Source organism: Nelumbo nucifera, chromosome 2 (genome assembly GCF_055504915.1).
Source record: "Nelumbo nucifera cultivar China Antique chromosome 2, China Antique-T2T, whole genome shotgun sequence".
NCBI classification, from domain to species: Eukaryota; Viridiplantae; Streptophyta; class Magnoliopsida; order Proteales; family Nelumbonaceae; genus Nelumbo; species Nelumbo nucifera.
Window position 1 is genome coordinate 76,381,405 of NC_142650.1, and position 144,179 is coordinate 76,525,583.

At 39.8% G+C, this 144,179-nt stretch overlaps 2 protein-coding genes and 1 pseudogene across 2 annotated transcripts in view; 2 read left to right on the plus strand and 1 right to left on the minus strand.

The window, feature by feature from the left end:
- Positions 1-27,035: 27,035 nt before the first annotated feature.
- LOC148802336 (zinc finger BED domain-containing protein RICESLEEPER 2-like) lies at positions 27,036-70,575 on the minus strand (annotated as a pseudogene).
- Positions 70,576-85,383: 14,808 nt separating this feature from the next.
- LOC104590590 (ABSCISIC ACID-INSENSITIVE 5-like protein 2) lies at positions 85,384-109,215 on the plus strand. Its single transcript, XM_010249304.3, has 3 exons — positions 85,384-87,408; positions 87,504-87,575; positions 108,833-109,215. The coding sequence occupies exons 1-3, from the start codon at positions 86,407-86,409 to the stop codon at positions 108,911-108,913; spliced, it is 1,155 nt and encodes a 384-aa protein (XP_010247606.1). The 5' UTR covers positions 85,384-86,406; the 3' UTR covers positions 108,914-109,215.
- A 30,375-nt stretch (positions 109,216-139,590) lies between these two features.
- LOC104590591 (NADH dehydrogenase [ubiquinone] 1 alpha subcomplex subunit 13-B) overlaps positions 139,591-144,179 on the plus strand; it is a 19,447-nt gene continuing 14,858 nt past the window's right edge. The window contains exon 1 of the mRNA XM_010249307.3: positions 139,591-139,985. Within this exon, the coding sequence (XP_010247609.1) occupies positions 139,771-139,985 (215 nt within the window). The 5' untranslated portion in view covers positions 139,591-139,770. The remainder of the gene's footprint in view (positions 139,986-144,179) is intronic.

The window sequence follows — 144,179 nt, forward strand, 5'->3', positions numbered from 1 at the left end:
GCGATGAAGTCATAGCTGAATCAACAGGCTACAACACATCAGCAGGCTGTTAAGAATGGGGCACCCTTGCGAATCTTGGCTTCTTCACAGGAGGAGGATGACTACTTCCCCCCTCATCCACAACAGGTCGCTTCCCATCATGTTTCACTAGCACCTTCCTCAGAGAACTGGAATAGTGAGGTTGCGTTCCCCCTGTGGTTTGCAGCGTGACCCTTAGGGGGGAGCTGATACATGATGAAGATGGGGGCTCATTCACAATAACTCTTGGATGCCCCCAAACAATGCACAAAGATATGAAAGATGAAGGGACTTACAACCCTACACCCTTCCATAACCAGCTATTGGGAACTGCACACACCCAGGGAAGGCAAGCCTGTGGTGCCGCACCCAGAATACATCCTTCCCACTAGACCTCAGGAATTGAGCGCCCATGTCATCATAACCAAACTTTCATAGCACTCAGTCTGGGCGGTATACAGAGAGTTGCGCTTCACCTGTGCGATCAAGATATGGCGATAACACCAGCCCAGGTGACCATTCGTGCCACAACCGCAGTGGCACTCTTCACATCAACCGTGCATTAATTGTCACCCCCTTTTGGAATAGGCACACCAATATAGAACGACATGGTGTAGTGCACCATCCGGGCATATGGCTTCGACACAAATCCGTCGAGAGAAGCCAACTTCACACTGATCTCGCTCATCTTAAATTGTTTATGCTTATTGGCCTGGAACCAGCGCTTCCCTCTACACACTTCAAAAACCTTCTCTGTCCTGCCACTGTCAAGAGTAGCAACATGGACACGAAAAGGAGACAGACGCTGCGGTGTAACACTGAGTTCAAACCGTTCACAAAGAAACATCCAAAGGAATGAAATAAAGACATAACTTATGCGCCTCTTGCAACTGGGATCATTGAGTTATTGAATGGTGTCATATAGTTGTTCGTACAAGTAGCTAAGAAACATAGACGCCAACAGAAGTAGATGGTCATTGTCAGCAAGGATAGCTAGGGAATCAATACGGTGCGGATACCATAATCAGGGATCCCCGGGAACAAGAAACGCCACATACATAATATAGGCTGCAAGATGACACTGTGTGCTAGCACCCTGCACCATGATGTCCCTCTTGCCATGAGACTTAAGCCAGTACTCTAACCACTGGTCCAACAATGTAGGTGTGGCAACACCAGTCACCCAACAAATGATCAACATACTTAACACCCTCCCGACCGACGAGATTTGTGTAACAATCGAAGAATCTGAGAAGCCTAGAATCCTGTAACATTCGATAATACATGGGGTTCTCAAGAATGTATTGCATCCAGGTGGTATAACTGTTATGGGATTTCAAACTATCAGTTTGGGGTTCCTGACACTTATACACATTGACGCATTGGAATGGTCATAGAGACACATTAGCTCTGCACCGGTGACAATGTCAAAAGAGCCACCCTTACCCCTAGACACCAGCATGGGAGGCCAGAAACCCCTCCCACCATCGACCACTAGGGCCACCTCTCTCTCCACTAACAACTCAGTAGTATCGACTTCCCTAATGAAGTCCGCAAAAAGACGATCTGATTTTCCCTGACGAGCAGCCATGAGGGGCAAGAAACAAATGAAGAACAAAAAAATGGGAGCCAAGGAAAAAGAACTGAAAAGGGGTTTTGTGGAGCAACCTATGGCACAAGGAACTCTATGAAGACAATAACAAGAGGTAAAGGGAGAGCCGATGCAATTCCCCTACCTTGTTATTATAAAGATTTTCCCACACGTGCGAAACGTTGAATGATGCTAGAGAAGATGAACAGACGCCAGTACAAGACCCGAAATGATTTTTAGCGGAAAAGTAACCCAAGTAATTTACATAAACACCCTTTAAAAGGTGGGATAAGTGAAGGGATGAGAAGTCCATCATATGGATAGCCGAACCCTGTAGATAGGGTGGGCAAAATTTCAAAAATTTCTCTCTCCCATGTGGGAATCACATTCCCTATTTTAGAAAACTGCATTTTCAATGATCAATCTTGAACCCTAAACCAAACCAGATCTGAAACCAAAAGGTAGGAGAGGGATATACCTGATACAGAGTAGTAGTAACTTCCAATGAAGGTGTTCACACCCAAGGAGATCACCAAAGACTGCTCCCACTGAAGATGACATAGTGTAGGGTGGAGCAGAATCAGCAGGGTGGTTCTTCAGCAAGAACCTAATTCTTCACCAAGAATCTGATGGAGGGCGAGTGAGGATGAGTTCAGATCAGTTTTTCTCCAAAAATTGATATCAAGAACCTTTCTTGATCGCTCCTATAGGTGGAGATCGAACTGGCTATGGTGGCAGCAATAGGAGAAGGCAAGAGCAAAAGATGGCGTCAGTCCAACTGCAGCTATCTTCTCTCTTGTATCAGTAATCTGATTGGGTGAATTGGGGTTTGCCCTCCTCCTCTATTTATAGCCTTAAAGAGATGTTCTCCTAATCCAATTAGGATTTTCCTAATCCAAATCTTGTATTTGGATCTGGACTCTCTTTAAGAGATAAGGATAATCCTTTATCTTATCTGCAGATAAAGATCAACCCTCCTAATCTAATTAGGAGTTTCCTGATCCAAATCTCTATTTGGATCTAGACTCTCTGAGTGGATAGGGACAATCCCTTATCCTATCTACTGATCTAAATCCTAGAACCACCCCTCTTTAATTAATCATATTAAACCAGTTCGAATTGGGCTTTAGGCTCATTAAGTCCATATGCTCACTTTAGCTCCAAACTGTTGCCCAATTGGGTATCCTTGTATGGTGTGGGACCCAAACATTGATCTACACATCAGCCACATGGGTTCAGCCCAGCCTCTGTTACAAGGCCTGGCCGAATTCACTATAAGAGACAGTGAACCCCTGAGTCCACCACCATGGGCTCTTAATGGGCCTAACATTTACACTAAATGATCCTTGGGTCAAGCCACCTTATAAAAACCCAAGGACTATGGATAGATGCAAGATTAGCCCTTCAGGTATTACCCTCAATGGTCTTATACTTAACCTCTAAGCCCATAATGATCAAACACTGTCCGACAAGAGAGGACCTCTCCCTCGACTGCAAGGAACAGTGCTGCACTCTCTACTCACATGTATCTTGGGAATTAAAACCTTTTGAAAACATTTTGAAACCATAATATATATATATATTATTATATATGTATATCTCTATATAAATATATTTTGCAAAACAAATTTCAACAGTTGAAATCGGTTGCCGATAGCTTTGGTTTCCATCAGAGAGAGTGCATCCCCGATCATTCACTTTGTCCGACAAAGGGGTTGATCCTGTCACTATGATCACCCACTCAGATGAATTCTTGGACTGTCCCAACATACCCAGGTTTTGATCCCCTCTAAGGATCTCACTGATTGGCATTTCAAGGACAACCCAATCCAACACCTAGTGTAGTATCATAATCGAGTCTAGGGGTTAGGTGTAACATTCCAGTTTTGCCCATCTATCTCCAAGGTCAAGGGCAATACTAGAATTATGGTCCAGTTCAGGGTTTCAAGAAATCCCACACTACATGTACCTCAGGTCTCACCCTAGCAACTGAGAAAGTTCACCCCAACCAACTTGGCGGCACATCAGTGTCAGCCTTGGCAGGATAAATCTCCCGAGATCTATCGAACGGCTGTGAAGATTCTAAACTAACATGAGTCTCATATGTGTCCAATTTAAAGGTATTGCACAGAAACACACCATAATAACATGAACCAAATATGTACTTTATTCATTTACATTAAATGTCATAATGTACATCATTCTAATTGGAGCTAAGGGCATACACTGTCTAATAACTCCCACTTGCACTTAGGTCCAATCTAGTATAAGCCAGAGTCCCAAACTTTCCATGTGTTTCTCAAACACTTTCTGTGTCAGTGGCTTAGTCAATGGGTCTGCCACATTTTCCCCTAAAGCTACCTTTTAACATCAATCTCCCGTAGATCCAGTGTTGTCACACAATAGTGGAATGGGTGATGTGCTGAATTCTAAATTCCAGAATGAACACCTTCATTCATAAGGCAGCCTCACGACAATGTATTTGGCTTCGGTTGTGGAATCCGCCGTGGACCCCTGTTTGCTGCTTTTCCAGCAAACAATACATGATCCTATCGTGAAGACATAACCAGATGTAGACTTTCTATCATCTGGATCTGATTTGAAGTCGGCATCAGTATACCCCTGGATCTGTAGTGAACTACCATCGAATACCAGACAAAACTCTTTTGTCCTTCAAAGGTTTTTGAGTATGTTTTTCACAATAATCCAATGCTCCTTCCCTAGGTTGGCCTGGAATCTGCTTACTACACTCACTACATAAGCGATGTCAGGACGAGTGCACAGTATGGCAGACATGATACTCCCCATGGCTGAGGCATAGGGAACGTCCTTCATGCCATCAATCTCCTTGGGAGTCTTGGGAGACATTTCCTTGGAGAGAGTGACTCCATGCTTGAAAGAAACATTTTCTTTCTTAGAGTTCTCCATGCTGTATCTTTTGACTATCTTGTCAATGTAACCTGATGTGTGCACAATTAACATATAAATTCCGGTGTTTATGCAAGGTTTTGATGCTGATTTGTGTGAATTCTTACTCCAATTTAGCTAGTTTTCAGGAATATATTAAAGGGGACAAGTCTACGGGGAAAAGAACATAAAATCATGCTAAAAGAAGCCAAATTGGAGGTAATACAGCCCAGCTGGGAGCAAGGCCCAGCCGAAAGGTCAAAGGAGAACTACTCGGCCCTTAAAGACCATACAACACTATTTGGGAGAGCAAAAAGAGAGAGTCCAGCCAAAGCCTTCCAAGGAGCCTATTCAGCTCAACAAGAAGGAGGCCCATTTGCAGCTCAGGAGCAGCCCAAATTGCAGCTCAAGAACAGCCCAAATTGCAGCTCAAGATTTGCCCAAAGTGCAACCAAGAGAGGCTAGGGAAGGCAGCTTCTAGAGAGTTCAAGAGAGTTAAGGGCAGCAACTTCTAGAAGGTTCAAGAGGCTAAAGGTGCCAAACTTTCTAGAGGAGAGAACTTTCTAGATGGGAGAACTTTCTAGATGAGAGAAAGGGGCTGAAGAGAAGGCTATAAAAGGAGAAGAGAGCTAAAGGAAAAGGGGTCAAAAACCTTTTGGGCAAATTCCTATTGGGGAAGAGAAAGATAGGCGCAAGAGAGGAGAAGATTCAAGAATAGTCAAGAGAAGAAGAAGCTGATTTCGAATTTGGAGAAGAAGCCATTGAAGGAGATCAATCGAGGATGTCTTCTTCCTTGATTTCTGCACAAGTGGTAATTAAATTCAGCTAGGGCTTTCATGTTTATTTTCTTCATTAATTCAATCTTTCTTGCTGCAATTGAATGATGTTTCATGTAAATTCAGATTCGTAATTAGTTCTCTAGGGTTATTCGAATGAATTAGATTCAATTTTGATGTTTCTTGATTAGAAATTCAATTGTAGAACTATTAGCCGAGCTGCTATCTTTTAATCTCAGATCTGAAATTTCAGTTAATGCAATTGTGATATCCGAACCGCTATTCTGTAATCTCTGATCTGTAATTTCAGATCATGAACTTGTAAGGTCTGAATTGCTATTTTGTAATCTCAGATCTATAATTTCAGATAATGAAATTGTAATATCTGAATTGCTTGAGAGAGAATTCAGGTAACTTTAACTCAGTTTGGCCGATTTGTTCCTTGAAAATCCTAGAGTGCTTGAGAAAGATTCTAAGATTTCATATCTGCTAATCAAGAACCAAATTGAGGGCAAGGTTAGAGATAACTTGCACAATTCGATTGGTGATCATTCAAATCTGAAATGATGCCCTAGAATTTCTAGATCTTAATGCATGCATGGGGATTAGATTTTTGCTAGAGATAGAAGAATCATCACTCATGCATAGAATGAACATGCACTTGAGAGAGGTTGTTCATTGCCTTGGGGTTTCACCAAACCAAGGCTGAATCCTAATCTAATCGAATGACCTAGAGATCTAATTGCTGAATCAATTCTATGCATAGTTAGCTTATAATTTCAGATCATGAAATTGTAATATCTGAATTGCTTAAGAGAGAATTCAAGTAAATTTAACTCAGTTTGGCCGATTTGTTCCTTGGAAATCCTAGAGTGCTTGAGAAAGACTCTAAGATTTCATATCTGCTAATCAAGAACCGAATTGAGTGCAAGGTTAGAGATAACTTGCACAATTCGGTTGGTGATCATTCAAATCTGAAATGATGCCCTAGAATTTCTAGATGTTAATGCATGCATGGGGATTAGATTCTTGCTAGAGATAGAAGAATCATTACTCATGCATAGAATGAACATGCACTTGAGAAAGGCTGTTCGTTGCCTTGGGGTTTCACCAAACCAAGGCTGAATCCTAATCTAATCGAATGACCTAGAGATCTAATTGCTGAATCAATTCTAGGCATAGTTAGCTTGTCTTCTCAATTTGCTTGCAAGGTGTTTGATCAAATTTGTTAGAGCTAGTTTTGTAGTTAGGATTTCAGATTTGAAGTAGATTTAAATTTCGGCTAATCAGATAAGATTTGGCTGATGTATTACTAGTAGTTGCTACATAAGTCCTCATGAGAATGATACTCTATTCATCACTCTATTACTTATGGGACTTATTGCAGCAATATTATGAACTATTAGCCACTGTTAATCTGATTTTTAATTCTGCATGTTAGGATTCAGATCTGTGTTTTGTAGCCTCTATTGCTTTCTGTTTTAGTCTTAATAGTGTGGCTGCATTTTAGTTCTGTTTATTTTATAAAAAGAGTGTGGTTCAGATCTATATGCATTAACTTTCTTTGCTGAAATCAGAATTTAGATCTGAACATACAAAAAAAAAGTTATAGCTATTCTAATTCAGTAGTATAGCTGATAGAGGTAGTTCTAGTTTTATACATTACAGTTTAGATCTGCACACACTAACCTACTGTTTTAGGTAATCTCTTTCTTTTTGTCGAATGTTTCTAGTCCTATACTAGGTAATCTGATTTTTATTTCTGCTGTATGATAGGTTCAGATCTGTAGATGAAATAACTTCCCTTGCTGATATGAGTAGTTTTCTTGCCTAGTGTTAATTTTCTCTTTCTCAGTTTGCTGTTGTAGTTTCAGTAGTGTAGCTAGTTTTAGTTGTTCAGATTTTTTTTCTCTCCTTGCTGAATGCATCTAGCTTAGGTTGTTGTTCTTGTTTTTGTAGAATGTAGCTTCTTGAGTTTATAGGTTATTTTACTGATTTGGTATATTTCAGATCTATGTTTGGTAGGAAGAACTCTATAGCTTGTTGTTATAGTTTTCATTTCTGATTTGATAGATTTCTGGCTTGAGAGATTTCTGATTTATAGTAGGATTCAGATCTGTATATAGTAATCTTCATTACTTGTATCAGTAGTTTTCTTCCTTATTGCTAATTTGCTTAGTTTGTGGTTGTTGTTCTTGGTAGTGTAGCTGAATTTTAGTTATGTATATATTAAAAAAAAAATGGTGTAGTTCAGATCTGTATACATTAACTTTCATTTCAGAAATCAAAATTCAGATCTGTGCATACATGAAAAAAATTTAGCTGATTCTTGTTTTCGGTAGTGTACTTTCTTGATGCTATAAGTGACTTTTCTGATTTGATAGAATTCAGATCTGTATTTTGTAGGAAGAACTCAATGGGCTGTTGTTGTAGATTTCAGATCTGAGTTGATAGATTGCTGATTTGATAGAATTCTTTAGGTTGCTTGTCTTGTTAGTCCTGTTAGTCGTGATAGAAGTAGTTTTATTTCCTATTGCTAAATTGCTTTGTCTTAGGTTGCTGTTCTAGTCTTGGTAGTGTAGTTGATTTTCAGATTTGATAGGTTACTTCTCGGATTGCAATCTTGTACATTTTTCAGCCAGCTCACTGTTCTTTTTCTTAAGGTTTTCTTTTTAGGTAGCATTCAGATTTCTTTGTTCTTAGGATTCAGATTTGTATAGAGTAACCTCCATTACTGATATCAGTAGTTTCTTTCCTATTGTTGTTCTAGTCTAGGTTACTATTTTAGTTTCAGTAGTGCAGCTGATTTTTAGTTCTGTATCTTTTATAAAATCTTATAGTTTAGATCTGTGTGCATTGAACTTCATTGCTGAAATCAGAAATCATAAATCTTTAGGTTGTTGTTCTTGTTTCGGCAGTGTGCAGTCTTCTTGATTCGAGAGGGTACTTCTCTGATTTCAACCATGTATATCAGATTTCAGATCTGTCTATATTCAGCTTGCTAATTGTTCTTGTGCTTGAAGCTTTTCTTTTTAAATAGCATTCAGCCTTGCAAATTGCTGCTATATTGGTGTTTAACAGTCCCTATTTCTTAGGATTGCTATTTGTTTGATAGATTTCTTTCTATGATTAGTGTACTTTAGTTTCTTTAGTACTTTGACAAGAGCATGGCAGCAACCAACTATCAATGGCATTCCAAAAGAGCACAAGTTAGAAGGCAGTAAGGTCTTCACAATGTTGACACCTATATAGCTTTATCTGCGCAAATAGGTGCAATCAACAAGAAAATAGATGAGATGCAAATGGCAGCCATGCATGTGCAGTCCGTGACTTGTGATTAGTGTGGGGGAGGCCATATCAGCACTGCATGCCAAGTTGGCAATCAGTTTATGCAGCCTCCAGAACAGGTAGACTTTGTTGCCCACTTTCCAAGGTGGCAATACAGTCAGTACCCTTATGCCTTTAACCCTAGATGGGGAGGATACCCGAATCAGTCATGGCCAAATCAGCATGTGCCGAAGCCTTTCCCCCAAAACTTCCATCAGTCGGAACAGGAATCTAACCTAGAGGAGCTGATGACCAAGTTCATAGCTAGTGCTAAAACCAGATTTCAGAATAACGAAGCAGCAATAAAGAACTTGGAGAAGCAAGTTGGGCAGTTGGCACAATTTATTTTAGCAAGCATACTGGGCACTCTACTAGGGAGTACTGAAGTGAAGGAGATGGCAAGGGCTGAAAACAAGGTTAGAAGGTTGGCCAACACCCTTGAGCTTGGCATACAAGAGGGAGGAGCTGCAAGGGAAGAGAATGAAGAGATTCAAGGCATGGCAGCATACCTTTGCAAAGAGAAAAACTGTTGAGGGTGTCTCGGGAACACATGACAGCTTTAGCTCGGAAGGTGTCATTGATGATGAGGTTGGTGGATGTTTTTAGGCCAGCGGTCAGCACCTCATTAGAAGGTCGAGCTTTAGACCAAAAACAAGTGCTTCTTGGGAGGCAACCCAATTCAGATTTTTAGTCATAAACTCTCTTGTTTTTTGTTTTCTGCTTTTCTTATTCATATCAGTTGAGTTTAGTTAGTATTTATGTAGGATGTTAATTAAATAATTTGCTAATCTCTCTCTCTAGTTTTATATGATTCTTAGCAGCTAGAGGATTCCCATCACAAGAGCTATTGTAGGATTCAGAAAGAACTTCAGGGTAGTCCTCTAACCCCTCTTGTTGATTGATAATGCTCTTCATGCAATTACCTTCATTGTTGGATTTATTGTTGCTCCCTAACACTAGGAACATTAAGGACAATGTTCATCTTAAGTGTGGGGGAGCTAGGCTGGGGCTATGCACCTAAATCATCCCAGCACATACATGCATGCATTGACAGGCCAAATAAATCGAAAATCCCCTTAAGATCATTGTTGTTTATTAGGTAAATTCAAAGAGGGAATACAAAGAGTTGAAGGAGACCACTGTATGTATCAGTTTTTATTCTTGTGAATGATCCAACTTAGCACAATGCATGAGGTTAAGGGAGCTGAATATGACTTTCATCATAACCAGCCCTAACTACCTTCATGTGTATGATGCACTTGATTGAATTATTAATGGTCATTCAAGCTAGTCACATCTGAATTGTTAATGCATGAGATTCAACAACTGCAAAAGAATTGACTCCGCTATTCCGAGTTGAATAATAAAACTAGCAACTTGGAATATGAGTATTGTTATCTGCCTCAAGTTTGTTACCAGTGTAATATGGAGCATAAAATGCACTCACACCACAAAGAAAAAAAAAGTGTGAGATGGAGCATAAAATGCACTCACACCAAAAGAAAAAAAAAAAGAAGAAGAAGAAGAAGAAAGAAGGAAATACCCCATGTGAGATGGAGCATAAAATGCACTCACACTAAAAAAATAGGGGAAAGAAAAGAAAAGAATTTGGTGACGGCTGAGGTTCAAAGGAACAAAATGCGGTTGAACACTCAATGAGGTGCAGTGACAGATTTGAGACCAAGCTCAAAGTGATGGTTAATTTTGGCGGTCAAGGAGCTGATCTACATGTTGAATGGGAGTGAAAGTTGGAACTTGAAGAATCTCATATTCTCCCCTTCCTTGGCTCTTATGTATGTGATAATAATGGTAGTTCATAGGAATGGAGTAGAATACTTACACAAGTTTCCCAACCACTCAATGCATTCTCCTCCTAAAAATTCATCCAGTAAATGGTGAAAATAACGGGGGGATGATCTGTTTATGGCTGATGTTTTTATTTGAGTACAAGCAAAAGCTTAAGTGTGGGGGTGTTTGATGGGTGCACAATTTACACCTAAATTCTGGTGTCAAGTCTAGGGGAAAAAGAACATAAAACCATGAGAAAAGAGGCCAAATTGGAGGTAATACAGCCTAGCTGGGAGCAAGGCCCAGTCGAAAGGTCAAAGAAGAACTACTTGGCCCTTAAGGACCATACAACACTCTTTGGGAGAGCTTAAAGAGAGAGCCCAACCGAAGCCTTCCAAGGAGCCTATTCGGCCCAGCAAGAAGGAGGCCCAAATTGTAGCTCAAGAGCAGCCCAAAGTGCAGCCAAGAGAGGCTAGGGGAGGCAGCTTCTAGAGAGTTCAAGAGAGCTAAGGGCAGCAACTTCTAGAAGGTTCAAGAGGCTAAAGGCACCAAACTTTCTAGAGGAGAGAACTTTCTAGATGGGAGAACTTTCTAGATGAGAGAAAGGGGCTGAAGAGAAGGTTATAAAAGGATAAGAGAGCTAAAGGAAAAGGGGTCAAAAACCTTTTGGAGAAGAGATAGATAGGCGCAAGAGAGGAGAAGAGAGGAGAAGAATCAAGAATAGTCAAGAGAAGAAGAAGCTGATTTTGAATTTGGAGAAGAAGACATTGAAGGAGATCAATCTAGGTTGTCTTCTTCCTTGATTTCTACACAAGTGGTAATCGAATTCAGCTAGGGCTTTCATGTGTTTTTTCTTCATTAATTCAATCTTTGTTTCTGTAATTGAATGATGTTTCATGTAAATTCAGATCTGTAATTAGTTCTCTAGGGTTATTCGAATGAATTAGATTCAATTTTGATGTTTCTTGATTAGAAATTCAATTGTAGAACTATTATCCGAGCTGCTATCTTGTAATCTCAGATCTGAAATTTCAGTTAATGCAATTGTGATATCCAAACCGCTATTGTGTAATCTCAGATCTGTAATTTCAGATCATGAACTTGTAAGGTCTGAATTGCTATTTTGTAATATTAGATCTGTAATTTCAGATCATAAAATTGTAATATCTGAATTGCTTGAGAGAGAATTCAGGTAACTTTAACTCAGTTTGGTTGATTTGTTCCTTGGAAATCCTAGAGTGCTTGAGAAAGACTCTAAGATTTCATATCTGCTAATCAAGAACCGAATTGAGTGCAAGGTTAGAGATAACTTGCACAATTCGGTTGGTGATCATTCAAATCTGAAATGATGCCCTAGAATTTCTAGATCACTCATGCATAGAATGAACATGCGCTTGAGAGAAGCTATTCATTGCCTCGGGGTTTCACCAAACCAAGGCTAAATCCTAATCTAATCAAATGACCTAGAGATCTAATTGTTGAATCAATTCTATGCATAGTTAGCTTGTCTTCTCAATTTTCTTGCAATGTGTTTGATCAAATTTGTTAAAACTAGTTTTGTAGTTTGGATTTTAGTTTTGAAGTAGATTTAAATTTTGGCTAATCAGATAAGAGTTGGTTGATGTATTACTAGTAGTTGCTACAAAAGTCCTTGTGGGAACGATACTCTATTCATCACTCTATTACTTGTGCGGCTTGTACACTTGCTAGTGTAAGCAAATATACATCATAAGCAGATTGGAATAATCCTATTATCCTCTTCGATCTATCTCTATAGAACTGAAGACCCAGTATATAGAGGCTTCTACAAGATCATTCATGGAGAATTGTTGTGAAAGCCACACTTACACCATAATTAACATTCCTACATCATTCCCAATGAGTAGAATGTCATCTACATACAAAACCAAGAATGTAACCTTATACCCACTGGATTTCCTATAAACATAGGGCTCATCTGGGTTTTTCTCAAGGTCAAACCTTTTGACGGTAGAGTCAAATCGGATGTTCCTACTCCTAGAAGTTTGCTTAAGTCCATATGTGGATCTATTTAATTTACATACCATGTATTCCTGACATGCAGCTATGAAACCTTGCGGTTGCTACATGTAGATATCTTCACTAAGATCTCTATTCAGGAATGTAGTTTTGACATCCATTTGCCAAATCTCCTAATCATAGTATGCTGCTATAGCTAGCAGGATCCTAATGGATTTAAGCATGGCCACTGGCGAAAAGGTTTCCTCATAATCGATTCCCTCTTTCTGAGTGTACCCTTTCGCCACAAGATGAGCCTTATAGGTGTCCACCTTACCATCGGAGCCCTTCTTCCTCTTATAGACCCATTTGCAACCAATTGCTTTTACCCCAGGGGGCGGATCTACTAGAGTCCAGACTCCATTGGTCTCCATTGAGTCCATCTCAGCTCTCATGGCATCTACCCACTTCAAGGAATCTATGTCCAACATAGCTTCTGTATAAGTCATGGGATCCTCCTCACTGGTCGTAGCTTCCACTAAGTAACTATCCTGGTCATAGCCGAAATGAACTAGAGGCCCGGAAACCCAGGTAGATCTTCTAGGTTGGTCATTACCTGGAGCTTGTGGGATACCTCCCACTACCCCTAAGCTCTCCTCATCAAGAACAACTTCCTGACAATGATTGTCCAGGATGTAATCATCTTCCAAGAAATGGGCATTTCAACTATAGAACACCTTCTCTTCTCTTGGGTCATAGAATAGGTAACCCACAGAGCATTTGGGGTAGCCTACGAATAGGCAACGATTGGTCTTGGATTCCAATTTGTCCGCACTCGTTCTTTTAACATGTGTTGGACAACCCCAAATCTTCAAGTGTCTCACACTTGGTTTCTTACCGGTCCAAAGCTCATTGGGAGTCTTCAGAATAGATTTGGTTGGAACCCAGTTCAGCACGTATATTGTAGTATCTAATGCGTAACCCCAAAAGGATGTGGGCAACTCTGAGTGTACGAGAAATGATTGGACCATATCCAATAAAGTCTGGTTCCTCCTCTTTGACACACCGTTTTGTTGTGGTGTAGCAGGAGGAGCTAGCTATGATACTATCCCATTGACCTTCAAGTAGTCCCTGAATTCGTCAAAGAGATACTCGCCACCTCGATCCGATCGAAGGGTCTTAATTTCTTTCCATAGCTGCTTCTCGACCTCTTGTCTGAACTCTTTGAATTTTTCAAAGATTCAGACTTGTATCTCATTAGGTACACATAACCATACCGAGAGTATAAGGTTAAGTGTGCTGGTTACGTGTCCTAACACTCATGGGACCATATTCATTAGTATGTATAAGGTCAAGCATGCTTGTACATCTTTCAGGCTTACCGTTAAATGGCCATTTCATCATCTTACCCTGAAGACAAGGTTCACAGGTTGGAAGATCTTCTACAGTTAGAAAATTCAAAGGACCATCCTTTACCAACCTTGTGATACGATCTATGTTAATATGGCCAAGTCAGTAATCCCACAGACACATGGGATTAACTGTATCACGGGTTCTTTTATTGGGGATGTCACCCGACGTAGTTTCAGTTATGTTAGTTTCCAAAGAAGGATAGAGAACATAGAGACCATTTTCAAGTTCTCCGTATGCGAGGAATTTGTAATTTTTCTAATAGTAATCATATTACTAAAGAAAATAGAATATCCATCCACACACAATTTTGAAACAAAAATCAAATTTCTTCTCAAATTTTGTACATAAAGACAATCTTTTAGTACAATAGTTCATTCTCTGAAAATTAACTCTACAGTTCCTATAGTTGTAGCTGCAACACTTGTAGAATTCCCCAAGTAAAGAGTTACTTCTCTGTCACTTAGTCTTCTACTTATCCTAAACTCCTGCAGTGAGTTACACGCATGAGTCGAAGCCCCGGATTCAATACACTAGGAAGCAGAAGTTACCAACAAATTGGTTTCTATGACATAGTATTCGAAATTACCTTATCTCTTGGATTTCAGGTATTGAGGATAGTTCCTCTTCCAGTGGCCGGTCTGCTTGCAGAAATGACAAGCATCTTATGCTATGTCTTTCTTTTGCTTCTTAGACTTAGTAGCTTTCTCTTTTCCTTTCTCTTCTTCTTGCCCAATTTGTCGGCTTCAACAAGCATGGCAATGGGCTCATCCTTCTTAATCAGTTCCTCGGCCCTCTACAACATATTGCTGAGTTCCTGGATGCTAACATTTAGCTTGTTCATGTTGTAGTTCATGATGAACTGATTGAAGGAGGGAGGCAGAGAATTTAGGATGGCATCTACTTTGGTCACATAGTCCAGCCCAGATCCAAGAGCCTCAAGTTCATTAATATAACCCATCATCTTTAGACAATGGTCATGAACCTGTTAGTTCTTGGACAACTGCGCAGTCATGAACTACATCAAGACCTTCTGCAGAGTAGAACGATTCTGCTCTTCGTACATCGTCCTTAGACTATCCAAGATATCCTTGGACAATTCAATCTGATCGAACTGTCGCTATACCGGATTATCCAAGAGGCTATGATGTAGCAGCGGGCTAGGGAATTTTTCTCTTTCCATTCCTGGTAGTCCCTCCTACGGGACTCAGAAGCCCTATCACCCAGACGTTTTGGGGTAGGATTCTTAGCTACTTTGTCCAATTTCTCTAAATTGAGGACCAACATAAGGTTACGGTACTAGTCAGCATAGTTTGGGCCCTTAAGTTTGTTGTCGTCCAATAGTTTAGCAAATTATTCATTTGCCATTTCTGATAAAAAGCAAACATTAGTTCACAACCTAATTTGATTCATGTTATCCACATAGATATGGCTTTTAATCTATGTTTCATTCCCATTTTTTCATCTCTGAGATTTCCCTCCTATCTCAGTGACAGAGACTGCGAATTGTGTCTCTAGAAATGTGGGAAATCACATAGGGTGCATGGAGCCAACTGTTTCAGCTGCATAACCCCACCACCTTTCTGTGAAAGATCACATCCACTCATTGTATGAGTTTTCCCTTTGGCCTCTGTTAGACAATGTTCATTGTCATTTTAGGATAAACCTTTCTGTCCAGTGAGCCCATCATATTCATGAACGCCAATGTACCATGAGAGATTCTTCCACTTTAGGATAGACCCCTCCCACATCGGTCTATGACACCCCTATCATCTTATGAAACATTCCAAAAGATCCAGTAGCAAATGGATAGCCCAATTTTATTGTGTGTTTCCTCATTACTGAAGGACCCATCTTCATGCTAATGATGAAAGGCCTTTAGAGAGTTCATCATATGAATCTCCCTATCACATGCACTCATATTTCAGGAGGGAACAAAATTTACGCCCTAGTTTAATTTAGGTCAAACCAAAGTGTCACCCACTGACTTTCATAAAGCCGGATTTCGATGGGCCCTAAACGGCTAGGGTTCCGCACGAATCCTCTTAGGGAGGTGTGGGGCCCACCATGAAGGGAGGATCATCCAATGATCTTTAGGGACACCATGGCAATGATGTGCATTCAGCCATGGTGTGCACAAGAGCCACTATCGTATCAGCATGGGCCAAGTACTTATGGCCCATGAACATTGCACATCACACATCCGTACATCACATGTAGGGATAAAATTGATCCAATCAATTAATATCTGTAAAACCCATTACTAAAGCCCATAATAATTCATAATATTACTGATTAATATTGACTAGGTATATGGGCTGAATAGCAAAGAGCAGTTCGACCCATATATAGATTTTACACAGTTTAATGGGCTTAAGCAGTTTTAACACATTAAAACTGGGCTTTACAGGTGTGGGCCGAATTAGATCTTGCAATTAAATATCAATCCCTTGACCCAAGAGTGAAAAATTAGGGTTGAGAACAGCCCCCACCGAACCACAGATTCGGTCCAACCAGTTTGGTCCAATCTGGTTCGAATGGGTCTAGGGTTTGATTTTTAATTCAAGATTTTAATTCAAGAATTGATCTGAAATTAAATTACTGATAAAAGACATTCAAGAATCAGTACTAGGGTTGTTCGCAGACCTGCTACCCTACAAAACAGAGGTTAGTTCGTAACTTGCAGTTTCTCAAACTGCAAATCGCAGATGGGCGAACCAAAATCTGTGAAAATCCTTCCTTTTGCACATTCAGCTTTGGTCTTGATTGAAATAAAACAGAAAAACCCTAATTTTCTATTAATTTACATCAAATCGAATTCCTATACATTCAACCTAGAAAATAAAAAAAAAAATTACAGACCAAAATATAAAAGAACTGCAAAGCGCAGATTTCTTGCACCAATCAAGATTATGATCTCCACCGTATTAACAACCCATAAATCAAGATAAATATAAAGAATAGTTATAAATATAAATCACATTTAAAAGATTTAATTTCAGATCAATCGCCCTTAATCTGGGACCTGATTTCCCATAAAATCTCTTATCTGCGCAAATCGGGTAGAATGCCTTCTACCCATTTGCATAGTTTCAGATCTGATCAATTTTGGTTCAAGATTGGAACCTAGCTCTGATACCACTGAAAGGATGAGAGATCCATCATATGGATAGCTGAACCCTACAGGTAGGTTGGGAAAATTTTCAAAAATTTCTCTCTCCCATGTGGGAATCACATTCCCTATTTTAGAAAACTGCATTTTCAATGATCAATCTTGAACCCTAAACCAGACCAGATTTGATACCAAAAGGTAGGAGAGGGATGTACCTGATACAAAGAAGTAGTAATTCCCAATGAAGGTGTTCACAGCCAAGGAGATCACCAAAGATTGCTCCCACTGAAAATGACACAGCGTAGGGTGGAGTAGAATCAACAAGGTGGTTCTTCAGCAAGAACCTAATTCTTCACCAAGAATCTGATGGAGGGAGAGTGAACACGACTTCATATCAGTTTTTCTCCAAAAACTGATATCAAGAACCTTTCTTGATCGCTCCTACAATTGGAGATTGAACTGGCTATGGCGACAGCAATCGGAGAAGACAAGAGCAGAAAATGGCGTCAGTCCAACTACAGTTGTCTTTTCTCTTGTATCAATAATCTAATTGGATGAATTGGGGTTTGCCCTCCTCCTCTATTTATAGCCTTAAAGAGAGGTTCTCCTAATCCCATTAGGAGTTTCCTAATCCAAATCTTGTATTTGGATCTAGACTCTCTTTAAGAGATAAGGATAATACCTTATCTTATTTGCAGATACAGATCAGCCATCCTAATCTAAATAAGAGTTTCCTGATTAAAATCTCTATTTGGATCTAGACTCTCTGAGTGGATAGGGACAACCCCTTATCCTATCTACTGATCTAAATCCCAGAACCACCCCTCTTTAATTAATCATATTAAACCAGTTCTTGAGATGGTTCATGAACCCATCTGAGTGGGTGATCATAATGATAGGATCAGCCCCTTTGTCGAACAAAGGTAATGATCGGGAAAATGCACTCTCTCTAATGGAAACCAAAACTGTTGCCAGTTGATTTCAATCATTGAAATTTTGTTTTGCAAAATATATTTATGCGATATAATATATATATTACATGTTTCCAAAATTGTTTGCAAAAGCTTTTAATCCTCGGGATCCATGTAAGAGGAGAGTGCAGCACTGTACCTTGCAGTCGAGAAAGAGATCCTCCTTTATCGGGCAGTGTTTGATCATTATGGGCTAAGAGGTTAAGTGTAAGGCCTTTGAGGGTTAAACCTGATGGGCTAATCTTGCATCTGCCCATAGTCCTTGGGTGTTACAAGGTGGCTTGTCCCAATGACCACTTAGTGTAAGTGTTGGGCCCATAGAGTCCATATGATGGGCTCAAGGGGTTCACTGGGCTTTCCGGTGAATTCGGCTAGGCCTTGTGACAAAGACTGGGTCGAACCCTTGTAGCTGATGTGTAGATCAATATTTGAGTCCCACGCTATACAGAGAAAGCCCAACTAGGCAGCAATTTGGAAAGCTTAAGTGAGCACATACTCTTAATGGGCCAAAAGCCCAATACGAGCTGGGCTAATTAGATTGGCTTGAATGGGGTGAATCTAAGACATGGACCAGCCTTAATGGATAAGGGAAAGTCCCGATCCACTCAGTAAGAGTCCAGATTTGAATATGATTCAAATCTGGAAACACCTAATCAAATTAGGAGGGTTGATCATGATCTACAGATTAGATAAGGACTCTACCATATCACTTAAAGGGATCAACATCTCCTAATAAGATTAGGAGCTGATCCCTTTAGGATTATAAAAGGAGGAGGGGGAGGCAGCCTCAACACACACTCATCTAAGATACAAATATAACATAGAAGAGAGAAATCAGCATACAGTGAGACTGTGCCAATTTCTCCCTGCCGCCTCCTTCCTACCACCGCCGCCTTTAGCAGTTCATCTCCACTCACGTGGGAATCATCAAGAAGCGTTCTTGATTTCATTTCTTTGTAAAAGAATTGAAAAGAAGTTGTGCTCACCTGCCGTTCAGTCCAGGTTTTGACCCCCTCTAAGAGTCTCACAAATTGGCATATCAAAGATAGCCCAATCCGCCACCTAGTGCGGTACCATAATCGAGTCTAGGGGTCAGGTGCAACATTCCAGTTTTGCCCACTAATCGCCAAGATCCAGGGCAATACTAGAATTTTGGTCCGGTTCAAGGTTTCAAGCTGATCCCACACTACATGTACCTCGGGTCTCACCCTGGTGGCAGAGACAGGCCACCCCAACTGGCATGGCGGCACATCAGTGTCAGCCTTATCAGGATAGGTCTCCCCAGATCGACCCACTGGCTGTGAACGTTCTAAACCAACACAAGTCTCATAAGTGTCCGGTTTTAAGGGTATTACAAAGAAACACACCACATAACATGAATCAAATATGCACTTTATTCATTTACAATAAATGTCACAAGTACATCAAATTGATTGGAGCTAAGGACATACAAAACTGTCTAACAGCTCCCACTTGGACTTAGGTCCAATTTGGAATAAGCCGGAGTCCCATACTTTCCACGTGCTTCTCAAACACTTTTTGTGTGAGTGGCTTAGTCAATGGGTCTGCAACATTCTCCGCTAAAGCTACCTTCTGAATCAGGACGTCCTCTCTACCAACAATCTTCCATAGTACGTGGTACTTCCTCTCGATGTGCTTGGACTTCAAGTGGGCTCGTGGCTCATTAGCTTGAGCAATGGCTCCATTGTTGTCGCACAACAACGGGATGGGTGATGTGCTGAATGGAACTACTCCCAACTCTTGGATGAACTTCTTCATCCACATGGCTTCCTTGGCAGCCTCACTTGTGGCAATGTATTCGATTTTAGTTGAAGAATCCGCTGTGGACCCCTGTTTGCTGCTTTTCCAGCAAACAACACACGATCCTATCGTGAATACATAACCAGATGTAGAATTTCTATCATTTAGGTCTGACTGGAAGTCAACATCAGTATACCCTTGGATCTGTAGTGGTGTACCATCAAATACTAGACAAAACTCTTTTGTCCTTCGAAGGTACTTAAGTATGCATTTCACAGCAGTCCAATGCTCCTGCCTTGGGTTGGCCTGAAATCTGCTTACTACACTCACCGCGTGAGCAATATCGGGGCGAGTGCACAGCATGGCATACATGATGCTCCCCATGGCTGAGGCATAGGGAACATTCTTCATGTCATCGATCTCCTCAGATGTCTTGGGATACATCTTCTTGGAGAGAGTAACTCTGTGCCTGAAAGGAACATTTCCCTTCTTGGAGTTCTCCATGCTATACCTTTTGATGATTTTGTCAATGTAAGCAGATTGGGATAATCCTATTATCCGCTTCGATCTATCCCTATAGAGTCGAAGACCCAGTATATAAGACGCTTCTCCAAGATCTTTCATGGAGAATTGCTGTGAAAGCCATACTTTGACCGATGTCAACATTCCCACATCATTCCCAATGAGTAGGATATCATCCAGATACAGAACCAAGAACGTAACCTTATCCCCACTGGACTTCCTATATACACAGGGCTCATCCGGGTTCTTTTCAAAATCAAACATTTTGACGAAAAAGTCAAACCGGATGTTCCAACTCCTAGAAGCTTGCTTAAGTCCATATATGGATCTATTAAGTTTACATACCATGTGTTCCTGACCAGCAGCAATGAAGCCTTGTGGTTGTTACATGTAGATATCTTCAATAAGATCTACATTCAGGAATGCGGTTTTGACATCCATTTGCCAAATCTCATAATCATGGTATGCTACTACAGCTAGCAGGATCCTAATGGATTTAAGCATGGCCACAGGCGATAAGGTTTCCTCATAATTGATGCCCTCTTTCTGAGTATACCCTTTTGCCACCAAGCGAGCTTTGTAGGTCTCAACATTGCCATCGGGGCCCTTCTTCCTCTTATAGATCCATTTGCAGCCAATTGATTTTACCCTGGCGGGCAGATCTACTAGAGTCCAAACTCCATTGGCCTCCATTGAGTCCATCTCAGCTCTCATGGCATCTACCCACTTCTGGGAATCTATGTCCAACATAGCTTCTGCGTAAGTCACGGGATCCTCTTCATTAGTAAAGGCTTCCACCAGGTAACTATCCTGGGCATAACCATAACAGACTGGTAGCCTGGATACTCGGGTAGATCTTCTAGGTTGGTCACTACCGAGTAGAACGATTCTGCTCTTCGTACATAGTTTTCAGACTGTCCAATATGTCCTTTGCTAGTTCGATCTGATCGAACTGCCTCTGTATTGAATTGTCCAAAGAAGCTATGATATAGCAACGGACTAGGGAGTTTTTTCCCTCCCACTCAAGGTAGTCCCTTCTGCGGGCCTCAGAAGCTCGATCACCTGGACGCTCCGGGGTGGGGTTTTTGGCAACTTTATCCAATTTTTCAGAAGTTAGTACCAGCATGAGGTTACGGTACTAGTCAGCGTAATTAGGGCCTTTAAGTTTGTTGTCATCAAGAAGCTTGGCGAATTGTTCGTTAGCCATTTTCTGGTAAAATAGCAAGACATCAATCCACAACCTAATTTGATTCATGTTATCTACATAAATATGGCTTTTAATCTATGTCCCATTTCCATTTATTCATCATCGGGATTTCCCTCCTATCTCAGTGGCGGAGACAACGACAATTATGTCTCTTGGAAATGTGAAAAACCACATAGAGTGCATGGAGCCAACTGTTTCAGCTACATAACCCCACCACCTTTCTGTGAAGGATCATATCCACTCATCACATGAGCTTTCCCTTTGGCCTCTGTCAGACAAGGTTCATAGCCGTTTATGAGTAAACCTTTTTGTCCAGTGAGTGCTCACCCATCATATTCGACCACGCCAAGGTACCGTGAGAGAGTTCCCATTTTCTGGTGAAGGCCCTCCCACATCGGTCTATGATGTCCCTATCATCATATGAAACAATCCAACAGATCCAACAGCAAATCGGTTGGCCCATTTTCTGGTGCTTCCCCTCATCACTTGAAGGACCCGTCTTCATGCTAATGACGGAAGGCCTTTAGAGAGTCCATCATATGGATCTCCCTATCACATGCACTCATATTTTAGGAGGGAACAAGTTACACCCTAGTTTTAGGTCAATCCTGAGTGGCTCCCACTGGCTTTCATAAAGCCAGATTTCTGGTGGCCCAATTCAGCTAGGGTTTCCATACGTGTCCTTTTTAGGGGTGTGGGGCCCACCACGGAGGGAAGGTCATCCAATGACCATAAGGGACACCATGGCAATGATGTGCATTCAGCCATGGTGTGTGCAAGAGCCACTATCATATCTGCATGGGCCAAGTGCTTATGGCCCATGAACGCAGCACATCACACATCCATACATCACATGCAGGAAGAATTGATCCAATCAATTAAGTATCTTTAAAGCCCATTTTAAAGCCCATAAAATTAACATTTAATATTATCTAGGTATATGGATTGGATAGCAATTAGCGGTTTGGCCCATATAGCTTTCATGCGAATGGTGGGCTTTTGTAGTTTTAACAATTTAAAACTGGGCCTTACAGGTTGGGCCGAATTAATACTTGCAATTAAACATCAATCCCAGACCCAAAAGGGGGAGAAATCAGGACTGAAATCAGTTCCCATCGAACCCTAGATTTGGTCCAACTGATTTGGTCCAAATCTGGTTCGAATTGGTCTAGGTTTGATTTTTTAATTCAAGAATTAATTCAAGATCAATGATCTGAAATTAAATACTGATAAAGAAAAACATAAATCAGTCAAGTAGGGCTGTTCGCACACTCCATCCTGCAAAACAGAGGTTAGTTCATAGTTTGCAGTTTCACAAATTGCAAATCGTAGATAGCGATTTCCATATCTGCGAATTCTCCTTCCAGCACCGCCAACTTCGATCCAAAAATAATACTGAAATAGAAAAACCTAATTTTCTATTAATTATTACATCAGATCAAATCCTATACATTTAGTCTAAAAATAAAAAAAAAATATTTACAGACCAAATGTAAAGAATAAACAAGAATCTGCAAATCGTAGATATCCACGTGCCAAGAATAAAACTTTCGATCTCCATTGTACGAACAACCCATAAATCAAGAAAATTATAAAGAACCATTCCATATAAAATTCATATTTATGTAAAATTTAATTCCAGATCATTCGCCCATATTTATGGGAACAATTTCCCAAAAAAAACCAAAATCTGCGCAAATAGGGTAGAACGCCTTCTACCCATTTGCACAGGTTTAGATCTGAACAATTTTGATTCAAGATTTGAACCATGGCTCTGATACCACTGAAGGAATGGAAAGATCCATCGTATGGACGCCTGGATAAAGTGGAATAGAATAGGCGAATTTCAAAAAAAATTATTTTCCTTCCTACGACTGGGAATCACATTCCCTATTTTAGAAAACTAATTTTCAATGATCAATCTTGAATCAAGAACCGAACCAAATCTGAACAAAACAGTAGGAGAAAGAAATACCTGATATGGAGAATTAGTATCCTCCAACGAAGGTGTTCATGCCCAGAAAAGCCACCAAAAACTGCTCCCACTGAAAATAGTGCAGTGTAGGACGGAGCAGAATCAACAACGTTCTTCACAAGAACTAGATCCTTTGCAAGAACCCACCGGATGGCATGTGAGCACAACTTCTTTCCAATTCTTTCACAAAGAATTGAAAGCAAGAACGCTTCTTGATGACTCCCATGTGAGTGGAGATGAACTGCTAAAGGCGGCAGCGGTAAGGAGAAATTGGCACAATCTCACTGTATGCTGATTTCTCTCTTCTGTGTTGTATCTGTATCTCAGATGAGTATGTGTTGAGGCTGCCACCCCCTCCTCCTTTTATAATCCTAAAGGGATCAGCTCCTAATCCTATTAGGAGATGTTGATCCCTTTAAGTGATAAGGTAGAGTCCTTATCTAATCTGCAGATCATGATCATCCCTCTTAATTTGATTAGAAGTTTCCAGATTTGAATCATATTCAAATCTGGACTCTTACTGAGTGGATAGGGACTTTCCCTTATCCTTTAAAGCTGGTCCATGTCTCAGATTCGCCCCATTGAAGCCAATCTAATTAGCCTAACTCGTATTGGGCTTTTGGCCCATTAAGTGTATGTGCTCACTTAAGCCTTCCAAATTGCTGCCTAGTTGGGCTTTCTCTATATAGCGTGGCACCCAAACATTGATCTACACATCAGCCACAAGGGTTCGGCCCAGCCTATGTCACAAGGCCTAGCCAAATTCACTAGAAAGCCCAATGAACCCCTTGAGCCCATCATATGGACTCTATGGGCCCAACACTTACACTAAGTGGTCCTTGGGCCAAGCCACCTTGTAACACCCAAGGACTGTGGGCAGATGCAAGATTAGCCCATTAGGTTTAACTCTCAAAGGCCTTACACTTAACCTTTCAGCCCATAATGATCAAACACTTCCCGACAAGAGAGGACATCTCCCCCGACTATAAGGTACAGTGCTGCACTCTCCTCTTACATGGACCCCAGGGATTAAAACCTTTTGCAAACAATTTTGGAAACCTGCAATATATATATTATATCGCATAAATATATTTTGCAAAACAAAATTTCAACGATTAAAATCAACTGCCGGCAGTTTTGGTTTCCATCAAGGAGAGTGCATCACCCACTCAGATGAGTTCATGAACCATCTCAACATACCCAGGTTTTGACCCCCTCTAAGGGTCTCACTGATTGGCATATCAAAGATGGCTCAATCCGCCACCTAGTGCGGTACCATAATCGAGTCTAGGGGTCAGGTGTAACATTCCAGTTTTGCCCACTAATCGCCAAGGTCCAGGGCAATACTGGAATTCTGGTCTGGTTCAAGGTCTCAAGCTGATCCCACACTGCATGTACCTCGGGTCTCACCCTGGTGGCAGAGACAAGCCATCCCAACCGACTTGGCGGCACATCAGTGTCAACCTTATCAGGATAAGTCTCCCCAGACCGACCCACTGGCTGTGAACGTTCTAAACCAACACAAGTCTCCTAAGTGTCTGGTTTTAAGGGTATTACACAGAAACATATCACATAACATAAATCAAATATGCACTTTATTCATTTGCAATAAATGTCATAAGTACATCAAACTGATCGGAGCTAAGTGCATACAAAACTGTCTAACAAGAAAAATATCTGAAACAAGCATGAAGTCTTAGACAATTTGGCAATAATACTGCCTTGATCAGAACTTTTGTATATAAAAAATTAAGGTTATGTTTGGATAAATTTCAGGGCATATTATTTTCAAATCCATGTATTTAGGATACTTTTGCAACTAAGCAAGTTGGCATGTTCAACTCCGATGGATTGACTGAATGAAAGAACAGAAAAAGCATAAGATAAAAATATTTCCTGGTCCTAATTTTCCATGGACACCTTTGTTGATGCAACTAGCACTTTAAAGGAATTGAATCTGCTATGTTCTTTAAGCTCCAAATTGAAGCTAAAGTGGAGAAGACAGAAAAGCAGTTAGGTATTGAGATTTCCTGTGGTGGCAGTTGCTAAATTTTGCATCTCTAACATCTGTTTTGTTTTTTGGTTGCTGTTTCAGTCAATGAACAGAAATGTGAATGGAGCACAAAACATCATGACTGCATCAAATTGTTGGTTCTCATGACATGTAAATCAATTTAATTACCTATATATAGAGGAACTCTCTTTCCTTGATAAGATATAGCTACTCCCATTAAAGTGTCATCGACACAGTCTACTCATTTAGATAACAAGACTGTTTTCTTTTGGAACATTCTAAGAGTACAATAATAACAATGTCGTTGAGTGCAAAAGACATTAAAAATGTCCACCTTCAATTGATCACCTATTCCATCCTCCGTTTCAGCTCAAAAAGGAATAACACTGATAATGGCAAGTTGGCAACTATTCACTCATGGAATCTGACATTCTACTAGCTGGAGCTAGATCACACTAATGCGTTCGATTAAAAGGGGACCTGAGGACGATTTACCCTGATCCAGTGGCCTCTGGATAGAAAGTGTGAGCTCTAGATCAGGTGAAGCATTTTGGACAGTGGGGTTTGTTGTGATGGTAGAACTAGGCTCTGCATCAAGTGATTCATATGGTTGAACTAGCATCAAATGAAAGCTTGAAGGAAATTAGGAGAAATTGGTTTCTTGGTCATCGAACTTGGTGCATTGCTCTAATGGATTAAGGTCTAATAGTGGTTGTAGTAGGTTGGTGTCCTGATAAACTTCATTAAACGAAGCAATTGTTGCTATGGTAAAGGATGGGGAAGTAATGGTACCAATGGGCAACAATCCATAGGAAACAGAAGGGTCCTTGAGCTTGAAACTAGTAGTCATAACCTGCTGATTTGTCATACTGTTGCTGCTCTTAACCTGCAAAGTTAAGAAGCAAAAGAGAGACACAACAACTTATTGGACTGATCAACCTGGACTGGATTGGATTGGTCCAATTCATTGTCTTATTGGACTGATCAACCTGGACCGGATTGGACTGTTCCAATCCACCGTCTTACTGGACTGTTCAACATGTTCAACTTGGACTGGATTGGACTAGTCTAATCCACTATCTTATTGAACTGTTCAACTTGGACTGGATTGGACTGGTCTAATCCACTGTCTTATTGGACTGTTCAACCTGGACCGGATTGGACTGGTCCAATCCACTGTCTTATTGGACTGATAAACCTGGAATGGATTGGACTAGTCCAATCCACTATCTTACTGGACTGATCAATCTGGACTGGATTGGACCAGTCCAATCCACTGTCTTATTGGACTGTTCAACCTGGACCAGATTAGACTAGTCCAATCCACCGTCTTACTGGACTGTTCAACATGTTCAAATTGGTTTTAATTCAATTCAGATTGTGTCCAACACTCCAACACAAACATGGTCAGATGGTCCATTGATAACCCCAAACTTATCTTCTATCAATATAAATCATTACAAACAAAGTAGGTCCAATTGAATCCAAATTTTATAAGGAAATGTTCTATAAAAAAATATAAGAAAATAAATACTTGTGAAGAAAAAATGTTCAAACTAGATGCATGGCATATGCTTCAATATCCTAAAATAAAAACATTTGCTTAGTTAAATTACATAAAGACAAACATTTAGCAAATCGATAATTTAATTATAGACCATTTTCCATAACTTACATGTTCAGTTAGTGTCAGTTGTAGAAGCCACACATATAGGAGAGGTAGCAGCTGCTTCAAGATCCAATTCTAAAAATAATAATACACAACCAAAAACACATATTAGAAACAAAAAACATATAAGTAAACAGAAACATATAGGAAATATAACAACTCTTTAAGATCCAATTTTTAACTTACTTTTTGTAATTGGAGCTTCTAACCAGTCTTGCCCACAAACCAAAGCCTCCACAGTCTCTGGAAATAATGAAGTACGATACAGATCCACTATTCTGCCCCCAATACTGAATATTCCCTCGGATGCTACAGTGGATACTAGAATTGCCAAAATATCTCATGCCAATCTAGAGAGTTTTGGAAACTTGACACCATCAACTCGCCAGAATCTCAAAATATCAAGCTCTTCACCTCTAGGAAATAGTTTTTCTTCAAGATAAAGATCCAACTCTGACTTTTGAGTCCCTAGATAACATTCCAGATGCTCTTCAGTCAACCACCGATCAAAACCTCTCAAAAAATCTACAACACCATGAATCCTCAATGGCTGAGATGCAACACTAGAGTCTACAAGTGTCCTATCCTGTATATCAAAACCCGCATACTCTGAATATAGGTCATTTAGTGCCTCTCTAACTCTTGTAACATGCCTCTCAATTGTCTCTCCATAAATGAGATTATAGTAATATGTAGCAATCTCCATCTTAAACCTAGGATCACGAACAACGGTAATCGCAAGCACCAAAGAACATTCATCCCAATATTTATCAAATTTTTTCTTCATTCTATTTGCCATTGAACGAACATACTCATATTCACTATCTAGCCACTGAAGCAACAAAAGCTTAATAGTGCAAATATCGGGAAAAAATACATTTGAGGTTGGAGAATTAGTACTTGAGAAATTTTTTGTGTAGGTGTAAAACACTTGCAAACAATCCCGTACTACTATCCCCATTTCCCATTCCTCATCAGATGGTAGATTCTTGTAGTCACGGTCAAGCTCAACTAGTCGACAAAATGCTTCCTTCAACTCTAAATCCGTGTCCAACATGTCATATGTGGAGTTCCATCACGTTGGACAATCAACAACCACCCCTCTCTTATGTTGTACTTTTGCTTGGCTTCTTGCATTGTCAAATTTTTGCTTCTTATAGAGTGTCAGCCTTACATATTTAGCACTTTCTCGAATCTTATGTAACAATGGTGATATTTCTCTCAACCCATCTTGCACAATAAGGTTCAAGATGTGAGCAACACATCTCACATGAAATAGATCACCGTGCAATGAGAGCCCCTTAACACAAAGTCGATTCCTGAGCTCCCTAACCATAACATCATTGTTAGAGGCATTGTCAACTGTTATAGAACATATTTTTTTTATCAATGTTCCAAGTTAACAACCTCTCCATAACGACTTCATACAAAGTGTTTCCATCATGGGGACACTCAACTGCCACAAATGCAATAATTTTCTTTTCCATCTCCCACCCATCATCTATAAAGTTTGTTGTTAAACAACAATACCCCAAATTTTGTTCTGAAGTCCACATATCGGTGGTTAGGCCAATCCTACAATCCAAACTATCAAAGTATTTGTACAACTTCTCATTTTCATCCAAATAAATCTTCATGACATCATTCTCTATTGTATTTCGAGAAACAAGCCTAGATAATGGTTGGAGATTATTGACAAATATCTGAAAAAACTCTTCTTCAACTATACTGAAAGGATGCCCATGCTTTATTATCATCTTTGCTAAGTCCATTCAGCTCCTATCTTGGTTAAATTTGAAGTTTTCTACGACTTCTTGTTCACTTGTGCCCATTTGTTTTAATTTAGGAAATTTTGGTACATGCCCTAAAGGGTGGCTCGTTCCTTTAGAACTTCCACCTATATATTGTTTTCCACAATGTTTACAAATAGCTCTCTGCTCCCCAGAATCCAATTTTATTTTCTTAAAATGCTCCCAGGCTTTGGACCTAACCCTCTTTCCAATAGAGCTAGATGCCATAGATGATTCACTCGGGTTTTCAGGCACATTTGCATTTTCAGCACTTGGTTCAGCCATCCTTAATGCATTAAGAAAAAATAAATTAATTTTCACACTAACATGAACAACAAGAAAGTCTAATGAGATTCATATGATAACACTTATGACTTTATCACTAATAAGTAATAAATAGTAAATAAGTTCAGCTATTTCCAATGAGTTTGAAGGAGATTAAACTAAACAAACAAAATAGGGAGGATGGTAAAAAATTCATGAAATATGCTGTAAACCTCTTCAATAGATGCAGGACCCCATAATAGCATGCTTGGTTCCACTGATTTAATTGATGAAACTAAAAAAGAATTAAATGCAAAACGATCAGAATGAAATGACAGGCCTAGTTCCAGACTTCTAGCTACTGCTAACACCTTAAAATAATAAAAATAACTACTATGTCTAGACATGCAAAATGTGATAAGATCAACAAAAAAAATACTTAATACTCAAAAACACTTAATGCCTGTATAATCAAATACCAAAAGTATGGCTCAGGAAGCATCCATTTGCACTTAGAAATTCCATTGTGGAAAGATAACTATTTCTTATTTTATCTCAGAAAATTTGGGGGGACTCAAGTGGAGAGTTCCTGAACCCAAAACCAAAAATAGATCAATAACTATTTCTTATATTATAGTTTTACTCTTAAACCAAAAACAATACAAAACTAAAATGTTTGGAATCACAGAGGAGAGAGGAAATACCTGAACGAGCAAGGAGTCTACTGCTGGATAAAGAAAGAGAAAGAGATGAGATAGATAACCACAGGAGAGACTGGGGAGTGTTGTCGGTCGCCGGATAACACTAGAATGATGGAATGATGGTCACCATTGCTATTCACTAGAGAGAGACGAGAGGAAAGAACTGGAGAGATACCACCGCTGGAGAGAAACACCACCACCGGAGAGAAACCACTGCCAGAAGTATTGTCGGAGTTTGAGGAATACCACCGTCGGAGAGAAACCTTCTTCTTCGTTTGATTGCCGGAGCGAGCGATGGAGGCGTACTGGCATAGAGCGGCAGAGCGCTAGGTCTTCGAAGAAAATTTGGGAGAGAACTTCAAACGAATGAACGGACCATTTGATTCAAACGTTTTGTCCATATTTGGTCTGTATTATATATGGACTATTCATGTTCGGACCGGTCCACATCCATATCATTTTTAGGACTGTCCAGTCCATCCATACCACTTCCGATTCGAACGGTATCCAACCCGAAACCGGTCCAAGTATTTTCCACATTGGCTTTAGCTCAATACGAGATCATTTGGTACTTTGCTCTCTAGTGTTGGTGCGCAAATCGTTCGGTGCCCTGAAGACATGCCGAATGCAAAAGGTGAAAATATCTCTGCCATTACAAGTGCTTTACCTGCTTTGCGTAAAGATTGGTTGCAGATTTTGATTTTGATTGTAGCATCTCCTTGGTCATCTATAGACAGTACACACTTGGAAAAAGCTACTGTCTCAATGGGAAAGAAGGTTTACTATCAGAAGGAAACGTTGCTTTCAATTGGTCCAGGTGTGTTTATGAACTTGAATCTCAATTATCAAATCCACCTCTAGCTAGCTAGGCGTGAGTTCTCTCTGAATTCCCTCAGCATAATTCGGCGATCTGGAAGAGCCCAGGTGCTCTATAGTTGGGCATCAACTATGTCTTGGAAGGGTTATCATTTGGCACAAGAAATCTTGCTAAGCTCTATACTGGCATGCTAGATGGAGTGTGTTCACAGGCCTTTTCTTTGTTACGAGACTTGGAGCTTGGAGAAAAGTATTGTTGTATGTCACTGATCTTCTTTATTATAGCCTATTACTTGTTGGATGATGCTCGAGAGAGCCCTAAGTTGTGACACTTTGAAGGATGGCCAAATTCAAATATCTGTTTAAGAAATTCAAAATGATGGCCTCCAGACAACTGAATAGAGAGCGTTTCTTTTTGAGGACTGACTTGTTTTTACCTATCCCCATTCAGTTCGGTACAATTTAAGAATGATCTGTTACGGTATTAAATTACCTGGACAAAGGGGGGGGTATGGATATCATGTAATAGGGTAGGACTAGGAGTTTTTTTTCTCTTGGTTCGGACTTACCTGTATTTGAGAATTTCAGACCCTTGTATTCAATATCGGTGCCATTTCAAGCCCCAGCGGTTTTGTAGAAATTTGACCCACCTGTCATTGCATGGGGGGCTAGATTAACCCAATCCGTTTTCAATATCGGTACCATCCGAATTTCCAGAGGGTTCTTTGTCAGTTTTGCTTTTCCCTTCTTCCCAATATTATGGAATTTTGGGTCTGTCTTAGTGGGATATGGGTCGGTCGGTGTACCAGTGTGATAGCATTATCTTCCGCCGAGTGTACCAATTTAATCCCTTGGTTGATCTTCAAAATTTCTAGCAAGTCTACGCTTCCCTATTTTCTTACACCAGCATACCGTGGGAATTCTCTTCAGTCTCATGAGTCGCTAGGCAGTTCCATCTTCCTCTTTCAAAATTCGCCTAGGACTTCACTGAGTCCTCGTTTAAAGTAAATGATCGGGACAAGTTTGTATATAGTCTTTCCTTCTTGGGAACCCGAGTTGAATGAAAATGGCTCTTAGAAATAATAATAATTTATAGTATATTAATAATGCTGATAAAAAAGAGAGAAAGGGGATGCATGAATTGACAAGTGGTTAAGGAGAAGAAAGGAAAATAATGATGTCGTTTAAGCAGTTGAAATTAATAAGAACCCCAAGAAAGAAAAAAGGAAATCAAAATATATCAATAAAAAAAGCATGTAACAAAAAAAAACAAAAAAAAAAAAAACAAGAAACAAGACAAAAAAAAGAGAAAGAGAAGAAAAAGAAATAAAAGGAAGGATAGTAAGAAATAAAAGAAGAAATAATTACTGAGTTTTGATGATTAATAGAACACCATTGGGAGCCCTAAGCCTGCGACTCGACACATAGTTACCAGATCTGTTGCGCAAGCAATGACACAAGTTACATCAAAATGAAAGTACTGTCCCTTCTTCATCTGTGGTTCTATCTATTTTGTCAGACTCGAGGATACCAACTTCAGTCTCATACACAAAATATCTCAAACTCCAAGAGTAGTTAGAAGATACAATATCCTAGTTCGCGGCCTTTCGCAAGGAGCATGCTCAGTCAGAACCATTTCCTCCTCCCGCAACAGATCAAAGCACTCGTCCGTCAGCATCGGGAACCTTTCACGCCTTCACACTACCGAGCACATCCACAACTTTCCCATCTTTTACATCATCTTTGTTTCCAGCATCTATCACACCCAATACTATCTTTACACCTCCCCCTTTTGTGTTCATTGCTTCATCACACCAGTCTCCACCCCAACCAATATTTAGCTTTACAGAATAGTCCTACTGCCAACCTCCACCCCAATCAGCCTTTACCTTTGTCGAACAATCCTACTGTCAACCCCCACATCGACCAACATTTAGTTTTCTGGGGCAGTCCTATCCCCGACCCTCTCTGACCTTGTTTGGCGAAGACAACCCCAAGTTCACTACACCACCCCATTAATTCCAAAGGCCCCTAAAGGATGATGTGGAGAGATTCAAAGAAGAGATGAGGCAAGTAAAGGGAATGCACAATTTGGGAATTACAGATTTTAAGGAGTTATACTTGTACTCGAATGCCAAGTTGCCCAAGAAGTTCAGGTGCCTGATTTTGAGAAATATGATGAAAAAGGTTGTCCACAGACTCACTTAAAAATCTTTTGTGGGGATATGTTTCAATATGGTTATGATGAAAAGCTTCTAATCTAAATGTTCCAGAAAAGCTTGACTAAGAGCGCTAGAATGTAGTTTGCCAATCTTGAGGAAGAGAAAAAGAAGTCATGGAAACAAGTATTTGAAGCATTCTTATATCACTTTTTTTATAACATGGAATTGGTGCCAGATCGAATAGATCTTGAGTCCATGACTCAGAATATTGGGGAGTCTTTCATAGATTATGCCTATCGGTGGCGTGAAATGGCATCCAAACTATGACACCCCATGCCCGAGGAAAAAATAGTTAGGCTTTTTGTCAAGACTTTGAAAAATCCCTACCATACTCTGCCGGTTCCACAACCGCTCAAGGACTTTAGTGAAGTGATGAAAGGAGCTGTCAGAATTGAAGAATCTCTTAGACATGTCGGATTAATTCATTGATGATAGGGGCAGGGGCAATTACATCTAAGTTAAAGAAGTGTGGAACTAAGCATCAAGGAGAGAGTGAAGTACAGTTCATATCTGGCCACCCAGCTAGTTTTGCGGCTGCAACTCCATCTAATCATTCATTTAGGGTGCCTACTCCAATGCGTCCACAATCACGTCAACAGCAGTGCACTCTAAGGGCAGAACAAACTCCCCAAACAGAAAATGAGTTGTCCCCACTTCCTTGTTCATACTCTCAATTGTTACCTGCATTGCTTAATGATTGATATCTAGAGTTTCCTGAAGAGAGACCTCCCTTGGTGCGTAAGCCAAAGCATTATGATGAGAATTCCTATTGTGATTATCATAGAAGCCCGGGGCATATCACTAACAATTTCCATCAACTCAAGATTGTAGTTCAGAAGCTAATTGGTCAAGGTCTCATTGCATTTCCTAAGCCTCAGGAGTCATCTTTGAACTAAGTCTTCCCTTTTATCAGCATATTTTGAATGCCCTCTTTGGTCAATTTTGAGTATCATCTATAATGTCAAGCCAACTACAAGAATTTGAATATAATCTTTGAGACAGGGGGTCAATGCTCTCTACCCTATCTTCAACCATTGAGAGTTTCCTTTTGTATTGCATCTAGTTTGCTATTCTCTCTTCTTTGCCATTCCAAGGCATTTTGAACTACGTCCAGCCTGATCCCTTTCAAAGGGGTACATAGAGTAGCCCATCTCATGGGTTCGGCCACTTCCATAAATAAAATATTAGTTCCCCCATTTTTTTCCTTACCTTGCCTAAGATGCTTACTTATAGGGTAGTGACTAGTCCGTTCAGGGTTGTCTAGCAGAGTTTGCCTTCTCTTAGAATCCCAAAAGATGCATGAGGAAAGTTAGTTGTTGATCAAGAGCTCTATAGTTGAACTTCTTTTGACCTTCCAACCCAAAATAAAACCATCATCCTTGTCCGAACTGGGGCAGAATTGCAACTACCAAAGGATAGCACATTCCCTTTGAATATTTCCTAAGCCAGCACAGAATAAAGGCACCATCCTAACCTAGTGCTCTGTCGATTAATCAAAGAAGGGACTGGAGGCCATCATCGACCGTTCCTCTTTCCTCATTGATCCCTTGAATTCACAAAAGTCATTAGTTAATCAATTGAGCTTATACATTAGACCTTTTTTCGGCAAACTATTCAAACCCACAAGATGCACCTCAGGGATCATCATAGGGCTAAAAAAACAAAAAAAAAAGAGAAAAAGGAAAAAGAGAGAAAAAAAAAGATAAAAAAAAACAAAAAAAAGAGAGAAATAAGAAGGAGAATGCCCTAGGGGGCTTTGTTCGACATACTATACTCAACATATGCTTCTTCGATATGGAACGTGAAATCAATAATGAAATGAAGGGAGGCCATCCTTGGCCGCTTGCTTGACCTTGTGCATTCAATCCTAATAACATGTAGTAAAATCCCCTAGTTGGCCCTTTGAGCCTTCCTATCAACCTTTTCTTCGCAATAAACACTTTCCAGCGAGTGGGTGTTAAAATAAGCAGATTGCGATTAGAGCACTCGCACAAGAGCAAAAAAAAAAGAGAAGAAAAAAGAACTTTTGGTATTTTTGTTGAGAATGGAATACAAGTAAGGTGGGGCAGCTATCAAGGAAGATTGATGTAAAACTGAATTGGCGAATGATGAATCAAGAAATAGTTAGAATAAACTAGGGTAGCTAGGATGATTTTATTGCTATGGGATCTTTCATGATAACATCCACATGCCAGATCTGATTTTCCCTATCCATTTACATTTCATCCCAAAATAAAGTCCTCCCTAATCAATAAGAAGACACAATTCATGTTGATGAAGAATATGAAGAGCAATCTCCATCCATGTGGCAATGAATAAAGCCTTGATAAAAAAGATAAAAAAAAAGAGAAAGAAAGAGAACAAATAGGATGAATGTGATGATGAAAGTAGGCCTTGAATTAATTTTCCCAAGAGGTGATTCATGCATCTGATGCCTATATCAATTGCTATTTGGGCCTTTTAACCCATCATTTGTAACCTCCACCCTAGACCACGTTTCGTCCTGATGAACAAGACCTCCTCGATCTTTGAAAAATCGGTAAACCAGCACTGGACAGACTTATTTGGCTGGCGATGAAGGACCATAGCTATCACTCACTTCATTTAAGTACCAGCTTTATAGCCAAACCAATGTTGTTCACCACAAAAGAAAAAAAAAAAAAGAAAAAGAAAACTGAGGTAGACCCCCTCTGGTAAAGCCTTTCTAACAATAAATCCCTTGTTCAACAATTTACAATTCCATCAAGCATGCTTTTGAATTCAATGAGTTTTGGGTAATGACCTTGAAAAGAAGATATGCACTCTCACTAGATGCGACTAGAAGTATTCCATTTGGATATAATCACTTTCATATGAGTTGAGGTTGAAGGCACTTTTTCCCTTGAGTTTTGAAGATTTTCCATCATATCATTCCCTTATTTCATGACCATTGTGCATTGCTTAATAATTGAATATTTCCTTGTACCACAGTTTAGGATGTTTTGACCTTTTCAGTGCATACTCGATTTCTATCTTGGCTTTACCATCACATAATATCCTATTGCTTACTCATGTATTCCATTGGTCATGTCAGTCTCTATGCTTTGGCCCACGTTAGAAATTCCGTTGGTTATGTCAGCCTTTATGCTTTGGCCCACATCATAAATTTAATTGGTCATGTCAGCTTCTATGCTTTGACTCACATCGAATATTCTGTTGGTCATGTCAGAATCTATGCTTTGACCACGTTAGAAAATTCCGTTGGTCATGTCAGCCTCTATACTTTGACCCGTGCTAGAAAATTCCATTGGTTGTGTCAACATCTATGCTTTGACCTACGTTAAAAATTTCGTTGGTCATGTCAGCCTCTATGCTTTGACCAGCGTCAGGAAATTCCGTTGGTCATGTCAGCCTCTATGCTTTGGCTCACGTCAGAAATTCTGTTGGTCATGTCAGCCTCTATGCTTTGGCCCATATTAGAAATTTCATTAGTTATGTCAGCCTCTATGCTTTGACCCACGTCAGAAATTTTGTTGGTCATGGCAGTTTCTATTGTTTGACCCGCGTCTGTCTTCCGTTGGTCATGTCAGCCTTTATGCTTTGACCCGCGTCAGAAAATTCCAATGGTCTTGTTAGCCTCTATGCTTTGACCTGCATCAAAAATTCCATTGGTTATGTCAACCTCTATGCTTTGACCCGCGTCAGAAAATTCTGTTGGTCATGTCAGCCTTTATGCTTTGGCCCACGTCAAAAATTTCGTTGGTCATGTCAACCTCTATTCTTTGACCCACGTCAAAAATTCTATTGGTCATGTCAGCCTCTATGCCTTAAACCACGTTAGAAATCTCGTTTGTAAGTTTATTTCCTTTTACCATCACTAGTTTTTTTAATTGAGTAAATAGAGATGATATGTATGATGATAAAAAATTAAAGAAAAGAGAAAAAACAAAAAACAAAAAAACATATATAGAAAAAAGAAAAAGAAAAGAATGAATGAAATGAATGATAAATAATGTTTGAAACTTTTATTTTACATTGTGTTATGTCAAAAAGCAATTATTAAAAATCTTTCAAAATGTTCTAAAAAAAACTAAAGAATACTTGGTGTTTTGTGATTATGCTTTGCAAGAATTTTAAACATATGTCTTAATGATTGATTTGTTTGTCTTTAGCATGTTTTTCTTAATGATAGATTTACTTTGATCCAAGTTTTTGCAAATTTACTTTAATCCAATTTTTCATAAATTTACCCAGACACAATTTTTGTTGGTTTACCCTAATTTCGTAAGGTTTTTACCTAGGAGGGGCAAAATCATAGTTTTCATCGAGTTTTCCCTGATTTCGTAAGGTTTTTACCTAGGATGGGTAGTTTTCTTCAAGTTTACCCTGATTCTGTAAGGTTTTTATCTAGGAAGAGCAGTTTTCTTCAAGTTTCCCTTGATTCCATAAGGTTTTTACCTAGGAGGGGTAGAACCGTAGTTTTCATCGAGTTGATTCCGTAAGGTTTTTACCTAGGAGAGGCAGTTTGCTTCAAGTTACCCTGATTCCGTAAGGTTTTTACCTAGGAGGGGCAATTTTCTTGAAGTTTACTTTAATTCCATAAGGTTTTTACCTATGAGGTATAATTTTCCAAAGAATCGCAGTTTTCATTGAGGTTACCCTGATTCCGTAAGGTTTTTTTACCTAGGGGGGGCAGTTTTCTTCAAGTTTACCCTGATTCCATAAGGTTTTTACCTAGGAGGGGCAATTTTCTTCAAGTTTACCCTGATTCCGTAAGGTTTTTACCTAGAGGGGGTATTTTTCTTCAAGTTTACCCTGATTTTGTAAGGTTTTTACCTAGGAGGGGCTGAATCATAGTTTTCATCAAGTTTACCCTGATTCCGTAAGGTTTTTACCTAGGAGGGGCAATTTTCATCAAATTTACCCTGATTCCATAAGGCTTTTACCTAGGAGGGGCAGTTTTCTAAAAGAATCGCAATTGTCATCGAGTTTACCCTGATTTCATAAGGACTTTACCTAGGAAGGAAAGTTTTCTAAAAGAATCGTAGTTTTGATCGAGTTTACCCTAATTCCGTAAGGTTTTTACCCAAGAGGGGCAGTTTTCTAAAAGAATAGTAGTTTTCATTGAGTTTACCCTAATTCCATAAAGTTTTTACCTAGGAGGGGCAGTTTTCTAAAGGAATCACACTTCTCATTGAATTTACCTTGATCATCAATTGTTTTTATTATTTTCTTTTACGGCAAATCTACCTTGATTCCGAAGGTTCTTGATACCTAGGAGAGGTCAGTTTGCCAAGAATAAAATGACTTGAACATAATGAAACGATGATGCACAGGAACTCCTCTTCTTCTTTACCTTCCCTCACCGTAATCCTCCTTCCTCATCTTGCCCCTCTTCCAAGCTTGTCCTTCGCAAAAATATCTGTGTGCTTCCTTTTGTCTTTGTTGTTTCATAGTCTACTATATGACAACAACGAAGGGTAGCTGTTAGCACTCGATTTTTGCTCAGTCCGTCACCCAAACCTCTAATTCACCTCAAATCCTTGATTAGAACCTTCTGATCCATCCAAAACACCCAAAAACCCATATTCCACTGTTAAACCTGCCCGATACCTATCTAATGGCCCCGATTGACCCTCACTCGCACCTCAACCATTAGATCAAACGCAACCATCAGACCTAGAACATCCCAAAACACCTATCCATGAAATTTGAACTCAAGATTCCTTCGCTCACCCGTCCATCAAACAAAGATTCCACTTTGATCTTTCTCGCACACACAACTTGTATCCACTTGGAATCCAGATTCCCTTGATCCGAAAACATCTAAACCAATCAGACCTCTCCAATCACATCAAACTACACAAAAACTCTACCTTGTGAAATTTCACCTAAAACTACCTTTGTTTACCTCTTCATCGAGCATAAATTACATTTTGAGCCCTTAGATTAACCGAATTGAGCCCTTTCTATATCTGCCCAATCTGGGACAAGTTGGTCCAATCAGACCCCACCAATCAATTCAGATGTCCAAAAACCCCATCCTATAAAATTTCAACAAAAAATACTCTCATTTACCCTTCCATCCAAGAAGATTCCATTTCGGCCAATCCTACTAGCCCACAAACGCAAACATACTCTCTGTTGTCAGACCCATCTCAACCCTCCACTTTTTTTACCCAAAACCACCCATCATTGAACCAAGAACCCGGTTCAACCCTTGGACCCGATTTAGCCCAACTTGCCAAAAATTAACAAAATACCCCTCAAATTCCCTAAAATTATGAGATTGCCCCTGCCTTCCATATAAATTCAACCTAACCTTTTCATTCACCCTGATCTGAAAATCCGAAGAATTTGAATGGGAGACTATTCATCTCCCCCTTCGTTCGAACCCAACCCAAGCGACGACAAATCAGTCGTGACGACAGGAAAGAGAATGGCAGCGATTTCCCTCCTCCCATCACCAGATTTCTCCCCCTTCTTTTTCTTCTTCTTCTTCTTTTTCCTTCTTCATTTTCCCCTTCTTCTTATTGTTTAGACAATCACATTCTTCCTGATCGCCGCTGCCACTCACAGCAACAACGATCTATTCACTACATCATTCTCCTCATTTTCTACCTCTCTCTCTTCTCTCTTCTATCTCTTTCTCCCTTCCATCAAATCAAATCTCCTTCATCGTTGAATTCGAAATAAGACCGTCGATAGTGGGAGCCAAACCACAACAGTGGCAAATCTCCGCCTGAAATCGTTAGCACAAATCTTTTGGTTGCAACAATAGCTCAATTGTGCCACCACTGGAATTCGAAGCAACCTGTCCCTATGGCATCACCATTTTCCCAACCTCCTGTGAAACTGGATGCGCAACGTCAAGCTCACCTTCGATGAATCAGTAAAAGTTCACTCTCAAACCCACTTTTGATCCCCTGATCTAATTCCTTAAATTTTGAACACTAGTGACGCACATCTGTCAGTTCAGCCGATTCCTCTGTTCATCCAAAGTTAAGTTCAGGCCGACATACAATCCTAGTAATCCTACTCTAGTGGTATATTTCTTTATTATTAGGTTATTTCCTGTGTTTTGTTTTTCTATCCTGATTACCATTAGTTTTAATGAAATTTTAATCGTGTATTTCATTTCCTTGATTATAACTTTTTTTATCTGATATTGCTACTACTCAACATATTTTATTCTGCATAAGTAGAATGGTGAGAAACTCTGAATTTGGATTAGATTTCTATTAAATGCTCACATGTTTAGGATTGGATTTAATGTTGTTCTGATTGCCTTAAGTTTTCCTGAGCTGCTTAATCTAAATGTTCAGTTCAGTTTTGTGAACCTCATTGAATGATCACTGAATTCGGTTTCTTAAAATGAAAAGGGGAAGGACATGGGAGTTTAGTTTGCTCATTATGCTTTAATCAATTAGACAATTACTTATTTGTGCTTGTTTGGGATACCATGCGGGCTCCACCTATTGGACCCGGGAGAGGGGTGCCTAGCCCCTTCTCTCTCCCATCCGAGTCTTACTCGAACTAGTTAGTCGGTGCCTCGGGCTTTGGAGTCACTAATAAATCAAAAGTGCTTTTCAATATAAATCCTGGAGGTCCCATCACCTCCTTTTCCTTCACTTGATGGGTGGTGACTCCATTTCCAGCCCAAGTGACAAGTGAGCCATTTTTATGACGCTCACAACACTGAATCCCCACTTCGTCTTGTTGTTATCGTCTATTTGTTTCACTCTTTGTGTTCTTTTACTTGCCTTACAACCTCTTCTCTATTTCCCTTCTTGCTTTCTGTTATACCCTTGTCTGTTTGTCATGGATCCTCGCCAAAAGAAAGCGAAGAAGAAGACAGAGTGTCCTTTTCTCGATTTCGTCAAGGAGGTTGACACAGCAGAATTACTAATAGAGAGGGAAACGACTATAGCAACCGAAGGGGAACTAGGCTTTTGGCCCCCAACGTTGGTGTCAAGGGGTGTGGAGGGTATATTCGACCCCATCCATGGCACAGGGTTGATGTGTCACTGTGGGCAGCCAAACCGGTCTATGTCCTATAAGTGTCAAGAGTCCAAGACCGACAACTCGAGGTCCCCCAATAGCTATACTACTTGGGCATAGCACATCCTTAAGAACCTCATGTATTGTCGGACATTGTAGGACTCCGGTCTTCTTTGATTCATGGATTGCTACACGAATCTCGTTGGTTGGGAGGGGGTGAAGTATGTGGATCATTTGTTGGAGCACTGGTGTTGCTGCACCCACACCTTCGTGGGTGCATTTGGAGAGCTTATCGTCACAGTGGAGGATGTGGCTTCCTTATTGGCATTGCCCATTGGGGGCTCTATTTCTACCCAGCACCTCTAACACATCAAGTCCGTTCATGTAGACCTGAGGGAGCTCTGCGATGAACTCCTTCGTGAAGTAGCAGCTTACAAGGTTTAGGTAGATCAGACCACCACTCGGGGGAAGATGGTATTAGACCAATGGATGGAGTTCTGGTTTGAATCCCATGGTAGGAGGGACATAATGGTGTAGGGTGCAAACACTCAGTGTCATCTTATCACTTTCATCCTGTATGTCGCCTCCCGTTTCCTCTTCCCTGGGCTCCTCGACTACGGCCTGCACACAGTCTTGGTTTCTCTTGTCGTTCTCTTTACCAGTGGCCATCAACTTCCCCTAGCCTCAATGTTCTTGGGTTATCTCTACAACCAAATGAACAACACCGTCCAACAGATAGTGGACCCAAGCTGCAAAAGGCGCATTAGTTATATTTGTACGTCATTCCTTTGAATGTTCTTGTGTGAACGCTTCAACCTCAATGTCGCACCTCGTCATCTCTCCCCAATGCGAGTTGCCGTTACCACCATGAGAGGTGATGAGTCTGAAGAAAAGGTAATTGAGGTCTACAGGGGGAAGTGTTGGCTCCATGCTACCAGGCCCAAAAGTTTCAAGATGAGTGAAATCGACATAAAGTTGGCTTACCTCGACGGGATAGTATGGAAACCATACACCCAAGCTGTTCACCATGCCATGTCGTTCTGTGTCGACATGCCTATTCCAAAAGGTGGTGATCAACAGTGTGTTGTCGAAGTGAAGAACCTTACTGCGGGCATGACACGGCTAGTGACTTGGCCCAGTGTGGTAGAATACCTTGATCGCACCGACGAAGCATAGTTGGCTGCCTACCACCCAGACCAGGTAATGTGGTAGTTCGATTACGTTGACATGGGTGCATAGTTCTTGAGGTCTTTGGGGGAAGACATATTTTGGGTTTAGTGCCATGACCTTGCCTTTCTAGGTTGCTCAAGATTCCCTATAGCAGGGTTTGTGAGGGTGCAAGGTTGTAAATCCCTCCATTTTGCTTACTTCTATGCATTATTTGGGGGTTTTCAGGAGTTAATGAGGAAGAACCCCCCCACAGGTCATGTCTTAGCTCCCCCTGAAGGTCATGCTGTCAACTAGGGTGATAGTCTATCTGCTCCTTCATCGCACTCACTAAAGAAGGTGAGGACAAAGCGCGAAGGGAAATGACCAATTTCAGAGGAGGAGGGGGAGAGTAGCCATCCTCCCGCCGTGAAGAAGCCAAGATCCGTCAGAGGGAGTCCAATAATAGGGTTAATTAATGATGGAATGAATGAATCTCGTTGTGAGAGGGGTCCCTATTTATAGGGAAGGATCCCAAGGTCCTGAAAGGAAGGAGCCAGAAGTGTTCATTCTCTACTAGGAAAGGGAATATTGGATTCGTCGTCAGTCACTAAGGAGCATTGCTAGGGTTTCTCCACGTGTTCTTCTGGGATCTCTTGAGGGTTGACTTTCCTTTCATCGAAAATCCTTGTAACCCACATATACTACCACCTTTTGCACCTTACTTAACCGATGTGGCACTAGTGATGTCGCTGCTTGGCGGGTAGTCTCTTATCAAACCCACATGGCACCATATTACACACATCGCTTAAAATTACACATGCGGCCAGTATTTAGACCCGGTTCTTAACGAACTAGGGTTCTATAGAGATCCAGGGTTTATCGTAAGACTGCACTCCTTCAAAGTTCATCATCGGACCTCGTGTGTCTGAGGTCTATTGGTGTATCCAGAAGCGTGTCGTTAACCACTTCGAAACACCAGTTAAGAGATTTATAATTTTTTTTAATCCTTACATAACCTTAAACAACGTAGTACATGGTGAGGAAGGGGTCAAACACACAGAGAAGCGAGGGAAAAATTATAATTTTCTCATTCCGGACAAATAAAAAGAAAATGGAACTAGGGATTGCAGAAAATAAGAAAATAAAATTTATTAATACTGAAATTAAAGGTTCGGAATTAAACAAGACAATAATCAAAATTTAAAAATAAAAATAGACTAAAATCAACAAAAGAAATAAATAAAAGTGATCCAAAATTCGGATCTAGTGGCGGTAGTTGTAGATTGGTTGGATGGCTTACAGGAACCTCTCTTGACAAGATCTGGGCGTCCTTCCCTTCTTCAGCCCTCGAACCCCTTGAGACACTTTAGCCTTGAACCAGACGAATTTGGATTTGCAAAACACACAAATGAACAAAAATTAAATCTAAAAGAATGCTGAAATAAAAATAGCATGAAAGAAAATAAAGAAAATATAATGATGGTTGATCAGATCCAATGGCAGTAGCTGCAGATTGGCTGGACTACTTGCAGGAACCCCTCCTGACAAGAACTAGGCGTCATTCCCATCTACAACCCTTGAACTCCTCATGAAACCTTAGCCTTGTGAACTAGATGAATTGACCAACCCCTTCTCCAGGGCCCTTAGGGTCCTTTTTATAGAGAATGGTGGATAAAATTGGGATTAGAGAGAAAGAGGGGGGCGGAAACTGGGTTTTTGCAGAAATATGGGCATCCTAGGGTTTACAATGGAGGGTTAGGATTGTTCTAAGGTGATCCTAAGGCTGAAAAGAAAAAGAGAGGGCACCCAATACTATGTAGGGTTGAGATTTAATGGCTAAAGGTTGAATGGTGAAGATTAGAAGTTAGGTGGCTCCCTAGGGTTAGAATGCTAAAAAGAGAGTGCCCTAGAATGGATGGTGGAGATTAGAAGGGATGGAAGGTAAGGATTTAGCAGTTGGGGGCGGTTAGGGTTTGTTAAGGATGAAAAGAATCAATGGAGAGGCGCCTAGGGTTTTCTAAGGAGAGGAAAGCATGCTAATACAGTAGGAGGGGCGCCATTCTGGGTTTAGTAGATAGGAGGCACCCTCCTATGCTCAGTTTTTCACAAAAACACCCCCTCTCTCAGCTAGACTTCACACTAACTTCCCAAAAACTGCATTTCAGCCATGAAACTTCCCCAGTTTTCCACAAGATTTGCATAGAGACCCTTAGAGGTCACAGTATTGAATTTAACTAGGAAGAAGGCACATTTTGACTATTCTAAAACTGAAAATACCCCTGAAATGATGTCCTTAAGGCATCAAACTACAGAGTTATCACACCCCCCAACTTAACCATTGCTAGTCCCTTAGCAATGCAGCCTTAAAATTACACTAAGTATAGAGATCATTCCCATTGCAAGATCATCCCTTACAAAATTAGCCAAGTACCCTGATTCCAGAATTCTCGAGCATTGTATAAATCGGTATTGATTGATTTTTAAAATCAAATGGGTATTCTTCCTATCATTTTTACAGTGGATTTCTACCCCTGAACTTTATATGCACACTTATTTTTATTACTACCTTCCACCATTTGATGCGAATCTCGACACTTGCCTTATGTGAAAAGACCCAGTTACTAAGTGTTAGGTGATTGTCTTTGGCATTCCCTTTCCCGTTTGACACGAATCTCAACACTTAACTTAGGTGAAGAGACTAGGTTACTATGTATAAGGTGTCCATTGACCTTCTATTCTATTTTTTTTTTCAAACACTATTCAGGGTAGTCCACTATCTCTAACAATTTTGAAGAATTTTTTGTCTAATTTCTCAATCTTTCTCTCCTTATCCTATCATGGGCAAACATGGAAGTATTTTCCAATTTGTAAACGGTTTCAACAATATTCAAATAAGACTAATTTTGACTCCTATCACTTGCTATCAATTTCTACAAAATTCAATATTCTTTTATCAATTTCCTCAACCTTTTCTGTTTGGGAATCTCTTTTAATGAAAAATTTTAAAAAAATCTCAATAAAATTTTTAGTTCTGCAATTCTAAAGGCTTAGATTTTCAATTTTTTTATAATTTTCTCTCTCTCTTTCTTCACCCCCCAACTTAAGTGCCATTGTCCCCAATGGCATGACTAGATTGATGCAAAAAGGACATGGGCCAAAGGGAACAATCAATAGGGTTTCCTGAGGGGTTCAAGGTCTACCAACTGGTCTCGAATCAAGAAAAAAAAAACTCAAATCCTAACAGTAGAAACACTAAAAACTATGTTGGGTTTCCTCCCAACCAGCGCTAAGTTTAACGTCTTCAGCCAGACACATCCATTCACTTCTTCCATCCAAACTCTCAGACTTACTTTCTTCTTCATACAAACAAGGCTCAGACAGGGCTAACCAAGGGGTAGACAAGTCATTTAAAAAGTCATCCACTCTATCTACCTTGAACTCATCTTCCCCTAGGTTTGGATACTTAGAGGCACTAAAAACATTTAACTGAACTTTCTGCTCCCCAATTGAGATGTCCATTTCTCTCAATTTACAGTTAATGTTTGCATTGGTCGTTGCTAGAAACAGACGTCCTAAGATTATCGAGTTATGGTTCAGTTCCTCGGTTGGGGTCATGTCTAGGACAACAAAATCTACTGGGAAGTAGCAATCATCTATCCTAACTTTGATGTCCTCAATAACACCTCGAGTCTTGACTGACCAATCAACGAGTTGCAAAATTACTAGGGTACATTTTAACTCGTCAATCCTGAACCTGTTATAAACAATGGACAGAAGCAGATATGTACTGGCCCCAAGATCCAATAGGGCCCGATCAAAGGCGGTTCCAGAGATGGCACAACTTACGAGAGGAGCACCTAGGTCTTTCATTTTCTGAAGGAGTTGGTTTAGGAGGACTGCACTAACATCTACCGAGAGCATCACTTTTTGTGGGGCCAATTATGGCTCCATCATTTGAGTACACAGCTCTTCCAAGAACTTGGCATAGGCCGAGACATGTGGGATCGTGTCGAGGAGAGGGAGGTTAATATGGACTCCCCTACTCTCCTCGTTACGAGTCTCTTTCTTCTTTCACACTGGCCCGAGTGTGAGTGCAATTGAAAAGGGAACTACGGGTTGGTACACTATAGGCTCTTCTTCTAAATTTTCTTTTCCTTTTTCTCCCCCCCCCCCAGCTTAGTATCTTCTTGCTCCTTTTCTTCTTCACTAACTCTCTTTTTCTCATGCGAGTCCTCTAAAATCCTCTCACTCCTTAAGGTTGTAATAGCCATGGTGCTTTCAAGCTGAGGGTTCTTAGGAGGTGGTTGAATCTGTTATAGAGGAAAATCAGGTGGCTGATTTCTAGGATTCGCAACCAGTTGAATCAGTAGTTGCCCTACTTTTCTCCTCACCTTGGCATCGGTTAGCTATCCTATTTGTCTCTCAAATCTATCGATGGACTGTTGCTGATTTAGGAACAGCTGCTAAAGCTGCATGAATTGGTCATCAACTATACGAGTCTGAGGAGGTTGTGGGTAGGCCTGATAAGATTGAACCGGTTGATTCCTAAGGTACATCTGCTGGAATTGGTTTTGCACTTGTGGATCCAGAAGCGTGTCATTAAACACTTCGGAACACCAGTTTAGAGATTTATAAATTTTTTCAATCCTCACGTAACCTTAAACAACATAGTACATGGTGAGGAAGGGGTCAAACCCACAGGGAAGCGAGGGAAAAATTATTATTATCTCATTTTAGAAAAATAAAGATAAAATGGAACTGGGGATTGCAAAAAATAAGAAAATAAAATTTATTAATGGTGAAATTAAAGGTTCAGAATTAAACAAGACTATAATCAAAATTCAAAAATAAAAGAACACTGAAATCAACAAAAATAAATAAATAAAAGTGATCCAAAATTCAGATCCTATGGCAGTAGCTGTAGATTGACTGGATGGCTTGCAGGTACCCCTCCTGACAAGATTTGGGCATCCTTCCCTTCTTTAGCCCTCGAACCCCTTGAGACACCTTAGCCTTGAACCGAACGAATTCAGATTTGCAAAACACACAAACGAATAGAAAATAAATCTAAAATATTGCTGAAATAAAAATAGCATGAAAGAAAATAAAGAAAATAAAATGATGGTTGATCAAATCTAGTGGCGGTAGCTGTAGATTGGCTGGACTACTTGCAGGAACCCCTCCTGACAAGAACTAGGCGTCCATCCCATCTACAACCCTTGAACTCCTCATGAAACCTTAGCCTTGTGAACTGGGTGAATTGACCAACCCCTTCTCCAGGGCCCTTAGGGTAATTTTTATAGAGAAGGGTGGATACAATTGGGATTAGAGAGAAAGAGGGTTAGACAGCTGGGTTTTTGCAAAAATATAGGCATCCTAGGGTTTAGAATGGAGGGTTAAGATTGTTCTAAGGTGATCCTAAGGCTGAAAAGAAAAGGAGAGGGCACCCAATATTATGTAGGGCTGAGATTTAATGGCTAAAGGCTGAATGGTGAAGATTAGAAGTTAGGTAGCCCCCTAGGGTTAGAATGCTAAAAAGAGAGTGCCCTAGAATGGATGGTGGAAATTAGAAGGGATGGAAGGTCAGGATTTAGTAGTTGGGGGCAGCTAGGGTTTGTTAAGGATGAAAAGAATCAGTGAAGAGGCGCCCTAGGGTTTTCTAAGGAGAGGGGAGCATGCTAATACAGTAGGAGGGGCGCGATTCTGGGTTTAGCAAATAGGAGGAGCCCTCCTGTGCTCAGTTATTCACACCAGCTTCCCAAAAACTGCATTTCAACCATGAAGCTTCCCCAGTTTTCCACAAGATTTGTATAGAGACCCTCAAAGGTCACAGTATTGAATTTAATTGGGAAGAGGGCACATTTTTACTGTTCTAAAGCCGAAAATACCCCTGAAATGATGCCCTTAAGGCATCAAACTATAGAGTTATCATCTATCGTAGAGTCGTACATGCTCAAGGTTCATCGTAGAACCGAATGTGTATAAAAATTCATCATAGGTTTAAATAGAATCTGTTTTAGGCTTGCTTCAAGCATAGGTTTATCGCAATCATGTGATGAACCGTGTGTTTATCGCAAACCTACGATGTACTATAAGTTCATCGTAGGGGAAAGATGAGCTACAGACTAATCGCAAGTGTCCATATGGTATCCATTTGGTATTTTTTGTGCTTTAAGAATCTGAACGAGCACTATGTACCTACAATAGGATTTAGTGAATGGGGATCTAAGGGTATTTGTGATCCAATGGATAAAATAGATCTTTGATTATTTGGGTAGAATAGGAGACCAAGTGGTTTGATTTGTTGTGAGGAAGTAGGAGTGGGTAGTTGATCAACAAAGGTAAGGAAGGAAGGAGAATCGATGCTAGGTGCCCTAGTCTTGGAACTTTACATGATCAAAGACTATTTATTCTTAGAAAAGTGACATCTCCTAGGTGTCAAAAAACATTATGGAATTAGGGTTTTATTGACAAAAAAAAGTAAAGTGGGAGCTATTAAACAGTGTGTATGCCCTCAACTCCAAATAATATATTGTACATACTTTTGTTATGAATAAAATAATATTTATTTCATGTGTCATCAAATTGTTCTACCAAATCCCCTTAATTCATATTATTATTATGTATGAGACAACATAGTTGTTACATTATGGACTTAAATCATCATAACCAGTGAATACACTTGGGAAGTCTATCCTGACAAGGTTGTCATTCACACACTACCCAAGGTAGTGGAGAAATGGGTCTAAGTTGCTTGGGTTGTAACATAAGGTGTGAGGGTAAGTGTTTATAAGAAACATTGAATTGGATCAAACCCAAAATATTCCTAGACTTTGTGATAGATGAGAACGTCAACCAATGAAATCCTTCTAGGGTCAAATACTTAGGCATGTTACAATATTCAATGATGGTATGTCAACTGATGATCAGTGTGATAGGATCTGCTACTATGTTAAGACATAGAGATTAATTTATACAACTTCCTCTTTAGAAACCTAAATCTACTGGCAGTAGGATTATCTAAATCCTTAATGAAGGATCCAATGGTATTAGAAGTTGGACGCCATGTCATAAAGACAAAGAGGGAAAATGTCATTCCCCCAATGTGGTCTCAAGTATTATTAGTAGAGAGATAAATTGCAAGTGCTTGATTGGGCTACGTTGACTTGATTATCACATAATGGGTTAAACCAATAGACTTTGGCCTTTAGAATGGTAAGGTTTGGCCTTTAGAATGGTAAGGTCCCAAGTAGTTTTAAGTATTTAAACACTTAACTGGCCTATTTACTTAAGCCCATAATAGATATGGCTGAATTAGTCTATTAGGCTAATTAAAATATTAAGTGGTCAACCCCACTACATTACCTAAAGCATGTCACAAAAGTAAATTCCAGAATTTTTAAGGACCTAATAGTTAATTAAAATTATCAGATAAGAATCCAAGTCAAACTATCAACTTGATAATCTAGTGTGAGTAGGATTTCACTAGTTTGACTAGTTAGATAGGTTCCAATCTATGGGCTAGATTAGGAGGGCAAGATTCTCTCCAACTTGATCCTAATCATGTTAGGAGTCATAGATAGAAAAGGAGAAGACTCTTGCAGCCCTCTATAGTCTATAAATAGAGTGCTATATGATGGGATTAAACAATGGAAGTTCTCCCTACTTTGTTGACTTCGATCCAACCTAGTAAGACTAATCTTGATTAGGGTTTTAAACCCCATTCGACTAGATTTCTTAGACAAATTTTCTAGAATAGTTATAGACATATTTTGGGTAAAAAAACATCACTTAGATTCATGTAAAATATTGGACCTTTGTTGTTGTGAATTCTATAAAAGCTTTCTAAGTCTGCTAGTATATAGTTGTACCATCTTCAACTAGTTGTAGTCTTTTGGGAAGATCCAAGCTTGGGTACCACTTTGATTTTTGCATTTATGGAAATCATAATTAGGTACTATACTCATTATTGATCTAAAGATTTGATCTTTCTTGGTCCAAGAATCCTAAATGATTCAAGGAGAAAAACTGGGTTTTCTCTTCATGTGCAATTTCAGCATTAGGGTTTCTAGAAAATTTTGATTTTTAACCTATCCATTTTATGGAAATTTTGTACAACATAACCACTAGATGATCATATTTCAAGAACAGTGTTTCTTTCCTAAGTGTCGTACCATTCATGTAGTCACCAATTGGATTTTCATAGGAAGGGCAGCTTCTTGCCCATATATATTGTTGTAGGGAAAGCTCTTGTTGCCTTTCTTCTATGTATGTCGTATGCCTAGAGTATGTTTGATAACTAATCAACCTAGTCTGTGTGGTGTTCATTGACCACTTTCTTCAGCATTATTATTAGTGTTTTGTTTGTTGCCTTGTCCTAACCATTGCCTTAAGGGTAATATGTTGTAGACTACCCTAATCTGGCATCATACTAGTCTAACAAGTTTGACACCTCTAAGTTCTTGAAAAAAAAGTGCATTGTCTACTATGAGCGTCAGAAAAATGGCTCACTTGCCACTTGGGCTGGGAATGGAGCCACCACCCATCAAATTAGGAAATGGAGGTGATGGGACCTCTAAGAATGATTTTTAAAAATGCTTTGCCTTAATAGTGACTCCAAAACCCAAGGCACTGGTCCAACCAGTTTGGGTAAGACTCGAATGGGAGAGGGAAGGGATTAGGCACCACTCTCCCAAATCCAGTAGGTGGGGCCCACATGGGAACAAAATCCTTCCACAAGAAGTAAAACTACTTAAAAAAGATATCTAATTAATTAGAGAAAGCCACTAACGACAAAAAGAAGGTTCAACAAACCAAGATGCTCCAAATGATGAGCATAAAGGGCAAGTTTTTTAAAATATAATTAGAGAGAAAAATAAAATAAAAAATAGTGGTTATCAGAGAGAAAAATATAATAAAAAATAAACATAAAAGAAAATATTTTTTAAATAAAAAGAAGGTTCAGCAAACCAAGACCCTGTAGTCTTTTGGTTTACTTTTCTTATTTTTTATTTTTTGATCTCACTTTTTCTTATTTTTTTTCTTTTATTTTTTCTCTTTTTTGTTTCTATTTTTCTCTTTCCTCCTTTTTTGTTGTTTTTTCAATTTTCTTTTGTTTGTATTATTTTGAATTTTTTTTGATTGATTTTTTTACCCTCTTTTTTTTTTACTTTATGTTATCATTTTATGTAGGCCCTGCATGACTCTTCTTACCAAATATTGTTAGACTTATCACTTAAACAATTTTGTTTCTACTCTTCACTTAAACAATTTTGTTTCCTCTTTTTTTTATTTTCCCTTTTCTTTTTTTTCTTTTCTTTCAACTTTTCTTTTTATTTAAAAAAATTTCCCTTTATGTTTATTTTTTATTATATTTTTCTCTCGGATTATATATATATATATATATACTTTTTATTTGATTTTTAACTTTTTAGGACTTTTGATTATTTTATATATTTTACTTTCCTTTCCTTTTTATCCCTTTTTATTTTAATTTCCCATTTTTAAATTTTCTTCTTCTTGTGGTTTCTCTTTCTTTCCTTCATTTTTGGAACTTTGGATTTATGATTTTCTTATTTATTTATTTTTATTATTTATTATTTTTTAATTATTTTTTTCAATTTTTTTGCTTTTGCTATAAGTAATTTTCTAGAAGAAATATAGTTACTTTTTCCCACTTAAATGGTTTGATTTCTCCTTCCTCATCTTTCTTCTTCTTTTTTTAATAACTTTCTTTTTGGATTTTTATTATATTTTATATTTGTATTTGTTATGAATTTGCACTAAAGTTTTCTTTTTTGTTTTTCTTTTGAATTTTTGAATTTTTATTATTTTTTTGTATATTTGTACCATGATTAATTTTTTCTTAATTATCCAAAATTATTACTTAATGATTTTGTTGTTATTATTTTTTTCTTTTCTTCTTTTTCTTCCATAATTTTCCCCTTTTTTTCTACTATTTTTCCTTTTTATTTTGTTTATACTTCTATTTATGCTGATTATTTTTAAATTCCTTATTTTATCATTTTGATTTCTTATATTAACATTTTCTTTTTTTTAGTTTTTTAATTTATTTTGTTTTATTTTTTAATACTTTGGTTTTGGATATTTCAGATATTTGTTATTTTACCCCTTTTTATTTTTTATATATTTTCCCTTGTTATACTTTTTTCATTTTCTCTTTTAAAAACTTGCCTCTAATTTTTCTCTTTTTTTATTTTATTTGTTTATTATTATATTTTTTTGACTCTTTATCTGATTTCCATTAGATTTTTTTAATGGGGATTTTGATTATTTTAATTCTTCCATTTTTTATTTTTCATTACTTTTCCATTATTTTCTTTTTTTTTCTATTTCAATTTTTTTTTTTAATTTTTTGTTTTAATTTATTTGTCTTTTATATGTATTAGTGCTTAACTAAAACTTACTACCCCTCTTATTTCAATTTTTTTACTTTTTTGTTTTACCTTTTTTCTTCTCTCTTTTCTTTTTCTTTTTCAATTTTTCTGTTTTTTCTTCTTTTTCTTTAAACTTGCCCTTTGTATTTTTTTCCTCTCTTTTGATTGTTTTATGAATTTTTACTTGATTTTTAATTTTTTTTGGGATTTTGATTGTTTCAATTTTTTTAATTAATTTTTTTTATTTTCTTTGATTGTTTCTAGGTGTATTTGTGCCTAGCCTTCCTATAATTTTTCTTTTTCATGATTTTTTGACTTTTTTATTTTGTTACATATTTTTTAAGTTTTTTTTATCTACATATATTTTATCCTATTGTTCTATTTCTATTTTAGTTTTATTGGACTCTTGACATTTTATCTATTTTTTGTTTAAATTTTATATTTTTTTATTTTATGTTATTATTTTGATGTAGGCCCCATAAGGGGTATGCAATTAATCAAAGTTGGGTGGCTGACATCCTAAATGACTAGGCTAACACATGATGTGTAAAGCATGAGGGGTGGGTTGACACCTAGACTCAAGTCTCCAACAAGGTAGTCAATCTTCAAACCTCCACCCATCAGACAAATGGGCTTCTTTGGCCGGTGACCGGTTTGGGAATTTGGTGCAACTATTAGGACCAAGACCCCAATGACCTACCACCTAGGACCCTACCTAATAGGACATGGAATGTAAAACTAATGCAGAATGGTATGTGTGGAGTGTGAGTGAGCAGATAAGCAATAACATATATAAAGCAACAAACAAATATATAATTATCAGAAAATGAGCAGCTATTACTAAAACAAAAGAAAATAACACATAAGCATGCATATATACAAGAAAAAGGCTATCAAGCCAAATGGGTCCCATGCGGGGCCCACCTATCCAATAACTCCCTAGTGGAGTCACCAGTCTATAAATGCTGGAAAAATGACTCACTTGCCACTTGGGCTAGGAATAGAGTTGCCACCCACCAGATTAGGAAATGGAGGTGATGGGACCTCCTAGAATGATTTTTAAAATGCTTTGCCTTAATAGTGACTCCAAAACCCAAGACACTGGTCCAACCAGTCCAGGTAAGACTCAAATGGGAGAGGGAAGGGATTAGGCACCCCTCTCCCGGATCCAGTAGGTGGGGTCCACATGGGAACAAAAACCTTCATCAAGAAGTAAAACTACTTAAAAAGGATACCTAATTAAGCCTGAATTGTCGTCTTATTAAGCCTAAATCAACAGTAACATTTCTTGGTAAACTTCAAGAGATTACAACTTAATTGTAAATTTAACAGTGAATCCCAAATTTCTAGAGAAGAAGGGAGAAGGGATTTCTATGAAATAATCTTACTCTGAAGGAATCCAACTAACTAAAAACATACCACCAAAAAAATTAGCAAAAGGAAGAAAAGGATTCACAAATCACTCTAAAAGAAATCGATCTAACCATCATTTAAACTTCAAAACAACGAGAGAAGAAATGTAGCAATGAAATAGACTCACATTCACAATATTATTCGAAACATATGCGAATTAAACCTGAACCACTACCAGTGCAAAATCTAAAAGAATAAAATAAAAAAAAGGCAGAGAGCAAATGAACAACAATCTAACATACGAAGGTATATGGACTTAACGACACATGATAGCAAATAGTAAACTCCAGGTCAAGTTCGGCTTGGGAACGGACCTATAGAATGTCCGGTGGAATTTACTCCATCGGTCTGATCCCCAACCTTGAACCCTCACTGTCAAAATGAACTAAGAGAGAGGTTGGCATCGATTACCTAAAGGACATCCTAACCACAGGTTCGATGCTGTGAACAGGAGTCTGGATGAATTTGGTGTATTCTATAAGAGACGATCAAAGACTACAGCGGTCGTATGGGTCCTCCCAACTTTTGAGATTCACCAGCCTCCTAAGGAAGTTGGCGAAACTAGGGAAGTTGGAGTTCATTGAAGGGTGTCAAATGTGTGATAATCTTCTAGAGAACAGAAAAGGGAAGCGATGGTGTTGAAGGTAATGAATCTCTCTCTGGATTTTATAGGAGGAGAGGAATTACTGAGAGAGAGAGAAAGGCAGGTGTTGTCACTATTTGCCGAAGGAGATGATGAACGGTGACGAATGAATGGTAATCTTCAAACTGGAGAAAGAAGAGGAAGATGGAGGTGGAAAATGAGGAAAGAAAGAAAAAGAAAGGGGATGATGAAAACCGATGAAATCTGATGTGGTAAGAAACAAAATCGTCACCACCTCCGACAGTTTAGGTGAAAATGGCAATGACAGTAAGAGCTCCCCTCCTTTCTCTCTGCTTAGGGCGAACATGAGACATTCGACTACTTATAAAGAACGCTAGGGGTTTTTTGTGATTTTACAAAACATCGAGGTTAAAACTGAATTTGTAGGTTGGGCCAAAACCGGTCTAGGGGATTCAAGTTGGGGAGTCTGGTTCAGTTGTGGGGATTTTTGGGTCAGAAAATGAAAGGTTGAGAAAGGTCTGAGTGCAAAGAAGGGTTTTGCGTGACTACGGGCCCATGAGATTGGCTGAAATGAAATCTTTTTAGATAGAAGGTTAAATAAGGGTATTTTTGGTTTAAATTTTATAGGGTAGGGTTTTTGGACATTCTGAGTTGATTGGTGGGGTCAGATTAACCTAACTGGACCCGGATTAGGTAGATCTAGAAAGTGCTCAATTCGATTAATCTAGAGGTTCAAAATGGAATCTTTGTGTAATCGAGGGACCTGTTTTGGATGAAATTTCACATGGTAGGATTTTTTGGTACTCTGAGGTGATTGGTAAGGTTTGATTGAGCCAAATGGGCCCAAATCATGCAAATTTTCAATCTGGTCAATTTATGACCTTGAAATGGAATATTAGTTTGATTGAAGGGTAAACAGAGGTATTTTGGGATGAGATTTCACATGTAAGGTTTTTCTAGCATTCTGGGGTGATTGGAAAGGTTTTATTGGTTTAGATGTGTTCGAATCAAGTGGATATGGGTTGTGGGTACAATAAGGGTTGAAATGAAATCTTTGTTTGATAGGCAAGTGAACAGAGGAATCTTAAGTTCAAATTTCATGGGTAGGTGTTTTGAGAGGTCATGGGTCTGGTGGTTGTGTCTGATCTAATGGTTGAGGTGTAAGTGAGGGTCAATCGGGGCCATCAGATAGGTATCAAGTAGGTTTAATGGTGAATCTAAAGGCTCTTAGGGAGAAATTTGAGTTTTTTGGGTTTTAGGTGTTTCAAAGAGATTGGATGAGTTTGATTAAGTGTTTAAGATGAATTGGGGGTACAGGTGGCGGACTGAGCAAAAATTGGGTGTTGATAGCTACCCCTCTTTGTTGTGAGGTAGGAAACTACAAAATAACAAAGACCAAAAAAGAAGCACACCGAGATTTTTGCGAAGGGCAGGCTTAAAAGAGGGGCGAGACGATGAAGGAGGATTATGGTGAAGGAAGGCAAAGAAGAAGAGGAGTTCCCGTGTAGCATCGTTTCATTATGTTCAGGCCATTTTATTCTTGGCAAAGTGACCTCTCCTAGGTATCAAGAACCTTCAGAATTAGGGTACATTTGTCGTAAAAGAAAACAATAAAAATAAATGATGATACAAAAACTACACATTTTGGATAAAAAACCCCTCCTAGGTATCAGAATCCTTGCAGAATCAAGGTACATTTGTTATAGAGGAAGGCACCAAAAGCCAATCACAAAACAACAAACATTGAATGTAATTCAAGAGCAGAATACATGAGCTTATCGCAAAGCGCAATCGCAACACAAATACATATATTCTTTAAAAAGCATTTTAAAATCCTCGGTAAAACATTTTGAAACTTGACAAAGGTCCTATGGTTGATATGGCATAACTACTTTTTTTTTATATGCAAGAGACATCCTTCCATGTAAGAGCAGTCTATGCTCGAAAACTCAACAAAACACTCAAAAAATCCGATGTGAGTGCAAAGTGTTGTGCTTTCAAGTGTCTGGTAGTGCCCTGTATGATTAATGCACGAATAATATCATATCCTGAGCTATTATTTTCCTTTGCACTCCTTGGTGGCAGTGCCTTTTTCTTGTATATACACATGCTTCTATATTTCTTTTCTTTTATTAGAACAATAATTGCTTATTTCTTGCTAATTAGTAGATAGTTGTATATTGTTTTATTTTTGTAATTCCTTCTTTGTTTATGCACACACCATTTGCATTAGATTTTAGCATCCTATTTTCTATTAGGAGGGGGGCCAGTAGATGCTAGGCCATTTGGATAGCATCGACAACCCACAAACTAGCCACCAACCTGAGAAGCCCATTTGTCTAAAGGGTGGAGGTCTGAAGGGTGGCAACCTTGTTAGAGCCTTGGGTTTAGGTGTCAAACTCTCCCCTCATGCATCACTATCCACGTGTCAACTTAGTTAGTTAGGGTGTCAGCAACCTCAGTTTTTTGCTTGCATTCCCCTTATGAGCCCAATCAAATAATAACATAAAATCAAAAATATAAAAAAGGATAAAAGTCAAAAATAAATAAAAAAATCAAGTCCAAAAAATAAAAAAAAAAGTAAAAAACCAAATATTAAAAAAAATAAAAAAAGCATACATATAATAATAAAAAAGAAAAAAGGTAAAACAAAAAGAAAATAAAAAAATAAAAAAAGGAAGTAGTAAGGTTTAGATAAGCACAAATATACATAAAAGAAAATAAAAAATAAAAATATTTATTTAAATCCAAAAAATGAAATAGAAAAAAAGGAGGAAAAAAGGATAAAAAATAGAAAAAGTAAAAAAAATCAAAATCACATAAAGAGTAAAAAATATAATAATAAATCAAAAAGATCAAAGAGAAAAAAAAGGGGGGAAGTTTTTAAATAGGAAAAAAAGAAAAAAATAAATATATAAAAAATGTAAAGAAAACAATAAAATGTAAAAAAAACAAATTTTTGAAAAATCCAAAAATAAAGTATATAACTATTGACAATTTAAAAAGTATAAATATATGAAAAATTAAAAAAAATAATAATAAAATAAGGAATTAAAAAAACTCAACAAAAATAAAAATACAAACAAAAGGAAGAAAGGAAAAAGAAAAAAGAAAAAAAGAGAATAATTTTGAGAAAGAGAGAGAAAGAAGGCTTGCTTTAAATGCATGAAGCTTTGCAAATTTCTGCAATTTCTGGGTCCCTGAAGATGAACAAAGCTGGTTCCTATTGTTTGCTCATGTTCTGCCTAGGTCGAGTTGAGTTTTGAGATGTTTTCCCTCAAATCTTGAACGTGGGGGGGTTCTAAAAGGCTGCAAGATTTGATATGCCCAATGGTTGTATTCTTGGAAACTTATGAAGTTTGGGTGAGTTAGAACCTCTGAATTTGGACGTTAGCAGCCTATTTGGAGTTATACTATGTGCTAGTTCATATCCCTATGAAATGGCAAGCTCTGATTCTAGGAGCTGTTGAAAAGTAGTGTTTGGAGTTATACTAAACGCCTCTTGGGCCAATGAACTTCGTCGGGGCAGTATTCCAGATGATAGTCTTTCCCCATCTTCAACTGTTCAAATTTTAGGCAAATAAGCAGGTCCCTAGTCTTAACATTCATGGTGCAAATTTTGACGTTTGGAGTTCAGAGGGAGTTGATAGTTTAGAGGAACAGGGCACTACAAAGGGGATGACCCAGGTTGAAGCAAATTGTTTAACGACCCAAATTACCCATCCTGATGCCCCTAATCCTTCAAGTGCTTATGTCGAAGTTGGTGCTTCCATGAATCCAAGGAATACTGTGGGCTTAACGAAACTTGACAGCCCTACCACACTTGGTCGAAATGAAGCAATTGATCCAGGTTGAAGCAAATTGTTTAACGACCCAAATTACCCATCCTGATGCCCCTAATCCTTCAAGTGCTTATGTCGAAGTTGGTGCTTCCATGAATCCAAGGAATACTGTGGGCTTAACGAAACTTGACAGCCCTACCACACTTGGTCGAAATGAAGCAATTGATCTACCAAATATCCAAAGCATCACATTTTCCTCATAAGAGTAGGTTCCCTGTCCTTTTGAGCATATACACTGCAAATTCAGATGTTGTAATTCTTATTGATGTAGCACGATCTGGTCACTCCTAGCTGGCAGGGACCTTGCTCTTATCTGGCAACGGACAACACCTGAGAAGGAGAGGAAGATGAAGGATTCCGGGGAGCTCGCCCGGCGGGAACACTCCGATGCTTAAATTAGAACTCGGTGGAAAGCTTAGAGAGTTGTAAAGGAAAATGAGCTAAGAGTGGAGATGCGCACTTACTCCAAAATTCCCCTGCCCCTTGGAAATCGAGGCCTTTATATACTGATGCTCTGTTAAATCGGGTGTTACCGCCTCTAATTCTCTGCTACATCCGTTATTCGCCAGGCTGATTTGATTGGTGCAGGTAACTATCGTAGAGTACGGTCCTGTTAGTTGAGAGACGTTATGCAGAGCTAGCTTGCACGACGCCGCCTGATGTGAGATGTGGGAGCAGTCTGACAAGCACGGTCTTGTCGGATAAGAAGTTTCCCAAAGACTCTAGGTTACTCAATAGCGAGCTCCTTCATAGCGAGCTCCAATAGCGAGTTGCCTTGCAGCAAGCTATTCTGCAGCGAGCTGTAGCGAGCTGTCTTGTGGTGAGCTATTCAGGCAAGGTTTCAGCGGGCTCATTACGCCAAGTTGTAGCCAAGCTGTCATGCTGAGTGGTATCTTACGTCGAGTCATGTCCACGTGCCACCTTGTTAGGAGGTCGGGTCAAACCACCCTCCATCAATTGCCCCCCACTCTTCGGGCTAAGGGTCTTGCTCTAGCGCGGGGGAGTTCATGAAATGTTGGGTGGATTTGACCCGCAATTCAAATTACTTTGACCGACCGCACGTGGTTTTAAGGTTTTTCGGGCGCCAAAAAATGCGCCAAACTGCCTTCAGTTTTGGAAGACGTGCAACCATCTTTATTGTGAGCCGTTGGATTCGCTTTAATCGGAGCCATTGGCTGTTGGGCACAGTGGCTATAAATAGGAGGGCCCCAGGCCTCTTTTTTTTTATAAGAACTAGTAATGAAATGCTCCTCTCTTTTTTTTTTTTTTGCTAAGTGTTGTGCATTTTACTTTTTTGCCGAAGTGACTATTTCACTCGAACTGTTACAGCTAAGAACCCGAAGTGGGGTTTCTCGACTATCGTCACCCCGAACTGTCTCCCCGTACTTAGTAGGGGTGATTTTATGATGTAAACCGAGGTGAGCAACATAGTAAGGCATATGCCCGACCTGTCTACACCTGGGTTACTGAAGTTGAAGCCATTTGTCCCTAACGGGTCAAACTTGTATACCGGGGCAGGCTATGCATCATAGGATTCACACCCGAGCTGTCTGCACCTTTGGTACTAATATTTGGCCTATGCCGATGAAGCGGTTAGGTCTTATACGGTGTTGAGGTCTATGTTAGCTCAGTGTTTTAGCCCTTAGGCTGGGGGAGTGGCTTATAGTCCACTCTCCTAGAGTTCGCCCATGCCGAAAAGGCGATTGGGTCTTATAGTGCCGAGATCTTTTGTTAGCTCGGCGTTTTGGCCCTTAGGCTCTGAGAGCGACTACGGTCCACCCCCTTCTTGAGTTCTCCCATGCCGAAGAGGCGATTGGGTCTTATAGTGTCGAGGTCTTTATTAGCTCAGCATTTTGGCCCTTAGGCTCTGGGAGCTACTACAGTCCACCCCCTTCTGGAGTTTGCCCATGCCGAAGAGGCGATTGGGTCTTATAGTGCCAAGGTCTTTGTTAGCTTGGCATTTTGGCCCTTAGGCTCTGGGAGCGACTACGGTCCACCCGCTTTTGGAGTTCGCCCATGTTGAAGAGGCGACTGGATCTTATAGTGCCGAGGTCTTTGTTAGCTCGGCATTTTGGCCCTTAGGCACCGGGAGCGACTTGTAGTCCACTCAACTCGATGATTACAGGTAATATTTCCATAAGATGACAATATTTCATGCCTGAGGTAGTTGTTTCCCTTCTAGGGTTTGGAGCACATACGTTCCTTCCCCGAGCACCCGCTTTACTCGGTAGGGTCCTTCCCAATTTGGCCCTAGCTTACCAACACAAGGCTCAGGCATCATAACTTTACGAAGAACCAGGTCTCCGATGCGGAGGTTTCGCTTCTTGACCCTGGCATTATAGTATCGAACTACTCTCTGTTGGTAGGCCGCAGTCCTAATGTATGGAGGTCCCATACCTCGTCAAGTAGGTCGAGGTTGGTGCGTAGCTCGTCTTCATTTGTTTTGTCATCATACACTTCTAGACATAGCGTGGGAACCTCGATCTCGGTTGGGATGACTGCTTCAGTGCCATAAGTGAGGATGAAGGGGGTCTCTCCTGCTGCGATCTTTATCATGGTCCGATAAGCCCATAGTACACTGGGTAGCTCATCTACCCATAGTCCCTTAGCTCGGTCGAGGTGTGCCTTTAGTCCGCGGAGAATGGCTCTGTTCGTGACCTCCACTTGGTCGTTTGCTTGAGGGTGCACCACCAAGGTGAAGTTTTCTTGAATTCCCATATCTTTGCACCAGTTCTGGAATTTAATATCCTCGAACTGCTTTCCATTGTCAGAGATCAGTACTCGGGGTAGTCCAAAATGGCAAACTATATTCTTCTAGAAGAAGTTCTACACATTCCGCGTTGATCATTGTGAGAGGTTCAACTTCTACCCACTTAGTGAAATAATCAATTGCCACCACTAAGAACCTCCTCTCCTCTGTCACTGGCGGAAATGGTCTGAGTATATCGATCCCCCACTGTGCGAAAGGCCACGGAATGGTGAGATACTTCAGGTTGGCGATGGGCTTGTGGTGGATGTTGGCATGCTTTTGACACTTGTCGCATCTTCTGACGAGCTCAATCACATCTGCCTTCATCGTTGGCCAGCAGTATCCCTGTCGTAGCACTTTTTGGGCGAAAGCCCTACCCCCCAAGTGTCCACCACATAGGCCCTCATGAGTGTCACAGAGCACGAGCTTGGCCTCGGAAGGTCACAAACAATGCAAATATGGGAGCATGTAAGACCTTTGGTACAGCCATTCGTCTATCATGACGTATTTGGCTGCCTGGCGATCTACCCTTCTGGCGGCATTACGATCCGCAGGGAGGGCCCCGTGCAGTTGGAAGCTCGCGAGCGGGTCAATCTAGCTCAGCTCTGCTTGCTCGACAGGACCGACCTCCCCTGCCCACCCGAGAATGCTAGGCCGAGGCAAGTTTTCTATGTACACGGTTCTCATGGTATTATCACTGGTGCTGGCTAACCAGGACAAGGCGTCAGCCTCAGCGTTTTCAGATCCTGGGATTTGCTTAATGAAGTGAGACTGGAAGTTGAGCAGAGCCTCTCTTACTTTGGCTAAGTAGGCGATCATAGTTGGCTCGTGAGCTTCATATCCACCTGTAACTTGGTTGACCACGAGCTGAGAATCACTACAGATGACGATGTGCTTAGCTTTCACTTCATTTGCTAGAGCCAGCCCGGCTATTAACGCCTCGTACTCTGCTTCATTGTTGGACGCCACGAACTCAAAGCGTAATGCATACTCCAGTTTCACCCCGCTTGGCCCATACAGAACGATTCCAGCTCCGCTACCCTACTGGTTGGACGAGCCATCCACGTGAAGGATCCAGGGCTCCTCATCCCAGCTCCGGTTCGATCTAACTAGGAGAGAAGCTGCACTGGTTGCTACGTCACGGTGCTCAAGCCCAACCGGCCTGGGAACCTCGGGCTCATCCGACCTGGGGGCCTCGGGCTCGACCGGCCTGGGGACTTTAGTGCTGAAAGTGCATTCCATGACAAAGTCAGCTAAGGCTTGAGCCTTGATAGCAGTTCGTGGCATGTACTGGAGGTCGTATTCACTGAGCTTAATGGCCCACTTTGTCAACCTTCCAAAGTCCTCAGGCTTGAGCAAGACTTCCCTTAGAGGCTTGTTGGTGAGGACGATGACAGTGTGAGCTTGGAAGTACAGGTAAAGCTTCTGAGCTGCAAAAACTAGAGCATACGCCAATTTTTTGATCTCTGGATACCTCGTCTCTGCCCCCTGCAACACTTTGCTAACATAGTAGATAGGTCGTTGGACCCGATCTACTTCTCTTATCAGTACTGAGCTGACCATCTCATCACTTGCAGAGAGGTACAACTCCAAAACATCACCCTCCTCGGGTCAGGTTAAGACTGGGATACTGGCGAGGTACCTTTTGAGCTCGTCGAATGTGAGCTGGCACTCTTTGATCCATTCAAAGCCTTTGCTTTTAATTGGAAAGGTTTGGGATGGGATTTCACATGTAGGGGATTTCTGGCATTCTGGGGTGATTGGAAAGGTTTGATTGGTTTATATGTGTTTGGATCAAGTGGATATGGGTTGTGGGAGCGATAAGGGTCAAAATGGAATATTTGTTTGATGGATGGGTGAACAGAGGAATCTTGAGTTCAACTTTCATGGGTAGGTGTTTTGGAAGGTCCTAGGTCTGGTGGTTGTGTCTTATCTAGTGGTTGAGGTGTAAGTGAGGGTCGACCGGGGCCATTGGATAGGTATCAGGCAGGTTTAACGGTAAATCTAAGGGCTCTCAGGGTAAAATTTGGGTTTTTTGGGTTTTGGGTGTTTTAGAGAGGTTGGATGAGTCCGATCAGGTGTTTAAGGTAAACTAGGGGTATAGGCGGCAGACTAAGCAAAAATCAAGTGCTGACATCAACCAGTACTCTTATAGATTCCCCGAGCATATGGATGATGTTTTGTCTTATAAAGTTGGCCACATTTGTCGTGGTGACCTTTTGCAGGGGAGCTATCTCTACCCACTTTGTGAAGTAAACTATGGCTACTAGGATCTAATAGTATCCATGAGAGGGTGGCGTGATCATCCCTATAAGGTCCATACCCCAAGTATGGAATAACCATCGTGTAAGGATAGGATTGAGGAGTTGTATTGGCATGCATATATATATGGGTCTTGGATTTGTCATTTCCTACACTTCTTCACATGTACTATAGTGTCCTGTAACATAGTTGACCAATATAATCCCAATTAGATTATATGGTCACATAGGGCATGTTGACCTTGGTGAGCCGCGAGCTCCTAGTTAGGGTTAGGGCTTCTTGTGCTTCTTCCTCTCTCATAGGAATCATAGAGGTCTATTTATAAAGGACCTTCTAAGTCCCATCTACAATGTAGTATCTTTTGGCTTTGTAGGTTAAGGCCTTTGTATTCTTTTGATCCTTAGATAGGGTTCCTTCACTTAGGTAGACTATATATGGTGGCCTCCAATTTGTTGTTGCGTTGTGTAAGCATTATTTTTGCTAAACATGGGCAAATATTTAGTATAATCATCTTGCTTATATTTAGCTTGTTTCTTCTTTTCTCACTGGTAATAGCCTAATCTTTACAACTTTCTATAAAATATGGTTAACTAGTTTTTGCAGCATTGAGCATGCACTTCCTCTAAAACTCTTTTGTTCTCCTCAGCCCCCAGGAATCGTCCTCTCATTCTATCTCCCTTAGTGTGTTCCACTAGGTATGCCAAGTTCTCAAGAGTTAATTGTACCTTCTTAGTTATAGAGATCGCAGCCTTAGCTCCTTCAAATTGTATCCACAAACCTAGTGTGGTTAGTAAGTCCATGAATCTATTTTTGGTCCTTTTTATGTGTTGAAAATTGACTTTTATGTATTGGTAGAGCTAGTTGAGTAGTGTTATGTATGGTGATAGTGTAATTTCCTTCATTGCCATCTCTCCACTTGACTACTAGATTACTAGACACTGCTAATGCTTTACTCCCATTTCTCGAGCTAACAAAAGACCAAGGATTATTGCCACATATTCAGTTGCATTATGTGACCTTGTGAATTGTAATTTGAAGGCTATTGCTATTTTGGTACTATCTAGGGATTATAGGATGACACTAGCACCTCCTCCTTCCACAATCACTACTCCATCAAAGTACAATTTCCACTCTACTTATTCTATGCTTGCACTCTCAAACACTTCTCTTGGTATCTCTTCACGTATTTCTATGGTGTCTACAATGAGGAACATGGCTAAAAAATCTCCAAAGGCTTGGAACTTAATTTCTTTTGGGGGTACACACCTAATTGAAAATTCACCAAGTTACATTAACCATTGTACTAGACGCCTAAGTGGTTTGTCAACAAAGTATTTGATAGGGCCACACTTGCTAATCAACAGGGTTTAATGGCATAAAAGATAATGTTAAAACTTTTGCAATTCAAACACAAGGGCTAAACATTGCTTTTCCATATCTAAGTTGTTTAACTCTACTCCCCATAAAACTTTGTTGGCATAGAAGATAGGTCTTTCTATAGCATCATAGTCTTCTTGCACCAAAAGGCATCCTATGGCTTCAAGGTTGGCCACAATATAGACAAGGAAAAGTTTCCCATCAACTAGTGGTACCATGATTTGGGCATTGGTGAGGACAAGGAAAGGTTTTCATTCTACTAGTGATACCATGATTTGGGAATTGGTGAATACTTGTTTGATTCTAAGGAAGGCTTTCTCGTGTTATTCTTCCCATACAAGGGACACTTTTTTCTTTGTTAAGTCCATTAAGGGTGCTAGTCTTGGGATAAATCTTCTCAAATAAGAAGTCTTGCCAATGAAGGTTTTCAGTTGGTTGTCTGGTGTTGGGTGTGTTATGTCTAATATGGCTTTTACCTTGGCTTCATTGGGTGAATTCCCTTATTATCAACTCTATAACCTAAGATTTTTCTTGTTTTTGCTCTAAATGTGCACTTCATGGGGTTTAACCTTAAGTTATTCTCCTTGTATCTAGTGAACATTGTCGTTAACACTATCAAATGGTCTTCCCACTTCCTTGTTTTAATCACCATGTCATCTATATGTAACACTCAATTTCGTTATGCAACATCTCAAGGAAAATGCATGTCACTACTCTCTGATATGTAGCTCCTATGTTCTTCAAACTAAAGGGAATTACCATGTAATAAAAGTTGTTCATTAGAATTTTGAAGATTGTATGCAATTGCGTCCACATGATTTATGAGGATCTAGTTGTAACTGATGTAGGCATCTAGGGAGGAAAACATTTCATGGCCCATGGTGGAGTTTGATATTTAGCAAGGGGAACTCATCCTTTGGGCAAGCCTTATTAAGATCATGGAAATCAACATCGCACCTACAAGATGTTGTTTGTTATTAATTTATTGTGTAATATAAGTAGGAAAAATTGTGTTGTGGATGTGTTTTGAATATGTCCATTCTTCTTCTTTACTAGTACTATATTGGCTTGCCACTATGAATGTGCAAATGGCTTGATGTGTCCTACTTTAAGTAGTTTCTCAATCTCTTCCTTTATTTTGAGATAGATGTCAAGGTGGAAAACCCATGGAGGTTGCTTTATTGGACATACAATAGGATCTAGGTATAGTGAGTAAGCTACTAAACTAAGGTCCAAACTAGGCATTTCATTGTACAACCAGGCAAAGATTTCTTTAAATTCTTTTAAGAGTTGGATGTGGTCTACTTTTTCATCCGTAGTGAGGTTTGTGGATATGAACACGAGTCTTTTGTCTTCTGGCACCTCTGAGACATTTATTTCTTCCATTTATTCCTTGGATATGTTGATTATCTCCTAGAAAATCCATGGGACGGGTGGTATCTCAATTGTGTATTTTATGGTAGTGTCACTTGTCTCTATGCCATTAATTTGTTGTAAGTGATTTACCTTTTCATATTTGGATTATAGGTAGCTTATGTCTAATGGGTAATATATACCCTCTTGGGTTGGTATTATTGTTTTCTTGTTCATGGTAATCATGGTATGTGCCTCTTTATTTTTAGCTTGAAGACAATATTGTGGTAGTATGTGTTTTATTATATATGAGAAAACAATAAATATTAAACTGTGATATGAGATTGAAATCATAAGTATTGTAGGTATTGGAATGAAACTACTTAGCATTTGCATAAAGATAAAACTTTACTAAAAGAAAGCTATAGATAGTCTGGAATTTCATTACATTACGAAAATTTTCCTTGAAAGAAGTCTAAGTTCTAACTCATGGAATGTTTGGATACAAGTCATCAAATTCATCATTACATAGTCTTCATGCATATTTACCCATACTGGTATTGAAACTTCCCTTGTTACATGTTCTCAAAAGTCCCAAAGAAGTCTTGGAGACAAAAGGAAAGGGGTGTCAACACCTAATTTTTGCTTGGTACCTTCACCGTACATATTTTTACCCTCTTTTAAGATGTTAAAACTAGGAAACATAACCAAACCAACTTGAACTTTCTGAAACCCACAATCCCCTCTCATGTATAAACTATACAAATAAACTTAAAAAATAACAAGAACATTGAAATCAACATCTAATGCTATATAGGTTGTAGTACCCTGATCAAATACAATCCCTAGACTTAGGAAACTATAACTTAGTTACACATTGAATTTCATGAGCAAGCTCCAAAGATCCACTATTCATCACACCAACTTTCTCTCTAATAGTCTATCTACACAATGTTCGATCACTAACTCCACAAAATCAAATACAACTTATCTATTGCCTTAAGGATACTAGGAGATGAGCAACCCGAAATCTTACCTCAAATTTATGACAATCAACAATAAAAATGCAAAGATTCCATTTTGATGGCCTTGAGTGAATGAAACTAGACAACTAAGATCAACAAATTATTTCTCATACTGAACCATGTATTGGACTCCTCATCTTAATCCATACCTACATATCAAATTTTAACTCAAAATTCCCTTGTTTAACCATTCGACCAACAAAGATTTTAATTTGATGTTTATTACTAAGGTGCATAAGAAGTTGTAGCCTAAGCAACGAAGAACATCTCATTGAGTCCAAAATTCTCAAAATAACCCACTCATCTAAATTTAGCCTTAAATTCCTTCATTTCCTTTCAAAACAACCAAGATTAAGCCTTTTCATAGTTTTTTTATCAATAACTTTGAAACTTTTATTATTAAAATACTTTAGGATACAACAATAAGATACAAAAGAAATCAACATAGTAAGTTGATCCAGTACAGATTACAAGTGTGCCCAAAACATATTTGTTCTGTGAACCCCTTGCTTTGCTAAGCTATCTGCCAAACTGTTAGCAGATCTCCTTACCCATCTCACCTGAATTGGCAAGTTCCTTGACATCCATTTAAATCTTTTGAATTCATTCTTCAACTGCCATGTCACCCCTTCCCCTTTCTGCAACCATTTTATCACAGTTTTTGAATCTCCCTCGATGATTAGTCTATTGATCCCCAACTCTTTAGCCTTCTCAACCCCATATACTGTAGCTAGAAATTCTACCCTTGTCACATCACCTACCTCCACCGGACCAAAGTAAAGGGCAATGATGGAACCATTTTCGTCTCTAATGGCCCCCCAATACCTGAAGGGCCCGGGTTACCCACACAAATCCCATCAAAATTTAGCTTCTTATAACCCTCTATTAGAGGGGACCAAGTCTCAACAAATTATCGTCTCATAGATGATGAAGCAGCAATAAGTCCCCAAACCCTGAAAAAATCTTCAACCTTGAAAGCTGAAAACAACTTCAAACTTTTTACCCAATGAGCCACTCACAATGTTATTGTTTCAACTAAAGCTTCCTTGTATTTTTCTTTACTTTCAAATATCCTATTGTTACTTTCCTTCCAGATGGTCCAAAGTATTGTTGCTCTAGTGCATCTCCAAAGAATCCTTCCCCTCCTTGTCATACCACTGATACCATTAGGGTTGAATAAGCCTTCCACCCTGTCAGGAGAGGACCACCTGCACCCAAAAAGGGAAGTAAACCAATTCCAAATAAAACTGACAAAAGGGCAAGATATAAGAAGGTGGAAAATAGACTTACCATTCAATTTACACAGGACACACTAGTTAGGGGATAAGCACCAGTTTGGCGTTTTTCTTTAAAGAACATCAAAGGTGTTAATACGACCATGAGAAACTTCCCAATAAAAAGCATCGACTTTAGGGGGGATGGGAGGGCACTAAATTTCTTTGATTAGAAAATGAGAAGATTGTATGGCAACCATCAAATGAAGAAAGGATTTACAAGAAAGGGGCCCTTCAGCATTAGGACCCCAAATTCTAGAATCTGACCCACCTTCCCCCAAACAAACTGAACTCAACAATCCTAACAGCTCGGACACTACGAGAAGTTTAGACTCTCTAAGTTTCCTGTTAAATCTGAAGTTCCAATTCAACCCTAGAAGGTGAGATGGTTGACTTAGGAACTCAAAAATAGGCTTACTTTTAAACCTAGACAGGTCATAAAGAGAAGGAAATTTCTCACCCAAAGGAATATCCCCAATCCACACATCTTCCCAAAATCTGATTTTGCTACTAGTAGACAAGTCATACCTGATAAAATTTAGGAATGTAGGGAGAACATCATGGATGGCCTTCCAGGGAGCAACTAAGTTAGCCCTACGAAGACATCTAGCATCCCATCCATTACTCGACATGCCATGAATGCTGGCAACCACTTTGTGCCATAATTTCTCATTTTCTTTTGGAAACCTCCAAAGCCATTTGCAAATCAAAGCCTGGTTCTTGAGTCTAACATTTCCTATTCCCAAAACCCCTTCCTTTTTCAATTTCCTCACATTTTCCCATCTAACCATATGATCCTTCTTCTTTTCCCCAAGCTCCTAGAGGAAATCCCTCATGATTTTTTCAATTTTCCTCACTATCCCTTGTGGCATCCTAAATACTGACATGTGGTACACTAGGAGATTTGCTAAAGTGGATTTAATTAGAGTTATTCTCCCCCCCCCAATGAGATATAGTTCATTTTCCATGTCGCCGACCGTTTCTCAATCCTTTCCACTACCGGGGACCAAAAGCTACAGATCTGAGGGGTTATCTCCAAGGGGTAAACCCAAATATTTCACTGGCCACTCACCTTTCTCATAGCCTAGGGAATTTGCCAAATCTCTCACTTGATCCTCTTCAATATTAATTCCAACCAATAAACTCTTTGACCAATTAATCCTCAAGTTAGACATCCTCTCAAAGAGTTTCACAACTAACCTCAGATTTTCCACTCCCTCCCTGTTTTCTCCATCACTAAAGATAAGAATATCATCTACAAACTGTAAATGAGTGACTAGCACATTATCCCTCTCAATTGACCATCCCCTAAATAATTGCACACCATTTGCTTTTGAGATCAATTTGCTTAGGGATTCAACAATTAGAGTAAATAGAAAAGGAGAAAGAGGGTCACCATGCCTAAGTCCACAGAATCCTTCAAAGAAATCATACATTGTCCCTTTAACTATTACTGAAAAGTGACTAGTTTGTAGGCATCCCATGATCCATTTACACCACAAATTTCCAAATCCACATTTCCTCATAATTTCAATCAAGAAGTTCCAATCCACTAAGTCATAGGTTTTTTCCAGATCCAGTTTGATAGTCACTCCCTTTCTCTTTAATCTCTTTTGAGCCTCCACGCATTCATTGGCAATTAAGATCTGATCAATAATTTGTCTATCCTGCACAAAGGCCCGTTGAGCTTGAGAAACGATGAGGGAGATCATCTTTTTAATCCTCAGAGACAACAACTTTGCTAGCACCTTATAAATACTAGTGACTAGACTTATTGGCCTGAAATCCCCTAGTTGGTTGGCATTATTCTTCTTTGGGATTAGAGCTAAAAAAGTAGAATCATTCCCGGACTTATCACCCCTCTCCTATGAAATTCATTAAACACTCTGATCAAATCTCCTTTAACTATGTAGCAACAATCTTGACAAAAAGCCATTGTGAAACCATCTGGTCCTGGTGATTTTGATCTATTCATAGAAAAGATTGCTTCCTTAATCTCTTCCTTGTCAACCCTTTTTTCTAGAAATTGGACTTCAAACTCCTCCAAAGTCTCCCAAACAATGCCTTCAATCCTCAACCTTTCAAGTAAGGGTCTTCTATAAATAGACCAAAAATGCTCTGAGAATGTTTTAGCAATCTCCTCTTGGTTGGTGATCTCGTTTTCCCCCACCATTGAAGAAGTAATCATGCACTTCTTTCTCCTTCCATTTGCAATGGCATGGAAGAATTTTGTATTTCCATCTCCTTCTTTGATCCATCTCTCTCTTGACTTTTGCTTCCACCATATCTCCTCTCTCAATAAGGTTCCCCTAACTCTTTCTTCAAGTTCCATCTCCTCTCCTTTTCATCTTCAACTAGAATTGCTTCAACCTCTTTTTTATCTAATAACTCTATCTTAGAAATCAAATCGACTTTCTTCTCCTCCAATCTCCCAAACTTCTCCCTATTCCACTCATTGATTTCCTATTTCAACAATTGAAGCTTCTTTAGGAACTTTTGTCCTTCCCACATTGCAGGTACAACCATACTATTCCACCAAACCTTGACTTTCTCTTTAAATTCTAGATGAGTAAGCCACATATTTTCAAATATGAATGAAGTTGGGCCACCATCATTAATTCTCTCAAACAAGCAGATAGGCCAATGGTCTAAGGTGATTCATGGTAAATTTCTCCCAATTATCCCTGGCCAATGCTCTTCCCAGTCAGGTGAAACTAAAAATCTATCAAGCTTGGAAAGAATAGGGGATGTTTGAAGGTTTGACCAAGTATAACAAGATTGCCCCAAAGGAATATCTCTTAAATAAAAAGCTTCAATAAAATAATTGAACTTTCTCATACTCATTGTAGTTCTTTGTCTACCTCCGGTTGTCTCACTCACAAACCTTACTATATTGAAGTCTCCCCCTAAACACCAAGGTCCACCCCAGAGACCCCTGATGTCCCCAAGCTCCTCCCACAATTTCTTCCTTTCTTTATATGAGTTTGGCCCATAGACATTAGTGAAAACCCATTCAAAACCGTCTTGTACACCCTTCAGCTTAATAGAAACTGAGAAACGGCCTACCAATTCTTCCAAATATTGGACTACTTCTCTCCACATTGTTATAATGCACCCTAAGAGGGAGCGAAGCTCTTGTTAATATTCCTCTCTCCCCACAAGCTTCTTATCCACTTCTTGTCTACTTCCTGCATTTTGGATTCTTGAATTAGAACGAAATCCGGTCTCTCCTTCCTCAAAACCTATTTGACTACTCCTCTTTTTGTGGCTTTTCCTAATCCCCTTACATTTCAGCTAATAATCTTCATGATCACATCAAATATTGACCCCACCCTGCCCTAGCCTATAGACCCCCTCTCCTTCCCCCTTCCCTAGCACTGAAATCCTTATCCCCTTCCACATCACTAATGAGTTTTTCAACTTCATTAAGCTTTCTTCTCCTCTTGCCCCTTTTTTCTTTACTTTTCTTATTTTGAGATTCCTTTTCCTTAATTTTTTTTCCATTTTCGACCCCATTTTAGCAGCCAAGACCACCATTTTGTCCTTTACTCTCTAATCTTCTTGGCTTTTCTTATTATTCCCTGCCTCCTTCTTTTCTTCCTTCCCCTCATCACACTTACCTTCTTGGCATCGAACCCTTTTGATGGTTTCTTTTTCCCTTTCTGTACCCATCCCTCTAGCAGTCCCTGATCCTTCCTTAGTCTCCATCATTTTTCACCCCTAGACTTAGCCCCACCCACCCCTTTTTTGTCTCCCATTATCTCTTTCGCACCACCTATATCTCCTAATCCCCTACTCATCTATCCTTCTTCCGGAAAATTCATGGGCAAATCAAAGCCTTAGATGGGATCTGATAAAACTGTAGGACCAACAACACACAAATTAGCATAAAAAAATGAAACCAACTGAGTTTTCGAGCTTACTAGAAGGCTGAGACGAAAGGATGACTTGCATTTTGGTAGCAGGAATTCCAGAACCATTATCCATTTGGTACCTCTCCAAATCCCTAGTTTCAGTACTAACTCGTTGGGAAGGCTTTGAAAGTGTATCTGACTTAGCCATCACAGTACTTATACCCCTTTTTAATCCACCTCTCTGATAAAAAGAATCCATATCTTTCATCAGATTTAGGGTATTAAGAAAAGCTTACTACCAAATTTCATCCCAAAATTTCCTTGTTTAACCCACCATCAAGCCAAGATTTTGTTTCAACAAATTTTATTGATTAAAGCATATCAAGCCATAAACTTTCATTATCCAAGCTTTATTTGACTAGCCAAACCTCACCACCATATCAGAGACCCAAAAAAACCCTTAGTACCTCACGTTTTACAACCTAATTCCTCTATTTGACATTAAACCAACAAGATTTCACTTTAAGCCTTCTTATTGGTTTGTTGATGCATAAGTTAAAACCTCGATCTGGACAAAATCTTTTAATCTGCATCTTTGATCAAAGATTCTTCACTTTAATCAAATTCATGATGTTTAAAAAGCCTACCCTCCAAATTTCATCCTAAAATTCCCTCATGTAATCCACCATCAAGTCAAGATTTCATTTTATAAAATGTCATTGATTAGAGTATGCCAAGACATAGATCTCTGTCATTCATGCTTTATTTGACCAACCAAACCTATCACTATCTTCAAAGGCCCAAAAAACCCCATACATCAATTTTCATGACCTAATTCACACATTTGGTTGTTAAAAAAATAAGATTTTATTTCAATGCACTAAATTAAATCACCCCTTTATTTTTCCCAACCTAAGGCCTTAAGAGAATGGGGGCTAATGTCAACCCTTCAGTTAAACCCAACTGGCCAATTAGACCAATTAGGACAAGCCAAATAGACTAAAAGAAACCAAAAACCCCAAAGTAACCCTTCTTGAACATAGAAATTGACATAAAGGCCATTATGGCCATTTCAAATTTACTTTTTTTTTTTTTTTGCAACTACAAGGTTATATTCGAACTTGACATAGACAGATTCAAAAATAACCCTATTAGGCACGAAAAAACCCTAGAAAAATTATTGAAAATCTTGGTTTGATTGATTAAACCCTCATAGATCTTTTGAAAAGGCCTGTTAGATCGAGTTTTTAAGTCTTCTTACATGTTTAAGCTTTTTTGAAACCCTAGACATGTGGTGGACAAGTTTTAGACCTTCCCCAACATTTCCTCTCTATAAATAGGACAAAAATCAAGATCTAGGGGCAATTTTTGAGAAGGAAGAAATGAACGACAGAACCTTCATTCAAATACCCAACCATGTTCAACAAGAATTGGAGAAATTTTTGAAACTAATCTAGTGTTAGAACTTCCCCAAACCACCCTATTTCTGTTGGTACTCACATTCTAACTTTAAAACGGAGTAGAAACCTCTCAAGTATTCATTCTTTTGGAACAAGGAGCAGTTGTAAATCGTTCTCTTGGTCCAAAACATCAAAAACCATCATTCCCAAGCTCTGGAATAACTTCTATCAAGGCCAAATTGAAGAGGTAAGTCTCTTAATTTGTGTTGTTAGTCTTTTTTAGTTAATTTTTGGTTATTTAGTTATTTTTATCATGTATCATGTTAATTTAAGTTTACATTGTTTCAAATTCTAAGTTTATGGAAGCTTCTCTTCAAGCTTCTTGCAATTTTGCAATTAGAAGGAGAGAAGTGAGGGTTTTAAGGAAATTAGTACCTAATTCTTAGTAGCATCCCATCAAAACCAAGATTAAGTGATGCTAAAAGGACTTTTCACAAGATTTTAGAGTTTTATCTCTTTTTCAGATTAAAATTTGTAAAGTCGTAAGCCTAAACAACTCCCATATTAAGTTGTCATTTACAGTTTAGAGAGAGGGGTACTCTAACACTTTTCCTCTCCCAATCCAAATAAATTTAGAATCTCTTGATTAAGTGCATCATAGATGGAGAAATAAAGTCACTATTTTTTCAAAATAAAATCATTCTTCCAAAGTTTATAAAGGACCCATTTCCTATTAAACTAAGTGGGTGGCGATTCCTTGGTTTGAGTCAACCATGAGCGTCCCAGAATTCATTAGGGGTTAAAGAGGGAATTCTATACTACTAAAAAGATTCTTCATATCACTTGTTCATAGGGAGATGACATATATATGCAAGATGAGGATGGAAGATGGTGTGTCCAAGCGCATCGCTAAACACTCCGGAACACCAGCTTAAACATTTATAATTTTATTCCGATTTTCAAATAACTACTAACGAAGTAAAGTGATGAGAATGGGTCGTATCCACAGGGAAGTAAGGGAAAAATAATTACGTACTTAGATCTGAGAGAGAGAATGCCAAGGGGAGTTGCAGAAATATAAAATTAACTAATTAAAAAGAAAAAAATTGAATTCATTAAAACCAAATTCAAACAGTACTGAGAATAACAAGTGCATAAAAATAAATAACATAAACAAATAAATAAAAGGAACGAAATAAAAATGTCTGAGAATCCGATCAGAGGTAGCAGTCTTCGGATCTCTCCTTCGACCCTCTAACTTCTCGAGCAAGGCCATTCGTCTTACTTGGCCGAATTTCAGATCTGCAGAAAAGAAATAAAACACAAATTAAATCTTATAAAAATAAATTTGTAAGAAGGAAAAGTTAAATTGGAAATTAAAGAATAGAAAGTAATTCTAAAACTAAAGAAAAAAAGGTTGGGATTCATATCCTAGCATGGCAGTAGTGGTGTTGGCAAACTGCAAGTAGGAACCCCTCCTCTTGCTTAGGTGTCCTCCTTTTCCTCTACCCTTGGATTTCTCAAGATTAACCTTCCTTCTTACCTTGGGGAATTGACCAACCCCTTCTACAGGGCCCCTAGGACCCTTTTTATAAAGAAGGGTGGACACAACTAGAAATAGGGAGAAAGATGGGAGGCGGCAACTGGAATTTAGAAAAGTTAGGGACACCCTAAGGTTTCTAATGGATGGCTAAGATGGTTTTGGGGTGATCCTATGGCTGAAAATAAAAGGAGATGGTGCCCAATATTATGTAGGGCTGGGATTTGGGCGCCTAGAAATGGAGGGTGTAGATTAGAACATCTAGGGTTGAAGGGTTAAGATTAAAAGATTAGGTGGTGCCCTAGATTGAATGGTTGGGATATAAGATGGAGGGAGTGGTTGAGATTTAATGGTGGGAGGTTGAATGGTGAGGATTAGCAGAATAGGTGGCACCCTAGGGTTTAAAAGCTATAAAGGAAAGCCCTAAAATGAGTGATTGAGATTAAAAGAGGTGAAGGGTGGAGATTAAACACCTAGAGGCGGCTAAGGTTTGCTAAGAGTGAAAAGATTAGGTTAAAAAGGCTCCCTAGGGTTTGCTAAGGAGAGGGGAGCATGGGAATACAATAGGATGGGTGCCAACTAGGTTTAGTAGATAGGAGGCGCCCTCCTGCTCTCAGTTGATCACTATGGGCTAAGAGGTTAAGTATAAGACCATTTAGGTCTTTTATACTTGATGGGCTAATCTCACTTAAGACCATGGGCCTTGGGCCTTCATAAGATGGCTTGACTCATGGACCATTTAGTGTAAATATTAAGCCCATTAAGAGCCCATACTGATCAACTCAGGGGTTCTTTGTATTCAACAATGAATTCGGCCAGGCCTTGTAACAGAGGCTAGGCTCAACCCATATGACTTTTGTGAGTTCAATGTTAGGGTCCCACGCCATACAAAGAGAGCTAAGTTAGCCAATAATTAAAAGGGGAAGTGTGCCTACTAGCTTAATTGGCCTAAGGCCCATAATTAATCGGATTAATTAAGAAGTCACATGACGGCTTAAGCCGTCATGTGACTTGGGCGAATTTGGGTATAGATATGAGCTTAGATCAACAATGGGATAAGAAGATAATTTTTATCCACTTAAGGAGTCTAGATCCAAATTATGATTTGGATTAGGAAGCTCCTAGTCTTAACCTTTTTGCTCTCAATTCTCTCCCTCTGTTCTTGCTGCCCAAACCCTAATTCAATTTCCAATTTTTGGACTGACAGAGATCAGTTCCTACCTCTGATTTTGCAAGAAAATCATATCAGATTTTGTGCTCACACTCCCTTGCTTGATCCAAGCCGTTGGATTGCAATTCTTGCTGAAGGACTTCATTGTTGAACCTGCTTCATCTCAAGCTGTGCCATCTTCAGTGGAAGTGAGTTTTGGTACCCTCCTTGGGCGTGAATACCTACATTGGGAGCTACACATGTGAATTCCGTATTAGGTATTGCTCTCCATTTCTTTTGGTTTCAAATCTAGTCCGGTTTGGCGCAAGAATGATCCTTGAAAAATGTAGTTTTTCTAAAACTGGGAATTCGATTCCTAGAAGGGAGAAGAAATTTTTGAAATTTCGCCTAGCCACCCTGCATGGTTCGGCCATCCATATGATGGATCTCCCTTCCCTTCATGATTTTTGCTATTTTCTCATCTAATTCTTTGGTTCTTAAACCCTAGTTTTTGAAAAGTTTTGAAGAGCAAAATCCAACCTTATGCATGTCACAACTTTCATAAAACTCTTCTTTCTATTCCAACTATCCAATCCACTTTGGTAGTAGCCTCCTTGGCCAATTGCAATAGACAATCAAGACTATTTTGATTGTCCGACATAGTGGTGTTTACCAACCAGCAACCAGTTCAACCTTTAGGTTCTCTCTCTCTCTCTCTCTCTCTCTCTTACACACACATCAGTTAGTCATGCTTGCATCCTATCTTATCTATTCAGCCTAAGCACATGATTCCTAATAAGTTGAAATCGTTCAAGGATAAGTTTCCAGGAGCAGAAATTTTAAGAAGGTAAGGTATCCCAAATTTCCATCAGATTTCCCTAATCCCCCCACACTTAAGTTATACATTGTCCCCAATGTATGTGATTATGCATAAAGTAGAAGGATTTGGGGGTACTTCCCTGTTTGTCTTGTTGGGTTCCTGCTAAACACAAAAATCAAAACCAAACAAAATAACAAAATTAACTAAACACAATGGGTTGCCACCCACAAGCGCAATTGTTTAACGTTGTTATGCTCGATGTTCTCCTTTGCTACCCTAACTCTCGTGGTTGCAGCTTCTGGTGTGCTCCCCTTCCATCCATCATGGGCGGGTTCAAATCTGGAATAGGGGCCTTCGTATTCAATTGTGCACTCGATTCTAGTTCCTCATTCATATCTTTTTCAAAAATTTCCTGCACAGTTGGGTCAAAAGTGTCAACCAAATAGATCAAATGGTCTTCAATTGGGTATTTCATAGCTTCAAAAATATTAAATTTAGCAGTCTCTCCGTCACATTCGACGGAGAGGGTACCCTCATCCACATCTATTTTGGTCTTGGCCGTTTTCATGAATGGCCTGCCTAATAGAAGTGGGGCTGAACCTTCGATCGTGTTCTCCTCCATCTTCAGAATGTAAAAATCAGCTGGAAAAATTAAATCGTTAACCTGCACCAATACATTCTCAACAATCCCTTCTGGGTAGGCGTTAGAACGATCGGCTAATTGGATAACAACTTCAGTTTCCTTTAAAGGACCTAATCTCAAAACATAGTAAATCGAGTATGGCATGACATTGATAGATGCACCTAAGTCTAGCATGGCATGCTCGATTCGCTTATTGCCAATCACACAAGGTAGGGTGAACATACTTGGATCAGCATATTTTTTTGGTAAGGTCCTCTTGATTACGGCTGAAACGTTCTCTCTAACTCTTGAGTCCTGTACCTCCTCTTCTTCCTGTCCTTTATCCGCCTTCCTTGGTGAGGTAGGTTCTAGCTGCAGTTCCTTCCCACTTCTTAGCACCACTGCACTTACATTCTCCTTGGGGTTGACTATCGCTTGTGATGGTAGTTTCCCTGAGCTCTGCGCCTCCAACTTGCTAACAGCAGTGGCAAGTTGGCTGATTTGGTTCCCCAAATTCTTAATGCTGGCTCTTGTTTCCTGTTGAAATTGTTGAGTATTAGTAGCTAGAGCCTTAACTATATCTTCTAATGACGTACCTGAATTTGGGGGTTGGCCTTGCACTGTGATGGGTGCTGAAAACTGGGGCTGTCGACTGAAAAAATGGGGTTGATATTGTTGTTGTCCTCCTTGGTTCCCATAGCTCAGGTTTGGATGATCTCTCCACCCCAGATTGTAGTAATTGGAGTAGGGATCATACTTTCGTTGGGGCTGGCCTGGGAATCCTCCTACGGCATTGACTTGCTGCATCGAACCATCTTGCAATGATGGACACATGTCCGTAGGATGGCCAGGAATCGAACAGATACCACACACCCTGGCAATTTGTAATTGTCCTACAGCGTGTTGTCTTACCAAAGCAGTTAGGTCAGAAATCTGATTTTCCAAATTTACATGGCTTACCTCATTAACCTGTCTAATGGTACCGTCTGTCCTTGCACCGAACTGCTATGAATTTTTGGCCATGTTGGAGATTAACTCCCTGGCCGCTTCGAGTGTCTTGTTCACCAAGACTCCTCCACTGGCTGCATCGACCATACTTCTATCCATGGGTTGCAGCCCTTCGTAGAAGTATTGGATTAATAGTTGTTCGGGTATTTGGTGATGTGGACAGCTAGCAACAAGTTGTTTAAATCTTTCCCAATATTCGTATAGTGTCTCACCACCAAATTGCCGAACTCCACATATTTCTTTTCTTATATTTGCAGCCCGGGATGCAGGAAAATATTTATCTAAAAATATCCTGTTCATCTCATCCCATGTGCGTATTGAACCGGGAGGAAGAATATACAACCAATCCTTTGCTTTATCTCTTAAAGTAAATGGAAAGGCTATGAGTTTTACCTGGTCCTCGGTCATACCTTGGGGCTTCATGCTTGCACAGACGACATGGAAATCCTTTAGATGCTTATGAGGGTCCTCTCCTAGAAAACCATGAAATATAGGCAATAATTGTATCAAACCAGATTTCAATTCAAAAGCTACCTCAAGAGTGGGGTACGTGATGCATAAGGGTTGTTGGTTCATAATCGGTGCAGCCAACTCCCTCAATGTCCTCTCTCTGTCAGCCATTCTTTCTCCTTCTTCGAAGATGGGAAAATCACAAGTGGGCAATTCGCAATCTGAGTTCACCCTTTTTGGTGAACGATCCTTCCTTTGCTTAGCCTCCTTCCTTAAATGACGGGTGGTTCTCTCAATTTCGAGGTTGTACTCGAGTTCACCTCGTTGAGAAGCACGAGTTATAAACAAGAAGGGGTTAACAAGAGGAAGGTAATAGCTAAGAAATTAAAGTTGCTCCCCGGCAACGGCGCCAAAATTTTGACGGGTTGTCGAAGCCCTCAAAATTAATGCTAGTCCCACAATCAAATAATTGCAGTAAAAGTGGTACTAGGTCAAATCCCACAGGGAGCAAATCAATAATCTCTTAGCCAGATGGATAATATAATAAAATAACTAAAATTAAAAGAACAAGAAAGCAATAACAAACTAAACAAACAAGAGAAAATCAGTCTTACCGAATTCTGGTTCAAGGGTTCAGGTTGAATCGATTGGCCATCGATCCTAGGTACATTTCAGCATTCTTGCAATTCAAGCATTTAACCTTAGAGTTATTAGGATAGCCATAATAAACCTTGTGTTTTCCTAATTCAGTTGACCAAACCAAGCATTCGATCAACACTTATCACCACTCAACTGGGTACAGTAGCGTTCCATATTAACCGGTGATAGCATTAAGATTTGTGAAAACAGTTAAACCAAAACAACAATAATTGAGATAGCTACAATTATTGAATCTTGTTCCATCGATTCCTTTAGGTTGAACCATGTTAAAACATTGGTCAAAGGCTGTCACGAACAATTGACCCAAAAAGATATCAACCTAATTGCTACTTGTACCACTATTCGTGACAATTACAGATCACCAAAATCATGGATAGCAGTAGGAAAATCAATATTATTCAGTTTGTCAGACTAATTAACATTAACATCCAATAAAAAATATGTTCAAGAATCAATGAATACTTGAATTAAAAAGCAAGAAAATAAATTAACTACAGAACCTCACAATGACACAATCGAACATCTCCCCTTGAACCAGAAAAAGAAGCTTAGCTGCTCATGATCTGCGCAATCTCCATGCTTTGCTTCTCCATGGCCGAACCGATCTTCTTGAGTTGCTTGATGCTTGATTGCTGGATGATTGAGTGATCCTAGAGCTGGTTTGCCCCCCTCTTTATATAGCCAAAGGAGAGGGCTGTTTTCCAACTCCTTCTAGGAGATCATCTTATCTTTAGGGAGTCTTGATCTTCTTTGAACTAACCCTATCCTCTTATCTAATGATCTAATCTCAATCTTCTTATCTCTCTAGGATTACATTCAAGACTTTAGATCTGATAAGACTCTATCATTGGAGATTACATTCGAAATTCGGACTCTTAACTCTTGTATTCGAGTTGGGCTGCTTTAGAACTTGGGCTGCTTCAAGGTACTTCTGCGAGTTGGGCTTAAGTTGTGAAATGGGCCTGGCTACGAACTTGCTCCAACTTCGGAACCATTTTCGTACTCGATTCGGGCCGAATCTGTAGAAATCCAAAACATAAAAGTTGTGGGCCTCCCTTTCATATTTCTAATGCTTCTTGAATTGTCCAATTCGGAGTCCGGAATTGAGAGTTAGGCCCAGATTACTGACTGTCGCTGAAACTGTGTAAAATCACCCGATTTGCCCTGTTTTCTTCAAATTGCCTTCTTTATTGCCCTGAATCGAAATGCAAGAGTAATGAGTCCATTTAAGTGCTAAATAAATGTAAAAGAGTGAATATTAGGGGATAAAAATAGGGTTCTTTTTGGTCTCATCAGACATCTTTCTATTTGTTGCCAAGACTCTAAGTTCATCATTATCCCTATTGACTTACATATGAAGCTTCAATAATATATACGTAAACAATGGTGACATTTGTTTCTTTGATTTTTTTTTTATTTCTTTTTCTAGCAGGCTTGTAGTTTAAGAGGTAAAGATGTGAATGGCTATATCATAGTTATTATTTGCATTTGGGCCATATCTTATAAACTGATTTGTTTATTGAAAAATTTTTATTCTTGTTAATGCTATTCTAGTTAGTTACTTTTATTGGGAGCCCTTTAACTTTTTTAATTTTTGGCTCAATGGGGCTACACAATGAGATCTCCTAAACCCTAGTGCGGGTGGGATTTGATCCCAAATCTTTACCATAATCGATCAAAAATAGGGTATTTGGGTACCTTTCAAGATTAAAGTAACCTTTTAATTAAAAAACAAAGTAACGCGGACCCATACAATGCACATGCTTTGTTAAGCATAAGTGAAACAATAAAAACACATAAGAATAAACAATTAATAAATTAAATTTTCTGAAAACTATTTTCTAAAACTATTAATTGATATAAGTGATATAATGTTTTTATTATTAGAACATAATATCTATTAAAAAAATATTTTTTTCAAAGTTATTACACATTTTTTTTATTTGTAAGCTTCAATACATCTAAATTACTTAATCTATTTTTCATTATTTAAATAATATTTTGAATTATTAAATTATTTATATTTTATATTTTATTATAAAATATTGTTAAATATATTCTAATTATTCTTTTTAATATTTTTAAAGTTATTACATAATTTCATTATTTAATCTATTTTTTTTATTTATATAATATTATAAATATGATTTCGTTATTAAGTTTTTTGAAATTTAAGATATTTGAAATTTAGTGATTTAAATAATTTCTTCATTTAAAATTTTAAAATATTAATTATTTGTTAAAGTGAATAATCCATAAAACTATAATATATATCATTATTACATAAATTCATTATTATTTTTGTAAAATATAAAATTATTATTAATTTAATTATTGTGAAATATATTATAATTATTTTTCTACTTCTAAGAAACTTTTTCAAATTTATTACAAAACTTTATTATTATAAATTTTGAAAATTTAGTTATGTTAAATATTTTGTTCTTTAAAATATTTAGTTAGTTATTGAAATATTTAAATAATATTTAATTTTTTTTATTGAAATATTATTTATTTTAAATTTATTACATAATATTAAATATTTTGTTATGTAGCTATTAGAAATTTTTAATATTTTATTATTTAAAAAATTTGTTTATATAAATATTTAATTAATATTTTTATTTATGAATTTTTATTATTTAAAATACATTGATATAATTTTGTTATTTAAATTTTTATAATATTATTTTGTTATTAATTGAATTATTCACAAAATTATAATTTATGTTGTTTATGCGTAATTTCATTATGGATTTTGTGAAAATATAAAATTATTAATAATCCGAATATTATTAAATCTATTATAATTATTTTTGTTTTTTAATCAATGTTTTAAAGTTATTACATAATTTTGTTATAATATTTAAATAATTCTTATTTTTTAATTCCAACTTTCTTTGGATAGATATAGATGAAAAAGTGGGGGAGAGGATAAATTGGAATTAGAGATCATTTAGGATAGAATAATGTTTGCTTTTTTTTGGAGATATATTTTCTTAAAACAATTCCTTTTTTATGGGAAAGTGGAGGGAAGAATAGAGGGGAGTTGGAGTAGAACTGAAGTAAAGTGCCACGTGACTAGACAAGTAGACATCATAAACACAGATCTCTCTTTTTTTATCTATCGGTTGTTTGTAAAAATGATATAGAATAAAATAAAAAAAATGAAAAGTGATAGATTTCCTTATTTTACAATATATATATATATATATATATATATATATATATATATATATATATATATATATATATTATAGATTAAGTATTTGAATTCCCAATGGTGATTACGTCTCCATGATGGAGGCAAGGTTCAAAGTATCCATGGTGGAGGTAAAGTTTATTCAAAACTTTATTATTTTAAATATTGAAAATTTAGTTATATTAAATATTTTGTTCTTTAAATATTCAGTTAGTTATTGAAATATTTAAAATATTTAAAAATTTTGTTTTTTAAATATTATTTATTTTAAACTTATTACATAATATTAAATATTTTGTTATGTAGTTATTAGAAAATTTTAATATTTTATTATTTAAAATATTTGTTTATATAAATATTTAATTAATATTTTTATTATTTAAAATGCATTGATATAATTTTGTTATTTAAATTTTTTATAATATTATTTTGTTATTAATTGAATTATTCACAAAATTATAAATTATGTTGTTCTTGCGTAATTTCATTATGGATTTTGTAAAAATATAAAATTAATAATAATCCGAATATTATTAAATCTATTATAATTATTTTTGTGTTTTTAATCAATGTTTTAAAGTTATTACATAATTTTGTTATAATATTTAAATATTTAAATAATTCTTATTTTTTAATTCAAAATTTCTTTGGATAGATGTAGATGAAAAAGTGGGGTAGAGGATAAATCGGAATTAGAGATAATTTAGGATAGAATAATATTTACTTTTTTTGGAGAGGCATTTTTTTTAAAACAATTCCTTTTTTTATGGGAAAGTGGAGGAAAGAATAGAGGGGAGTTGGAGTAGAACTGTAGTAAATTGCCACGTGACTAGACAAGTAGACATCATAAACACAACTCTCTTCTTATCTATTGGTTGTTTGTAAAAATTGATATTATGCATTTGAATTCCCAATGGTGAATAAATCTCCATGATGGAGGCAAGGTTCAAATAAATGCCAAGTGTATTAAAAAGGCAATTTTAAGAGATATATCGGGATATGCCTTGGATACGCATGTGTATCGGAGAAAAACTAAAATATGCATATATATGCTTGGAAACACTATAAATACTTTAATAAATCATAAAAATGCATCAATAAAACTAAATATAAGACCTCAATAGGTGTATATACATTAAATTAATATACTTTAATGGTTTTATGGAGAAATATATTGTAGTTAATTATAATTTCATTAAAAATCCCATGCTTAACTATAATTTATAAATTATAATTCTTAAGTTTTAATGTTTTATGGAATGGAAAAAACCCAACTCTCCTATCCAACCATAAAACATGCATTGGCGCAACTTTTAAGTAAAATCTAATTAATAATTAGTGATTATTTAAATATTTTTTATTTATTTTCAAAAATTATAAAAAATAAATAAACATTATATAGTATATTCAAAAAATAGTTATTAAAGAAAACATTTCAATCGCTTTGTGGATATGATAGATGATCCATAGAATTATAATATATTCAATAATTGTGATCAAATGATAAAATTTATTTAATTCTAAAAATATAAAAAAAAACTAATTATTAAAGAAGAAAATTCAACTGGTCTGTGAATATGATAGATAATCCATAGAATTATAATATATTCAATTGTTGTGATGAAATAATAAAATATAATTAATTATTATTTATTTTTTAATTCTGAAAATATGAAAAATAAAAAAAATATTAAAGAATAAATTTCAATTGCTCTATGGATATGATAGATAAATCCATAGATCTAAAACATATTTAGTCTTTATAGGCAAAGAAAAAATTATATTTTCAAAAATTTTGTTAATTTATATTTTCCCCAAATATCTTTATGAAATTTCCATAAATCTAGTGATAACACAAAAAAAAATTGTGATTTTGAATGTAAGAAATGTATATTAATATAAAACATTCAAGAAAAAAAAGAAATCACAAGATATTATAAAAAATTAAAAAATCTTATCTATTTTTACCATATTTTTTTCAAAATTTGAAAAATCTTTAAAAAAATTAATGATTCATACTTGTTTCTTGCAAATTTTTGCAAAATTTGAAAATGTATTTTTGTCTCCAACGAAATTGGAGGAACGAGACCAAGAGTATAATCACTACTCACTAAGGTTGAAACTTTGTGAGTTTGGGTTGAGATTTTATCAAAAAAAGTATGGGCCAAACCGTAACCCGAACCCGAAGCAATATAAAGAAAATGTTAATTCGGGTTAACCCGAATCACCGCCCAGAGCTCGCCCGGTTTCCATTCATAGTGCGCGAAGGCGAAGGGGATATGACCGGGATGTTCCTCTAGAATGTTGTGGACCCGGGTGGACGTCCCCAACTGGTAGTTTATTTGCTTTTAGCTGAAAATTACAGTTGCAGTTGGGGCCCTGCAAAAGCCTGGATATGTATAAATACATACAGGCCAAAATGTTGCTTTATTTTATGATCGAAAATGGGTATTTGGCTTTTACATTCCGTTTCCTTGTCCCACTGCAAACATGCTGATTCGATATACAACGGAAGAAGAATGGCGGTTTTTTAGATCCAGATCGGATCTTGCTGAATGTGAGCATGGTTTGTTTCTATGTTAGCGGTTACGAGACGCGTCGATTTCTTTCGAGTTTTCGATAAAATCTTTCTGGGAGCACGTAGTGGTCTGATGAGAGAGCTTCCTTCGAGCTTCGTCTGGGCTCTGTTCTGTTGAATGGTTATTGGGTTTTCTGTATCCATCAAAAAAAGTTATTGGGTTTTCTGCGTTTCTTATCAGGAATGTTGATGCTTGTTTCATGCAAGATGTGCTGAAGCCTTTTTTTTCAAGGGTTTTGATTCTGCTCAAATTTGTTTTTCTTTTTCCTTTTTAGAGTATTGGTTTGTTTGGCTTGCTTTTAGCTGTTTCCTTACTTTTGATTTTCCGTTTTCGATCTTTTGGTGGAGAAATGCCTTCTTTATTCTTTTACCATTTGAAGTTCCGCTGATTTGGAATCTGTAATGGGTAGTTTCTGCTTTTGTCTTTGGTTTGAGTTTTGGGATTGGGGCTGACCGGTTTTATGGTATGAAGGGATTGGTCGATAGGGGTTAGAACTGGGATTTTTGTTTCTATATTGAAGAGATGAAAGTATGAAACCGTTTAAGCCGTTTTAGGATCTTCTTTGGAAATTTCATTTTTTTTTCAGGAAATTCTTGTATAAAATGGGAATCCTTTAACTCATTTAAGAGGGCTACAAGGACTACTAGCCTGATGGTTTCGTGTTTGCCTTCAGGTTTTTGTTTATTAGCTTGTGTTTGAAGAGTTGGCGTTAGGAGTTTGGCAGTTCAGGTGGATTTCTTAACAGTGATAACAACCTGAAGAACATTGTTGCCAATTCTAGGGTTGCTAGGGTTTTTTTTCTTTCTTTCTTTTTTTTTTTTTTTTTTCATTTTGGTCTTGAGATTTCGGATGGAGGGTATTCTGTGAAAGTTTGGTGAATGGGGATTCAGACAATGGGGTCTCAAGGTGGTGGTGGTGGCGGCGGCCAACAATCGCAATTTCAGCCATTGTCTCGGCAAAGCTCATTGTATAGCCTCACACCCGATGAAGTTCAGAACCAATTGGGGGACTTGGGGAAGCCACTGAGCAGCATGAACCTTGATGAACTTCTTAAGAATGTCTGGACAGCGGAAACAAACCAGGCGATGGGGATGGATGTGGCCAATGCTGCCTCAGCTGGTCAACTTGCTTCGGCATCTGCTTTGCAGCGACAGGCAAGCCTGACATTGATTAGGGCTCTCAGCAAGAAGACCGTCGATGATGTATGGATAGATATCCAACAAGGCCAGAAAAATAGTGATGAAGAAAAGAAAGTTCAGGAAAGGCAACTGCAGCGACAGGCAAGCCTGACATTGATTAGGGCTCTCAGCAAGAAGACCGTCGATGAGGTATGGACAGATATCCAACAAGGCCAGAAAAATAGTGATGAAGAAAAGAAAGTTCAGGAAAGGCAACCTACTTTGGGTGAGATGACATTAGAGGACTTCTTAGTTAAAGCAGGGGTTGTTGCCGAAGCTTCTTCGGATATGCAAAACGTAGGTACTACTGTGGGAGTTGACCAAGGTGCAGCTCCCCCACAAAGTTTTCCACAGCAATCTCCGTGGTTGCAATATTCAGTACCTCCAATGCAGCAGCAGCAACAACAACAACATCAACAACATCAGCAGCAACATCCACAGCAAAATATGATGGGAGTTTACATGCCTGGGCACCCGGTCCCACAGCCTCTCCCTCTGAGTGGTACCCCTCTTTTGGATGCACGATACCCTGATAATCAATTGGCTATGTCATCCCCATTGTTGGGGACACTAACAGATACACAGACACCTGGGCGGAAAAGAGTTGCTCCAGGAGATATAATCGAGAAAACCGTTGAGAGGAGGCAGAAAAGAATGATCAAGAACAGGGAGTCTGCAGCTCGGTCCAGAGCTAGGAAGCAGGTAGATATTCTGATTCTGTTGTTCTCTTAAAAGCAGTACTGCGGTGATAATATTTCTTTTAAGCATGAAGTTAAAACGATTCTTTCTATTGACAGGCATACACCAATGAACTTGAGAACAAAGTCTCACGTTTAGAAGAGGAGAATGAAAGGCTCAAGAAACAAAAGGTAAAATCTCTGCACTTGTTCTTGTGATTGATTTTGTTTTATGACAGGTGCCATTTGGTAATCAATAGATTTTATACTATATTCCTCTTTTTGGACTTAATATAAAGCGCAGAAGGAGAATGAGAAGACTAAAATGCCCATTTGAATTGAAAATGGCAGAAATTCTTGATGCTTGAACTTTTGATTCCAAGTCTGTTATGTTTACTGAGATTAATATACCATATGCACAGCACCCTAAGAAAATATTGTTTCAATAATAGTTTTTTATTTTAAGTCTACCTAGCAGTCCTCCAATTTGGTTAGCTACAGAAGTAAAAACAAGCAGCAATGCTTTATTGGTTTAATCAAGAAAAATGAGTAGAGAAGGACAGAGAAAGGTTCAGATCACTAGAAAAAAGTTAAGAGAGAGAAATAGGGTTTGAGAGAAGAGAATTGAACAGTTTCCCAGCCTCCCTTAATTGTATTTTATTAGTTTCTAATCATAAAAAATGTAAAATTATGAGAGAGCCCTTAATAGGGTGGCTGCACTAATATGCACTTAAGAAATGAGCAAACTTAGGCCCATAAATAAAAAATATATACAAGAAATAAAGCATAAGGCCCAATAGCTCAACACTCCCCTTCAAGATGAGCATGGAAGTCAATCATGCGCTGCTTGCTCATATACTGTTCTAGTTTGGGTTTTGGAACTCCCTCGGTGAGAACATTTACAAGTTGCTCCTTAGATGCAATGAAAGACAAACCTCCCTAAAGGCAACTCTCCCTCTCTCTCTCTCTATTGAAGTGTCTATCTGTCTCACTGTGTTTAGTTCTATCATTTGAATAGGATTTTGAGATATATTAATAGCTACTCGATTCTGCATCATCACAGATCGAATAGGGAGCCTAGGGAGGAGGTGACAGAGTAGCGGTAGTAAGCAGAAGACACTGACAGAAGACTTCCCAATAGAAACTCCAGACAGGGTGACTGCTGAGCTCCAAATTCTGGAACAGGAAAAGATAGACACTCCGTCTAGGGTGATTGTGTCTTCCCCCATTCTGGAACCAGATACTCTTGTCAATTCAGATTTAGATACTAACCTCTGCTCTATGCTTTTAGCTGTTGTTACAGGTTCCAATGCAGCGTCTAAGCTGCAAGCTGAATGTAGGGCAGAAGAAATTGGTATAAATGATGGGGGAAAAGAATCTGGGAGATGATTGAGATTTTTCTTGAGGAATTGAAGAGAGGAAGTAGAGATTGGATTCTACTGTGAGGAGGGAGAGTTTGGGACTGGGCATGATAAATGTATTACACAACATGGGGGAGATCCTGAAGAGGGAGGGATAAGAGAAGATGGGTCGGGTCCAGTGTTGTAGTGGCTGAGTTTGTGAAAAATTGGGTTGTCAAATTCAAGAGCCAAATGACTTGAAAGTGTATCTAGAAAAAAATAAGGACTAAGGAGGATGGAAAGGCTAGGAAAAGGAAATTGAGTGGAGTGGAAAGACAGGAAGAGATGTAGAATGGGATAAGGAATTTAGTGGAAGAAAGGGGAGGGTAAGAGGGAATAAGTAAGGAAAACTGGGAAAGGGGTCAAATTTGTGTCAATAGGAATGAAAATTGTATGTTGGAATGTAAGAGGCTTAGAGAGGGCAATGAAAAGATCCATAATCAAGGAAGTACTTAAGAAGGAGAAGCCAGGTGTTATTTTAATCAAGAATCAAAGGTAATGGATTTTGATAAAAGATGGGCCAGGAGTGTTTGGAGAGCTAGGGAGATTGGATGGGCAAAGTCCCCTTATTGGGGAGCTCCGGGAGGTATTGTTATAATGTGGAATTGTGAATCCTTAACTGGAATTGAAGAGTTTGGGTTAAATTCACAGTTTCAATGAAGTTTAGGCAAGTGTCAAATCGATTTGAATGGGTCTTGACAAATGTTTATAGGCCTAATGTGTGTCGGGAAAGAAATGAATTTTCGGATGAGTTGGAAGACATTAGAGGATTGTGGGATGGATCATGGTGCCTAGGGGGTGATTTCGATGTGATATGCTTTTTGGATTCTACATCTAGAAGTGGAATGGGACTCCCAAGTGGTATTTTGGCAAGAGCAAATTCTCAAGTCCCTTGGGTATTTTGGCAAAAATATAGGGAGATTGAGTGCTTAATAAGGGGGCTAAATGTTTCTTTCAAATGGGTGAGAAGAACAAATGGAATGGCAGACACTCTATCCAAACAAGGAGCCTTAAGACAGCATTTATTTTGGGCAATTTTGTGAAATCTTGTACTTTTGGGGTGGGTTTTACACACATCTGTTTGTAATCTTTAAGATACATTAATAAAATTATTTCTACTGATAAAAAAATTTTACAAGTTTTGGAAGAAACCAACAATCCGAGATGAATGGTTAATTTGAGCATGAGGAGATTTAACCAATTCATTGTTGCTTTTGGGCTTAAGGAATTGCCACCCTCTTACAATTTTACATGGTCTAATATGTAGGCTAACCCAATATGCTCCAAATTGGACATATTTTTGTTCACAATCAACTAGGAGGATCAATGGGGTAGCTTAATGGCTAGAGATTTTCCGAGAGTGACCTTGGGTCATTGGCTAATTTCCATTTCTAAGGAGAATGTAGGAGGCAGAGGTCCAACTCCTTTTAGATTCAAAAATATGTGGCTGTGCTCTAGTGGATTTGTTGAGAGAGTTAAGGCTTGGTGGGAACCAAGTAATCCAAGGGTGAAACGGGAAGGGATGAAATTTCATTGGAAACTAAAGGAACTTAAAAGGTAAGGTCAAAGAATGGAATATTCAACAAGATTGAGGTTTCGGACTTAAAAGAAGCTCCGGATCAATTTGAGGAAACAAATAAGAATGAGAGATGGGTGTTCAGGGGAAATTTTGAGAACCTTTTACTCAGAAGAAATAAGTTGGATATAGAAATCAAGAAGTAAATCGCTTAAGGAAGGCAATAAAAATACAAAATTTTTCATGCATTGGCTAATAAGAGAAGTAGTGGATCTTGCCTCTTCAATGCATATGAAGTACCATATAGCTCACTAAGATCTTTAATCTCATATTCTCTACTGAGAAACTGCTTCAACTACACTACACATCATCATTGGTGACCACAATGTCATTAACATAAACAATGAAAATAATGACCATATTCGCCCTCCTCATGTGTGCCCAACTGGAAGAGGAGAGAAGGGGAGAGTTTTGAGAACAGGGGAGGGGAACCGTCTCTGATATTTGGAAATCACCGAGCAAGATACATCAGTTTCAAAATAAGGTAGATGAAGAGGTGGTGTTGCGTGTGAGTGGGAGAGGTGGGTCCGTCTCTCAGGTTGTTGGGTCAGGTAGAAGGGGTTAGGCAGTTCAAAAGAAGCTTTTAATTGCATCATAGAGCACGTGACCTTAATTGCATCATGTCCTATAGATGACAAGAATGGTCTATTTTCGTCTCCTTTGAAGGCTGATTGTGACGTCTGATTGAAACATGGGAGTTCTGAGAGGTTTTCTGTGTGCAGGTGGTCGATCAAGAGAGGAAGAAGGATGAGGAAAGATTCAGCTATGTTCTTAAGGGCAAAAAAAGGTAAAAGATTTCAAGCAAAATTCTCTAAGAGCCTCTTATTTCTATTGGAAGAGGAAGAAGGATGTTTGGGAATGGGTGATTATGAAATATGTGGGGTCGGAAGACTTGAGGGTCTCTAAACATCCTGAGTATGAAACTAACTCAATGAAGACTGTGTGCGCTTCCATGGTCTAATGGAGTAGGAGGTACACAAGAAAATGATGATGCCAAGGATTCAGCCAATAACTCTAAGAAAGAAGTTCTAAAATTTTCAGACCGGATTAAGGAGGGTGATGGACAGGCGGAAAGAGCTGAATTGGAAGAAGATTGATAAGGAAGGAATGACACCAAATAGAAAGGATATGGTTCAGGAAGTGAGGGAGGTTATGAGAGCTGAGAAAGCTAAGAGGACGGATGTTGAAGAAGGAATGTGGTCTTCAATTTTGATAGGAAAACTGGGGATGGAGCTAGGTAGGAGAGTTGTTGAAACTGACCCTAGACTAACTAGTTCTGAGAACCACAAGGCTGAGGACTTGAAGAAAGTGAGAGGCTTTAGTAATGGAGAGCTCGTTCATGTCACCAAGGATTTTCATCGTCTCAAGGAAGGACTTGTCGGGAATGGTCCTTGCTGCAGATTTAAGCAAATTTACAAAAGGAAAGGACCTAAGGTGAACTCTAGGTCTAAGAAATGTCTGAATAAAAGCAGTGTTGCAAATAGTTCAGAAGCTGATGCAGGCAGGAAGACCCAGGACATCAGGTGTAGTAATCAAGATAAAGAAGCTTCCTTGGGGGAGAGGGAGGAAAGGAAGAGAGAGAGAGAGAGGAAGGGGCGGAGATTTTGAGGGAGGACACTTTTGAAAATGGGGGAAAGGGGGAGAGAAATGAAAATGATCAGTAATTGACTGGGGAGGAAAACAGAGAGGTGGAGATGAAGATAGGAGAGAATAAAGCTGATACTGAGGATGTCAGCATTGAGAAGTGAAGAATTGATATTGAGAAGCTAGTAGATAGACAGGTGGAAGTTGGGAAATTTCTTGGTCTTTTCTTTTTAGGGGGAGAAACGGTAGTGAGGAAGGCAATCGAGCAATTTGAACAAAATAGAAGGCAGGAAATGGACAAGAGGAGTGCAGTTGGGGATGGGATGAGAATTGGGAGGGTGAAGAAAAGGAGTCAGATTTTGTTGATGAAGAGTGAGGAGGTTTGTTGTGATGTGGTTGAGAGGGGGAGGTTTGGAGATCCGTGGTTGCGCTATGCTTGGGTTCTGGGCTCTGCTGGCTTGTTGTTTAAGCTGCCTTTTGTTCTGGTCGAGGTTTTTTGCTTCTCTTTTTTTTTATTTATTTGATCGTGGGCTGATGCGGGTGCTTAATCTTTTGGGGGTCTGTTTGTTTGAGGGCCTTTGGCTGCTTATTGTTTCTGTTAGTGCCTTTGGAGGTGTTCTCTCAACTCCGTCCTAGGTTGTAAGAACCACTCTTTAACTTAAAAGAACCACTCAAAAGGGACTCAACAAGTGTTTTGTGGTCCCCACTTCCTATCTAAACAAATAATAAACAAAAACAATTACTAAATCTGCACAAATCTGCCCAAAAACCTCAACAGGTTTAACACCATCATGGGCATAGTGCTCTGAGATCACTAACTATACTTGCCTCCTACTCTCCTCACTGCTGATCATAGCATGTGCCTGAGGAAATGACACATCATCTTTAGATATTTTGCCTAGTAATGTTGTACTCAGTATTGAGACCAATTAGAAATTCTTTGTTTCTCTCCACCAGCTTCTTGTAAGTCGCAACATCCTTATTGCTTTCTCAAACCACCATCTCCAGTAAATCAATTTGTTGCCACGAAGGCTTCAACACAGAGTATTACGTGGATTGTTCACATAATTCCTCAATTTATATGCCTTGACCACATTCATCTTCTGAGAATATGTTTTAATCACACCATTCTATACTTGACTGAATTCATCCACAAATAATGTTTACTTGTGTGTGGTTGCATAGAGTTCACCAACCATGCAATTACAATGAAGTTCTCCTGTATCCATTTTTCGTGTGTGGGATCTTTCTTCTTTGGTTTATTATTACTACCTGTAAGATAACCAAGTTTCCTTCTACTACAAACATAAATTCCTATTAGATTGAGACCACTCCAAGTAATTGGTACCATCCAGCCTTACTATGGTCATATCATTGTAGAAACTGTCTACAGACCCTGCTGAACCAACCTCAGATTCAGAGAATTGCCTTAAATCTGCTAGAGTTGTTATTTTTAGTGTGGCTAGGGATACATATGTAATTTTTCTTTTATTTCTTTTATCAGTTAAAGAGGGGTAGTATTGTCATTGGTTCTTTCATCATAATATTAAAAACAGGGCAGCAATTGGGGTCTGTTAAGATAACCTCCTTTCAGCCCTAGTTTCGCTTCTCCCAATTTTTCTCTTCTAATCATTCCAAGGTTTAAAACGTCGATGTCAATGGAAATGTCGCTTACCAAAATATAGGACATATGTCGAAAATGTCGGAAATGTTGAGGGGAAATATTGTAAAAATTAGAGACATTGTGGAAATATTATGAAATATGTGGAAATATGCAATGATATTTTGTAAAATGATAAAAGAAGCATTAATACATATTTCTAGACTATTATCTTATTCCCAACCATTATATAAAGCTAAGAAACTAAGATCAATAACAAATTAGTAAATGACGATTTACTGATTTATTATGCATTTTGATGTTTTTACAAGGTTATCTGATATTTTCTTTTCTTATTTTTAATTCTGATTTATTATAAATTCTAATATATTTATTTAGCACTAGTAAATAGAAATACATTTATTCTGATTTTTTAAATATTAAAGTTATAATACATTATGTTTTATTATAAATTTAATAAACTGATTCTCCTTTTTGTAGTATTAAGATTATGATATATTCTGATTTCTTATAAAACTTAATGAATTTATTATGATTTTTAATACTAAATTTATAATAAATTATGATTTAGTATAAAATTTAATAAATTTATTCTGATTTTTTATATTAAATGTAGAATATGCTTTATTATAAAATTTAATAAACATTTTCTGATTTTAATAAATATTTTAAAAAATACTAACTAGTTAATATTTTATTACTTGAAAAATATTTTATGTTTTATATTATAAAGTAATTAATTTATTCTTTTGTTTTTATATTTTGTTAATTCTTTTTTTATAAATATTTTATTTGAAATATTAAATAGAATTTATTAATGGAATAATTTATATTAATGTACTGTATTATATTAATATAATATGCTAATATATTATATTATTAATGTACATTAGTCGACATCCTATCAACATACTAGGAAGAACTGTCTTTTTTCTGGTTATTTGGACCGATTTGGTTGACATTTCCGACATAATAGGAAATGTCGACCGAAATAATGTAATTTTTATACTACCATCCATTTTCATGTCGGTGAGCCTCGACATCGACATATGTCAAGTGACATTAGCGACATTTGGCGACATTTGAAACCATGAATCATTCTTTGAACTTTTTCCCTATTTTTTACACTGTTCAAGACTGATTTCAAGTCTGATTACATGGTATTAGAGAAACCTTGATTGGCTTGGTCAGTGTAGACGCCATACAGTCTAAACACATAGAAGACTCTTTCAATACTTCAAGGATAACCAGAAAACGAGATGGGAAGCTTTGTTCTGGCGAACAAGTGGAGAAGAATACTTCAGTTGGAAAAGAAGAGGATCCTCCTCGAGGAATCAACAACTAAAGGAAAGAAAAACTTGAAGATAAGGGAAGACCAATGGACAATGATTGTAATGGTGTAGACTGTAGAAGAACTAGATTTGTTCAAAGGCTTTGTGGATGGCTTAATCTTTGTTGAAAGAATACAAGACTGAAGGAATGAGTTGATCAAGAATGGGAAAAGATTTATAGTAGAAAGCATAAGAAATGTTAACGGAGGATTCATCACCTTGATGGAATTATTTGGCAAAGAAAGGAAGCATTTGATCTGCCTACCAGAGGGAAATGCAAAACACGGGCAGAAGATGATAGCCAGGGCCTTAAAAGAGTTTATCTTACAAAAAAGGGTATAAGTACATGAAGCCAACAATCGCAGAACCTGCAATGAAGGTTGTAATAACCCAAGGGCAACCATCGCAAAACTTGCGATGAAGGTCATGTCCACTGTCATAGGAAATGCAATCACATTTCCAAGAACTAGAATTGCAAATCCACACGTCTCTCGAACCGCAAAAAATCAGCAATGCCACTTGTGATATCACATTACCCCTTTTATGATAGTGATGTCGCTCTGAGCGCACAATTGTGAAAGGCAATGTTGTGATGACAACAACTAGTCAAGGACACTACAACGTAGGTGACAAATTGCAAAATATCACAACGCATACTCAATACTACATCCATGATGGATGCTATGCGCTATTGCACTCACCTCACTACCTAACCCAACATCACAATGGCTTGTTGTGATGACACCTAATGCAATAGTAACATCGAACCATGCCACTCTTAGGCACTTAGGAATTTCCGTGAGAGAGATTATACCACGTGACGAGTAAGCTTCTTGAAGGGACTGTAGCTATGAATGTGCTCACATGCGGACTCTAAGGAGCATGAACTCCTGATCCTAGGAGATTCGCATGGACATGTGGCGAGTGTTAGACAATTTTGTATGCCCTTAGTTCCGATCAGTTTGATGTACTTATGACATTTATTGTAAATGAATAAAGTGCATATTTGATTCATGTCATGTGGTGTTTCTGTGTAATACCCTTAAAATCGGACACTTATGAGACTTGTGTTGGTTTAGAACGTTCACAGCCAGTGGGTCGGTCTGGGGAGACCTATCCTGATAAGGCTGACACTGATGTGCCGCCAAGTCGGTTGGGGTGGCCTGTCTCTACCACCAGGGTGAGACCCGAGGTACATGAAGTGTGGGATCACCTTGAGACCTTGAATCGAACCAGAATTCCAGTATTGCCCTGGACCTTAGCGATTAATGGGCAAAACTGGAATGTTACACCTGACCCCTAGACTCGATTATGGCACCGCACTAGGTGGCGGATTGGGCCATCTTTGATATGCCAATCAGTGAGACCCTTAGAGGGGGTCAAAACCTGGGTATGTTGAGATGATTCATGAACCCATCTAAGTGGGTGATCATAGTGAAAGGATCAGCCCCTTTATCGGACAAAGGTAATGATCGGGGAAATGCACTCTCTCTGATGGAAACCAAAACTGCCGGCAGTTGATCTCAATCGTTGAAATTTTGTTTTGCAAAATATATTTATATAATATATATACTATAGGTTTCCGAAATTGTTTGTAAAAGGTTTTAATCCCTGGGTCCATGTAAGAGGAGAGTGCAGCACTGTACCTTGCAGTCGGGGGAGAGGTCCTCCCTTGTCGGGCAGTGTTTGATCATTATGGGCTGAGAGGTTAAGTGTAAGGCCATTGAGGGTTAAACCTGATGGGCTAATCTTGCATATGCCCACAATCCTTAGGTGTTACAAGGTGGCTTGACCCAAGGACCATTTAGTGCAAGTGTTGGGCCCATAGAGTCCATATGATGGGCTCAAGGGGTTCACTGGGCTTTCCAGTGAATTCGGCTAGGCCTTGTGACAAAGGCTGGGCCGAACCCTTGTGGCTGATGTGTAGATCAACGTTTGGGTCCCACGCCATATAGAGAAAGCCCAACTAGGTAGCAATTTGGAAGGCTTCAGTGAGCACATACATTTAATGGGCCAAAAGCCCAATACGAGCTGGGCTAATTAGATTGGCTTGAATGGGGCGAATCTGAGATGTGGACCAGCCTTAAAGGATAAGGGAAAGTCCCTATCCACTCAGTAAGAGTCCATATTTGAATATGATTCAAAACTGGAAACTCCTAATCAAATTAGGAGGGTTGATCATGATCTGTAGATTAGATAAGGACTCTACCTTATCACTTAAGGGGATCAACTTCTCCTAATGGGATTAGGAGCTGATCCCTTTAGGATTATAAAAGGAGGAGGGGGCGGCAACCTCTAAACACACTCATCTAAGATACAGATACAACAAAAGAGAGAAATCAGCATATAGTAAGACTGTGCCAATTTCCCTCTGCCGCCTCCTTCCTGTTGCCGCCGCCATTAGCAGTTCGTCTCCACTCACATGGGAGTCATCAAGAAGCATTCTTGACTTCAGTTCTTTATGAAAGAATTGAAAAGAAGTTGTGCTCACCTGCCGTCCAGTGGGTTCTTGCGAAGGATCCAGTTCTCGTGAAGAACGTTGCTGATTCTGCTCCGTCCTACACTGCGCCATCTTCAGTGGGAGCAGTCTTTGGTGACTTTTCTGGGCGTGAACACCTTCGTTGGGGAATACTAATTCTCCGTATCAGGTATTTCTCTCTCCTGTTTTGTTCAGATCTGGTTCGGTTCTTGATTCAAGATTGATCCTTGAAAATTAGTTTTCTAAAATAGAGAATGTGATTCCCAGTTGTAGGAAGGGAAGAAATTTTTGAAATTCGCCCATTCTATTCCGCATTATCCGGGCGTCCATACGGTGGATCTTTCCATTCCTTCAATGGTATCAGAGCCATGGTTCAAATCTTGAATCAAAATTGTTCAGATCTGAACCTGCGCAAATGGGCAGAAGGCGTTCTACCCTATTTGCGCAGATTTTGTTTTTGGGAAATTGTTCCCATAATTATGGGCGAATGATCTGGAATTAAATTTTATATGGAATGGTTCTTTATAATTTTCTTGATTTTATGGGTTGTTCGTACAATGGAGATCGAAATCTTTTTGGCACGTGGATATCTGCGATTTGCAGATTCTTGTTTATTATTTTCATTTGGTCTGTAAATAATTTTTTTCTTTTTTTATTTTTAGACTGAATGTATAGGATTCGATCTAATGTAATAATTAATAGAAAATTAGGTTTTTCTATTTCTGCATTATTTTTGGATCAATGTTGGCAGCGCTGGAAGGAGAATTCGCAGATATGAAAATTGCTATCTGCGATTTGCAGTTTGTGAAACTGCAAACTGTGAACTAACCTCTGTTTTGCTGGATGGAGTGTGCGAACAGCCCTACTTGACTAAGTTGTGTTTTCTTTGTCAGTATTTAATTTCAGATCACTAATCTTGAATTAATTCTTGGATTAAAAATCAAACCCAGACCAATTCGGACCAGATTTGGACCAAATTAGTTGGATCGAATCTAGGGTTCAATGGGGGCTGATTTCTCCCACTGGGTCAGGGATTGATGTTTAATTGCAAGTATTAATTCGGCCCAACCTGTAAGGCCCAGTTTTAAGTTGTTAAAACTGCAAAAGCCCACCATTTGCATGAAAGCTATATGGGCCGAACTGTTAACTGTTGTTCAGCCCATATACCTAGATAATATTAAATGTTAATATCATGGACCTTGAAATGGGCTTTAAAATGGGCCTTATAGATATTTTATTGATTGGATCAATTCTTCCTGCATGTGATGTATGGATGTGTGATGTGCTGCGTTTATGGGCCATAAGCACTTGGCCCATGCAGATACGATAGTGGCTCTTGCGCACACCATGGCTGAATGCACATCATTGCCATGGTGTCCCTTGCGGTCATTGGATGACCATCCCTTCGTGGTGGGCCCCACACCCCTGAAAAGGACACGTGCGGAAACCCTAGCCGAATTGGGCCACCAGAAATCTGGCTTTATGAAAGCCAGTGGGTCACTCAGGTTTGACCTAAAACTAGAGCGTAACTTGTTCCCTCCTGAAATATGAGTGCATGTGATAGGGAGATCCATATGATGGACTCTCTAAAGGCCTTCCATCATTAGCATGAAGATGGGTCCTTCAAGTGATGAGGGGAAGCACCAGAAAATGGGCCAACCAATTTGCTGCTGGATCTGTTGGATTGTTTCATACGATGATAGGGACGCCATAGACCGATGTGGGAGGAGCTTCACCAGAAAATGGGAATTCTCTCATGGTACCTTGGCGTGGTTGAATATGATGGGTGAGCACTCACTGGACAGAAAGGTTTACCCGTAAACGGCTATGAACCTTGTCTGATAGAGGCCAAAGGGAAAGCTCATGTGATGAGTGAATATGATCCTTCATAGAAAAGTGGTGGGGTTATGCAGCTGAAACAGTTGGCTCCACACCCTATGTGATTTCCCACATTTCCAAGAGACATAATTGTCGTTGTCTCCGTCACTGAGATAGTAGGGAAATCCCGGTGATGAACAAATGGAAATGGGACATAGATTAAAAGCCATATCTATGTAGATGACATGAATCAAATTAGGTTGTGGATTGACGTCTTGCTATTCTACCAGAAAATGGCTTACGGACAATTCGCCAAGCTTCTTGATGACAACAAACTGAAAGGCCCTAATTACGCTGATTGGTGCCGTAACCTCATGTTGGTACTGACTTCTGAAAAATTGGATAAAGTTGCCAAAAACCCTACCCCAGAGCGTCCGGGTGATCGGGTTTCTGAGGCCTGCAGAAATGACTACTTTGAGTGGGAGGAAAAGAACTGCTACTATATCATAGCTTCTTTGGACAGCCCAATACAGAGGCAGTTCGATTAGATCGAACTGGCCAAGGACATATTGGACAGTCTGAAAATTATGTACGAAGAACAGAATCGTTCTACTCGGTAGAAGGTCTTGAAGCAGTTCATGACCGCTCAAATGACCAAGGGTCAGCAAGTGCATGACCATTGTCTTCGGATGATGGGATACATAAACGAGCTGGAAGCCCTAGGGTCCGGGCTAGACCACGTCACCAAGGTAGACGCCATTCTGAATTCTTTACCTCCGTCCTACAATCAGTTTATCATGAATTATAACATGAATAAGCTGAACGTCAGCTTACAAGAGCTTAGCAATATGTTGCAACGAGCTGAGGAACTGATTCGTAAGGATGAGCCCGTGGCCATGCTTATGGAAGCTGGCAAGCATTGCAAGAAGAGGAGGTTGAAGAAGAAGCCCCAGAAAAAGGGCAACAAATCTAAGAAACAGAAGAAGGACAGGGCATCTGATGCCTGTCACCATTGTCACCAGACCGGCCACTGGAGAAGGAACTGTCCTGTCTACCTGGAATCCAAGAAAGGTAATCCCGAATCCTGTGTCATAGAAACCAATTTGTTGGTTACTTCTGCTTCCTGGTGTATTGACTCCGGGGCTTCGAATCATGCATGTAACACATTGCATGGTTTCAGAATAAGCAGAAGACCGAGTGAGGGAGAGGTGACGCTCTTCTTGGGAACTTCTACAAGCATTGCAATTGCGGCCATCGGAACCGTAGAGTTGTTTTTTAGAGAAGGATCACTTGTACTTAGATTGTCTTTATGTACAAAATTTAAGAAGAAATTTGATTTCTGTCTCAAAACTGTGTGCTGATGGGTATTCTGTTTTCTTTAGTAATACAATTACTATTAAAAGAAACAACAAATTCATCGCATACAGGGAACTGGAGAATGGTCTCTATGTTCTACATCCTTCTCTAAAAACCAACATAGCCGAAACTACGTCGGTTAACGCTCCCAAGAGAACTCGTGATACCGTTAGTCCCACGTGCCTCTGTGGCATTACCGTCTTGGCCATATCGGTACTGACCGAATCACAAGGTTGGTAAAGGATGGTCCTTTGGATTTTCTAACTGTAGAAGATCTTCCCACCTGTAAGCCTTGCCTTCGTGGTAAGATGACAAAACGGCCATTCGGCGGCAAGCCTGAAAGATGTACGGGCACGCTTGACCTCATACATAGTGATGTATGCAGGCCCCTGAATGTTAGGAGTCGTAACCAACACGTATACTTCATCACCTTCACCGATGATTATTCGCGATATGGTTACGTGTACCTAATGAGACACAAGTCTGAATCCTTTGAAAAGTTCAAAGAGTTTAGACAAGAGGTCGAGAAACAGTTGGGGAGAGAAATTAAGACCATTCGATCCGATCGAGGTGGCTAGTATCTCTCTGACGAATTCATGGACTATCTAAAGGTCAACGGGATAGTATCACAGTTAGCTCCTCTTGCTACACCACAACTTAACGGTGTCTCAGAGAGGAGGAATAGGACCTTACTTGATATGGTCCGGTCACTTCTCGCACACTCGGAGTTACCCACATCCTTTTGGGGATACACATTAGAGACTGCGATTTACGTGCTGAATAGGGTTCCAACCAAATCTGTTCCGAGCACTCCATATGAACTTTAGAGCGGAAAGAAACCAAGTGTCAGACACTTGAAGATTTGGGGTTGTCTGGCACACGTTAAAAGAACGAGCCCGGACAAATTGGAATCCCGAACCAGCCATTGCCTATTTATTGGCTACCCCAAAAGCTTTATGGGCTATTTATTCTATGACCCGGGAGATTGTTCTTGATGAGGAGAGCTTAGGAGTAGTGGGAGATATCCCACATGCTCCAGGTAGTGACTAACCTAGAAGATCTACCCGAGTATCCAGGCCACCAGTCCGTAATGGTTATGACCAGGATAGTTACCTGGTGGAAGCCTTGACTAGTGAGGAGGATCCCGTGACGTACGCGGAAGCTATGTTGGACATAGATTCCCAGAAGTGGGTAGATGCCATGAGAGCTGAGATGGACTCAATGGAGGCCAATGGAGTCTGGACTCTAATAGATCCGCCCGCAAGGGTAAAAGCAATTGGTTGTAAATGGATCTATAAGAGGAAGAAGGGCCCCGATGGCAATGTTGAGACCTACAAGGCTCGTTTAGTGGCGAAAGGGTATACTCAGAAAGAGAGCATCGATTATGAGGAAACCTTTTCGCCCGTGGCCATACTTAAATCCATTAGGATCCTGCTACCTGTAGCAGCATACCATGACTACGAGATTTGGCAAATGGATGTCAAAACCGCGTTCTTGAATGGAGATCTTACTGAAGATATCTACATGCAGCAGCCGCAAGGCTTGTTTATTCTTTTCATTTGGTCTGTAAATAATTTTTTTTTTTTAGACTAAATGTATAGGTTTCGATCTGATCTACACTATAGAACACCCCCTAAAGCAAAGCTGTGGAACACAAGTTCGAATGAGGAAGAAGATGCTGACATGGACATTTGGTGGCCATGTGGAAGAAGTTGGGTGGACTGCCCAAAAGGTCAAGTTGAACAAAAAACTCCGGAAGCTAAAAATTTGGGAAATAGTTTCAAAACAAATCAATTGCCATTTAAGGACTGTATTTTGAAAAAAATTGAATGGGATCCAATGTCTCAAAAGAAATCTTACATAGAGGTGTTGTAATCGAATCCAAATAGGGGTGAGGCATCTTGCACCAATGAAGCGAAGGCAAATGAAAGAAAGGTCTTGACCACTTTTGGGTCAATTGGTTGTAAAACCTTGGCAGACCCAACCAGGTTGGGTCATGTGACCCTTTAAAATATCGTGTGTAGTGGCCAACTGTTTTGTTGGGGGATGATAATCTTAGTCTATCATCGTCCCCCTCGAAGTCTAATTGTAGTTCTTAGCCCCCATGGTGGCAAACTCCTGTACAGATGGCTCAAAATTGCAACGAAAGCCATTGTGCTTGCATGTTGTTGGTGAAGGAAACTCCACAACCCCTGAAAAGCCAAATCCATGTTACAGTAGAGATTCACAGTGGAACTCTGGTGATGGGACAAACTTTGGAGAATCTCAGAGATATAGGAGAAGATGAAGTAAACCAGCCCTCTAGTATTGGCAGTCTCGACACAACAAAGGCCTATAAGTTTGAAGACCATGAAGCTCTTGGAATTGAGCTGCTTTTCGACAAAGATACTGACACGAAGATTCTGGAACTGAAGGAAACATGAAATGGAAGCTCTTCTATGGATTGTGGGAGGCCTACAGATGAATCTCAGGGAGTGAAGAAAGTACAAACAAATTAAGAACAAAGATGTGGTGACAACATTGAGGAGACAAGCTCCCACCTCAAATGGAACTTGGATTCACATGAGGAACAAATCCCCTCAACTACTTGGGTTGGTAACTGGACCGTCAGAGATTGTCTTTGGGTTGATTGGTGTCATAAGAATCAGGGAGTTCCTTCCCCCCCCCTTCCCCCTTCAGGTTTTGGACATTGTAGATCTTGCTGTTGAAACCTCTCCAATTGCGATTAATGACCTGAGTGTGATAGTAAGAGAAGAAGGTGGTGGAGAAAAGGACAGGGAAGAAGAAGAGTTATTGGAACTAATCCTAGGAAACCTAGGCCCTGTTTGGCAATGTTCCCACTTGTTCCTGTTCTTTTAGAAATTCCTGTTTTAGAACAAGAATTTTATTTCTTGCTTCTCAGGAATAATAGAGGCATTTGGCAAATTGTTCTTCGAAAACGGATTTTTGTTCTACAAAAACAGAAACAACGTTTGGATAACGAAACTATTTCTTAACATCAGTTCTACAAATCCATCCCCATTAAGTCTAAAATTAAACACGTGCCACGTCATAACGGTGTTTAAAATTGATTGTTGGGGATAGTCTTCCAAGAGGAGATGATCATTGCAACAATTATTGATAAATTATAATTTTAAGATGAAAAAACAGAGCATCCAATGATCCAATGTAAAAAGCAACAACAAGGAAGACAAGCTTACTTGTGTACGTGATTCTTGCCAGAAAAGATGATTTGTCAGAGATGAGTTTCTGGTCATTGTCTAGTCCTTGGAACAGCCTCAACTTCTAGCTCCCTAGGTTTGCAATGGTAGAAGGTTCAACAAATGAAGATTTGGGGCTAGGGCTAAGAGAGTTGGAGTTTATTATGCGTGAAATGACAATGTTGCCCCTTCTCTCACGTGGGAACACCGCACGTGTTCATAAATAATGGGGGACGTTGTGGGAACTGCACGTTCCCTAAGAACGTGTTCTTTGAGAGTGTCGGTTTGTCACTCCCGAAGAACACATTTTTTGGGTGCTGTTCTCACTCGGGAATGGATTATTTCTCGCTTTTTTTTGCCAAACATGTTTCTATTCCACGAGAGTGCCAGGAATGAGAGAAACACTCTCGCAGAATGTTGCCAAACAGGGCCCTAGCAACCTTGATAGAGCAAGATGAGGTAGCTAAGAGGAATGTTGAGGAGAAAAAAAAGGACAATGTTTTATTAGATGTTGAAGGAGATTGTGAAGATCCAACTAGAAAGAAGAGGTGGGAAAAAAAGCTTAGGAGAAAAGATCACCAAGGTAAAGGTCTTATTTAGGAAGGAGGTAGGAGATGATATAAAGTGGAAGAGGAAGATGGGTGAAGTGGAGAGATTAGCATGTGGAGTATCGTATGATAAGACGGTTAACAGGAAGAGGGAAAAAAGATAGGATATCAACAATTGAAGAAATAGGACAGGGTCCTTACAAAGGTGTGAAATGAAGATTCTTTGTTGGAATGTAAAGGGTTTATGGAGTGCAAAAACAAGAAGAATCATCAGAAATGTGTTAAAAACTGAGAATCCAGTTATATTTATGCTCCAAGAAACAAAGATCTCAGTGCTGGATAGAATATGTATAAGAAGTATTTGGAGCAGTAGAGGTCTAAGCTGTTCATTTGCCCCATCATGGGGAGCCTTGGGAGGAGGTATTGTTACAATTTGGAAGAATGAGGAAGTAGATTGTCAGGAGGAATTGAAAGGGCAATATTCAGTCTCAATTAAAGTAAAAAGAGGGTGATGGAAGAGAATGGGATGCACTCTAGGAAGAGCTAGCTGCAGTTAGGAGATTAGGTGGGGACTTCAATGTGATAAGATACACAAATGAGATAAATAACCCCAACCAGGCTATAACCACAAGTATGAGGAAACTCAATACCTTGATAGAGTCCCTAGAGTTGAGAGAACCTACTCTGTTACGAGCCTCTTTCACCTATTCAAATTTTCAGGAAAGTCAAGTTTGTTACAAGCTGGAATGGTTCCTTTTTTTCTATTAGTTGGGAAGAACTATGGGGAAACCTGACACTGAGAGCTCTCCCTAGGGTAACCTCTAACCACTGCCCTCTAAGTTTATACCAGGAGAACCTTATTGGGGGCCATACACCCTTTAGATTTGAAAATACGTGGCTAGAAGTTCCACAGTTTTTGCAAAATGTAAAAGATTGGTGGTCAAAAGGTGGAATTAGGAATAGAAACAAAAGGTGAGATTCACAAAGAAATTTAAGAGACTAAAGGGAAGAATCAAGGAATGGAACAAAGAAGAGTTTGGGAAATTGGAGGAAATTGCTAGAAAGATTGAGGAGCTGGATCAAAAGGAAGCCCGAAGAGGGAGGAAAGATAAAAAAAGGTGGATCTTAAAAGTGCAACCAGAGGAGATTCTAAGAAAGGAAGAAATCTCTTGGAGACAAAAAGCAAGGTGTAAATGGCTCTTGGATGGGGATGGAAATACATAGTTTTTATTTTTTGTTATGGAAATACAAAGTTCTTTAATTCACTTGCTAATGGGAGGAAAAGAAAAAGAACCCAATCTCTAGCATTGAGGTTGAGGGAAGAATAATAACTTCAAAGGAGGAAATTGAAAAATGCTTTGTGGACCATTTCAAGTCAATCTTTGCCTCCTTAGATGAAAGGACATTGGACTTGGGAGAATTAAATTGGGATAAGGTGTTGGGTTACACAGCATACCTCTTAGAAAGAAGCTTCAGTTTAGAAGAGGCTCATGATGTTTTTTTCTTGATAGGCAGATCTAAAGCTCTTGGACCTGATGGTTTCTCAATGGCTTGATGAATGTCTCTGTTGAGTTCCATCAAAAAGGGGAAATTGCACCAGGAGCAAATGCAACCTTCCTTGCTCTTGTGCCGAAGAAGAAAGAGGCCAAAACCCCCAAAGACTAAATGTCGATAAGTCTAGTGGGTACTTTGTATAAGATCATTGCAAAAGTCTTGGCTGGTCGGCTAAAGACTATTTTGTCCATGGTTATTTTTCAAAACCAAGGAACCTTTTTGGAAGGGAGACAAATAGTGGATCAACTCCTAGTGGCAAATGAATGTGTGGCAGCAAAGAAAAAACGAGGAAAAGGTCTGATTTGTAAATTGGATCTGGAAAAAGCTTATGACATGGTGGACTGGTCCTTGCTTTGAATACGATGGAAAAGTTTGGGTTAGGTGAAAGATGAAGAATGTGGATCAAAGGTTGTATTAGCTCACTCAATTCTTTTAAATGGAATAGCAAAGGATTTCTTTATGGCAAAAAGGGGACTAAGACAAGGTGATCCCCTATCCCCCTTCTTGTTCAACTTTGTTGTTGAGGTGTTGAGTAGGCAAATCATCAAGGATGATCAAGAAAATCAGTTGAGGGGATGTAGAATGGACAGATCGGAGGTGGCCGTGACTCACTTGCAGTTTGCAGGCGACATTACCATTTTTTATGAGAATGAACTTAGCTTGAGGAATCTGAAAGCTTTAGTGGATAATTTCCAGCTGATCTCAAGGTAAAAGTCAATTGTGGTTGGAATAAACTTGGACGGGGTTGACATTCAGGCCTTGGCAGGATTACTAGGTTGTGAGGTAAAAACTTGGCCCCTAGAGTATCTAGATATGCCCTTGGGGGGGAACCCAAAATCAGAAAGCTTTTAGAAATCAGTTGTAGAGAGATTTAGTAAAAATCTAACGATTTACGATACAATTCAATTCAAACCTCTTTACTATATACGATATGGTCACGATTTTCATAACATTGTATGGCATTTATAAAATATTTTTATATTCTTTATTCTTTGAGATTATAATAATAAATTAGACAATATTACACTAAATTATTCATTATGTGGGTTTGTATGCTAGTTTCTCTTTCTTATTGTTGATAAGGTTTAATAAGCACGTGTGTTTCTGTATAGGCTTCAAAACTTGAACTGGTAAGCGAGGAAAAGTTAAAAATTTATCCAATCAAAACATCTTATTCTTGGGACAAAAGGAAAAGGCTCAGTGCCTTTATTTTCTCAAATTTATTTTTTTCTTCCCTTTTTTATTATGAATATGTTGATTTTCTATGTTTTAATATTTAGTTTATACTTTTTATGATAACTATTAGTGAAAGATGATTGCTGGCCACTATTGGAACCTAGGGAGTTATCCTAAGATTCAGGATTTTTATTTAAATAAAAAACCATTGCCTAGATGACAAGATACCCCCTGTCACCTAGCTTTGGTGCTTTGAAAACTATGCTCAGAAGATATGTATGAAGTTAGAGATAAAATGGAAGAGAAATTGATTGAGAGAAGAATAATCTTGCTTTTTGTGTGCAACTCTCTTTTCTATTTGTATATGAAAGAGAAACACTAGAGAAATTGACTAATATACCCTGGCCAACCACAGCTATATAAAGAATAAAAGTCTCATTGAGAGAAACCTACCTTCAACTACAAGAACACAGACTTTTCAACATAGACAACCTTGTTAGAGATGGAAAACAGAATCACATATCTAATGCTAGAATAATATATCTAATATGTTTTTGTTAGGGATCCCAACAGCTGTACTTAATTCAGGTTTTTCACTAGTAACTCTTTGATCTTGATGCTGAGAAAAAAGAAGGGACGAGTATGAATTTAGCATTCTGGATTTAGAAGAAACAAATAACTTGGGGAATCCTAGAATCAGACAGAGAAAGATCCCACCTTTCACAGATACACAAAAAGAGAAGCTCATGATAAAACCTGAAAAGATTTCTCTAGTTGCACACCTGTAGCAATGCAATCAACAATGATGTTTAGCAAATCTGGGGACCTAATAAGACAAAATGGGTTCACCCTGGATATCGAAGATCTCATCTCTCTGGTAAGATGACATAATTTTCAGTTCCAAAGGTCCTTGTCCAACTTTTTACCATTCAGCAATCACCATTTACGATAAGCCTCTCATGCCCCTGTGTCTCAGCTTTCCAAGGGATGGAGCACTAAAAGAATTACCAATTTCCTTTGGTTAGATGTGCTCTGTACACACCAATCAGTGATAGGTAGACGTGACAATTATATAGGTGCTTATAAAGCCTCTGCCTAACTTTTAAATGGGCAAGTACCATAACAGTGGGATAAGTAGCTGTCCATTGCTAATCTTGTGTGCAGTGATGTGCATAGAAGATTTAAAATCAGAGAAAACAAAATCTTCTGTTTACGAACAGGTCATTCAAGCAAATGCAAGTACTAAATATGTTATTGACATGTGAGCGTATACTTTTCTTAAAATCATTTATCTTGAGAGCAATTATGTTGTTTGTCATGCTATGTTAGATGATATACAAGGTATTAAATGGTATATATACCTTTTGCCCAGGCACAGTTGGCTATTGGCCTAAGCTAAAAACCTTTATCCATACTGACTGAAATTCATTGTATAAATGAACTTGGTTTAAAGTAGTTTGTTAAAAACATTATACGTGGTACATTTGATATGCGCCTGGTATCTGCTGAATCTGCCTGAACCACTCGTTTGTTGTTCATATATATTTGGATGAATCCTGTTCAATATAACCAACTTCTACATTTATTGGCTTCCAACTTTCCTTGTTCTGGTTTCATGAAAACCCACTTGTTAGTAAGTCCTAGTGGAAGTACAATAGTTTCCAAATTGGTATTATGCAATGATGTACTGGATGACGTTATATGGAAAAGAGAATTTCATGAAGGAAGCGTTCTTGATGGTTCTCTAAGATTTGACATTAACGGAACCTATATTTAAAACTCAATTCTCTTTCTGCTTTCTTGCAGGAGCTGGAGAAGATGTTGCCATGTGCACCTCCTCCAGAACCAAAGTATCAGCTTAGAAGAACAAGTTCGGCACCTATCTAACATGTGTTTATATGGAAGTTTTGTAGAATTGCATGCATGGTTTCCTTGCATTTAGATGCTGGGTATCCTCTCGATCTCCCTAAATGGTGAGGTTAACCTTGTAAGCTGGTGGGGGTGCTTAGAAGTTCTTTTCTCAGATCTTTGCGTTGCTTTTACTGTTGTTTCTGTTGGTTTTCGCACCCTAACATATTGGTTGTATGTACATTTATGTTTAGTTGTCTTTAAGTTTACAAAGCACCATAATTCTGCATGTTGAACATGTAGATTTGTCATTAAAAATAACAATCAAGGCTATTAGTTCAGACGTCGGGTCTTTTGTGTGAAGCCATTTGTTACCGTAGAATCATAGATAAAGTTTTAAGGCATACTAGTAAAATGCTTGTCATAGAAAATTGGGAGTTCTAGATTATCTGAGGTCTTTTGTGTGAAGCCATTTGTTACCGTAGAATCATAGATAAAGTTTCAAGGCATACTAGTAAAATGCTTGTCATAGAAAATTGGGAGTTCTAGATTAAGTGGTTGTTCTGTGGTGTGGATGAGAAATTGGGTGGTATGAATGAATATACATCAAGTCTGGAATTGTTTTGTAGGGTAGACGGACTATGTATACTAATCCACACCACACCCATGGAGGCATTCTACAGGATGTATGTGTGGTTTAATCTACACCTTGTGTTTTGATTCTATGTATATAATCTCCACTGTTAATCTAGTATAAAATTTATTATGTTTTGTAAATAAACAAATAGTGGATAAATAATACAAATCAACTATGATTAAAATAAAGGATGAAGACATATTTACTAATAAATATAAAAATGAGAAAAATCACAATTATGAAATTAATTAATAAAAAATAGTGAAAGATTAAACAAAATTACCTAATAATAACTAATAGAAATCATAGTATACAAGTATCTAATAATGATAGAATTTAATAAAAAATCAAAAATAAATTTGTAAAAATATCTTTTAATAACCTTAAGAATTAATTAAATATTATACATTTGAAATTAATTTTTAGCATCAAAATTATTTTAAAATAATAAAAATAGAACCATGGGGGTTGTAACAATGAAGCAATTTCTTATTATAAAAACTAATCATCTACACTGGTGTGGACCAAACTACAGTAAATACTTGGGGATGATAAATTCAGTATGCATCCATGGTATAGTGTAGATATAAATGGTCCGCAAGTCTAGTAGTCAACCAAACTCTAAAAAGTGTGGCATGGATGAAAATGGTCCAACACCATGAGATATACACATTTTCGAACGCCACCTAAATGTTTAATCGATGCTCTCTCTAGAGTTTCTAAACTTTCAAGTGTTTGTTTTGGGATATTGGTAATCAATGGTTACCAAGTAATGAAAGGAATTGTGTGCGTTTTTGGAAAATGTACCTTCCATATAAATCCCAAGGCTTGCAAAACTATAACCTCTTCATGGTTGAAACTTGAAAGTATAGCAAGACTCGGCTAGACTATACCAATGACACCATGACCCAATGACCATATTGGGTCTTTGATTAAATAACAGTTTTTATCATCATCCAAGCCTTATCCCAACAATATGAGTTCGGTTGTCATGAGAGTTTGGCATAAGTTTTAGTGTCAATGGCCAATTTGACGAAATCCTCTCTCTAGGCTTGGTATGAGAGACAAGTTCACACTTGTGGAATCGAGTTAAATATTATTTTTCATGGTTTGTATGGGCTAACAGCCTATAACTGTATGGCCAGTAAATTCGTGACTTGGTAACCATTATGATTTTGTCAGGTCCGAATCTTGCAATAGTGATTGGTATTGTCAAAGGTCTTGGAAAAACAACTTTAAGAGATTGGGAACTTGAGATGCACTTCAAAAAACCACCTTTGTGGAAAAAAGTTAACGTATGCATGGAGATATTAGAGAAATTTGTATACATCTCAAAAACTACATCAATCCTTGTTAAATCTAAGGCCCAAATGACTATTAATAACTATAGAAAAAATTGACTATTTATCTATCTATCCATCTATCTATCTATCTATTTATATATATATATATATATATATATATATATATATATATATATATATATATATATATATAATTAAAAAATGGTCAAAACCGTTGAATGGGTCAAATGGGTCGACAGTTCGATCGCCTAGGTCAATGGGTCATTAATCAGTTCAACGGTTTTTGACAGGGACCAGGTTGAAAGACAGTTTTGTATGCCCTTAGCTTCAATCAGAATGATGTACTTTATGAGTTTATTGTAAATGAATAAAAATACATATTTGATTCATGTTCCCTTGGTATGTTTCTATGTAATACCCTTAAACTGGACACTTAATGAGACTCGTGTTAGTTTAGAATGTTCACAGCCAGTGGGTCAGTCTGGGGAGACCTATCCTGACAAGGCTGACACTGTAGTGCCACCAAGTCGGTTGGGGTGGCTTGTCTCAGCTGCTAGGGTGAGACCCTAGGCACATATAGTGTAGGATTAATTGAATCTTTGAACTGGACCAGATTTCCAGTATTGCCCTGGACCTTGGAGATTGATGGGCAAAACTGGAAAGTTACACCCGACCCCTAGACTCGATTATGATACTACACTAGGTGTCGGATTGGGCTGTCTTTGATGTACCAATCAGTGAGATCCTTAGCGGGGGTCAAAACCTGGGTATGTTGGGACAGTCCGAGAATTCATTTGAGTGGGTGATCATAGTGACAGGATCAGCCCCTTTGTCGGACAAAGGTAATGATCGGGGATGCACTCTCACTGATGGAAACCAAGACTGCCGGCAGCCGATTTCAACCGTTGAGATTTGTTTTGCAAAATATATTTTATATAAGATATAAAAGAATATATATATATGGTTTCTAAAATGTTTGCAAGAAGGTTTTAATTCCCGGGATCCATATGAGTGGAGAGTGCAACACTGTTCCTTGCAGCCGAGGTAGAGGTCCTCTCTTGTCGGGCAGTGTATGATCATTATGGGCTGAGAGGTTAAGTGTAAGACCATTGAGGTTAATACCTGATGGGCTAATCTTGCATCTGCCCACAGTCCCTGGGTGTTCAAGGTGGCTTGGCCCAAGGACCTCTTAGGGTAAGTGTTGGGCCCGTAGAGCCCATTTGATGGGTTTCAGGGGGTGCACTGTCTTTAACAGTGTATTCGGCCAGGCCTTGTAACAAAGGCTGGGCCGAACCCATGTGGCTGATGTGTAGATCAATGCTTGGGTCCTACGCCATACAAGGAAGCCCAACTGGGTAGCAATTAAGAGGGTTAAGTAAGCACATAAGCTTAATGGGCCTAAAGCCCATTTCGAACTGGTCTGCTTATTTAGTTAATAAAGGGGCGAAATCTGAAGTGGATCAGCTAATAGGATTGGGCTTAGACCCTATCCACTTAGAGAGTCCAAGATCTAAATAAGATTTAGATATGGAAACTTCCTAATCAGATTAGGAGATGGCTGATCTGATCTCCAGATAAGATAAGGATTATCCCTTATCACTTAAAGGGACTTCTAAACCAAATATGATTTGGATTAGCAACTCCTAACCTGATTAGGAGCTGATCCCTTTAAGACTATAAAAGAATAAGGGGGCGGCAGCCTTTAGAGACACAATACACACAGATCATCAGGTTTCTTTGGTGCTGAAATCTAGAAGAGAGAATTCTGCTCCCTGCAAATACTCTCTAGCCGCCTCCCTGTTCTTGCCGCCCTGCTTTCCAGTTCGATCTCCACTTGTGGGAGAAGTCAAGATTGGATCTTGACATCAGTCCTTTGAGAAAGGATTGAAAGGAAGCTGTGCTCACGTGCCATCTTGCTGATTCTTGCGAAGGACAGAGTTCTTGGAGAAGAACACTGTTGATTCTGCTCCACCTGCACTGCGCCATTTTCAGTGGGAACAGTCTTTGGATCCTTCCTTGGGCGTGAACACCTTCGTTGGGAGATATTACTTCTCCGTATCAGGTATAATCCTTCCCACTTCGTTTTGGTTCAGATCTGGTTCAGTTTATGGTTCAGAATTGATCCTTGAAAATATGATTTTCTAAATGGGGAATACGATTCCCAGTTGAAGGGAGAGAAAAATTTTTGAAATTCGCCCCTTATTCCGCAATCTTTTGGGCGTCCATAGGATGGATCTCTCATCCCTTCATAGGTTTGGGGTAAAACAGAACCGATTGCCTAGACGGTTCCCAGGCTGAACAGTTCGACCGTCCAGGTCAACGCTGGTTCGAAAACACTACATATATATTTGAATTTTGTCCATCTCTAATTATTTAGGCAAAAATATAATTTTTGTAGGTATATATTAATCACCATAATCGTAATAGCATAGAAGGTGCTAAACTTATACCACAAAGATACCTGTGACGAGTTCCAGACTTGGCACAAATCTACGATGAGCTCTAAGTCCACACAGACTTGCGATGAGCTTAGGGCCACCATGAACATGCAAAAGACCCAAAGCTAAGGCACCAAAAAGGAATCCGAAGTCGCCAGAGATCTACAATGACCACAAGGCCATCGCGAACCTGTGATGAACTCAGAGCCATTGCGAGTCTGCGATAAGCTCAGAGCCATTGCAAACCTGCGATGAGCTCAGAGCCATTGTAAACCTATGATGAGCTCAGATCCATTGCAAACCTGCAATGAGCTCAGGTCCATTGCAGGTCAAAGCTGAATAAAGAAACACATGATTTACCAACGCCACGTGTGACAGAATGCTCAATAAGAATAGAAAAGACACGTGAGATTAGTATTAACATCATTCATTCCACGTTAGTCTAGGAGACTTGCAAAAGGAAATAGCCTGCATGTATTATGAGAATTCTCAGATGAAAGGAAACCTCGTCCTTGAGATATCTCATAAAACACGTGGTGAAACCCTAGCGGTGCCCCCCTGACAACTAACACCGAATCAAAGATTCCCTTTCCTAGTGAGAGTCAAACACTTTTGGCTCCTTCTTTTCGGGACCTTAGGATCTCACCCTATAAATAGAGGTTTAATCCATAATGAGAACAACATTCTGTCAATCAGAGCCTTTAGTCTACCCTTTGCCCTTAGCTTTCCTTCATCCTTCAAGGAGACCCCCGTACATAGCCTTACCACACTACTTACATTAGAATCTCTGATTCTTCCTTGATCAAGAAGGATGGTCACCTGTAGAATTGACATTTCTCCCATTCCTAAAGAATAAATCAATGAGCAAGAGAACATCAACCCGGAGACCGGAGATCAAACTGGTCAAGAGTCAATCGAGCAAGTTGACATTGAGATCCTCTCCAACAAGGTGTACAAGTTTGAGACTCGTTTTGACCGCCTAGAACAGATGTAGGCAGAGATGAAAAGCACCTTACAATTGCTCTTCCAAAAGTCATCCGTGATTGAGCATTCCCTAGTTACCCCTGCCGGCCCTTCCGCATCCATCGTTGTCAACATATAAATAATATATGTTTAATATAAATAATATATATAGGGTCGGGGCGGGGCGGAGACCTCAATCCCCATCCTCGACCCCATTGGGTCAAAGAATTCCAGTCCCCGTCGTGGATGGGGAAAATTGCCATCCCTACGACCACCTTCCTAGAACCAACCCTGTGCCTACACAAGATACGACACAAAGAACCCGTTTCTTCACCGCCGAGCAACCACACATGGCCCCACAAAACAACACAGTGATGAAAGCACCCATAAGCCGTGAGCAACCACACATGGCCCCACAAAACAACACAGTGATGGAGGCACCCATAAGCCATGACGAGCTAAAAGAATATGTTCAGGGCTTGATGAAAGAGAGCCAGAATAGAGCCCAGTCTGCACTTATCCTTCAGAAACCATACTCTAACCGAATCCTATAAATCCGTACCCCTCTGGTAATGTCCTGCCTTAGTAGTGGCTGTAGTATGATGCACAAAAAGGGAGCCCACAAGAACATGTGAACAAGTTCGAGGACGCCTTGGGATCGTTTTTCTTGGACGGAGACCTGAAAGTCCAAGAATTCTCCAAATCCTTGATTGGTCCTACGTATACCTGGTTCGTCAATCTGACTATGGGTAGCATAGACTCGTGGGAAGAATTGGCCAAAAGATTCTTGTCCAAGTGGTTCACTTTGGAGCAAAGGCTGACAATGGCGGACTTGCACAACACAGAGCGGTGCACACGCCAGCGAGGACCTCTTGGCTTTTGTCATGAGGTTCTAGAAATTGACACACACAGTTTTTTATGAGCAAGCTACTGAAAAGAGCTTTGTTGAGCAATGCATGCAAGGGATGCACCTAGCCTATAGGATAGGCATTGAGAATGTTGAAGTTGAAACCTTTAGTCAGTTGTGGAAGTGCGTGGAGAGGATGGTGTGCACTGTCAAGAGTACCACACCCCAGTCTACCCCGACGACATTGCAATATGGAAGGAACGAAGCATATGCCATTGTCTTTGATGAACAACAATTTCTAGGCATTTCATAGGAGGAAACACCATCTATATCTCTATGGGATGAGGTTGTTGTTTTACTACCTATTTCAGGGGTGGTTTCTTCGCAAGACACATCACCTCCCTCTTCTCATACTTCTGCCAATCCATCTTTACCACATGATGATATCCCCGTCCCAGTTTATTCCTCTGCATCTTCTACTCTAGCTCTTGTGATGCTTTTTAGCAAGTTTCCCTTCAGCACACAAGGTTGGTATAGGATATATTCTTGATGCCACACCTACAGTTCTTCCACTAGTTGAATAGACTCACTCCATGGTTACTTGTTCAATGGCCTCTCAATCACAAGAAGCTATGACTGCTACTCATTATGCTATACCGGAAACTCTCTTAACTAATAACAGTCTGAGTGAAGTGGAGCCTCCCTCTTGTTAGACAGTGTATGCCCTTAGCTCCAATCAGATTGATGTACTTGATGACATTTGTTGTAAATGAATAAAATTACATAATTGATTCATGTGTTTTGGTATGTTTCTGTGTAATACCGTTAAACTAGACACTTATGAGACTCATGTTAGTTTAGAATCTTTACAGCCGTTGGATAGATCTGGGGAGATTTATCCTACCAAGGCTGAGACTGATGTGCCGCCAAGTTGGTTGGGGTGGCTTGTCTCAGCTGCCAAGGTGAGACTTGAGGTACATGCAGTGTGGGTTTTCTTGAAACCCTGAACTGAACCAAAATTCTAGTATTGCTGTTGGGCTTGTCTAAGTGTTTCAAGAGATGATAGGGGCATCATAGACCGATGTGGGAGGGGCTTCACCAGAAAATGGGAACTCTCTCACGGTACCTTGGCGTTCACGAATATGATGGGTAAGCACTCACTGGACAGAAAGGTTTACCTGAAAACGGCTCTGAACCTTATCTGACAGAGGCCAAAGGGAAAACTCATATGATGAGTGGATATGATCCTTCACAGAAAGGTGGTGGGGTTATGCAGCTGAAACAGTTGGCTTCATGCATCCTATGTGATTTCCCACATTTCCAGAGACAACCCGTAGTCTCCGTCACTGAGAAATGAGGGAAATCTCAGAGACGAATAAATGGAAATGGATCGTAGATTAAAATCCATATCTATGAAATGAACATGAATCAAATTAGGTCGTGGACTGATGTTTGCTCTTTTATCAGAAAATGGCAAACGGATCATTTGCAAAGCTACTTGATGACAACAAGTTGAAGGGCCCAAACTATGCTGACTGGTATAGGAACCTTATGCTGGTCCTTGCTTCTGAAAAACTTGACAAAGTGGCAAAGAATTCTACCCCGGAACGTCCGGGAGATAGGGCTTCTGAGGCCCGAAGGAGAGACTATCAAGAATGGGAGGAGAAAAACTCCCTTGCCCGGTGTTACATCATTGCCTCCTTAGACAATCCGATACAGAGGCAGTTTGATCAGATCGAACTTGCCAAAGACATATTGGACAGTCTCAGGACAATGTATGAAGAGCAGAAACTAACATAACCGAAACTACGTCGGCTGAAATCCCCAAGAAGAGAGCCCGTGATACAGTTAATCCCACGTGTCTGTGGCATTACCGACTCGGCCACATCGGTGTTGACCGAATCACAAGGTTGGTAAAGGATGGTCCTTTGGATTTTCTAGCTGTAGAAGATCTTCCCACCTGTGAGCCTTGCCTACAAGACAAGATGACGAAACGGCCATTTAACGGTAAGCCTGAAAGATGTACGGGCACATTTGACCTAATACATACTGATGTATGTGGTCCCCTGAGTGTTAGGACACGAAATCAACACGTGTATTTCATCACCTTCACAGATGATTTTTCACGATATGGTTACGTGTACCTAATGAGACACAAGTCTGAATCCTTTGAAAAGTTCAAAGAGTTTAGACAAGAGGTCGAGAAACAGTTAGGGAGAGAAATTAAAGCCCTTCGATCCGATCGAGGTGGCGAATATCTCTCTGACGAATTCAGGGACTACTTAAAGGACAATGGGATAGTATCACAATTAGCTCCTCCTGCTACACCACAACTTAACGGTGTTTCAGAGAGGAGGAATAGGACCTTATTAGATATGGTCCGGTCGCTTCTCATACACTCAGAGTTACTCGCATCCTTTTGGGGTTACGCATTAGAGACTGCGATTTACGTGCTGAATCGGGTTCCAACCAAATCGGTTCCGAATACTCCATATGAACTTTGGACCGGAAAGAAACCAAGTGTCAGACACTTGAAGATTTGGGGTTGTCTAGCTCACGTTAAAAGAACGAGTGCAGACAAGTTGGAATCTAAGACCAGCCGTTGCCTATTTGTAGGCTACCCAAAAGACTCTGTAGGTTACCTTTTCTATGACCCAAGTGAGCAGAAAGTGTTCTGCAGTCAAAATGCGCAATTCTTGGAAACCGACTATATCCTAGACACCCATCGACTATATCCTAGACACCCATCGTTAGACAGTTTTGTATGCCCTTAGCTTCAATCAGAATGATGTACTTTATGAGTTTATTGTAAATGAATAAAGATACATATTTGATTCATGTTCCCTTGGTATGTTTCTATGTAATACCCTTAAACTGGACACTTAATGAGACTCGTGTTAGTTTAGAATGTTCACAGCTAGTGGGTCGGTCTGGGGAGACCTATCCTTACAAGGCTAACACTGTGGTGCCACCAAGTCGGTTGGGGTGGCCTGTCTCAGCTGCCAGGGTGAGACCCCAGGCACATACAATGTAGGATTAATTGAATCTTTGAACTGGACCAGATTTCCAGTATTGCCCTAGACCTTGGAGATTGATGGGCAAAACTGGAAAGTTACACCCGACCCCTAGACTCGATTATGATACTGCACTAGGTGTCGGAATGGACTATTTTTGATGTACCAATCAGTGAGATCCTTAGCGGGGGTCAAAACCTGGGTATGTTGGGACAGTCCGAGAATTCATCTGAATGGGTGATCACAGTGACAGGATCAGCCCCTTTGTCGGACAAAGGTAATGATCGGGGATGCACTCTCATTGATGGAAACCAAGACTGCCGGCAGCCGATTTCAACCGTTGAGATTTGTTTTGCAAAATATATTTTATATAAGATATAAAAGTATATATATGTTATGGTTTCTAAAATGTTTGCAAGAAAGGTTTTAATTCCCGGGATCCATTTAAGTGGAGAGTGCAACACTGTTCCTTGCAGCCGAGGGAGAGGTCCTCTCTTGTCGGGCAGTGTATGATCATTATGGGCTGAGAGGTTAAGTGTAAGACCATTGAGGATAACACCTGATGGGCTAATCTTGCATCTACCCATAGCCCCTGGGTATTACAAGGTGGCTTGGCCCAGGGACCACTTAGTGTAAGTGTTGGGCCCATAGAGCCCATTTGATGGGTTTTCAGGGGGTACACTGTCTTCAGTAGTGCATTCGGCCAGGCCTTGTAACAAAGGCTGGGCTGAACCCATGTGGCTGATGTATAGATCAATGCTTGGGACCCACGCCATACAAGGAAGCCCAACTGGGCAGCAATTTGGAAGGTTTTTTGAGTACATAACCTTAAATGGGCCATAAGCCCATTTCGAACTGGACTAATTTGATCAGTCATTTAAAGGGGGCGAATTCTGAAGTGGGTCAGCTAAAAGGATTGGGCTTTGACCCTATCCACTTAGAGAGTCCAAGACCTAAATGAGATTTAGATCTGGAAAGCTCCTAATTAGATTAGGAGATAGCTGATCTGATCTACAGATAAGATAAGGATTATCCCTTATCACTAAGGGACTTCTAACCGAAATATGATTTGGATTAGCAACTTCTAATCTGATTAGGAGCTGATCCCTTTGAGATTGTAAAAGGGGAAGGGGGCGGCAGCCTTTTACATGTTTATGATCAATAGCATTCTTCTCTTTGAAGAAAGAGAGATTAAGAGACTTCCTGCATACTGCGAATTCTCTCCTGCCGCCGCCTTCCTGCCATTGCCATTCCTTCAGTTCGATCTCCAGTTCTTGGGAGCAATCAAGATTTGATCTTGATCTCAATCTTTTGGGAAAAGATTGGTTGGAGCTGTACTCACAAGCCGTCCAGTTGATTCTTGCGAAGGGTCAAGTTCTTTTGAAGAACATTGTTGATTCTGCTCCATCCTTCACTGCGCCATCTTCAGTGGGAGCAGATTTTGGATCCTTTCTTGGGCGTGAACACCTCCATTGGGAGATAGTATTTCTCCGTATCAGGTATAATCCTCTCCCACTCCTTTTGGTTCAAATCTGGTTTAGTTTATGGTTCAAGATTGATCCTTGAAAATATGATTTTCTAAATAGGGAATACGATTCCCAGTTAAAGGGAGAGATAAATTTTTGAAATTCGCCCCTTATTCCGCAAACTTTGGGCGTCCATAGGATGGATCTCTCATCCCTTCATATGGGCTGAGAGGTTAAGTGTAAGACCATTGAGGGTAATAATTGATGGGATAATCTTGCATCTGCCCACAATCCTTGGGTTTTCAGAAGGTGGTTGGACCCAACGACCATTTAGTGTAAATGTTGGGCCCATTAAGAGCCCATGGTGATGGACTCAAGGGTTCACTGTCTTCTACAGTGAATTCGGCTAGGCTTTGTTGCAAAGGCTGGGCTAAACCCATGTGGTTGATGTGTAGATCGATGTAAGGGTCCCACGCCATACAAAGAGAGCCAACTAGGCAGTAGGTTAAAGGTGTAAGTGAGCACATAAGCTTAATGGGCCTAAAGCCAATTCGAACTGGACTTAAGTCAGTTAATTAAAAGGAGACAAGATAGGATTTATAATCTGATTAGGATTAGCTAAAGGATAAGATAAGTCTTATCCAATCAAGAGTCCAGATCCAAATATCAGATTTGGATTATGGAACTCTCTCCTAATTAGATTAAGAGGTTGATCCTGAGAAGGCTATAAATAAGGGGGCAACACATCAATCTATAGAGTTCTCCCCTATTCTTGCCGCCCCTACCCAATTTGATCTTCACTTGTGGGAGTGATCAAGAATTGTTCTTGATATTGCTTCTTGGTAGAAGAAGCAATCTGAAGCAGCCCTCTACTCGATTCTTGTTGAAGAATTCGGTTCTTGCTGAAGAGCCATCCTATTGATCCTACTTCACTACACACTGTGTCATCTTCAGTGGAAGCGGGTTTTGATTTTCTCCTTGGGCGTGAACACCTTCATTGGGAGTTACTGCTACTTCGTATCAGGTATATCCCTCTCCTCTCTTTGGTTTCAGATCTGGTCCGGTTTTGTTTCAAGAATGATCCTTAAAAATGCAGTTTTCTAAAATAGGGAATGCGATTCCCAGACGGGAGAGAGAAATTTTTTAAATTTCGCCCAACCTTCCCGCAGGGTTCGGCCATCCATATGATGGATCTCTCATCCCTTCACCTCTTACTCCCAAGCTATTAAATTGCCTCACTAGTGTTCAGCTATGGCCCCCAAAGTTTCATCCTCTCATCCAAAATGGTACGTGCAAACTGGTTCCGTACAATCTATGAATGTCATGGGTTCAAAACGGGTCTATAAAATAAAGAGGAAACTTGATGGTTTGAAAAAAAAAGGTATAAAAACAGGTTAGTTGCCCAAGTTTTTCATAGATGCCTGGTGTTAACTTTATTGACACCTTTAGTTTGATAGTCAAACCATCCATTGTTCGTACGGTTCTTTCTCTTGCCACCTCACATGGTTGGGATATCAAAAAATTGGATGTGTGTAATGCTTTCTTGAATGGTTTTGTTATTGAATATACATACATACACACACACACATACATACATACATACATACATACATACATACATACATACATACATACATACATACATACATACATACATACATACATACATACATACATACATACATACATACATATATGCACCAACCACATGGCTTTGAGGATCAAAATTATCTTGATTATGTCTCTAAATTGCATAAAGCTCTCTATCGGCTTCAGTAGGCCCTACATGCTTGGTTTTCTAGATTGAGTGGTTGTACACATGAACTTGGCTTCTAGGGTTCACAATGTGATCCTTCTTTCTTTATCTACCACAAAACTAATATTTATCTCTATATTTTAGTCTATGTTGATGATATTATTATTACTAGTTGTTTTGTTTCACATGTTTCTCAACTTATCACAAAACTCTCTCAGAGTTTTTCTCTTAAGGATCTTGGCTCTCTTCACTACTTTCTTGGTGTAGAAGCTCATCGTGATCGCAGTGAGTTATTTCTCTCTCAAAGGCAATATATTCTTGATTTCCTATAGAAGAGCAATACCATCGCTTCAAAGCCAATGTCTACAACAATGGCATCTGCTTTACGGTTGCCCAAGTTTCAAGGAGAGCCTTTATTTGATCCTACACGCTATCACAATATTGTTGGTGCATTGCAGTATGTCACTTTCACTTGGCTTGATGTGGATTTTTTCATTAAGAAAGCCTGTCAATTTCTTTAGGCTCCCACAAATGAACATTGGCCAATTGTCAAACATATTCTTCTTTATCTTAAGGGTACACTTGACTATGGATTTTTCTTTGATGCACACTCATCTAGTTCTCTTGTGGCTTACTTTGGTGCTGATTGGGTTGAATGTCCTAATGATCATCACTCCACATGTGATTGTGGCATTTTTCTTGGCTCTCGCTTGATATCTTGGAGTGCTAAGAAACAACCGACTATAGCTTGTTCCAGTACTTGGGCCAAATTTTTCCCCTTGGCAAATACCACTGCTGAATTACTTTGGTTACAATCTCTCTTACGTGATTTAGGAGTTCCTTAGTTTTCTCCTCTTGTTCTTTGTTGTGATAATGTAGGTGCTACATATCTTGCTACTCATCCAATTTTTCATGCTCATACCAAATACATCAAAGTGGATTTTCATTTTTTAAGAGATTTAATTCTTAAAAAATCTTTCATTGTACAATATATTCCCATTATGATCAAATTGCATATGTGTTCACAAAACCTCTTTCCTCTCATCAGCTTGATTTCTTGAGGTCCAAGCTTCTTGTGCTTCTAGCTCATTTTCACTTAAGGGGGCGTATTAAGTAAGGAGATGGATCAACTAGCATAAAGAAGGAAACTCCAATATTGGAAATCTCCAAGAGAAAGGTCTCTAAGCTTGGAAAGCTCCAAGATAGGCAATTCTTAGTTTAGGAAACATTGTGAATAGGCAATTGCCTTATTAATCTTTTTCCTTTTATTTATTTTCATTCTCATTATTTTATTCTTTGTGTATAAATGTACTTGTAACTATATAGATCGACAATTCAATTGAAAATAATTGTCTTCCTTTTCATCTATTCTTTTATTACACTTTGGTCCATTTGTTTTTTTTTTTTTTGGATTTTTAAAGGGGGGAATGTTGGTTAATGGGATTTTGGTTCTGATTAACCAAGATATCCATGTTCTTTTTTTTTTCTAGATTCATGATGTTCAATAGTGCTTGCCCACCAAATTTCATCCCAAAATTCACTTGTTTGACCCTTCCAATCAAGCTAAGACTCCATTTTAACAAATCACATTGATTAAGAGAAATCTAGCCATAGGTTTCCATTGTCCAAGCTTTACTTGACCAATCGGATCTCACCACCATATTTAGAGACCTAAAAAAACCTTGTACGTCAAATTTCACAATCTAAATTACTTGTTTGACTAATTAAACTAGAGAGATTTCATTTCAATGCATTAGATTAAATCACTACATCAGTTGTCCTAACTAGGGACCTCAAGAGGGTCGGGGTAGACGTCGGCCCCTTACTTCACATGTTAAAACACCCGGAAACTAAGAAAGCACCAAAACCCAAAGATACCCCCACTTAAAGTTAAGAAAAAAACAAAATAACATTTGTAGGCAAGTCAAATTTATGTTTGTTTGCCACTAGTAGCCCAAAATACGAGATTGCAATGTCTGCTGCATGCCCCAAGCTCTCATTGGCACACAAAACACATAGAAATCTGTCCCAAATCAAGGTAAGATGTTGCATAAAGAAGGAATGGTCAACTATAAGCCATTTTCTCTCAAAATCTCTGACCCTTTTTAGTGAAATAACTCTATTGAACACCAGGTTCTATAGTTGGACAAATTTCAGACCTACTCCCCCCTATTCTCTATAAATAGAGACCCAACTCGAGTTTGAAAGAGAGGTGAGACCTAAGAAGTATCTCTTGCCTCTGTAGAACTTCTATTTGCTAGAAATCCCCAGCACTTGAGCCCCAAAACTTCAAATTTGCCTCTCATGTTTTCAAACTAAAGATTTATAACCAGAAACACTCTCCCACTCAATTGCTCGTCCAAGCTTCATTCTAATCTATCTCAATTGCTAGAGCACTCCTACACGAGGTAAGTCTCTCATTCTACTATTCAACTTAGATTCGTTGTCTCTGTTTTTTCTTAGTGTGGTTCTAGGTTGCTCAAAGTCTTGAAACCATGGAGAACTCGCATGCATTCTCAACATCCTCCAAACTAAGAAAAAAGGTAGAGAGGCAAAGGTCTTAGGGAATAAGGGTGCAAATGGATCAGATCATGATTTGAGATCTGACCCTATTTTGTCAAATTCAGATCCCCCCAGTTCAGATCTTCGAGTTAAATCAAATATGGTAATTGGGTCAATCATACGTCAGATTGGATTCGGTTCACCCGTATTCGATCCAAGAAGATTTGATCTGATATATATGTTATTCATTTATTTATATAAATATATAACATATATACCTATATATATGTTATTTGTTTATTTATTAATATATTATTTATATTACATTTTTGTAAATTTATTATCTTATTTTTTTATAAAAGACATGTATATATATGATCAAAATAGTTGAAAAAAGATACTTATGTTTTTTTGTTTCTTTATTTAAATTGTTATATTTTATTTTTCTTTTAATAATTTATTTATTTATTTTTAAATTAGATCAGATCGAATCATATTCGAAGATTCGATGGTCTCATCAAATTCAAATTCAAATCCATGTTTATGAGATCCGATTGGATCTTCGGATTGGATCGAGTTTACCCTTAGCAATGTTAGATCGGATTCAAATATACCCTTGTTTGAATCCAATCTAATTTGTTTGCATCTTTATTAGGGAAATTAGAACCTAAGACCCGATAACATCACCTCAAATCAACTCTAGGAGAAGTCAGGGACGTTTTCACCAGATTTCAAGAATTCTTAGCAATAATTTTTATTAGTTCTTTTGTTGGAAGTTGAACCTAAACCATTCCCATATTGGGCTATTACAACAACTTAGAGAGAGGGTGCCTAACACTTTCCCTCTCCTAATCCTTCCTAAACTAAAATCTCTTTTTTCAAAGGTGAAAACGTGGGCATATTTCCTCTGAAAAATGGGTGGCCATGCCTAACACCTTCATCTTTTTGAGTTGGTCATGAGCTTCCTAAAGCTTACAACCTCATTTAATCCCCTCTCATAAATCTTATATTTAAGGTATTAATTCTCATTCTCTCTTATTAAACTTTATATTTAAGTTATTTTTCACTAATAAATGCTACTAATTAGATCTATGCCCAATACTTTTTTTAACAATATAAATCCATATATTTTAAAACTAACCCCAAAACAAAACCATTATTTATCCAAGCGATGACTAAGCAATTCAACTATTTGAAAAAATTTGGTCAATCCATGAAGTCATAGTGAGATAATAAAGTTTGTAAATAGAAATAAATATAAAAAATTACAAAAATGTAGAAAATGCAAGACACATTTATGATGTTTTTATTAATCAAATTAAAAAATAAGTGTAATAAATAACAATTATTTTTATTGATGATGAAAATGAAATACATAATCTAAAATTAACCAAAAATGAAATTATTTTTTTATTTGGTGGAGATCAATAGTTCAACTTTTGCGTTAAATGTGTCTTAATGTTATAATTAAATAATAAAAATTAATAAAATATAAATACACAAAAATGAAAACATACATAAATTTTACAAAAATTCATTTGGGCACATGTATAATATCATAGATTTATCTTATAAAATAAAAAAAGAAGCCAACTGAAGGGTAGCCCAGTTGATGCGTTGGATGAATTGTCCTGGCGGTGGTGTAGTTTCGAATCCCATTATTATCATCTTATAAAGAAAGAGAATCGTTATGATTAAATAATAAAAATTAATAAAATATAAATACACAAAAATGAAAAAAATACGTAAATTTTACAAAAAAAACATTTGAGCACATGTATAATATTATAGATTTATCATATAAAACAAAAAAGAAGCCAACTGAGGGGTTGCCCAGTTGATGCGTTGGATGAATTGTCCCGGCGGTGGTGTGATTTCGAATCCCATTATTATCATCTCATAAAGAAAGAGAAATGTGTGGTTACTTAAAGTTGTTGATGTGATGTTGTATTGTTCACTTGAAATGAGTAATGTCCCTTATGAGGGTGGTAGATAGTGATTAATACAAAAAAAGTGTGACATATCAAATTATTTTTACATACATAGAAATAAAAATTATAGAAAAAATTGAACATATCTATAATTCTATATTAAAAATATGAATAAAATTGGGGAACTTTCTTTTGACTAAAATATCCATTTTTTGAATTTAATCCTTATTTAATTATGAGGTTTGAAATGTAATTTTAACAACTACTTTTCACCTTTAATCTTACACATTTTTTTTGATAAATGAACATACAAAGATACATTAAGAAGATAAACCATTACAAAAAGAAGAGTCCAACCAAGCATGTAGCCCTATCAATGATACTCGAAATTATGCAATCCAGTATGAGATGTTTACGTAATTGGCAGGGCGGAGCCAAACTTATTGGTGGGAGGTCATTGGCCCCCTCCCCACCCCCCCCCCCCCCACCCCCCACAAAAAAAAAAAAAAAAAAAAAAAAGAAACTTGAACTGAAATGTTAAGACACTCTCTAACTCTCCTAGAACTCTCTAAATAAAAAATGTTTATTTTTTCTTTTAGAAAATCTATAATAGATCCAAACCTTCTTGTCTCATATCTTTCAAAACCCTACCTCTTCTACTTCTTATTTCATTTTGTTGTTTAATTTGGCCCCCAAAAGAAAATTCCCAATTCCATTATTGATAATTGGATTTGAATTTTATAATCTATATCTGATTAATAATAAAAAATAAAAATATATAAATCTATTGACCATTAATAAAATTGGAAATGGTAATCATCCCATTCGTCAAAACTCATGATTTTAATTTCCAAAATCACCCTCATCATTATTTCTGTTTTGTTTTTCCATTGTTTAAAAGTTCATTAGTTTTTGTTGGAAACTCTGATTTTTATTTCCAAAATTACCTTCATTATTTTTTATACCATTTATATGCTTTACTCCTGTAATTATGATTATTAATTTATTTTCTTAAAAACCAACAATAAGGGGTAATTGTAGAGATTTAAATCGGGTTGTGTCACCTGTGGCCTAACATGGTTCGACATGATTTTGAGCTAACCCGGCCTGGCACGACACGATCGAGTGGGCTATATGCCACCTATAGCCCACATGTTGGCATGGCCCAGTACGACCCATATATTTATATATATTTTAAATATATTGACCATTAATAAAAATGGGAATGGTAATTGTCCCATTTGTCAAAACTCCTTATTTTAATTTCCAAAATTACCCCTCACCATTATTTCTATTTGTTTTTCTGTTGTTTAAAAGTTCATTAGTTTTTGTTGGAAACTCAGATTTTTATTTCCAAAATTACACTCATTATTTATTATACCATTTATATGCTTTACTTTTGTAACTATGTTTATTAATTTATTTTCTTAAAAACCGACAATAAGGAGTAATTGTAGAGGTGTAAATCGGGTCGTATCACCCGTTGCCGAACATGGTCCGTCATGATTTTGAGCCAGCCTGGCGTGACCCGGCACAATCGAGTGGGCCATGCCGCTAGTAGCCTGCATGCTGACATGGCCCATCTCGCAGCACGGCACAATACGACCCATATATATTTCTACATATTTTATATATAATATATAATATGTATATATTATAATAATTATATAATATATTAATATATATAATTTTATTTTCCATTTTCTTTTATTATGTCATTTTATTATTGCATATATAAATAATTGTATACATCAAAATTCATATAAAATAAAATTTTAAGATATTTTTTTAATTTTTGTATATATTTTTTAATTTATGTTAAAATTTTCATTATTTTTTCAAAACTTTTAAAAAACATGACTTGGCCCAGCCTTGCCCAAGGCTCGACACGTGGAACGGCACAACATGGGCTAGTGTGGGCTCGGGACGTGGGTTGTGCCAGGCATATCCCCCAAAATATCCTAGGGGAGGGAAGCACGGCCCGACTCGGCTCGTGGGTCGACACAACACAACCTGCACTTTGCATGAGCCGTATGCAGGTTGTGCCGTGTTGGCCCAGCATGGCCCGATTTTACACCTCTAGGTGATTGATTGGAAAATATGTGAACAAAAATAATGTAGGTTTTTAGATACTTGGAACTAATGGAGTTCCAAGTGTTTTTGCTCATCATTTTTTATCATATTCAGTCTTTTTCCTTTCATCTCAAGAAGTTTCAATAACAATATATGTCAAAATCGCACTCAATATCATCTTTATCACAATTACAAAGTTCTATTATCTCTTTCACTCTTTTAAGTTATGAAAATGCAATAGGAATTTTGGTTTCACATCATGCTTTAGTTTAAAATGGAGTTTCTTTGATAATTATTTCTGTTTAATTAATTTTAAGCAGTTAGGGTTTTGGTTTAATAAGTTTTGATTTATAAGTTTCAAGCACTTTTCATCTTTGGGTTTAATTCAATGTTTAATCTTGAGTCTTTAGCAGGCGTACATTTGCCCAAATCAAGTTTGTATTTGTAATTTCTAAAATTTTTCTGGTGTTTTGTAACTTGTAAGTTCTCAAACACCTAATTCTCTTAACAATCAATGAAAAACACCATATAAATACCAAAACTTAGTGCTTGTTCTACATGAAGATCCAAGTTGTTTGCTTTCAACATCCTGCACTTGCAAGTTAAGAGCAAAACCCTCGTGTTGGTTTGCTTTTGGCATCTTTTAGGTTTGGTTTCGACATCCTACATTAGAAAGTTGAGAGCAAATCCCCCTGATGCTAGGCTCTTTAATTGAACTGAATCTATGTCACACCGATGAAGGAAGATTTGGCCCGACCTCGTAACCACTCAACACGTGGCAAAGGAAACAACTCGGCACAACAGCACGCCCGAGGCGCGAGCTTCGAAAGGAGGAACCAGTGGTCCAAACTCCCCACAAGGAGCCCGAACTCTCCCTTTGACCCCGGGCCTTACGAGGAGCACCAAGGGCAAACAACCCGAACTGGCCCGCCCTAGGGCAGTTCGGGCCACACCTCTATCCGAACTCAAGACTTCACCTCGCACACCACTCCAGCACTTCGCCCCCAGGACGCCGAACTGAACAACCGTACCGTACCCGACACCGAAGGAGTTCGTATCCTAAGGCGGCGCACCTGACTGACTTGGGATCTGACGCTTGACAGCCGCACTTCAACGGCCACCTGCCACCGCCACCTGCCACCGCCATCTCCAGTTACAGAGATGGCTCCGACAAAGAGAGCAGTGGCGGTTCTGCCCCAGCAGAGGTGATGACACCCGAACTTGCAGGAGCGTAGAGGTAATCATACCCGACCTGACAGAAGCTTGGGAGTGAGTGCGCGAAGTGGTTATAAAAGGCCCCCTTCCCCCCAAGAAGAGAGGTATGTGATAACTTTGCGCCATCTGGTTTTTATCTTGCCTTTGAGGAAATACTAACTTGAGCTTCGGAGCATTCTCATCGGGTTCTCCCCCAGAGATTACTTGCTTTCTCCTCCGTTTCAGGCACCTTTTGCTCCAGCTCGAGGCAAGATCGTTGACAGCTAGGACCGGCCGGATTGCGCACCATCAATTGGCACCGTCTGTGGGATACGCTTCTAAAAGCCTCCCTCTAAAACTCTTATAACCCCTTTTTTCCAAGAAACCCCAACATTCATGGCTTCTTCCAGCAATGCCGGACGTAGCACGGAGATGAACGCCCCCGGGGAACAACTTCAAGTCCCCGTGGTGTGCATCGGACAGTTCACCATCCCTCGTTCACCATCCCCCTTCCGGTGGATGGGATCCCCAGCCTGAATGCGCCACGAACAGTGGCGCCAGTGAACCTTCCCGCCGTGAACGTCCCCCTTTCTCTCCCTGTCGAGACAACCTTTACCGAACCAACTGCTGTCCCCCTGGCGACTAGCCAGAGCCAGTTTGATGACTTGATGCAGTGCATGCAGGCAATGCAAGCCCAAATGCAGCAGTTCCAGCAGCATCAGCTCCAACAGCACCAAGTACTGCACCACCTCTCTCAGTATCACTATCAGCAGCAGTTCCCCCAATTACCTCCTCTAAACCAACCACAACTTACACCTCGGCACCCTACTCCAAAGCCGGTTAAGCCCTCCCCTCAGGGTGGATGCCATCATTGAGGAGAAGCCTCCCAACTTTAGAACCCCCCTAACAGCCAGGCCTCATCCCCGGGTCGGAGGGAAACAAAAATCACCCCCGCCTCGTGGCTCGCCGGCGGGTCGGGAACCTCGCCCGCCAAGTCAGCACCTCGGCGCTCCAAGCCTGAGCTCCCGCTCACAGAGAACCGATTCAGCGTCCTAGCAGCGGACTACCAATAGTCCGGGCCCATCGAGCTCAGCAACACAGAGGCCAGCAGCGCCAGTACCAGGCCCACCTAGCAACGAAGACGCCGGCGAAGTCGCCGAACTGCCACCCGTGTCCTGCCTGAGCTCAGAGGTAAAGAAGAGACAAGCTCGAACGAGGTAAAAGCTACCCCTATTCTCTCAGTTCCTTCCCCCCTCTCATCAGAACTCCTCGCATTCCCCATGCCCAGAGACTTCAAACTCCCCCCTTTAGACAAGTATGATGGGTCCTTCGACCCCAACAACCATGTCGATGCCTTCCAGTCCCAAATGCACCTAGCAACTGCCACCCGTGTCCTGCCCGAGCTCAGAGGTAAAGAAGAGACAAGCTCGGACGAGGTAAAAGTTGCCCCTATTCTCTCAGTTCCTTCCCCCCTCTCATCAGAACTCCTCGCATTCCCCATGCCTAGAGACTTCAAACTCCCCCCTTTAGACAAGTATGATGGGTCCTTCGACCCCAACGACCACGTCGATGCCTTCCAGTCCCAAATGCACCTAGCAAGGGCCAGTGAATTGTGCATGTGCGTGGCCTTCAACACCATCTTCAGGGGGGTGGCCCGCACCTGGTACAGGAACCAGGCCTCCAGGTCAATAAGAAGCTGGACCCAGTTCGTGCAGGTCTTCACCGCACACTTCGTTACCAGCAAATGGTGCCCCAGAACCGAGGAAAGCATCTTCGAAGTGGTCCAGAGGGAAGGAGAGTCCATCCGGGGCTACATCAAGCGGTTCAATGACGCGTGTTTGCAGATACTGCGACTGAACCCCGTGGTGCAACTCGCAGCGGCCAAGAGAGGAGTAACACACAAGTAGTTCAAATGGCACATGGTAGCTAGCCAGCCCGCGACTGTGGCCGAATTCCTCAAGCTCGCGGATAAGTTCATGAGAACAGAGGAAGAGATCAACCGAAGGACCAAAAGCGGGATCGAGAAAAGGAAGAGGGAAGACGAGCCCTCCAACCCAGATGACAGAAGAAAAAACCCGGCCTGGGAGGCGAAGCCGAGCCAGCCGTTCCGAGCTCCCTTAGCAGCTCGGACGGACTACACACCCTTAAACGCGAGGCGGGCCGAGATCTTGATGACGATCAAAGACGCCCCATACGTAAAATGGCCACCTCGCCTAAAAGGGAACCCAAACGAGAGAAACAAAAGCTTGTATTGCAGTTTCCATAGAGATCACGGTCATAGTACCGAACAGTGTAAAAATCTTCGGGACGAGATAGAGGGACTCATCCGTCGCGGGTACTTGAGAAATTTTGTACAGCACAATAATAATAATAATGATAACAAGACAGGTCGGCAAGGGGAGCACGGTAGGGACACCCCCGAATCCAGCAGCAGGCCGGCCGAACAGTCGCAAAAACAGCCTCCAGAAGAGAGGCCAGTTCGGGGAACCATCCACGTGATAGTGGGAGGTTCGGTGGTAGCAGGTTGTACTTCGGCGGCAGCCCGGGCGTCAGTTCGCGAAGATGCCCGACAAGAACAGAACCCTCCGAAGAGGCCGAAGACGGAGGAACCGATTTTCTTCACGGAAGACGATGCGCGAGGGGTCCACTACCCTCACGATGATGCGCTTGTCATAAAACTAAGGATCAACGACTTCGAAGTCAGGCATGTACTTGTCAATTCGGGCAGCTCGGCGGACATTCTCTTCAAGTCGGCGTTTGACCAGCTTCAGTTGCAGAGAAGTGAGTTGAAGCCCGTGAACACTCCTCTGGTGGGCTTCAGTGGAGAGGAAGTCAGGCCCCTCGGGAAAATAACAGTACCTGTGGAAGTCGGCACATGGCCTTGTGCGGTCAGACTCAACCACGATTTCCTGGTGGTCGCGACCCCCTCCCCATACAATGCCATAATAGGGCGGCCAATCACGCATGTCCTATGAGCAGTGGTCTCCACCTACTATTTGGCAATGAAGTTCCCTACAGACTTCGGTGTGGGGGTAGCACGGGGCGACCAGCTTGAGTCCCGCAAGTGTTATGTTGCTGCCCTGAAGGGAAAAACCAAGGTGGCCGACAATCTCGAACTGGAGCGGCCTACGGAGCAAGGCGAAGAACGAGCTGCACCCACAGAAGAAACGGTCGCGATCCCAACTTCGGCTGCGGACCCAACTCGGACGCTACATATTGATGCTTCCGTCCATGAACCTCTATGATCTGAACTGGTGAGTTTCTTACTTCAAAATTTAGATATTTTTGCATGGTCCGCGGCCGATATGCCCGGCATTGACCCCAGCCTTATAACTCACAAACTTAATACTGACCCTGTAGTCAGACCCATTAGACAAAAGAAACGCAACTTAGCCCCAAAGCGCTGGAGGGCGGTCGATGAGGAGGTCGAAAAGCTCCTCGCAACAGATTTCATAAGGGAAGTTCATTACCCGAGCTGGGTAGCCAACCCAGTGCTAGTAAAATAGGCGAACGGCAAGTGGCGCATATGCGTCGTATACACCGACCTAAACCGAGCTTGCCCGAAAGATTGCTTCCCCCTCCCCAGAATTGACCGCCTAGTGGATGCGACCTCGGGAAACGAGTTGCTAAGCTTCTTGGACGCCTACTCGGGCTACAACCAAATCAGGATGGACTAGTTCGATGAGGAAAAAACCACCTTCATAACCGAGTTCGGCCTATACTGCTACAAGGTCATGCCCTTCAGACTGAAGAATGTTGGGGCGACCTTCCAAAGACTTGTGAATAAGCTGTTTCAGCCCTTAATTGGCACGAAAATAGAGTGTTATGTGGACGACATGGTCATCAAAACACAGTTTTCATAGGAATTAATTCAAGACTTAGATTCTATTTTCCAAGTTCTGCGTCAATTTAGCATGAAACTAAACCCAAACAAGTGTGTCTTCGGTGTCACCTCGGGTAAGTTCCTAGGGTACATCGTCAACCGGCGCGGTATTGAGGCCAACCCGGACAAGATAAAGGCCATCTTAGATATGAGACCACCACCCCGAAAAGTAAAAGAGGTTCAGAGGCTAAACGGCCGCATAGCCGCTCTGAGCCGCTTCATGTCCAAGTCGGCAGACCGCTGCCTGCCTTTCTTTAAAGCAATCAAAGGCAAAGGGTTCGAATGGACCCGAGACTGCCAGCTCGCGTTCGATGAGCTAAAGAACTACCTCGCTGGTGTGCCGGTCTTAACCAGGCCCGAGGAGGGCGAGGTCTTAGAACTGTACCTCTCGGCAAGCGACGAGGTGGTCAGTTTGGTACTAATAAAAGTAGATCGGGTCCAACTAAAATTCTGCAGGGAGCAGAGACGAGATACCCGCAAATAGAAAAGCTGGCATACGCACTGATAATTGCAGCTCGGAAATTCCGCCCATATTTCTAGGCTCACACTGTCATCGTCTTGACTGACAAACCTCTGAGGCAAGTCCTACTCAAGCCCGAGGTTTCCGGTCGGCTGATGAAGTGGGCCATCGAGCTCAGCGAGTACGACCTCCAGTATAAGCCGTGAACTGCTATTAAGGCCCAAGCCTTATCAGATTCCATCGTCGAGTGCACATTCAGCTCCGAAGTCCCTAGGCCGGTTGACCTCGAGATCCCCAGTTCGGGTGAGCCCGGAGCTCCCAAGCCAATAGAGTCCAAACCCCGTGAAGTAGCAGTCAGGGTGGCATCTCTCCTAGTTAGGCCAAACGCGAATTGGGATGAGGAGCCTTGGATCCTTCACGTAGATGGCTCCTCGAACCAACAGGGCAGCGGGGCTGGAATAGTGCTGCGCGGTCCGAGTGGCACGAAATTGGAATACGCACTACGCTTTGAGTTCACGGCATCCAACAACGAGGCGGAGTATGAGGCATTGATAGCCGGGTTGAACCTAGCGCAAAAGGTAAGAGCAAAACAAATAGTTATCTGCAGCAATTCCCTGCTTGTGGTCAACCAGATTACGGGTGAATACGAAGCACGCGAGCTAACTATGATTGCCTACTTAGCAAAAGTAAAGGAGGCTCTGCTCAACTTCCAGTCACACTTCATCAGGCAAATCCCGAGGTTAGAGAACACTGAGGCCGACGCCCTGTCCCGGTTAGCCAGCATCAGTCACAACGCCATGAGAACCGTGTACATAGAGGACTTACCTCGGCCTAGCATTCTCGGTGGGGCAGAGGAGGTCACTCCCGTCCTTGAAGTAGAGCCGAGCTGGATCGACCCACTCGCGAGCTTCTTGCTAGATGGAACCCTCCCTGCGAACCGCAATGCAGCCAGGAGGGTGCAGCGCCAGGCAGCCAAATATGTCATAATAGACGAATGGCTGTACCGACGGTCCTACACGCTCCCCTACCTGCGTTGCTTGTGACCTGCCGAAGCCGAGCTCGTACTCCGCGACACTCATGAAAGTCTGTGCTGCGGACACTTGGGGGGCAGAGCCCTCGCCCAAAAGGCACTTCGACAAGGGTACTACTGACCAACGATGAAGGCAGAGGCCGTTGAGCTCGTCAGAAAATGCGGCAAATGTCAGAAGCATGCCAATATCCACCATCAGCCTGTCGCCGACCTCAAGTATCTCACCAGCCCATGGCCCTTTGCGCAATGGGGCATCGACCTCTTGGGGCCATTCCCACCAGCAACAGGTGGGAGGAAGTTCCTAGTGGTGGCGGTAGATTACTTCACAAAGTGGATAGAAGTTGAACCTCTTGCAATAGTTACAGCCTGAAACGTATAGAACTTCTTTTGGAAGAACATAGTATGTCGCTTTGGGTTACATCGGGTACTGATCTTCGACAATGGCAAGCAGTTCGAGGATATTAAGTTTCAGGAATGGTGCCAAGATATGGGGATTCGGCAGAACTTCACATCGGTCGCGCACCCGCAGGCAAACGGTCAAATAGAAGTGATGAACAGAGCTATCCTCCGCAGGCTGAAAGCGCGACTAAACCGAGCTAAAGGGTTGTGGGCGGACGAGCTACCAAGTGTTCTATGGGCTCACCGAACTACGGAGAAAACCGCCATAGGAGAGACCCCCTTTAACCTCACCTACGGCACTGAAGCGGTAATCCCAGCGAAGATCGAACTACCTACACTGCGACTAGAAGCATATGACGATCAGACAAACGGAAACGAGTTACGTACCAACCTTGACCTACTGGACGAGGTAAGAGACCTCGCGTACATCCGGACCACAACTTACCAGCAAAGAGTAGCTTGGTACTACAATGCCAGAGTAAGAAAGCGAAACTTCCGCGTCGGTGACTTGGTTCTCCGTAAGATCATGGCACCCGAGCCCGGCGTAGGCAAACTTGGACCGAATTGGGAAGGGCCCTATAGAGTAAAGAGAGCGCTTGGGGGGGCATACAAGCTCAAAACTTTAGAGGGCAAACAAGTACCCCGAGCGTGGAACGTCGTTAACTTGAGGCGATACTACCTATAGACCACCAAGCGAAGTGGACTAAGTCGCTACCAGAGCCTAAGGGCTAGGATGCCGAGCTAACAAGGACCTCGGCATGGGCAAGCAAAGGCAAAAAATGCCAACCAAAAGCTCAGGCAAAGTGCCGACAACAAACTAATAGGGGCATCGGCATCTCAGAGGCCAAGTGTTAACACCAAAACTGGCCGCACGAGTGCAATAACCCGGGCAAAACGGATTGGGCATATGATCAGTTCAGCAATACGGTCAGTTCGCAAGAAAGAGTGACCAACACTTAACCAAAAGAAAATTATTCCATTGCAAAATACTTTGTGTACATTTCCAAAAAAAAAAAAAAACAACAGAAGTGAGCTTACAGGCCCGGAGGTACTTCTTCACCATCAGAAGGCACTTCAACAATACCCGAAGGTCCTGCCTCGTCCTCAGAATCCGGCTCACCGTCAGCAGCATTGGCCATCTCCTAAGTAATGTGCGAAGTGGTTATGGCGCTAATATCGAGCTCGGGGTACGTATTCCGGATCATCCATCGGCTCAGTTTAAAGCCCCTTCTGTACGAGCCCACCATCAGGTCGTCAAAGTGCGACGAGGCGATGTATTCATTAATGGCCTTCTTCTTGGCATCATCGATGCCCTGAGAAAAGATCTCTGTCCTCTCCCTAATATCCTCTTGAAGGTATTCAACCTGATGCTGCAAGTCCAGCCTCAGGTCCGCCATATGCTTCACCACCACTTCCATGGCTTCGGTATCTCTTTGAGACCTCGCCAACCTGGCCTGTGCAGCGCGAGAAGCCGCCTCAGCAGCTCGAGAAGCTGCCTCGACAGCGCGGGAAGCCTCTTCGGCAGCTCGCGCCCGCCTCGATCTCCTTTCCACTTGGGCCGCCAAGGCATGGATAGAAGAATTCACCTACCAAAAGGAAAAATAACAAATTATCAAAAGAACGATAGCAAGAAAGATAATAGCAAAAAGCCCGACAAGAAATTGCTAACTTACCACCATGGCATGAGTAGCAGCACAACAAACTACCTAGTTCAAAGGAAGCTCGGTCCATGCCGCGACCTCCTCAGGGTAAATGGCCTCCCTACTTTTCTGAAGAGCGTGGTTCGGCAACAACAGGCTCCTGAACTCGCCTTGGCCTCCCGAGCCTGAAGGCCCAGCTCGCGTATAAGCAGACTCAGAGTAAGCGGGAGCCCCCGTATAAGTAGCCTTAGCGTAAGGGGCCCCCGCCGCTTCTTGTACTGGAGGGGCCATCTCGGGCTCCCTGGGCGGATCCACTGACGGGTAGTCCGGTACCTCGGGCTCCGCATCTCGGGGTAGCTCGGCACGAGTTCGTTTGGCGACTCGCTTCCTCCTCTTCATGACGTGAAACAGGTTCCCACCACAAGTCTTCTCTACGTCCATCGCACCTGCAAAAAAGAGCTCGACATCAGGAAAACGAAAGAACAGAGCAAAACAAAAGGCAAGCCTTTGAGTAAGAAACCTACCCGAACTTAGACCGGCCTCGATGAGCTTGGCCTCCATCAGATAATGGTGGCATTTTAGCCCAGGCTGTACCCATTCCCGGAGGCCCTTCGCCGTCTCCCTATCAAGCGTAACACCGGCATCAGGGGCAGCCATCCCCCACCCGGTTTGGAACGGCCACCCCAATGCACTTCGCACCCCGAAGTAGTCCCGTTTCCACGCTGGGACCTTGTTGGGAAGATCGTGTAAAAGCTTAAACCCCGGGCGAGGAGACAGGTAATACGCCCGCCTACGCCCGGGAAGGGGACCCGCTTGCTTCTTAAGCATTAGAATAGAAGAAAAGATCTACAGGTCTAAAGACAAGATCTGCTCGCAAAATAGGGAGATTGTCCCCACCAAGTTACGAATAGAATTCGGGTGAAGCTGGCCGACAGCAACGCCAAAGTGGTTCATAACCTTGACAATAAGGGGGTGGAAAGGCAGGCGCAACCCAGCAACGAGTTGCTCCCGGAATAAGGGAAACTACTCGAGGGTATAAAGTAGGTGTACTCCCTAGGCAAGTTGAACTGGGTAATAAGGGAGTGAAGCCCCTCAGGCGTCATGGTCGAGGGCCCAAACTTGTCTAACGTCCGACCTCGAAGAGAGGAGGATGCCAAACTACCCGAGGCAACTCGGCCTACGGGTTTGAACTCTTCCTCGAGCTCTACCTCGGGTTCACTAGGGTTGTCGGGGGATGCAGCTCGGTTCGTATAACCTGCATCTGACCCCCTCGAAGAACTGTCTGAGCTATCCGAGCTAGACATCGGGAGGAGAAGGACTACAGGAACTTGAACGCGAGTTGAAACTTGGACACGAGCTCAAGAAGCAAAAATGCAGGAGAGTGACGATGAAAAGCGACTGGGGTCCCCCACTATTTATACCTACAGTAATCGAAAATCAACGGCTCTGATCAAAGCAAATCCAATGGCCCGCAGTCGCGCTGACCGCATGTCTCTTGAGACCAAGACGTGACTGGCCGCACGTCTTTTGAAACTGAAAGAGCGCTGGCGCACGTCTCCCCGTGTCAAAGGCGGCAGCGGCGCGTTTTTTCAAATTTGAAATAACGCCCACTGTCACGTCTCCCAGCGGCGCGTTTTTTAAATTTTGAAATAAGTGAGCGCTGTCACGTCTGTCAGCATTTATAGACGGATTGGCGCGTTTCCTGACTTTTTGGCGCTCGAGAAACCCGGAAGACTCCTGACAAATGCACACTTTGCACTATCAGTCAAACCAGTTCGAAGTACGAGTCAAATCCACCCGCCACATCGCGAACTCCCCGTGCCAGGGCAAGCCCCTTAGCGCAAGGAGTGGGGGGCAATTGATGAAGGAAGATTTGGCCCGACCTCGTAACCACTCAACACATGGCAAAGGCAACAGCTCGGCACAACAGCACGCCCAAGGCGCGAGCTCCGAAAGGAGGAACCAGCGGTCCGAACTCCCCACAAGGAGCCCGAACTCTCCCTTTGACCCCGGGCCTTGCGAGGAGCACCAAGGGCAAACAACCCGAACTGGCCCGCCCCAGGGCAGTTCGGGCCACACCTCTATCCGAACTCAAGACTTCACCTTGCATACCACTCCAGCACTTCGCCCCCAGGACGCCGAACTGAACAACTGTACCGTACCTGACACCGAAGGAGTCCGTATCTTGAGGCGGCGCACCTGACTGACTTGGGATCTGACGCTTGACAGCCGCACTTCAAAGGCCACCTACCACCGCCATCTCCAGTTACAGAGACGACTCCGACAAAGAGAGCAGTGGCGGTTCTGCCCCAACAAAGGTGATGACACCCGAACTGGCAGGAGCGTAGAGGTAATCATACCCGACCTGATAGAAGCTTGGGAGTGAGTGCGCGAAGTGGTTATAAAAGGCCCCCTTCCCCCCAAGAAGAGAGGTATGTGATAACTTTGCGCCATCTGGTTTTTATCTTGCCTTTGAGGAAATACTAACTTGAGCTTCGGAGCATTCTCACCGGGTTCTCCCCCGGAGATTACTTGCTTTCTCCTCCGTTTCAGGCATCTTTTGCTCCAGCCCGAGGCAAGATCGTTGACAGATAGGACCGGCTGGATTGCGCACCATCACACACCGTTCTAACTAGGATCAGTCCTTGGATTTTAATTTATGACTGACACGAAGCATTATGGTTGGTTCCATAGCCCTCTAATCCATTATGCTAATGTTGCAATATAGACCTTTTTGTGTACTCATATACACACATTACATTATGTCAAATAGAATCCTTAATCATGTTTTAAGTCATTTTTGTTTTCTTTTGCATTATTACTCACACTCAACTAGGATGAAATAATTGAATTATGAATTTATTTTAAGACAATCAAATAGATTGGCACTAACACAAGTGAAAATAAAAAAAGTGGCCACACCCAACTTGGTTAAGATCTATATTTGATTGTAGTATTATTCATTGGTTCAAGTATCCCGCACGGGCCATTCTACTAATTTTATAAAACAAAAATTTTAGATACATTATTAATTTTATTATCATCGTCATATGTGCAAAACACAAAAAAACATGCTGCTTGTCTCATCAAACGCCCTAACAGAACAAAATGTGTTGATTGTGTTATGTACTCTCATCGAAACCCACCTAATTGGGCTTGGGTTGGGCCTAGCATTGCACGAGCCGATCAAAAGTCAACAAATACGAATCCTCCGCAACAGTTTCTTCACGTTCACGAGAGCATCCGCTCCAGACTCCAGAGGGAACTGGCACCGGTGGTCTGGAACTGAAACACAATAATCCTCCTGGACTTGATTCTGGGGACATCGAAACAGACGGGATCGAGTTAAGCCGGGAAAGATGACGGAGGCAGTGATAAGGAAGAAACCAGGGATGGTTAGCGTGAAGGAGATGCCGCTTCTGCAGGACGGACCTCCGCCTGGTGGTTTCCCTCCTGTACGGTACGCTCGCCGGATCCCTACAAAGGGCCCCAGTGCCCTTGCCATTTTCCTCACTGCATTGGGTGCTTTCTCATGGGGCATGTATCAGGTCGGCAAGGGCAACAAGATAAGAAGGTCCGTGTTTCAAGTGGTCATTATCACCTTTTTATTTCTTTTGCACTATATGAATCTGGATTCTAGGGTTTCGGGATGCTTTTGTCTGGTGCTGCATTTCTGTCTTGTTTAATTTTTGTAATTCCCAAAACCTAAGTTTAGTTTTGTTCACTTTGTGAAATGTGATGGATTTTGGTTATTGATATCAAAATTATCGAAATTTAGTTTTATTTGAGGGTTTATATTAATTTCTTTTGTTTGCTCGTGAGGTTAGGTATATATTTTACTTTTTATATTTTTCTTTTCTTTTGTTTGTTTGATTTATGTGGTTGTCATTGAGGTTTCCATTTGATGCTTGATTAGAACCTACTGCTTTCGTTTATTGGCGATTATTACAATTTTTAAGTTCATTTTGTTTTTATTCTTTAGATTATGGTTTTCAACTTAAGCGATTTTGCATATTATTTTTATTTTTCCAGTTTCTAGTCTGATTACAGAATTAATCGTGTATGTTTTCTGTTGCCATTTTCTTGTGAAAGTACTCTATTTAGCATACTTGGTGGGTATTTGGTCAGAGGAACAATTTTCCAAAATATTTTCCTCAAGAAATGCTGATCTTAAGGGGTTTTGGAAAATATAGCCTGATTTCTGGAGAAATTGCATTTAGCAAAGATGTTGGCATGGCGATTTCTGGTGTCTTTTCTCAGGAACCATGTTTTCAATGAGCTATTTCTCACCTGATTCCTGAGCTTGTATACCAGACATGGTATTTGCACAATAATATATATTAAATCATTCATATGATCCCAATCTAACATTCCAAATTATTTAGTAGAATTGATAAACATGTTGTAGTGAGCGTCCAATGGCATGGATTTATCAAAATATTGCAATCACTCGTATGATCTCAATCTAACATTCCAAATTGTTTAATAAAATTGATAAGCATATTGTAGTAAGTATCCAATGGCATGGATTTATCAAAATACAAATTAATACATTCCCAATTTGGTGGGATTAAGTTTAAGCTCTTTTTTTTTTCTTTTTTTTTTTCATAATAGGCACCAAGGAAATTTTATTTTGCACATATTTTTTTCTTTTATTTTTAATGGGCACTAAGGAAATCTTATTTTGTTCTTATTTTTTCTTTTTAATTTGTAATAAAATGAGAAAGAAGATATAATGCCAGCCATTATTTATTTAGCCACTTTTGGCTTTTAATAGAGAACCCTAGTCTAAAACCTATGCAAGGAAGTAGGGTCATAGGGTGGTCCTGCACTGGCCTACTGGCCTGATCAGTTCTTTTCTTTTCCTTTTTTTTTCCTTTTTTCATTTTTTATGGACATCCCACCTATACCCAAACAAAGAGATAAACCAATCCTACAATTCAGCAGCAAAAGAGCAGGAAATAAATAGGTGATAGCAATCCTACCATTAGATTTGCAGAGAGTGCACTAGTAAGGGGATAAGTAATGATTGGGTCTTCGTTTTTGCAAATTATCCAAGGTGTTTACCTTCTCATAGAAAACTTTCCAACAAAGAGCATTAACTTAAGGGGGAATAGACCTACACTAGACTTCCTTGACAGGAAAAGCTTGAGGGTTAGGGAAGTGACAAAGAGACTTAAAAAAGGAAGCACATGAAAAGAAACCCTTAGGGTTAGGAGACCACACCCATCTGTCTGGGGAAAGGGGGTCCAAACAGATATTATCAAGAGGAAGCAAGAGCTTGGTCACAACAACACATTCTTCCTCCCTTAATCCTCTACAGAGGCCAAAGTCCCAGTTCAGACTCAAGGGATTAACATGAGAGTTAAGGAATTTTGAAACTTCCTCTTTTTTGTATGAGGAAATAGAGTACGAGGAAAGAAAGACATCTTTAAGGGCTGAGTTACCCACCCATACATCTTCCCAAAAACAAATAGAATTCCCTGAGCAAATATCATACTTGACAAACCCAAGAAAGTGAGGAAGCAAGCTGTGAATTGCCTTCCATGGAGTTGTTAAAGTAGCTCGTTGAGAAACACCTGCATTCCATCCATTAGCCAGTCGACCATGGATACTTGCCACCACCTCATGCCACAATCTTCCCCTCTCTAAAGGCCATCTCGACAACTATTTTCCTAATAAGGCAACATTCTTTTGAACCACATTCCCTAACCCTAACCAACCCTCCTTGCTCCTACACACTATCTCCCAATTGATCAGATGGTCCTTACTTTCCCCTAGCTCCCACAAGAAATCCCTCATTAATTTCTCTAACTTCTTTGCTTCCCTAGAAGAGATTCTAAAGATAGAGAGGAAATAGATAGGCAAGTTAGCAAGAGTAGCCTTTATCAATGTAATTCTGCCTCTCAAGGAAATATAGTTCTTTTACCATGCAACTGACCTTTTGCTAGCCTTCTCCAAGATTGGATTCCAAAAGTTGCTTTCCTTAGGATTGGCACCTAGGGGAAGACCTAAGTAGTTCAACAACCAAGAGGAAGTGGGGCATTCTAAACAAGCTGCTAACAAATCTAAATCCCTTTCATTCAAATTAACACCTGCAATGTAGCTTTTTTTCAAAATTAATCTTCAAATTAGAGATCCTTTCAAACCTCTTGATCAACTCCTTTAGATTCCTAACGTTTCTTAAATATGCCCCTTCACAAAAGATTATAATATTGTTTGCAAATTGAAGGTAACTATAACCTCATTTCTGCCAACTCTCCAATCTCTTAATGAGCCTTTGTCATCAACCTTTGATATTAATCTACTATGCACATCCACTACAAGAGTAAAGAGGAAAGGAGATAGAGGGTCACCTTGTCGAAGTCCTCTGCAGGCTGGGAAAAAGTCCCTTACCACTCCAATTTACACACAAAACCTTCTCGCCTAGACCTTCTCATCTCTTCTACACATTCATTTGCTATCAGAATTTGATCAATGATTTGTCTTCCTTTTATGAAGGCCCCTTGAGCTTGACTGATGATATCGGGAAGCACTACTTTTATCCTTAAAGAGAGAACCTTTGCCACTATCTTGTAGATACTTGTCATTAAACTGATTGGTCTAAAGTCCTTTGGGTGATTAGCATCAGTCTTCTTCAGGACCAAAGCTATAAAAGTGGCATTAACACCGACTGATAATACACTTGTCCTCAAACTCCTTAAATACCTCTATCAGATCATCTTTCACCACTTCCTAACAGTCTTGAAAGAAAGCTATTGTAAATCCATCCGAACCGAGGCCTTTGATCTGTCCAAAGAGAACATTGCCTTTCTAATTTCTTCCACTTCAAAAGACCTCACCAGCCAACTTGCTGTTTCATCACTTAATCTTGGCCAATCAATCCCTTCTACCCCCAACCGATTATTCAAAGGCCTTCTAAAGATAGATTTGGAGTGATTCGCAAAGATTCTAGAAATTTCATCTTGACTAGTAGTGGCATTCCCATCCATCTCCAATTTAGTAATGAAGTTTTTCCTTCTCCTTCCATTGGCTAAGGCATGGAAGAATTTGGTATTTCCATCTCCCTCCTTAATCCTCTTATGCCTAAATTTCTGCCTCCAATTCATCTCTTCTCTGAGTAAAACTTTTCCCAATTCCTTTTTCAAATTCCATCTCATCTCCCTCTCTTGTACATCAAGATCCCTTTGATGCTCTCTCTCGTCCAAATCCTCAATCTAGGAACTCAAGCTAAGCTTTTCCTAAAATGAATCTTGTTCCACTCTTTTATTTTAAGCCTAAACCTTTGTAATTTTTTTGTGAATCTGACTCCCTTCCACTTAACTTTCCATAAATTTTCATTCCACTATTCCTTTACTATTCAGGAAAGCTGGGTGTGTCAACCACATGTTCTCAAACCTAAAAGGTCTTGGTCCACTCCAAAAGGGTTCAGAACCTATCCATATAGGAAAGTGATAAGAGGTCAATCTAGGCAAGGCTTTAGAAACCAAATCTTCTAGTGGTTTTCCCAACTAAAATTAAAGAGGAATCTATCCAATTTTGGGCAAAGAGGGTTCTCTTGAAAATTAGTCCACGTAAATCTGGCTTGAAGTAGGGGGAATTCCTTTAGCTCACATTCATAAAGCTCTATCTAATCATTAAACTTTCTCATGCTAGTGGTGATTCATGATTGAATGTTGATGGTTACTTGTTTCTTCTGAGAACTTTATTACGTTAAAATCCTCACTTAGACACCAAGGGCCATCCTAGAGGCCCTGAATCGAGTACA

Coding starts and splice junctions, on each gene's coding strand:
- LOC104590590 (XM_010249304.3), top strand. CDS start 86,407: ATGGGGATTCAGACAATGGGGTCTCAAGGTGGTGGTGGTGGCGGCGGC. Junction 87,409..87,503: donor GGTCCAGAGCTAGGAAGCAG/GTAGATATTCTG, acceptor TTCTATTGACAG/GCATACACCAATGAACTTGA. Junction 87,576..108,832: donor AAAGGCTCAAGAAACAAAAG/GTAAAATCTCTG, acceptor GCTTTCTTGCAG/GAGCTGGAGAAGATGTTGCC.